The 128,805-nt window shown below is 45.7% G+C and overlaps 5 protein-coding genes and 2 long non-coding RNA genes across 9 annotated transcripts; 4 read left to right on the forward strand and 3 right to left on the reverse strand.

Annotated features, from left to right (window-relative positions):
- Positions 1-66: 66 nt before the first annotated feature.
- Positions 67-7,389, reverse strand: TRIM11 (tripartite motif containing 11). Of its 3 annotated transcripts, none has more exons than XM_090290354.1 (6): positions 6,795-7,389; positions 4,621-4,716; positions 4,168-4,395; positions 2,138-2,160; positions 1,957-2,057; positions 67-1,546 (listed from the first exon to the last, which is right to left on the reverse strand). In XM_090290354.1, exons 1-6 carry the CDS (start codon positions 7,200-7,202, stop codon positions 999-1,001), a joined length of 1,404 nt encoding a protein of 467 aa, XP_090146480.1. In that variant the 5' UTR covers positions 7,203-7,389; the 3' UTR covers positions 67-998. The 3 variants fall into 3 exon arrangements, with proteins under 3 accessions (XP_090146480.1, XP_090146479.1, XP_090146481.1); XM_090290353.1 differs by having other exon boundaries at positions 4,168-4,398; XM_090290355.1 differs by lacking the exon at positions 4,621-4,716 and having other exon boundaries at positions 4,168-4,398.
- Positions 6,964-10,471, forward strand: LOC150000336 (uncharacterized). The gene is made up of 3 exons (XR_016513746.1): positions 6,964-7,573; positions 8,401-8,499; positions 9,371-10,471. It is a non-coding gene; the product is annotated as an uncharacterized LOC150000336 (long non-coding RNA).
- Positions 8,383-12,969, reverse strand: TRIM17 (tripartite motif containing 17). The gene is made up of 6 exons (XM_090290378.1): positions 12,541-12,969; positions 11,271-11,369; positions 10,612-10,839; positions 9,383-9,405; positions 9,204-9,304; positions 8,383-8,930 (listed from the first exon to the last, which is right to left on the reverse strand). The coding sequence occupies exons 1-6, from the start codon at positions 12,967-12,969 to the stop codon at positions 8,383-8,385; spliced, it is 1,428 nt and encodes a 475-aa protein (XP_090146504.1).
- A 41,244-nt stretch (positions 12,970-54,213) lies between these two features.
- Positions 54,214-54,535, reverse strand: H3-4 (H3.4 histone, cluster member). The gene is made up of 2 exons (XM_090290224.1): positions 54,472-54,535; positions 54,214-54,389 (listed from the first exon to the last, which is right to left on the reverse strand). The coding sequence occupies exons 1-2, from the start codon at positions 54,533-54,535 to the stop codon at positions 54,214-54,216; spliced, it is 240 nt and encodes a 79-aa protein (XP_090146350.1).
- A 7,181-nt stretch (positions 54,536-61,716) lies between these two features.
- LOC150000339 (uncharacterized) lies at positions 61,717-63,658 on the forward strand. Its single transcript, XM_090290225.1, is given in 2 exon segments — positions 61,717-62,784; positions 62,786-63,658. Coding segments are annotated over 2 exon segments (1,878 nt in total). The 5' UTR covers positions 61,717-61,779.
- Positions 63,659-95,486: 31,828 nt separating this feature from the next.
- On the forward strand, positions 95,487-98,513 carry RNF187 (ring finger protein 187). The gene is made up of 5 exons (XM_090290226.1): positions 95,487-95,536; positions 95,654-96,113; positions 97,159-97,251; positions 97,443-97,664; positions 98,216-98,513. Exons 1-5 carry the CDS (start codon positions 95,487-95,489, stop codon positions 98,216-98,218), a joined length of 828 nt encoding a protein of 275 aa, XP_090146352.1. The 3' UTR covers positions 98,219-98,513.
- Positions 98,514-105,198: 6,685 nt separating this feature from the next.
- LOC150000341 (uncharacterized) lies at positions 105,199-108,890 on the forward strand. Its single transcript, XR_016513444.1, has 2 exons — positions 105,199-105,912; positions 106,139-108,890. It is a non-coding gene; the product is annotated as an uncharacterized LOC150000341 (long non-coding RNA).
- Positions 108,891-128,805: the final 19,915 nt, after the last annotated feature.

A 128,805-nucleotide genomic window follows, 5' to 3' on the forward strand; every position in this document is an offset into this window, starting at 1 on the left:
AAAAGTCCAATGAAAGAACTGGTAAATAAATAACCAAGTAAAGCAATTAGCTAGTGAACTCCATGGAACCTAGAACAGCTAATCAGTTTATTTGAAAAAGAATTCTGTGGTAGCTGCATGAAGTAAACAGGCAGCCACTGTCCCCAACTTTGCTGTGAGCCACAGGCCTCTGCCATAGACCCTTCCATCCCCTACTCAAGACAGTGGAGTCACAGACAAAACGGTTAGTTTATTTACTGTGAGAGCGGTCCTTACAAGTCAAAATCATCTTAGGGGCAGAGATGCTGCAACACGCCTCTCGTGCAGCAGCACTAGAACAAGCCAAAACAAACCCTGGGTTCTGTGAGGGGAGGTCTGCGCAGCCTCATCCCTTCCCCAGGCAGGGCTAAAGCATCTTTCCTGAGCTGGTGCTCAGCCCTGGGACAGGAAGGAACATCCTGCAGAAGCCTGGGGTGGTCCATGCTGGGTGGTTGGGGGCCTGTACCTAGGTTCCTCAGTCCCCTTGTGTAGCACCTTTTGCTCTGAGTGCCCTTTCCCTGGCTTTTCCTATGCTCTCTCCTCTCCCGAGGACTGCTACACCTTGATTAATGAGGGAACCACACTCGGCACATTTTCTAGGACCAGCTTGAGACTGCCCGGTTCACCTCCCTGTCTGCGGCCTCCCAGTACAGAGCTCTCTGGGGTGCCTCCCTGGGGCTGTTGAAGACTCAGGCTGCAGCCTAAGGTCCATAGGCCCTGGTGCCTTTCCCCTAACCAGCTAGACTCGTGCAGAGATCCTGAGACTCCTGGCTCAGGTTCTGCAGATGGGTGTGGACAATGGACTGGTGATGGAGGCTCAACACTGGATGGCCATGGAGATGGTGCCAGCCCTGCACATTCTTCCACATAGCTTCCCGGGAATGAGCGAGGTTTTTACTATGCACACAAGGTGGCACTGGAAACTTACGTGGCTCAGGACACCCCTGAAGACCCAAAGGACAAGGTCCCGAGAGGCCTGCTCACTGGGGAGCTATTCCATCCCTAAGCCCACCCTTGGGTCGGCAGATGGTCATGGGTGTAGGGCTGCTGGACAGTGGTGAGAAGAGGGCCCGCAGTGTCCCTGAGAAAGGCGTCTGGGGGAATGCATACAGGAGGGACCCGTCAGTGGCGCTATAGAAGGCCAGGTGTCCAGCCTCGTAGTCCAGAAAGATGCCCACACGCTGGGGTGGGTCTCGCAGGGGAGCAAAGGCCCGCTCAGAGGAGTTGTAGAAGCCCCCCAGGAACACCAGGATCCAGAATCCATTGCCAGTGAAGAGCTCGCCCTTCTCCTTGCGGTTGGCATTCTCCTTGCAGACACCCAAGGCCCAGCTGGCCCGCTCGCCCACCTCTACCTCCCAGTAGTGGCGGCCGGAGCTCAGGGGCTCCCGGCCCAGCACACAGGGCCCAGGGTCAAAGCGTTCAGGGCTGTCAGGCAGGGGCTGCCGCAGGTCCCCCCGCCGCACACTCTGCATGTCCTCCGACAGGACCAGCTCAGGGTTGGCAGTGTCAGGATCCAGCATTACGTCCCCTGCAGAGAGCACAGTGGTCACCTCTTGGGCCCCTCTGCCAACCTGCAGGTCTGCCCTCAAACATCTCGTGGCTGGCTGGAGTGACCAGCTGCAAGTGATTTCTCCCCTCCTGTGCCCTCCTTGGAAAGATCACCTAACCACTTGCAGCTGCAACTCAGAATGTTCTGGAAAGTTGTCCCACACTGTCTTGCGACCCACTCTCTTCAGATTCAGGAGGAACCTGAGTGCTTCCTATGCCCATTCTTCCAACCCCCAGTGCTCCTGCCCTGCTTTTACACTGGGCTCCCAGGCCTGGGGTCTACGCAGGGGCCTGACTCCTGCTTTTCCTGGACACACCAGGGTGAGCCCTTCCTTTGGACCAGAGCTAGCTGGCTGACCACGTTCCCCCACCACATGCTGCAGCACCCACCTTGGAACCTCCGCAGGGCCTCCACCAGCCCTGGGACCCTGCACATAGTCCTCATCTCCATGGGTACCACCTCAGGCGGCTGCAGCTTCACATCCTGGACCCTGGAGGAGCAGCAAGTGTCACCCCAGGGCGGGCCCCCCCACACCCGACCGCCTTCCCTAGGGAAAGGCCGGGCTCCTACCTGCGCAGGGTGTCCATGATGTCCTGTGGGAGAGACATGTGGTGTCAGTGCTTGTCACATGGTCCTGCCCCCACCTCCATGCTTTAGTGTACCCACCCCCATGGTCAAACTGCCCCTGGCCTGTGCCCAGTGTGCTCAGTCATGGGGACACTGAGAAGCTTGGGGTGCAGTTAGCCATGCAGATCCAGCCTCCTTCCCTCCACATGGGATGTCTGGCTGCCAGCTCACCGCCCAGAACTCAGAGTGCCCTTGGGTGCCAGGGATAGGGAGGGTGGTGTCCAGGCCTCCAGGGGATGGGGAACAGCTCTACCCAAGCTGGGTACCTGGCCTGCATCTCCCAGTTTTTCATGTTTCCTGTCTCCTGGCAGCCTCACCTGCTTCCATCCTGTCCACCCCATTGGCACCCATCCAGCCTCCAGACAAGGCCCCCTGCCTAGATACTCCTCTCCCACAATGATACATGAGAGCACTGTACTCATGTCACAGGCTAAGTACAGCCCCCAAATCCACTTGTCGAAGCCCTAATGCCAGGACCTTGAATTAGGCTGTACTTGGAGACTGGGCTTCCTAAAGAGGTGATTAGATTAAAATAAGGTTACTAGGGTGAGCCCTAATCCCTTATGGCCAGTGTCCTTATAGGAAGAGGAGATGAGGACATAGGTGCACAGAGGGACAACCATATGCAGACAAAGGAAAGACAGTGGTCTACATACCAAGGAGAGAGGCCTCAGGAGAACCAGCCCTACTCCCACCTAGATCTCAGATTCCAGACTCCAGGACTGGGAAAAATCAATGTCTGTTGCTTAAGCCACCCATCTGTGCCTTTTCTTAACATAGCCTGAGCTGACAGACACATTATTATTTGGAATGGCAGCTCCTGGAAGCAACTTGTCTTTTTTTTAAAGATTTTATTTATTTGTTTTTAGAGAGAGGGGAAAAGAGAGAGAGAAACATTGATGTGAGAGATACACTGATCGATTGCCTCTCCGGGGATCAAGCTTGCAACCCAGGTGTGTGCTCTGACCAGGAATTGAACTGCTGACCTTTGTGGGACGATGCCCAACCCACTGAACCACATTGTCAGGGTTTATCTTTTTAGAACACTATGTGGCAAATGGCAGGATCCCAGCCCACTTTGTCAATCAAATGAACCCCAAAGCGGTCATTCTAATCGCACTGCACACCAGCTACCACGCCAGACACCAGGACGCAGAGGTGAGTAAACTGTTGAGCCCAAGGGGGGTTTCCTTTAGGGGGTAGGTGATTCCTTACTCAGTAGTTGATTCTGTCGGGGAGACACGGGACCTGCCAGGCTTCAAAAGACAAGGCAGACTGGTGGGTTTCTGAAGCCCATGGATTCCTCAGGAGGCAGCACAGGCCTGGGTTGGGCTGGGTGCAAAGCAGTTAGAAACAGCCACCCTTGTTCGTTTTCTGGGAGTTGGGAAATAGGGTGCTCTTGGCTGTCACAAGGGTTGGGGCTGCCCTCACCACTCAGGAGATGGTTAGGGTTAGGGCCCCCCTGCCCAGGGCAGGGTTTGGGGGTTGGGGGGGCTGGACCTTGAAGGAAGGGAGTTGATCTCTGTGGAGACCACTTGGCCACTCTGGGCAGTGAGAACTCAGATACATGTCCCATTAGGAAAATGATCTGTACCCACGGAGGATGGCTGGGGGGAGGCCTGGAGGGACACCTAGGACCCCAGACTCTGGTGTAGCTGGGGCTCTGGGTGGTAGGCTACTAAGTCACCCAAACCTTCATTTCCTCGATCCCCCATGGGGTTCCCAGGCAGGTGCCAACAGCAGTTCTTATTGAGGTTCAGGGTTCGTATCCATTCCCCAGCCATGTTCATGTAGTCAGATGTGAGACACTGGTCTCGCTCTCACCCCAGTATTTCACAGGTAGGACATAGGAGGTCCAGAAGAGGCCACGGTCAGATGGCTTGCTCCACCCAGGGCATCCTTTTCCCTGTGGGCACCCCACCCTGGCACCCCATCCATTCGAGGCCGTGTGTTCCCACTCCAGGTACACTCACCTGCAGCAGCCCCAGTGCCGGCAGCTGGCAGCGCCCCTCCAACTCAGCAACAAGATCAGCCAGCTGGGCACTCTGCTGCCGAAGGCGGGCAGCGCTCTCCTGCAATGGGGGCAACACTTCCAGTCTCTCTTCCTCCAGCCTTTGCAGCAACTGCTGCTCTTCCTCCGCCAGCAGGAAGCGCAGCCGCTCAAACTCAGTGCGCACATTCTGCCGCTGGGTCTCCACCATCTTCTGTGTGGGGCAGAGGGGTGGTGGTGAGACGGCCTGAAACCCACCACCAGGCCGCCTACCGTCCCTCCCCCACCCAAAGCCACCTGGGGAATGGGGTTGCGGGTCTGGAGCAAGAGTGATGCCATATGAGAAACATGAGCATGAAGAGTGGGCAGCACCCAGCAGTGAGGGCACCAGTGCTCCACCCCTCCAGCCCTGGGACCTCAGCACCCAGCCACCTGCCTGCCACAGTGCGCAGGTCTCCTCTGCCTGGGCCTGAAATAGCAGCGCATCCTCCATTTGCTTCTGTAGGTGGTTCAGGGACTTCTCCAGCTTGCCCTGCAGGGAGGTGAGGCCAGCCGGTGACCCTGCACAGCCCTATCCTCACTCCCACTGCCCAGCCCCAGCCGACCCTAACTTGACAGGTGTGAACCAGTCGTGGGGACACAAAGGACAGAGCAAACCGAATCTGCTAGGAGGTGCCTACTCCTGGCAATGACCTCCCACCACCCAGGCCAACCCAGCCCCTGGCTCATTGTTCCTTCCTTCTACCTTCCCTCGCCTCCTGACAGCCTCTCCAGTCTGACTTCCTACTGCTTAACAGCCTCTTTCCTGCAAATGCCTTCGCTTCTGTGCCTGTCCTGGGCTTGCCAAGGTTCAGCCTCCCTGGAAGAAACCAACTGGCTACCTTGGGCCTGACCTCAGGCAACACCTGACTGTTGAGTTCATCCTCATTTACCACCAGCTTGCTGGGGCATCCCCAGCATTAAGACAAAGCGGGCACCAGTATAGCAGATGTAGGAAGACCCTGCTACCTTTCCTTCTTTCTGCCTAAAAGCAGGCCACCTATTTCCCTTGAGAAGGTTGACCTCCCCATACCAGGAAGGGGGCACACTCCTCACCAGAGATGGTGCGTGTGCCTAAACAGAGCTTAATAAAATAAAACTGATCCTCCAGGGTTTCCCCCACATTTCCTAGTTCCTCTTCCACACGTCAATGGCCCTAGAAGCCAGAACCCCGTTTCCCTTGTCGAGCCACTTCCCCACAATTTATCATCCTCTCTTAAAAAGGAATATAAGTTCTTGAGTCTAATCACTCACTTTGGTTTTTCACTTTTCTACAAAGTAGTACCATGTAAAACTTAAAAACACAAATAACACTGTGTCTTTTCATCTGTTAAACTGTTGCCAGATTCATTTGCAAGCCTCAGTCAGGAACCTAACAGGGTAGAGAAAATGATTTTCCTCCCTTGCAATGGGCTTACGTGCTGCCCTCTGAGCCTTTATCAGATCAGTTGGAAGGAGCCTCTGGAAAGCTGCTGGTCACTCTGCTCTCACGGTCACTTACTGCACCCTGATTGGGGTGTTGGTGACAGAAGTGCGTACCTGCTGACGGTGAGCAGACATTCCTGTGTGCACTACTACCTCCAAGAAAAGAGGACAATCCACAGGAATCCATGTCAAGAGAGCCCTGCTGATGTGGACTGGGGAAGAGGTTGATTCTGGTGCCCCACAAGCTCGTTCTGTGATAGTGACCAACGGGCCAGTATTGATGCTAACGCTGACTGAACTCATACACGGGGCACCTGCGTGCACACAGGCTACTGGCTGTGAAGCAAAACGCAAGCCGCTCAAAAAGTTTGAAAGATGCCGCCCACACATCAATACCTGGGTTCCAGAACAAACCCTTGGAAGAGGCCAGGCAGGAAAGCCAGGTTCGCTGAATGCCCTGAGGCCCCCGGAGGTGGGGGAACTGGTGTCCGTTGGGGTTTGAAGGAAATGCATTTCTAGAACGGGCCAACGAGACTTCTCGGACCGGGACCCCAGCCCAGCTGAGCCCGGGTGCCGTCAGGTGGACGTAGCGGCCCCGAGTACACCACCCAGAAAGCTTGCCTGCCAGACCCTGCGTCTGCCTCCCAGGCAAAGGCTCCGTCCCCCATTGTTCCCCGCGTGGGGCTCTGAGGCAGGTCCCTGTCTGCCTCCCGGGGTCTCTTCTCACCAGGATTTCAGCACTGGTGAGGCCCCACCACGGGCCCTGGCCACAGCACACGCTCCGCCCCCAGGAATGACCGTCCTCATTCGTGCCCCCTGAGGGAAAAGCATGTCAGAGGTTCTCTTCCCACTTTCTCCTGCTCTGGGATCCACCGCGGCCACTGCTCAGTCACAACTGCCCAACACCGCCCCGGACGGAGGACCCTTCCACCGTCACCTCGGGGCCTCGGCCTCAGAGAGAACGCCTTTTACACCCATGTCCCCACGCCGGCGCCCGACTAGTGAGTGGCGCCCAGGTCCCGCGAAAGTGATGGTCTAGGAAGGCTGAGTCCCACCCCGACCGCAAACCCCAGGCCACACCGCGTTCTCCCGACCTGAGCCAAGCTGGGCCCAACCCCCAGCCGAGGCCGCGTCCCCGCCGCGCACCTTGAGGTCCTCTGCGGCATCCTGCAGCGGGCGGACGCGGTGCGCCCAGTGCTCCCCGGAGCGCTCGCAGGCCGCGCACAGCAGGCGCAGCTCGTCGGCGCAGAAGGAGGCCAGCGGCTCGCGGTGCGCCGCGCACATGCCATGCGGGACCGGGGACGGCGGATGCAGGCGCCGCGCCATCTCGGCCATCTTGGCGACGGCGCGGTTGGGCCGCAGATTGCGCTGCGGGGACAGCTCGCGGCACTCGGGACAGGCGTACGGGCCCTCGGGCTGGCCCCAACAGCGCCGGATGCACTCGCGGCAGAAGTTGTGGCCACAGTCCGTCATCACCGGGTCCGTGTAGTAGTCGAGGCAGATGGCGCAGGTGGCCTCCTCCTGGAGGTTGGTGGACACGTCAGTGGCGGCCATGGCGCGGCGCGGCGGAAGGAGGTGGCGCTGTCCGCCGGGATTTTGGAGGGGTTTGCGGAGACCAAGGGCACTCCAGAAACCCGGGGACGCGAGGCCTCCACTTCACGGGAGGTGTAGGAGACGCGGGGCGCCGCAGCTCCCGGGAGCGGGAAGGGGAGCCGCGGCGGAAGCAGGAAGCAGCTGGGTTTTTTTTTCCGGAAACAACCCGCTTTAGTCCCGGATTGGTTGTTGCCTGTCACGAGGCCCGCAGGCGAGACCGAATTGGGGGCCGTTCTCCTGCTGACCGTGCGTCAGCGCTGCCGCCCGCGAGCGCTCTCCTGTGGCTCCGGTCCTCTCAGCGACAGCGCAGCCCGGGCGCTTCGTCAGGCAAGGTAAGGATGGGGTGCAGAGGCTCGGCCGGCGGGGCGCCCGGGCGGTCACTGGGGTCTCCGCGCAGTGCGGCTCCGCGAGCTGAGGGGAGCCCCGAACCCCCACCTGTGCCCGCCGGCGGCGCCTCGGGCTGGACGCGGTCAGAATGGGTGCGGATGGGGTGAGAGGGCCTTTTTCCTGGGGATCTGGTCTTGTTGGGGAAAGAGTGCAGGACTGGAATGCTGGGGGGCCAGTGAGTGTTGTAGGGCTGTTAATGCTCCTGAAACTGCAAGGTGGGGTAGAGAGAGAAAAGACAGTACCCCCCCCACACACACACCTATAATTCTTACTCTTTGAATTTTACGTCCTCCCCCCCGCAAGTGCAACTTAAGGGAATGGGTGCGCAGCTCTGAGCTTTTTCACAGTTCAGCTTGAAAAATCGTACTTTTTTGTTTCCTCTGAGAAGGACCTATACGTGGAATTGCTGAGGACAAGGAAGGTGAGCCCCTCAGGCCACAGCTTCACCTATAATAACCCAAACTCCGGAGACCCCAGTGAGTGGTGGGTGGAGGGGGATATGACTAAAAACTGCAGGACGCTGGCCTGGTTCATAGGTGTGTACTTGGAGATTGGTACAGGTTTCCTCTACGAAGTGCCTATTAATACAGTATAAACATTTAACTGCTTTAATCATGACTATATTCTGGCTCCATGAGCCCTCCTGGAACAGCCGTGGGTCTCCCCCGGAGATAAGTGTGGCAGGTGGCTGTGCTGAGCAAGACCACCTCACCTTCTGGGGAAAGTGGAGTGCCTTCGCTCCCCACCTGTACACCTATCCCTTCACCCACAGCGTCACTGTAGAGATGACCATCTGGCCGGATTTGGGGGCCCCAAGGCAGAAGAAGGGCTGCAGAGGGCCTGGGAAGGCGACCTGCGCATAGGTGTGCAGGTGAGACCCACCACTTGCATTGTAGAAAGACACTTCCCCGGCCTCAAAGTCCAAGAAGACGCCCACGTGGCTGGGGGGCTCTGTCAGTGTGATGGGAGGCAGGGTGGACACTGGGGGCACATACTTCTCTCTCTTGCACAGCTGCACCACCCAGAACCCATTTTCAGGGGACTTGGGGACCCTATCCTTCCTGCTTACATTGTCCCGGCACACACCCAGGGCCCACAGCGCATCCCCCGTGAGGTTCATGCCCACCTCCCAATAGTGCCGCCCTGAGCAGAAGGTCTGGTGGCCCACTGCGCAGGGGTAGGCCAGGAACCTGTCCTTGCTGCAGGGCGTGCCTTCTGGGGGGGTGCTGAGGTAGCACTTCTGGCGGCTCTCATACAGGAGGAGATAGGGGTACGCCGTGGCAGGGTCTGGCACCACGTTCTCTGCAGACAGGCCCAGCAATGGGGACAGCGCTAAGTCATCCCCATTCTACCTGGTTACTCTGCCCCCCAGTCCTTCCTTTGGCTAAGCCCAGCTGTGAGCCGGGGTCCCTGCATGGGCTGTACCCCAGCTGTCGATATTGGTGGTGCCAAGGAGATGAGCTGGGGGCCATTTGGGTATTTCCTGGGTGCGGCCAGTAAGGGTAGAGTGTGAGTATTCAGTGAATGTCAAAGCCCCAAGGGGTGGCTCCAGCTGAGGGAACAGGCCCCACGTACCTTGGAAACTCTTGAGCACCTCTATCTGCCCAGGGACTCTGCAGACAGTCCTCAGTGTGATGGGGGTGACCTCTGGGTACTGCACTCTCACACTGCTTCTCCTCCAGAAGGGACAGGTTTTACTGTCCCCTCTGGCCCCATGCAAAGCTCTCCCTACCTCACATCAGGGGTTCATCTACCTGTCCAGGAACTCCTTCATATCCTGTGAAAACAGAAGGAGAAAGATCCATGCCTCATCAGGAATCTGGGGTGTCCCCAAGCACATGTGTGGACATTTTGGCCTGCAGAGCAAGAATTGGTAATGCTTTCCTGTGACCCTCTCCTAGTTTCCAGAGTGAATCCCCGTCTCTTGGCTGCCCAGGTCTCCTGCCGTCCCCCTGCATGTGAGTGAGGACACAGAAGCTACCCTGCTTTTGACAGGTGGGGAAGGCAGGGAGACCCCAGGGTGCTTTTACATTGCAGGCCTGCAGCTCAGGAGTGTTTAGTGACTGGTAAACAAGCTGTTTTTTGCTAGAAGACCAAGTATTCCCCAAAGTTGGGGTGAGTGCATAGTCTGTTAACTAAACCAGGACACTTATTGGGGACAAATCCCAAGATGCTAGGACAAGCATGAAATGGGCTGACCTGGCATGTGGCATCTGCTTCAGTTGTATAAACTCGCTCTGTATGTGATGGCTTATAATGTGAAATAGGGTTTTTGCTATGGGTCCTGTCATTCCACACAGTTGACGAGCCAGTTACCCACTCGCTGGCCACATAATCACCCCCACTTCCCAGGCCTCAGTGTGTAGGCCCATCCCCGGCAGGCCAGCTGCACCTTCTCCCTGATTTCAAACCTCCTCAGATGGGTTCAGGTGACCTGCTTCTCCTGACTTGAATTCACCAGGCCTGATATGGCCAGTATGTCCCTGTCTCACATCACCACATGGATGGCAGCTGCTCCTGAGCTACATACCCACAGAATAGGAAAGAAATGCAGAACACAGGTGTCTAGAACTAGAGCCTGTCAGGCTGATTGTGTCCCCCAAATCCACATGTTGGAACCCAGCCCCTAGGACCTCAGATAATGCTGTATGTAGAGATGGACCTTTCAGAGGTGATGAAAGTGACTTTAGGTCATTAGGAAGGACTGTAATCCAATGTGACTTGGTGTCCTTAGAAGATCAGGACTGGTGCAGAGACCTCAGAGGAAGCAGTTCTGCCCCCACCTGGATCCCTGACTTCCAGCCTGTAGGGCTGCGAGAAATAAATGTCTCTTTAGGCCCCCAGCCTGTGGCATTTGTTACGCAGCTCTGAACTGACAGGGACAGAGCCTCCCCTGTTGGTCTCTTATTTTCCCCGGCAGGCCAACCACACCTGGCCAGAGTTTGTGCCCTCCCACCCAGCCTGGTGAGCAGCTGCTCCTCACCTGCAGCATCTGCAGCGGCTCCCACGTGCTGTGGTCCTCCAGCTGCAGCAGCAGTGTCTCCAGCAAGCTGCTCTGCTGCTCCAGTGCAGCCACGTTCACCTGCAGCCTGGCTGCCGTGTCCTCCTCCTCCTGCCTCAGGGCCTTCAGGAGGCACTGCTCCTCCTCCACCAGAAGGACAGCCATCTTCTTAAACTCCGTGGTGATGCGCTGTCTCTGCTCCTTCACCTTCTCCTGCAAGGGGGTGGGGCTGGGGTGAGGTACTTGTGTTGGGTGCCACCCTGTGTCCGCTCTTTCAAGCCCATCAACTTGGACAGGCCACTCCAGGGATGCTGGCTCATCTTCCTGGGCCCTGTGATCCACAGAAAGCCAGCATAGCTGGCAAGGGGAGGTGAGGGGAGGATGGGGGCCACAGCCCCTACCACTGTGGGGTGATTCCATGGGCCTCACACTTGACCTCCAGACCTCTGTGTGCCCCAGTCCCTGTGTCTCCGAAGTGGCCTGTCTGGACTGAGTGCACATGCGCAGTCCTGATTCTAGGAGGAATTCCGTGCCTTTCCTGGTTCCTGAGCTCTCATCCCCATGTGACAGTGAGTCCCGCCTCCAGAGTCTGCAGGTTCTGGAGGTCCTATGGTGCCCTGGGGCCAAGCCAACCTTCCCGCTGGCTCCTTGCCAGCACTTGCCTGCCACTCCCTAGTGTGCAACTGATGGGTCTTCCCAATCTTCTTCTGCAGATGTTCCATGGTACCCTCTAGCTTCAGCTGTAGACCACAGACAGGGGATGGGGTTGGAGGCCCATGCACACCCACATCAGGAGGTGCCCTCTGAAGTTGCATCCTAAGGGGGATCGAAATACACCACCCCAAAATATGCCTCTTGGGCAGGAGGATTATTTTGAGCTGGAGGCAAATGAGAGTCAGCAGATGTAGAAATGCCTTCAGGGGCTCCCAATATGCAATGAAAAGCAGAAACTGCTGAAAAGTGAGGGTTGCCATGAATCTGCCTCCCAGGGAAGTTTTATGGCCATGAAGGAGGTAGAAAGTGTGTGCCAAAGAGACCTACACTGATGAACCTTGTCTTCCATTATTTTCCCCAAATATTTACATTCTGTCATGATCTGAATGTTGATGTTCCCCAAAATCCACATGTTAAATCCTAACTGCCAAGGCACAGGAGGGGCCTTTGGGAGGTGATGAGGTCATGAGGGCAGAGCCCTCAGGAATGGGGTGAGTGCCCTTACGGGACCTGGGAGAGCTCCCAGCCCCTTCCTCCAGGTGAGGAGAGTGAGAGGTTGGCTGTCTCTGAGCCAGGAAGGAGCCCCCACACAACCCTGCTGGTGCCCTGCTCTTTGACTTCCAGCCTCCAGAACCATGAGCATGAAAATCTTGCTGTTTCTAAGCCGGTCATGAGTTCTGTGACAGCTGCTGGAATGAACCAAGACACTTCCAGTTTGCTGACCTTGGGAGCCTGTCACCTTGTCACCTTTCCTTTTGCCCCTTCTCTCCAAATATACTGTTCCTTGTTCAGATGCTAGACAAGCCCAAGTTCTAAAACCACCCGTTACTCATTGCTGTGGGTTCTTCCCTGTGACATGTGTGGGCCACGTGTGTTCATGTTCTTCCCTTGATCTGTCTTTTCTCATTCTAATTTAGAGTGGAAAGAAAAGGCTTTTTCCTCTCCTACAGAGGGTCCCCTGGCCTGTGCATACAGATGGGTTTGAGGCCACCTTGTTAACCTGGGCTCCTGAATAAGTAGAGGGGATGCCCGGCTGGCCCAGTCACGTGCCTGCTTTGTTGTGGGGGTTGCAGACACTTCCACCATCCAGGGCTGTTTCTTACAGGGTTCCTTCTCCTGCCTGACTGACACACCCCTTGACACACACACTCACTTGGGCCTTGTTGGCCCTTGCCACCCCTCACTCCCTGGGCCCACCTTGTGCTCTTGCACAGCTTCCTCCACTGGGACCACCCTGTGAGTCCGGTGTTCCTGAGACTCCCTGCAGACCACGCAGATGGGGGTCTGGTCATCTTCACAGAAGAGTTTGAGGAGCTCCTGGTGTACCTTGCACAGGTCCCTGGTTTGAAGGCCTGGGTGCTGCCGTGCCATCTCAGCCACCTTGGTCAGCAGGCGGTTGGGCCGCAGGTTTCTCTGGGGGGACAGCTCACGACACTCTGGGCAAGGGAAGGTACCCCTGCGCTTCTTCCTGCCTTTCTTGCCTTGGGCCTTCTCCCAGGTCAGCCTGATGCACTCGCGGCAGAAGTTGTGGCCACAGGTAGTCATCACGGGGTCAGTGAAGTATTCGAGGCAGATGGAGCATGTCGCCTCCTCCCTTAGCTTTCTGGTAAGTTCCATGGCATCCATGGCTCCTGGGAAAGAAACAGAGTGCCCCACCACACCCTCTGCCCAGAAGGCCAGGCACTTGAGTTGTCTGTCCTCTTACAGAGGGGGCTGAACATGGGGTCCTGTTAGGGAACCTGCCTTGTCTTCAGTAAGAGGCACAGGTGCCTCTCTGGAAGCTGACAGAGATGCTTTCCACAAAACCCTAGCCAGGGTCCCTGAGCTGCCCTGCTGCTGTCTCTGCCCAGCCATACCCAGCTTCATTCTGTTTAGAGCTCCAGCTCCCACTGAGATTTCTGATCTAGTCCAGCATGCCCCCCACCGCCACCTGCGATGAACATGGGGGAATCCTGCTAGGCCAGTTTGGCAAGAAGATCCCTCCCATGTCTCTTCCTAGTGATTTTCCATCACAAACTCCCTGTCATGCCTTCAGCCATCCATCCCTGTTGTGTGGGCTGAATTCAGAGATTACCCCATCTTCCTATTGCAGTAGCCTTGAATAAAGTCTTCCTTACCAGGTTAGCAAGTGTCAGAATCTGTTTCTCCTTAACAGGACATCCATGCAAAAAGGAAAGGGGAACTTGCAGAGGGAAAATCAGAGTTGGCAAAGTTCTCTGCTTGACCAGACTCTGCTCAGGCTCCTGCAATTTTCCAAACAGGCCCTGGGCTTTCGTGTCAGTCTCTGTGTTGTCCAAGTTTAGTAAGAATCCCGATCTGTGGGTTTAGACACAAGTCCCCAACCCAGATGTTTCCTCTTAGTAATTTCATATCCCCAACCCCATCCTGCTCCTTGGTCATAATCCCAACAGGCCTACCCTGTATTCAGAGTTGAGTTTCCTATGGGGTACTATGTTGTTCCCCTACTTAAGAGGTGCTGAATAAAATGTTTTTACTGCTCTAACTACCATCCAACTCTGGTTTTCTCTACAAGGTGCAGTGCAGAAAAGACATTCATACATGCACACCGACATGTACACATACACAGGCACAAACACATGGGCATATGCATGTACACAGTATACATACACACTTTGGCATCGAATACCCACATCCTATGCGGTGCAGATCCAAAGTCTCCCCGTGCACCTCACAAGGTGGTCACTGGGGTGAAGCAGAGAAGATGTGCTGAACCACAGCACTAACCAGTCTCCTTTTCCTGCCATCACGCAGAGAGGTAGCTCTGATTCCACAGACAGTGTGGGTTCACTTTGTGGAAGCTGAGTCTGTGCAGAGAGCCCTTGGGGTCAGTCCCACCCTCTGCTGCCCACCCACCTGAAGGCATAGAACAACCTGGTGGTCGCCTTCTGGTTCAGGTCAAGGGAAGCCGACCAATAAATGGGTCAGTGACAGTGGACGGGTCACTCCTGGTCTCCAGGAGCACCTGTGTAATTTGGGCTAAACAAGGTGACCCTCTGGTTTCAGCTGATAACCAGCTTTAAAGCTGGGATCCCAGTGCACAGGACAGGGCAACCAACCTGTCGATCCTGAATGGACTGGTACTCACGGGATAGAAGGGTGCATGCCGCCTCAGACAGCGAGCGAAATGGGGTCCTGGAAAGCCTGCGCTTGTGCCTCGGAGGCTGTAGAGGGGTGGGGCGGGGCGGTGGCTGAGGGGGCGCGGGCTTTGTGGCGTCAGCAACAGTGGCACAGCCGCAGGGCAGGAAGTGAGTGTGCGTGCCCGTTGGCAGGGTAGGGGTGGGGGGTTGCGGTGATGTCAGCACCGTGGGGGTGGAGACCTGAGCCTCTGGGCCGGCAGGGGTGAGAGGGGATTTGGTCAGGGGTGAAAGGTGAAGGGCAGTGTCCTGAGTCGGGGATGGGTTTGGGGCAGACCAACGAGGATAGAGGAACAAGAGTGTTGTCCCGGAATGGGGGTAGGCGAATTGGGGGGCAGAAGGCAGGTACCCGGCATGGATGACGGAGAAGGCTTTAGGGAGAGGAGGAAGGGGCAGCTTGAGGTGTGTGCGTGGGGGTGGGGGGGCGCCCCGTTGGGAGGGAGGTAAGGGTGGAAAAGGCAGCAGAAACAGGCGTCTGGTTGGAGAGGTGACAGGGGTCGCTGGGAGAGGTGGTGAGGGTCGCGGGCCCCAAGAGGCCCCAGGAGCACTGGGTAGGAGGAAGCGGGCTGGGTTCAGAGGGGCACCGGACGGGGCGGGCCCCTGAGGGTCTTGCCAGAAGCTGGAGGTGGTTTTACGGTGTCGCTGCCTCCCAACACTGACCTAACCATGGCCGCTGGCTACGTGCATCCTGAGGCCTGGCCCCTAGAGAGCGGAGAGATGAGGAAACTAAGGTTCGGGCCACAGCAGGAGCGCGGCGCAACCGACGGGCGTTACCTCCTGGGAGTGCGGGTGTAGACGACCAGGCTGTGAGTGTAGGCAGACTGCTGCCTTCCCTGGCGCGCAGCTGAGTGTGTTTCTTGGGCAGTGCCTCAATTACTAGCATACACCAGGAGGAACCCGCTGCTCAGTGCTGCGTTTGCATGGCAGTGCATGGGGTTGGGGGAAGGCAGACAACGCCCAGGAGAGGGCGTTAATTGTAATGCCAAGTCCCTGACTCATTTTTGCATGGAAGGAAATTCTGGGCTGAGGGTTTCTTTCAATTTAGAAAACAGAATCTAGAAAAACTTTAGAACAAAAATTCAAGAGAACACTGGACTCCATATAGAGGGGGGAACCCAAAATAAACTGGAGTTTATTTTTAAAATGTGTGTTTATTTTACATGTTTAAACTTAAATCAACTTCAAAGTACTCTCCATTTGAGGCAATACACCTATCAAGACGTTTTTCCACTGCTCAAAACAGTTTTTGAACTTGTCAATTTTGATGCCTTTTAGTGTTTATGCTGGTTTTTGTTTCACCTCTTCAACATCAACAGAACGTTTCCTTTTGAGGACTTCTTTCATCCAGGGAAGCAAACAGAAGTCACTTGGGGTGAGGTCGGGTGTTAGGGAGGTTGGGATGGGGGTCATGCTGTTTTGGGCTAAAACTGCTGAACACTCAGCTTGGTTTGGGCAAGTGCCCTTGTAAATCACCCATCATGAAATGGGCAAATGTGTTGCAAGAGTCCTTTAAACAAATTCAGTGAAGCGGAACACAGCCTCTCACAGCAATGCCAGCTGGTACACTGACACAGATGGGTTCCCAGAATACTCACCTTTTGAAGGAAGCCTGTACTACAAGGGCCCACCGTCCAGAAAGTAATTCTGGTATTTTGGAGAGTTCCCCCCTCATGTAAATTGTACAGATAGGTATTTCACCATATTTGCTTCATTTGTCCTGTTCTTTAGTCTTGGCTGAAGATTAACAGAATCAAACAAACAAACAAACAGAAAACCCCAGACATCACTGGATTTACCTCCACTCACTTTTGCAAGGGAGAAAAAACTTTCCTCTACCTTTTTGGTTCAGTGGCTGGGACCTGCTAATTAAAAAGGCCCAATCAACAGGAAAAAACTAGTTTGTATGTATTTGGTTGTCATCAAAGGAAGTAGCTGGCTTGTTAAACCGTTCAAGTTAAAGGCTTATATAAAAAACTTAGGGAAAAGGAAGGGAGAGAAAAGGCCTCTATGGGAAAAACAAATAGGTTTCTTTAGGCAAGACAAAAGGGTTCTGGGGAGAACAGAGAGGCTACCAGAAAGTGTGTGATAACGTTTGTCTGCACAGCTATGAGTGATCTTTCCACCTTCTTCAGGACCCAGAACTGCCCCATGAGGGGGTTTATAGCAGCCTCATTTCCCAGAAGTTGCTGCTTTTACTCAGATAAGGGGAACTTGGAGAGGGCTTTCTTTTCTTTTCTTTTTTCTTTTTAATTTTAATTGTGGTATAACATATATATAATAAAGTTAGAATTTCAATGACTTTTAAGTGTACAATTCAGTGGAATTGCATACATTCACATGGGTTTCCAGCTATAACCACCATCCACTTCCAGAATTTTTCATCATCTCAAACTCCATACCCATTAAACCACAACCACCCATTGCCACGTTCCCCCACTCCCCTCACAGCATCTCGCACCAGCTATTCTACTTTCTATTTCTGAGAATTTGACTATTCTAATTACTTTGTATAAGTGGAACCATACTTAAAAATAACTTGGACCGTATATTATTTCTCTTTTTGTGTCTACCTTATTTTACTCAGTGAAGTTTCTTAAAGGTTCATATATGTTGTGGCTTACATCAGAATTTCCTTAATTTTTGAGAGTAAATAATATTCTACTGTATGTATAGAGCACATTTTGTTTATCCATTCATCCATTGATGGACACTTTCATTGCTTCCACCTTTTGGCTGTTGTGAATATTGCTGCTGTGAACATGGATGTATAAATATCTATTCAAGATCCTGCTTTCAATTATTTTGGCTACATAATGAGAAGTAAAATTGCTATTGGCTATATAATGAAAAGTAAATTTGTTGGATTATATGGTAATTCTGTTTTTAGTATTTTGAAGAAATGTGTATTGTTTTTCTTTTATTGTTTTTCTATTACAGTTGCCCCATTTCCCCCCCATTACTCTCCCCTGCCTTGCCCACTTCCGCCCTCTCTCAAAGTGAACCCCCACCCTCTTGTCCAAGTCCATGGGTCATTTACATTAGTTCCTTGACTAGGCCCTTCCCCTTCTTTCCCCCCTTTTCCCCTCCCCTCTCTCCTCTGGTCATCATCAGTCTGTTTCTTGTTTCCATGCCTCTGGTTCTATTTTGCTCATTTGTTTGTTTTGTTCATTGGTTTCCTGTATTAGGTGAGATCATATGGTATTTGTCTTTCACCACCTGGCTTATTTCACTAAGCATAATACTCTCCAGTTGGCCCTGGCTGGTTTGGCTCAGTGGATTGAGCGTCGGCCTGCGAGCTAAGTGTCGCTGGTTCGATCTTCCAGTCAGGGCACATCAGAGAAGGAAAACTCTGACTCCAAAAAACCTCCCCTGCCTTGCGGCATACCTCTTCAGGGGAAAGGCTAAGGGAGTAAATCCTGACAGAAAATCCGGAGCCGGAGTCCCTAAGGCGGTTCGACGTTGTAGTCAACACCGGCAACTCCTGCGGCGCACCTGAAGCCAAGCTGTATTGACTCCGTCTTTCCCTTGGACCCTTCAGCTGCGAAGAGAGGGGGGGTCTGCTGCATGGGCAACAGCAGACCCTCCATATCACCCTGCCCAGGCTCTGTAGCTTCAGCTTCACGAGGACACTCCAGCTTCATCGCAAGATGTCGATTCAACACGGGAGGAGACAGATACCGTGTCACTCCCGAGTTGGACTGCACAGCCATTCTCGGCGGTGCAGATAGACTCTTAAGAAGCTACACCATCGTCTCTCGAGACGGACGGCTGCCAACGAGAATACTCTCCAGTTCCATCCATGGTGTCGCAAAAGGTAGGAGTTCCTTCTTTCTGCTGCATAGTATTCTGTGGGGAACAGATGGCACTGGCTCCGAAGATTGTAACCTTTGCACAATGCTCTGAAAACAGAGGCAATAAAATCCAGGCTGAACGCAGCCCCAGGGAGCTATAATCTTCTGAGTGAAAGCAGGTCAGTAGTAATAAAAAGAGATAGTAATCATCTGGTGCCAGGCTGACCTTCACACAGGGTATTCTAAACTCTATACATGATTTACTCTCATCCTGTTGGACTTAGTAGATACATTACGCTTGTCAAAATTCCTGCGTTTATGCTACTAAATAAAACTGGACACAAGGAAAGAGTCAAGCAGCATTTCTCTCCTTTGAAGTGTTGCGCACCCTTTTCTCCATAGAACGAGCAGACAGTTTCTGAGTTATTTTCCATATGCATCATGATTCCTGTGGGACAAGGAACTCCTCAGTATTCCACTATGTAAATGTACCAGTTTTTTGATTCACTCATCCACTGTTGGGCACTTAGGCTCTTTCCAGCACTTGGCTATTGTAAATAGTGCTGCTATGAACATAGGGTGCATAGGTTCTTCTGAATTGCTGTTTCAGGATGCTTAGGATACAATCCTAGCAGTGGAATTGCTGGATAAAAAGGCAGTGCTGTTACAGACTGCCCTGGCTGGTTTGGCTCAGTGGATTGAGCGTCGGCCTGCGAGCTAAGTGTCGCTGGTTCGATCTTCCAGTCAGGGCACATCAGAGAAGGAAAACTCTGACTCCAAAAAACCTCCGCTGCCTTGCGGCATACCTCTTCAGGGGAAAGGCTAAGGGAGTAAACCCCGACAGAAAATCCGGAGCCGGAGTCCCTAAGGCGGTTTGACGTTGTAGTCAACACCGGCAACTCCTGCGGCGCACCTGAAGCCAAGCTGTATTGACTCCGTCTTTCCCTTGGGCCCTTCAGCTGCGAAGAGAGGGGGGGTCTGCTGCATGGGCAACAGCAGACCCTCCATATCACCCTGCCCAGGCTCTGTAGCTTCAGCTTCACTGGAGAGGACACTCCAGCGTCATCACAAGATGTCGATTCAACACGGGAGGAGACAGATACCGTGTCACTCCCGAGTTGGACTGCACAGCCATTCTTGGCGGTGCAGATAGACTCTTAAGAAGCTACACCATCGTCTCTCGAGACGGACGGCTGCCGACGACGACGGCTGTTACAGAATCCCTGGGCTGCTCCAATTGAAACAGAACCCATAGGCTGTTTTGTTAGGGTCCCGATTGCCTGCCGCCAGAATTATAACTCAGTACCAGAGTTTAGTGAAAAGAAAAAGAAGTGTTTATTTAATAGTTATATAGATTTAGATTATTTGCGGATTTCTGCCGTTAAGTCTTATGTTCCTTAAAACACCCACAAACACACAGTTCTGCCTCCCCCGACCAAACCAGGCTAGTCAGAAAAGTTAGAGATACCGTTTCCCTACTTCCTAGACACAGTTCAGCTTTACCAGTAGCTGCCAATCATTCAGTTCTGATTGGGAAGGCCTTTCTGTGTTGTGGTGTCCACCAGCTTTTAATCCAGAATGGCGTGAATTCCCAACCTTTCCTTTCCAAAACTGTTACAGAAACAGGGGAGTCCAAAAATCCCCAGAGTTTGCGGCTGGGGGATGGGAAGAAGGAAGCAGCTTTTAGAATGCCTCCACATGCCTGAGGCTGGTGGCCGGTGTCTTTTTTATGCAAAATGGCTCTAATGCATCCAAAGCCTCAGGTAGATGGGAGGGCTCTTGGACCAGGGGATGATATGGAGAAAGCACACAGAGCCTAAGTAAGGTTCTGTGAATGGTCAGAACTGGTTACCGCACCCACTGCAGCAGAGGACGTAGTCAGGGATTTAAAAATAAGCGGCAGCCATTTTAGCCAGGCTGACTGTGCGGATTTAACTGGGGACAGGCTGATCATGTGAATTTAACTGGGACTGACGATGCAGTTTTAAGGAAGGGACATACCTTGCTGCTTTGAAAAGGAAGACTGACCATGTGGATTACAAAAGGACTAACTATACAGTTTACAAGGAGGCTGAGAATCCATGAGGTTCTGGATTAAAAGCTGGTGGACCCCATAACACAGACGAGGTTTCCCCAATCAGAATTGAATGGTTGGCAGCTACTGGTAAAGCTGAACTGTGTTTGGAAAGTAGGGAAACAGTTTCTCGTAACTTTTCTAAATAGCCTGGTTTGGTAGGGGGGAGGCAAGGATGTGAGAAACGCTCACAATAAAAACTGGGACACAGGACTTGAGCAGTAAAGCGAGGCCTTTATTCACGAGTCTGCAGAGCAGGGCGCACCCTCACAGCCAGGAGAATGTGCGCGCCAAGTAGACAAAGGAAACTGGTTTTATAGTCTTAGCTTCCCCACCCTGAAATTGCCACCCTAAAGTGATTATCTTTTCCACCCTGAAATTGCCACCCTAAAGTGATTATCTTCTCCACCCTAAAATTGCCACCCTAAAGTGATTATCTTCCTTGCCCTAAAGTGACAGCGATTAGCTTCCCCGCCCTAATGCAATTAGCTCCCCCTCCCCTCTCCTTCTTCCCCGTTTCTCCATTACTGGTTACTCCGGAGTTACAATCTAACACGGTTATCTAAATGCCCCTTCTGTGGTTTGTGTTAGAAACAAGGTCATAGTGACTCCCAAACCAGTAGCAAAGTCATTGGTAACAAAAGGCAAATGTAATTGAAGGGTCTTAAGGGCAAATGTAATTAAAGGATCTCTGAGAAGGGAGTGGATAACATTAGCATATTCACAAATCACAATAGGGGCATTTAGATGAACGCGTTAGATTGTACCTCCTGAGTATCCGGTCATGGAGAAACGGGGAAGAAGGAGAGGGGAGGGGAAACTAGTTGCGTTAGGGCGGGGAAGCTAATCGCTCTCACCTTAGAATGGCAATTTTAGGGTGGGGAAGCTAAGACTATAAAACCAGGTTCCTTTGTCTATTTGGCGCGCACATTCTCCTGGCTATGAGGGTGCGCCCGGCTCTGCAGACTCGTGAATAAAGGCCTCGTTTTACTGCTCAAGTCCTGTGTCCCAGTTTTTATTGTGAGCGTTTCTCACAATTTGGGGGCTCGTCCGGGATCCTCCTCCTGTGTGTGGGAAGGGCTCTGAGCCAAGGTGGGGAGACGCGTCCTACCCGCTTTTGGGTGGCCCGCTTGACCCAGGGCCCACCCGCCTCAGAGTCCGGAAACGACCCGAGACTTCTTGTTGGGACAGCAGTGGATCGACGCAGGGGGAAACAAAAGCAAACACCGCGGCAACCAGGCAACCTCGTGCACGGGCCAAGGTAGGAAAATTGGACTTAAGTACTGCCTTGGTGGTTGGGCATCCTCGGGAAGCTGATTGTGCGTGTGGCTGATACGAGTTGTGCGTGTGGCTGGTATGAGTTGTGCGTGTGGCTGGTACGAGTGTGGAGTGCCTCTCCGCTGGGTCCGCTGTCCTGTGAGGGAGACGGCCGGAGTGCACCTCCGCTGGGTCCGTTGTCCCATGAGGGAAACGGCCGGAGTGCATCTCCGCTGGGTCCGTCCTCCCGTGAGGGAAACGGCCGGAGTGCTCTTCCGCTGGGTCCGTTCTCCCGTTAGGGAACGGCCGGAATGCACCTCCGCTGGGTCCGTTGTCCCGTGAAGGAAACGGCCGGAGTGCACCTCCGCTGGGTCCGTTCTCCCGTGAGGGAACGGCCGGAGTGCACCTCCGCTGGGTCCATTGTCCTGTGAGGGAAGCGGCCGGAGATGAACGAAGCATCTCGGTCTGTGTGCAAGTAAGCGAGTGTGGAGTGCCCCTCTGCTGGGTCCGTTAGGTTGAGAACACAGCCGGATTCAGCCACGTGAATCAGCTGAGGATGGGAAATGGAAATTTTAGGCCTAGGGGTGGGGACCAAAAGTAAGGAAAAACAGACAATGGTAAATTATTGTTGTTTCCTTTGGCCAAAGGAACCCATTTAGGGGAAATCTGTCTCCTAGCCCCGATTTGGGTCTGATGAATGTTGGGTTTGTTAAGCCCTGGTCTTATATGTGTGTTCAGCTTTTTTTGATTGTTTGTTTGTTTGTTTTTGGAGAAAGAAGAGAGGGGCATCGCTGTGTGGTTGCCTCTCGCTCGTGCCCCCAGTTGGGGACCTGGCGTGTGGCCTGGTCGTGTGCCCTGACTGGGAGTTGAACCGGCGACACTTGGTTCGTGGGCTGGTGCTGGGTCCACTGGGTCACAACAGCCAGGGCCAGGCATCAGCCTTTAAGGAAGAGAGGGAATATGCTCTCTGCTGATCACCACCTACCAGCAGATCCGCAGGTCTCTTCCCTGTAAAAAAGAAAAAGAGAAGGCCTGGGACCCTCTGTCCTGTCTCCCACTGCCTTATAGCCCTGGCCAGCCGGCGGCCAACTGGGCAGAGGCACCGTGGACGGACAGTACAGACGGAAGAGGCCAGGAACACCTAGCAGATACCCCACCAGTATCCGCCCCCATGACACCTAAGGCGCTGATGGCAACTTATCTAAATTAAGAAAAGTCACCATTGTAACAGAAACTGGCCAAATATTTGTAAGAAATTGCAAAAAGTAAGTGAATAGGCCAATTAAAGCAACTGAAAAACTCTTCAGGGAAGCTCAGAAAGTGTATGTTAGAAGAGAGGAGGAGAATGAGGAAGTAGCCCTCTTTAACTCTCTAAATCCGGCAGACAAAGGAACTGTTTTGGCGCCAAACTGCGCCTAGGTAAAGGCGCCTCCCATGGCACCACCCCTTCCACAGGTAGGGGCGTCTCCCGCGGCACAGCCCTCTCCCCAGGTGGGGGCGGTTCCCGCGGCAGCATCGGAGGCTCCTGGGGCGCAGCCCCCTCTGCAGGTGAGCGTGGCTTCTGCAGTGCCCACCCGTCTGCAGATTCAAGGGACTTCCCTCTCAGCACGCCTTTTGGTTATGGCCTCTGAAGTGACTGCAAAGCCAATGACTCCACCTCTGCAGGAGGAGAAATGGGTCTCTCCCTCCAGAGCCTGCATGAAGGTTGTGATTTGGACACTAAGCCTCATAGGTATACTGCCATTTAGGGTAAGCCACGTGAGTGCTCCACCATGGTGGATAAGTCACGTGGGTTTGCCACCATCTTGTGGGTGGTACTTATGGGTGCCACTGTCTTCAAAGATGCTGCATGTAATGCTGCCGCCATCTTTGAAGTGGGCAAAATGGTGGGTTAGGTATGCTCTTAAGGTGATGTGCAAAATGGTATATGTCTAAACATTCAAGTCATTGCTGCATGACAGGTGTTTGCAAGGTCTAAGCTTCAGAAAACTGCAGAATATCTACAAATCTAGGAACTTTTAGCTGCCAGATACTGAGTTTAAGTACAGTTCTTCGCCGTGTGGAAAAGAACAAGGATTGGAAGCATGTTATGGTTAAATCTAAAGCAGTAAAGGGTATTTAGAAAGTTTGTGAATGTTGCAGAAGGTCTGAGGAAAGTTGTAATTATAAAAAAGAAAGAAAGTTATAGAAGCTTTAAACTTGGGAAAAGGAAACCTCAACTGCTTGTGTTCTGTTTATGCTCTGAAAGGAAGAATTGAGGTTTCCCAGGGAAATTTTACATGAAAGAAGGGGAACCAGGAAAGGTGTAAGGCATGTAAATAAAAAGGTTGGTTAGAAATTTATAAAGGTTTTGAGAAGAAATTGTATGGTTTTAGTAATAGAAGGTATAATGCATGGAAATGCAGTTTTGAAGGACAAGGATTTTCCTTCACGCCTTTATATTTTTCTCCTTACGGGAACCCTCCAGTATTTGGCATTGTAAAGAAGTAAGAAGTGACATAAGGTTCCTTTGCATAAAACTAATAAGACCAGTTGCTAATGGTGGTAATGTCAGCCGAGGCTTTGACTGGAATGTCATGCCTGAAGGAGGCATGCCTAGGCTAATGCAAGCCCATGAGGGAAAGGCCTGGCACCTTGGCTGGTTGTGCGGTCCATGGCAATCTTTCTAGGGAAAAAAACGAAGATTGCTTCCCTAATAAATGGCTAGGAAGAAACTTAAGGCACAATGGAAAACCCAAAGGATTTGGGAAAGCATGGGTTTTACAGGCAAGGCCAGATGGCAGGTATGTGGCTCAGCTTCTGTGCCCAGAGGGCAGACTAAAGGTAATCCTGAAGGTTCCTTGTGTAAGTTCCAGCAAAGCAGACTTAAAAGATTTATGCTATCAATGGCTGCTCTTGTTGTATTTATGCAAATGAACAGGCTAAATTAAAACTGGACTTAATGCAGTCCCTTTAATAACAAGGAGGGTAATCTTAAGAAGAAAAATCGTGATTTGAGGAAAATCACAATGATCAGTGGTAAACTATAAACTAGTGCAGCTGTGTCTATAAAGTTTATTTTAATTAAAAGTTTGTTTTCATTCAAAAGTTAAACCAGGTCTGTGACATTATCAATAATGCTTAATTTACAGGCAAGAAGAATGTCAAATGCCTTGCAACTGGATGTCTTCCCAATAAGACAGTCTTGCAAATTTAGAAATTGGTTTGTGAATTGTGTTGTGTGAATTAACATGTGTGTGTTCTTTCTGTTTTCATAGGATATAAGTCTATAATCTCATTACCTGAGTGATTGTCTGTACATAGAAGCTGCACTTAAGAAGCCCATCTGCACTGCCGCCCCCTGAGACTCAACAGTTTGGCTGAACTAAGTGGTTGGGTTGGCGAAGTATGGGTTGGTCAGTGGGCTTCACTTTAAACTGGTCTCTCTTTTGCTTAAAATAACTTTCACCAAGGAGCTCCTTCCCGAAACTGCCAGCCTCTCCAGTGCAACCCTCTTCTTCTGACACTGAACCAGCCACAGACCTTAAGTCAGGAACCCCATGTGGCTGCCAGAGTTTATGGCCTAAAAGCCAAATGTATCTGACATAAATCCAGTAGGGTGGCTAGGTCTTCACGTAGTGACTACTCCTTCCCTAGAAAATCTAACTTCTCTCAGCTACACCTCAGAAAAGACTCCAGAATAATCCAGCCAAGGTAAAAGTTTTTAAGGTATTAGATCTCAGACAAACCTTAGAGATAGAGACTGGGTACGGAGACGCAAATGCTTGGGTAGAATGGGTCAAATTTGCTGTTAATTCCCTGAATAAAAGTAACTGTTATGCTTGTACCACAGGGAGACCCCAGGCACAGGTTGTACCATTTCCACTAGGCTGGGACTCTGACCCCTCGGGAATCGCCTGTATGCTCGCTCTCTACCAGGATGAGAATGCATGGGGAAATGGGACTTGCAGAAGCTTGTCTCTCCTCTTCCCTCTATAAGGAGTAATGGGACTCAATCCCTCCCTTCATACTCAGTGGGGCCCATGAATTACTCTTCTTGCCTCTCTAGGTGGGAAGCGAATTCAGGTACCCCTGCAGAAGAACTCCGAACATGCACTCATACCAGAAATGCGAGCCACCTTCACAGTGGGGCCGGCGACTATATTCCCCTCCAAGTCCCCAGAACAGATGTCTGGTGGTATTGTGGGCAAAGGAGTCTCTGGAAAATCCTACCTGACAAGTGGAGTGGAACCTGTGCCCTGGTTCAATTGGCTATCCCATTTACCCTAGCATTTCCAAAACTGGTCCAGACTAGACTGCCCCTGTTAGGGAAAAGAGGTCAGTGGTGCCTGGTGGATCCTTTGATCCTCATATCTATATTGACGCAATTGGGGTCCCCAGAGGAGTTCCAAATGAGTTTAAAGCTAGAAATCAAATAGCAGCAGGGTTTGAGTCAGTGCTCTTCTGTTGATTTATTTATTAAATGCCACCAGTTGAGTGGCTTGGGAGAACAGGATGGCACTGGATATGATGCTGGCAGAAAAGGGAGGTGTATGTGTAATGCTCAGGGGGCAGTGTTGCACCTTTATCCCTAATAATACAGCCCCTGATGGATCTATCACTAAGGCCCTGCAGGGACTAACTATCTTAGCAAATAAACTGGCGGAAAACTCGGGTATTGACAATCCCATAACAGGATGGTTAGAAAATTGGTTTGGCAACTGGAAAGGAATAATCTCATCAGCTCTGGTATCCCTCATAGTGGTAACAGGCGTCCTCACAGCTTTAGGGTGCTGTATTCCATGCATCAGAGGTTTAGTTCAAAGACTAATTGAAACTGCACTAACTAAACAGATGCAGCAACTTTTCATAATCTCCTCCTCCGAGAGACCAAAGGGAATCCTAACCATGAGGAAGAAAGTCAAGAAATCCTCCTTAAATTTGGAGGAATAAATAGAATGGTTTGAGTAGTCAATTTTCCAAAAGAGACAGGGGGAAATTGTTAGAAACAAGGTCATAGTGACTCCCAAACCAGTAGCAAAGTCATTGGTAACAAAAGGCAAATGTAATTGAAGGGTCTTAAGGGCAAATGTAATTAAAGGATCTCTGAGAAGGGAGTGGATAACATTAGCATATTCACAAATCACAATAGGGGCATTTAGATGAACGCGTTAGATTGTACCTCCTGAGTATCCGGTCATGGAGAAACGGGGAAGAAGGAGAGGGGAGGGGAAACTAGTTGCGTTAGGGCGGGGAAGCTAATCGCTCTCACCTTAGAATGGCAATTTTAGGGTGGGGAAGCTAAGACTATAAAACCAGGTTCCTTTGTCTATTTGGCGCGCACATTCTCCTGGCTATGAGGGTGCGCCCGGCTCTGCAGACTCGTGAATAAAGGCCTCGTTTTACTGCTCAAGTCCTGTGTCCCAGTTTTTATTGTGAGCGTTTCTCACAGTTTGTAGATATGCCAGTGCTGTCAGCTCCCTTCTCAGAGACCCTCTAATTACATTTGCCCTTAGGACCCTTTAATTACATTTACCCTTTGTTACTAATGACTTTTTACTGGTTTGGGAGTCACTATGTCCTCGTTTCTAACAAGGAAATGTGTTTATGGGTGTTTTTAAAGAACATAAGACTTAACAGCAGAAATCCGCAAATAACTAAATCTATATAACTGTTAAATAAACAATTATTTTTCTTTTCACTAAACTCTGGTATTAAGAGTTATAATTCTGGCGGAGGGCAATCAGGCCCCTAACTAAAGAGCCTGTGGGTTTGTTTTCAATTGGAGCAGCCCAGGGGTTCTGTAACAAAACCACAAAGGTATTCCCCCTTCTCCAAACCGCAAGGTGTGTCTCAAAGCTGCATGGTGTTCCCCGTTTCTAATCCGCATGGAGAGCACCTTTGCCCTCCTTGCAAACTGCATGGAGAACCCTTCTTTTCAAAGCAGCATGGTCAGACAGTCTCCCCTCTTAGAACAGCATGGAGAACCCAGTTAAAAATGTCTGCCACCCATTTTTAAATCCCTGACTGCTAAGAAACAGGGGAGTCCAAAAACAAACCCCAGAGTTTGTGGCTGGGAGATAGGGAGCAGGAAGCAGCTTTCAGGATGCCCTTGCATGCCTGGAGCTAGTGGCTGGAAACATTGTTGCAAAGATCCGCTTTACTTCCAAGGCTCCAGTCTGGGAAGGGTCTTGGACTGTGGGCTGGTACGGAAGAAGGAGACAGAGCCTACATAGGGTTCTGTGAATGGTCAGAACTGTTTGCAACACCCACTGCCACTGTGTGAGAGGACATAGTGAGGGAGGGAGAGGATGCAGTGAGGAAGAGAGAAGCAGCTGTGGAGATTTTGGGCTGGCTCTGACTCTAAGAGGCTCTCTCTCAGGCTCTTTCTCTCTGGCCTTCACACCCTCACTCTCTGGCTCTTGTAGGCTCCCTCCATGTGGCTTGGAGAAGGGGTCTCCAGGCTGTTAAAGAAGAAGCTCTTGCCAGACTGCTTTGAGAAGGAGAGGAGATCCACGCGGTTTACAGGAAGAAGACAGTTCACAAGGAGACTGAGAATCCCGGAGGTTCTGCATTGAGAGCTGGATGGCACCACAGCACAGAAAGGACCTCCCCAATCAGATTGAGTGATTGGCAGCCGCTGGTAAAGCTGAATTGTGTCTAGGAAGTAGGGAAACAGTGTCTCTGATTTTCTAAGACTCCAGGTCTGGGAGGGGGAGGCAGGACTATGTGTAAATAAACAATTCTTTTTCTTTTCACCAAACGCTGGTATTCAGAATTATAATTCTGGCGGGGGTCAATCGGGCCCCTAACTAAACAGCCCGTGGGTTCTGTTTCAATCGGAGCAGCCCAGGGGTTCTGTTACATGACTGCGACCTGTGATGCAGTCAGCATGGTCCCCAGTTCTGACCATTCAGAGAACCTCACGCAGGCTGTGTGCTTTTTCCATACCATCTCTGGGTCCAAGACCCCTCCCATCTAATCTCCTTGAGGCCTTGGAAGCACCCAAGCTATTTGCATAAATAACAAAGACACTGACCACCAGCCTTAGGCATGTGAAGGCATCCTGAAAGCTGCTTCCTTCTCCCCATCCCCCAGCCACAAGCTCTGGGGGTTTTTGGATACCCCAGTTCTGTAACAGTTCCATTTTTCATTTTTTGAGGAAATTCCATACTGTTTTCCACAGTGGCTGCACCAGTCTGCATTCCCACCAACAGTGCACTAGGGTTCCCTTTTCTCCACATCCTCACCAGCACTTGTCTGTTGATTTGTTGATGATGGCCATTCTGACAGTGTGAGGTGGTATCTCCTTGTGGTTTTATTTTGTATCTCTCCGATGGATAGTGATGTTGACCATTCTTTCATATGCCCTTGTACCCTCTGTATGTCCTTTCTGGAGAAGTGTTTGTTCAGGTCCTTTGCCCATTTTTTAATTGGATTGTCTGTCTTCTTGGTGTTGAGCTGTATAAGTTCTTTATACATTTTGGAGATCAAACCCTTGTCTGAGGTATCATTGGCTAATGTTTTCCCATATAGTTGGTCCCCTTTTCATCTTGCTGATGTTTTCTTTCGCTGAACAGAAACTTTTTAGTTTGATGTAGTTTCATTTGTTTATTCTTTTCTACCTTAGGAGATATATCAGTGAAAATGTTGCTACACAGGGTATCTGAAATTTTACTGCCTATGTTTTGCTCTATGACTTTCATGGTGTCACGACTTACATTTAAGTCTTTAATCTATCTTGAGTTTATTCTGGTGTATAGTGTAAGTTGGTGGTCTAGTTTCATTTTTTGCATGTCCCTATCCAGTTCTCCCAGCACCATTTGTTGAAGAGACTTTTTTCACTCCATTTTATGCTCCTTCCCCCTTTATCAAATATTAATTGACCTGGGTTTATCTCTGGGCTCTGTTCTGTTCCACTGACCTATATGTCTGATTTAGGCAATTACCACAGTATTTTGATTACAGTGGCCTTGTAATATAGTATGATATCAGGTGTTGTGATTCCTCCTACTTTGTTCCTCTTTCTCAAGATTGCTGAGGTTATTCGAGGTCGTTTTTGGTTTTATATAAATTTTTGAAGTCTTTGTTCTAGGTCTATGAAATATGTCATTGATATTTTAATAGGGATTGTGTTGTATCTATAAATTGCTTTGGGTAGTATGGACATTTTAATGATGTTAATTCTTCCCATCCATGAACATGATATATGCTTCCATTTATTTGTATCTTCCTTAATTTCTTTTTCAGTGTTCTGTAGTTTTCAAGTTACAGGTCCTTTACCTCCTTGGTTAAGTTTATTCCTAGGTACTTTATTTTTCTTGTTGCTATAGTAAATGGATTATTTTTTTGCTAGTTTTTACCTCTGATATTTTATGGTTGGCATACAGAAAAGCCTTGATTTCTGAATATTGACTTTGTACCCTGATATTTTGCCAAATTCACTTATTAGGTCAAGTAGTTTTTTGGTGGAGTCTATAAGGTTGTCTATGTACAATATCATATCATCTGCAGATAATGACAGTTTCACTTCCTCCTTTCCAATTTGGATGCCCTTTATTTCTTTTTCTTGTCTGATCCCTGTAGATAGAACTGCCAGTACTATGTCGAATAGAAGTGGAGAGAGTGGACATCTTTGTCGTGTTTCTGATCTTAGGGGGAAAACTTCCTGGCTGCATGTTTCTCTTTTATGGCCTTTATCATGTTGAGGTATGGTTTCTCTATTCCCACTTTGCTGAGTGTTTTTATTATAAATGGGTGTCGTGCTTTATCAAATGCTTTTACAGCATCTATTGATATGATCATGTGATTTTTGTCCTTCATTTTGTTTATGCAGTGTATTGCATTTATTGATTTCCGAATATTAAACCATCCTTGCATCCTTGTGTTGAATCCCACTCAATCATGGTGTATGACCTTTCTAATGTGTTGCTGGATCTGGTTTGCCAATATTTTGTTGAGGATTTTAGCATGTGTGTTCATCAGCGATATTGACTTGTAGTTTTCTTTCTTTGTTGTGTCTGATCTGGTTTTGGAATTAGAAGTATACTGACCTCATAAAAAGAGTTTAGGAGTCTTCCCTCTTCTTGGATTTTTTGGAATAGTTTGAGAAGGATAGGAGTTAGCTCTTCCCTAAATGTTTTGTAAAATTCGCCTGTGAAACCATCCGGTCCAGGGTTTTTGTGTGCCAGGATTTTTTTGATTATTGTTTAAATTTCACTAGTTGTTATTGATTTATTTATATTTAGGCTTTCTCCTTATTCTTGATTTAGTTTTGGAAGATTATATGTTTCCAGAAATTTTTCCATTTCATCCAGGTTGTCAAATTTCTTGTCCTATAGTTGTTTGTAGTAATTTCTTACAGTCTTTTGTATTTCTCTGGTATCAGTTGTGATTTCTCTCTTTCTTTTCTGATTTTATTTATTTGGGTCATCTCTCTTTTTTCTTGATGGGTCTGGTTAAAGGTTTGTCGATTTTGTTTATGTTTTCAGAGAACCAGTTACATACAGCTTTTATTCCTCTTTTGAATTATTCATTTAGTCTCTACATCATTTAATTCTGCATTGATTTTGATGATTTCTTTCCTTCTATTTGCTCTGGGCTTTGTTTGTTGTTGTTTCTCTAGTTCTTGTAGCTGTAGGGTTAGGTTGTTTATTTGAGATTCTTCTATCCTTTTTAGTTAGGCCTGTATTGATATGAACTTCCCTCTCAGGACTGCCTTTGCTGTGTTCCATAGGTTTTAGGCTGTTGTGTGTTCTTTATCATTTGTTTCCAGAAACTTTTTGATTTCTTCCTTGATGTCATTGTTAACGCATTCATTATTTAATAACATGTTATTCATTCTCCTTGAATTTGAATGTTTTTGGGTTTTATCCTTGAGGTTCATTTTCAGTTTCAAGCCATTGTGTTTTCTGATAAGATGCTTGATATATTTTCAATTTTCTGGATTTTTTGAGGCTTGATTTGTGTCCTACCATGTGGTCTATCTTTGAAAATGTTCCATGTGCATTTGAAAAAAAGTATGTTTTGTTTCTTTGGGGAGAAAGGTTCTGTATATTTCAGTTAAGGCCATTTGATCTAGAGTGTTGTTCAATGCCTTAATATCCTTGGTGTTTCGCTGCTTTTAAGATCTGTCCATTGTTGACAAGAAGGTGTTAAAGTCCCCTACTCTTGATTGTGTTGCTGTCAATATCCTTCTTGAAGTCTCCAGGATTTTTCTTATATATTTGGGTGTTCCTATGTTGAGTGTATATATGTTTACAAGGGTTATATCTTCTTGTTCCCTTAAGTATTATGAAATGTCCTTCTTTGTCTCTTTTTATGGCCTTTGTTGTGAAATCTGTTTTGTCTGATACAACTATTGCTACCCTAGCTTTTTAATTTTTATTTTTATGTCTGTTTGCTTGAAATATCTTTTATCCATCTCTTCACTTTCAGTCTGTGTATATCTTTTGTTCTGAGATGGGCTTCTTGTAGACAGCATAAATGTGGGTCATGTTTTCTAATCCAGTCGGCTACCCTATGTCTTTTGATTGGTGCATTTAATCCATTTAGATTTAAGGTTATTATTGATAGGTACTTATTCATTATGATTTTTCCCTTTGTACCTGTGATCCTCTCCATCTGTCTCTCTCTGTTTTTTCATCTTATTAAAGCAGACCCTTTAGCATCTTTTGCAATGCTGGTTTGGTGGAGATATAGTCTTTCAGCCTTCTTTTGTCTGGGAAACTCCTTATTTTATCTTCCACTTTGAAAGAAAGCCTTGCTGTGTAGAGTTGTCATGGTTGTATGCCTCTGTTTTTCATTGCTTGAAATATTTTTTTGCCATTCCCTTCTGGCTTGTAGTGTTTCTGTTGAGAAATCAGCTGATAGCCTTATCAGAGCTCCCTTGTTTGTTATTAGCTGAGTCTCTCTTGCTGCTTTCATGATTCTCTCTAATCTTTAAATTTTGCCATTTTAATTATGATGTGCCTTGGAGTGGGCCTCTTTGGATTCATCTTCATTGGGACCCTCTGTGCTTCCTAGACTTGCGTGACTTTTTCTCTCATCAAGTTAGGGAAGTTTTCTACCATTATTTTTTCAAACAGGTTTTCTATTCCCTGCTCCTCTTCTTCTCCTTCTGGTATCTGTATGATTCAGATATTATTACGTTTCATGTTATCCTGCAGCTCTCTTAAAACCTCTTTATTCTTTTTCAGTCTTTTTTCATTTTGTTGCCGTCTCTGGGAATTTTCTTCTACATTGTCCTCCAGTTCGCTGATTCGATGCTCTGCTTCATCTAGCTTGCTTTTTATTTCTTCTACTGAGTTCTTCAATTCAGAAATTGTATTCTTCATTTCCTCCTGGCTCTTATTGATATCTTCTATGTCCTTTTTAATGCTGGTATAGTTCTCAGTAAGTTCCTTGTAGCTCTCCTGAAGTTCTTCATAGTTCCCCTAGAGTTTTTTATAGTTTTTATTGAGCTCACTGAGCTCATTAAGCTTCCTTATAACCATTGTTTTGAATAATTCCATGTCTGATACTTTTCTTGCCTCTGTTTCCTTTAGCACTCTTTCTGGGGATTCACCCTTTTGATATGAAGTTGTTTCTTTGTGTCCCCATTTTAGGTGACTCTTCTTGTTGTTTCTGCTTCTTGGATTGATCTGCTTTGACTCCCCTGTCTTGTGGTGTTACTTCTGTGATAGGAGACCTGTGGGATTCAGTGGTGCAGTCTCCTTGATCTGCTGACATTGATGCTCCTGGGATGTCCTTTATGCTGTTTATATGGCTGTCTGGTTGTACTTGGGTTTTGGTTGTTACTGTGTTGCTGTTTGGTGGATCCTTCCCTCCAGCTAGTGAATTGAGAGTGACTCCTCCCACCATGTCTTGTATACTGTTGTAGAGGTGTACTTCCTTTATTTCCTGGATATGCCCCTGGTTATGTCAGATCGTGTCCCAGTCTGGGCCTAGGCAGCCTGTTCGATACTACTAGGGATTCACTGTCTTTGTCTGTCTCCTTCAGTTGTTGATCTATTTAATCTGTGATCAGCCATCAAGCTTAAACACCACTAGGCAGGGAAGATTAATTCCTGTGGGCAGGGCTATTGCTTCCCCTCAGTATGATGCCACTTGGAGAGGAGTGGCCTGCCAGTAGTATGGGGGATGAGTCAGCACTGGCCCATCAGCTGCTCCCTCAGTTCTCTCCTCAAAGCCACTGCCCCAAACTCTCCTTAAGCTTCTCTAGTCCACTCTTCTGGAACCCAGGGTGAGTAGGTGCCAATGTATTTTCATGCGTGGTCCCTTTAAGTATCTCTCTATGTCTCCAGCTGTCTCAGGCTGGCAAAAAAAAAACCTGCAGCTTTTTGCTTTTCACAGCTGGATGCTGTTTTACTCTTAGCTCTGTTGCCGTATGCTGGGAAGCCCAGCTGGGGGTTTAGACCCCACCCTTATCAGGGGGAATCCCTGGCTGCTGAGATATTTACCCCTCCCTTCAGTTGCTGCCCTTGGGAGCCCTTGAGCCCTCTCCCATCTCTGCAGTTCCTGCCAGTCATGTTGTGATGAAGTGGCCTTTTCTGTCTGTCCCTGGTTATAAGGCTACTCTCCAGCTAGTGTTCAGTTGGTTATTTCAGATGATTTCTCCACAATTAAGTTGTAATTCCAGATTGGTCCTGGGAGGAGGTTAGTGTAGCTTCCACTTACTCCTCTGCCGTCTCGGATCTCCTCGAGAGGGGTTTGTTCTATAGCTGTTTGGATCTCAAATATTTTCATCTTAAAGTAATGCTGATGGCAATTCTGGGGCTCAGAGTGATCCCCACACTCCCATTCATCTCTAAACCTGGGGGGTGTTTCTTACATAACCAGAAGGCTTTCCCTGTCTCACACAACTAACAATAATTTTTTATTTTATCTGGCCTCTGGTTCATATAAAATTTCACCTATTATCTCAAAAGTGTTTGTTTTAAAAGTTGGCTTGTTTGAATCAGGATCCAAACAAGGTGATTCAGTTTTCAGGATTTAAATTGGTGTGGTTCCTCTTCTTCTCCTTATGTGTTTTTCCTCTTCTTCCATCATCATCTTTTTAATGCCACAGGCTCCAGACCTCCAGACAGGTACCCTACACAAAGCAGCCCTACTGTCAGGATATGACCAGATCTTCCTAACAAGGGACATTCACTAGGGCTAAACTTGGCAACAGAACTGCGCATTAGGACCCCCTTCCTCTCTCCCTGGCAGGCAGCTCAGCATCTCTGTGCAGGGGCCTGGTACCCCTATTTTTAAAATTCCTAGAGTACTCAACTGTAGGAACAAATTAAAAATAAGGCACTTAGTTCTCTCTCTGGAAAATAGACATCACCCCCTTCCCTTTCAGAATTTATTTTTCTGTCCTTTTCAAATGTATTCAGATCTTTTCAGTGGCTAAATATGCCTGGCCTGTCATACCTCAGGAACCTCTGAAGTGTAATTTCTCAGCATCCTGGGAAAAGAGGGGCTTTACTTGTCACCTGACTTTAAAGTACTCAGGGTTATAACCTCAGGAGAAAACTTGCTACTTTATTGACTTTATCCTGAATACAGGGAAGTGATGGTTGTATACCCTGGGCCTTGCTGCCCTGTTCGTTGATGCCTGTGGGTGTCATCACCTCTGGCCCAAGTCTCATTCAAGAACAAAACTTTTTTTCCTCTTTGAGTTTTGTGGAGCAGTTTCCTGGGTAGGTAGCAGATTTTATTGCACATTCTATTTCCCCAACATTAATGAGCAGCCAGAGTTGAGAAGTAATGGTCCAAGCAGCAGTTTTCAACCTTTTCCATCTCGGGGCACACATAAACTAATTACTAAAATTTGGTGGCACACCAAAAAATATATTTTTTGCCAGTCTGAAAAAAAAAAAATAGGTATAATTTTGATTCATTCACACCAAACAGCTGTTGTGTTGACTATTGTCATTTTTTAAATTTGACAATCTAAAACAAAAGAGGTCATGCCCCTGACTAAAAATTGTCAGGGACTGCATGTTTTAAAATTTCTTGGGGCACACCAGTTGAAAATCGCTGGTCTAGAGCATGATCAGGTTCTGGCAAGTGCCTTTGATGAGCAGGTGGTAGGGTGGGTGCAAGTGTGCAGGTATGGTACAGGTGCTCCAGAGCCAGAGTTGGAGGAACCTGAGAGACTGTTAACTAAAGCCTGTGCCAGGGCTGCAGACCCTGTGGTCACTGGTGAGAATTTGAGGCAGAGAGAGTGTGGGCCACATCCTCGCAGCGTGTGGAGGCAGAGGTGGTAGGGACCAGGCTGCCTGCCTCTTCTGCAAGCTTCCCAAAACTGCTGGGCTATGAGGCTCTCACTCAGAACACATGCACCCAGCCGGTCCTGGTAGCAGCACAGATCATGCCTCCAGAAGCTCCTAGAGGCAGCTTCTGCCCCAGAATGACCCTAGTTTCTTTCCAGAGATGATGGAACGAATGGCTCTTTGCTCAGAGATCCCTGCAACAAGGGAGTTGGCCACTGTCACTAATGAGAAGAGGCGCTCAGAAGTCTTGTGGAGAAGGGAGGGCTCCAGTTGTGCCTTGATGGGGCTATGGGCCAGAGAACTGGCATCTGATTGGAAGTCACCATCCTAGGTTGTCACTAGAGAGAGCAGCCTGACATCCTGCAAGTCTAACTCACAGCAACCAGCTTCCCAGGTGGGCTGGGGACCATACAGGTTTCTCCATGCAGTTTTGCTATGGGCTGAATGTGAAACCCTAAAATGCATAGGTTGAAATTCTAGCACCCAGATGGTATTGAGAGGTGGGATCTGTAGAAGGTGATTAGATCATGCAGTGGAGCCCCCATGAGTGAGATTAGTGTCCTCATAAAAGAGACCCCTCAGAGCTCCCAGCCCTTTCCATCACGTGAGGACCCAGCAAGGAGTCAGCCTGCTGTGTGATGCTGGAAATCGAGACTTCTGATTTGAGGTATGTTTACATGCCTCTTGGTCCAGGTGTTCAATGATCCGAGCAGCGAGCTGGACTCGCTGGTGCCAACAGTCTCTGACTGCTCAGGCCTCAGGATCTTAAAGACATCCTGTGACTTAAAAAGAATCTTGCTGAGTACTCCATCTTCCCTGATGTTGATAAGGAAATCAAACAAAACTAAGCACGAATGGTGTTTAACCTTGATTACTTTCTGTTAGTGTTTAAGGAACAGTGCATCCCTTCCATAGCCTTAAAAGAATAAGTGATTGGATTTCTGTTTTTGTTTTTGAACTTATAGAGGGTATATAGACTTGTTTATCAGGAAGTGTTCTCTTCAGTTAATCCTTTAAGCTTCCTCTGTTGTAAGTCTCAAGTACATTGTAATCATTCCTGGAATGTGCCTGTGAGCTCATTCCTGGACCCTCCCTGTTGATTAGCATATCTGCAAAATCCAATGAAAGGAAGGTGCTTGCACTGCTCAGTGCTGACCTGCCTGAGCATGTGGCAGCCCTCCATCTGTCCCATTCTGTCTGCTGGAATTACTTGCGTGCCCTCGACCACAAAGTACTACAACACTGTGAACCAGGAAGGGGCCCTCCCTGGACATCCAGTCTGTTGGTGCCTTGATCTATCTCAGGCTTCCAGTGCCCAGACCCATGACCAAGAAATATTGCCTGCGAGCCCCAGTCTGTGATGTTCTGTCACTGAAGCACAGACTGAAATGAGGCTGCTACAGCTTGTGACGCCATTCTCTTTTATAGACGAGCTGGCTGTGATCTGTATGTCCAGCCTCTGTTTGGTTCCTGAAGGAATGCCCATGGAAGCCTTTGTGGGGAGCTCATCCTGGGGTAGCCACAGAGAACCAGTGTGAGCCCCGGAGCCTGGACACAGGAGAGGAGGTCAGATGGAACCCCAGCCAGTGACCCTGAGGAGCACCAGCGCGTGTGGGCCCTTGGCCAGCGAACCAGGCGTCACCTCATGCTAATGACGCCGGCACAGGGCCTTCATAATTTCTGGCGCCTTTTTTCTACTTAGTTATTTTTGTAAAATTTGAATCATTTTTTATTTTTTTGTTTCCATCCATATTTGCCACTTTTATTCAGAGGGACAGAAACAAAATTAAAATCAAAAGACTTTTATTCTAAATGTATAAGGCTAAGTATAAAGGTAAATATAAATAAACTTTCAAATGATGATTTTTGTATGTTCGTGGCATTTTCTTCTTCTGAGATGTAGGGGAGAAAAGTCTTTTCTCCTACCCTCTTAGGTTATAAACCTGAGGACTGCAAATTAAATGGGCAAAGACCAGAATAAAAGAAGAAAAGCACACAAATTTTATTTGATGTTAATAGTTTTTATGTGCATGAGAGCTTCATAGAAGAAAAAAAATCCCAAAGTAACAGATTTAGGGGCTTACATATAACTTTAACAGAGGGAAAGATATATTGGAGAGGTGAAAAGACAAAAGAAAGAGCATTTGCGGTGGTCAAGTGTAGGAAGGTATGAACAAGGGGAAACTAATGATAGGTGGAGGTTATTTAGCAACATTTGCTTATGCAGAGTCATCCTGGTGCTGTCTCCTCTCTGGTGATAAGGGTCAGTCTTTCCTGGTACAGGGATGGGGAGCCACTGTCACAGGGGGATTAATGTCCTGCTTTTAGACAGACAGAGGAGGACAGAGGGCTCATGCTGATCTGCCTTTTCTCACTTGCCTCAGCTCAAAATAATCTATACCAGAGTAGCACTTTTGGGGTGACATTCTGATTCCCTTCAGAGGTTATTATTCAAGTTCTAAAGCTGGACACTAGTTAAAGGTGGTAAAGACAGATTTTATTCAGTGCTATTGCAAGAGCAGAAAGAGACTTCAGTATAGAACTAAGTTCAACTCCAAATGTAGCAAAGACAGCTGGGAATTTTAGCCAGTGAGCAGAAAGAGGGGATCAGTGGATGGAAAATTACTAAGAGGAAACATCAGCAAAAAGGGGAGATTCTTGTTAAACTGGCTGTCTCAGTCCTTTTCTGTATGACTTCAACAAAATAAGTAATTATTCCTCACAGGTTCAGAGGCTGGAAGCTCAAGGTCAAGGCTCTAGCAGGTTCCTGGTTCACAGATGGTGTTTTCTCTGTGTCAAGGGGTTCTCTGAATTCTCTTTTATAAGGGCACTAACCTCATTCATGAGGCTTCCACCCAGTCACTTCCCAAAGGCCCCAACTCTTTTAACAACATCACCTTGAAGCAGAGGCAGATTAAGGTCGGTTGAGGTCCCAGGCACAGAAGAAAATATTGGGCTCCTTAAAAAAAGATGGGGAAAATAAAAATACATGTTAACCATATTTTAAGCAGCATAGTAATGAAACCAAACTTGGTGTCATTAGAAAAAAGTGTAAAGTTGAGATTTTGTGGGGCCCTTCAGAAGTCGAGGTCCAGAGTGTGCACCTGGTGCGCCCTCTGTTAAATCCTCCTCTGCCTTGGAAGTTAGATTTCAACATATGCATCTGGGGGGCAGGGTACAAACAGCCTACAGCATTGGCCTAAAATGATTCCTGCTCAGGCAGTTCAGGGACATCTGCATACATTAAAGGTGGGGGATGAGACATCAAGGATGGGGTCTCTCACCAAAGGAATTCAGCAGGGTTCTTGCTAGACTTAGCTTTGCGGGGACAAAGGGAACAAACAGGAAAGCCCAGGCTTCAAGCTTCACTGAGAGGAGGCTCAGAGGAGCCTGGGTAGGTTTGGTCAAGCAGAGTATCTGTCATTATAAAAGCTTTAACTAAGACTTTGGGGATGCTTCCAGTTGGCCTCTGGTTAGTGGGAGCTGAGTGGTATCTGCACACTCTGTAGTGATGTCCCGCCTGGTGGGGTGGAGGGTAAGGAATCACAGTATTCCTGCAAACCTCAGGATAGTCTCATGGGATAGAGTTAGACCATATTCAGTACTGCAGAGGAGACATGCAGGAAGGTCAGGGAGCTGCAAAACCACCAGCGACAGTAAGAACATCTATATTTATTTTTTTAGTAAGTTTATGATGTTGCCTGTTAGATATAAAACAGGAGAAAAAGGAACATCTGAAAAAGTAGATGTTGGTTTTAGGCAGGTATGGAAAGACACACAGACCCAGCAGTGATTGTCATGAAGGAAGAAGTTTTTAATAGTCACAGGTCCCCAGAAATGGGGGCACACATGCCATGCAGGGCCACCCGGGGCGGCACCCAGAGGCCAGTCGGAGAGGGGGAAATATATGTAAGATTATCGTGGTTTCCTTGACAACAAATGGCCAGGGTGGCGTGAATGAGTTAGGATTGGCCAGTTTAAGTAACCCTGCAGCTGAATGGCTGTCCTTAGTTGTCTGGTACCTGGCCCTGGGGTAATTAGGGCAGGTGGACAGTGACCTGGAGTGAGAGGGCTGGTAGAAGAGATGATTGGGTGGTATAGGTCCCTTTTATTTTGTATCAGCACTCATTTCTTTCTCTCTAGTCTTTTCTACAATGTCAGTAATGTGGTGGGGGTTGAGGAAAGAACATCAGACTAAAAGGGTGCCCCGAAGAGTTTAGTAGTTTCGAGTGACATTTACCTTGTCGCAGTAGAAATAAGACAGAATTTACATCACTGATGTTTGTTACCTAAAGATTTTTAAAACAGCAATCCATAGAAACGATATAAAATCTAAGAATTCCAAAAAGGTGTATAGTGAAAATTGGGTCTCTTTCAATTGAAAACATTCTTTACCCCCTTGTTTCCCTCTTGAGATAGAATTTTGTGTGTGAAGGAGGAACTCCCCCCCCCCACAAAAAAAACAAACACTGGAATTATCTTCTGGAGGACAAGCCCCCTGTAAGTCCAGGCTTCCCTGCTAGGTGAGTGTCCCAGGAACCCATCTGTATCAGTGTACCAGCTGGTGTTATTGTGAGAGGCTGCATTCAGCTTCTATGAATTTTTTTGAAGACTCTTTCAATGCATTTGCCCATTTCATGATGGGTGATTTATGAGCACATTTGCCCAAACCACACTGAATGTTCAGCAGTTTTTCACCAAAAATGGCATGAATGTCCCACTCTCCCTATTTACCCAACCTCGCCCTGAGCAACTTTTTGTTTTTCCAGATGAACAAAGTCCTCTGAGGGAAATCTTTTGCCAATGTGGAAGAGGTGAAACAAAAAAACAATCACTAAAAGGTATCAACATCATCCTGGCTGGTATGGCTCAGTGGATTGAGCACTGACCTGTGAACCAAAGGGTCGCTGGTTCGATTCCCAGTCAGGGCACATGCTTGGGTTGCAAGCCAGGTCCCTAGTTGGGGGCATATGAGAGGCAACCACACATTGATGTTTCTCTCTCTCTTTCTCCCTCCCTTCTCCTCTCTCTAAAAAAAAAAAAAAAAAAGTATCAGCATCGACGAGTTCAAAACTGTTTTGAACAGTGCAGAAACATCTTGATAGGTGTACTGCATCAAATGGAGAGGACTTTGAAGGTGACTGAAGTCTAAACATGTAAGGATAAATACACAATTTTTTATAAATAATTTCTGGTTTGTCTTGAAGCCCCCCTCATCTTCAAGAGGCCCATATACAGTCATCTAATTATTTTTATCTAAATGATGGTATATTGTGTATGCTCTACAACCTGCCTTAAAACTAAACAATTTATTGGGACATATAAAAGCCACATGATTTTTCTTTCTTTTTTTTTTTTTTCTTAATGACTGCATAGTTTTCCCTTTTGAAGCTATTGTTTCCAGCTATTTTACTATGAAAGTGATATATTTCTCAGCCTAATAACCAGGACCTTATAAATAGTGCATAAATGAATTTCCAGGGCTGATGCAGCTTTTTCAAATATTTCTTGGATATCCCACAGCATGCTTGGTATGGGGGTGACAGGCACAGGCCTGGGGTGTAAGGACAAATTCAAATTAAAAACAAGAGTAATTCTCCCTGTTGAAATTAAGGGAAGATACTTACCCCTTCTATCTTTTCTTTCAAAATTTCTTTCTCTGTTCTTTTTAAATGTACGTAAGTCTCTCAGTGACTAAACTTGCCAGTCTCACACTTCAGAAATCTTTCCTGAAGGACTTGGGAGCCATCTCTGAAATGTAATTGTGGAGGAGGAAAACGTTTTACTATATCCTCTTAGGTTCAGTGTCTGGGGTCTGCAAATTAACATGACAAAAGACATTTACAGGGAAAAGACATACAAATTTTATTGATGTTAATATTTTTACATGCAGAGGGATTCAGAAAAAAAGTGAAAATCCAAGAAATGGTATGACTAAGAAGCTTATAGATCACTGTAGCAAAAGGCATAAATTGTAGGCAGGTGTCTAGGATATATATGTATGGTTGAGCCACACTGTTTAGTAAGATTTGTTTGTGCACTCATCTCAGAGCCAACTTTCAGCCTTCTTTATGATCATAAAACTCCCTTGGAGAGGAGACTTATGGTAGTCCTCATTTTTCAGAAGTTTCTGCTTTTAGTCAGATAATGGAAGCTCTGAGAAGGCTTGTTTTTGCATCTGTTCATTCTCAGTTGCCATGAGCTCAAAATAATCCATATGCCAGAGTGATATATTTTAGGCTGGCACATTGTGATGGCTTTTATAATCATCAAAGAAGATAATGACCCATATCCCAATTTCCTGGGAGGAGATGGGCCTAACTCCAGCTACCACCTGGCTGAGTGGGTTGCATCCACTCAACTCTGTGAAAGAGATCTCTCACCGTCTTTACAGTCTCTTAAGGGGTTGCCTTTGACATGCACCATATTTCATTTAATGCTTAATAGAACTATTTTCTTTCTCTTTTCACTTTAATTTTGTTTTTAATCACATTTTCTTAACAGGTGCAGGTATATGTGATCAGAGAGGACACTGGAGCTGCCACTGCCCTTCTTCTGGTGCGACCACTCCAGACACTCTGGCTCCCTGGGGCTAGCCGTGCTAATGTTAGAATGTGTTTGTTGTGTGTTTTTTTTAAAGATTTTATTTATTTTTTAGAGAAGGGAAGGGAGGAAGAAAGAGAGGGAGAGAAACATTGATGTGTAAGAGAAACATCAATTGGTTGCCTCTCACATGCCCCCAGCTGGGGAACTGGCCTGCAACCCAAGCATGTGCCTTGACTAGGAATTGAACCGGTGACCTTTCAGTTCACAGGTTGGTGCTCAATCTACTGAGCCACACCAGCCAGGGCAGAATGTGTTTAAGTCTGTTCTCGTTTGCCATTATGAATCATTAGAATAAATCAATCCAGTCACCATCTGTCACATTAAAGATTGTATTATGTTTCTTAGGATTCTTGGTTGTAGGTGACAAAATCCCCAATTTGACTGGTTTCAAACTTAGGGCACATTTATGCATGATATTGGGGATCTGACCAAGCAGGGCCTTGGGAATAATATCATGGTTCCCAGCACAAATCTCCTCCAACTCTTCATCTCCCAACTCTGCTCTTGAATGCCCACTATTTTATTCTGGTGTTTTACATGTGACAATGCTGTGACCAACAATTCAAGAGTCTCATGATTTATAACTCTTTCCACCAGAATAAGAGTAAAGCAATTCACTCTTGTCTTCAAATCCAAGAATCCACCTTTGGATGGGAGGGAGAAATAACTAATACTATATCAGTCAGCTTGGGCTGTATAACAAATGCCACAGCCTGGGCAGCTCAAGCAACAGATGTTTATTGTTTCACATTCCTGGAAGCTGAAAATTTGAGATCCAGGTGTCTTCAGGGTTGGTTCCTTCTGAGGCCTCTCTCCTTGGCTTGCAAATAGTTGTTGCTATAGAAGGACACAGTTCTGCATGTGGTCTTCACTCTCAATTCTTTAGTTCACTTCTGACACTTGTGGATCACAAATTTGTGTTGGGGTGGGGTGAGGTGAGTGGGAGGTTTTTTAAATTATTTATTTATTTTTAAAATTATTTAGGAGGGGTGCCCCTGCTCTGTAACAATTCCCCTCTCTCAGACTTAAGACCCTTTATAATCTTATAAAGGACAATGGGCTAAGGTCTCGTGCCCCTCTAACTGCTTTAAGCTGGACATGGTCGTCGTCCTACCTACTCTTGGGTCCAGAAATCCTAATAAGAGTTGGGGTATGGAGGGGAGGATGGCCTTCCCACATGGGGAAGGATCGTGCAGATTCCAGGTCAGTTGTCTGTCCCCAGGCAATGGCATGTTCGGTTTAACAAGCGGCATCCTTGTTGTATTCTGGGGGCAACAGATTTGGCAACAGGGTTAAAAGGCATCATTTAAACCATAACCACTAGATGACAAAAGGCAGGTATTAATTTTTCAATGTCCCACATTATGAAAAAAAAGGCTTTTTTGGAGGAAGGTGTGCACAATCATCCAGGCACCCTTGGAAAAGAAGACCCTGAGAGCATGAGCCCAAGGCTGAGAGAGTGCCAGCGCAGGAGCCAGAAAAGCCTGTGAGCCAAACAGCCAGCTCTTTTTATTTCCATTGGCTCTGGAGGCTTCAGCTTCTCAGCCAATCTCATCCTAGACTGCCTTCCATTTCCTCGGCAAAGTCCTATGACCCCTCCTACTTCTCCCCAGTGATCTTAATCAGATCTCTCTGTATTAATTCCCCCATTTAACACTTCTGGACCTTTGTATTCTTACAAAGGTAAATGGGCAAAGGTCTCATTCTTCTGTAGCTACTTCCTGCTGGCCATGGCTGTAGTTCTACCTATTCCCTGGTCCAGAGATCCCTAAAAGAAAGAGGGTATAGATTGGAGGGAGGCCTTCACACGAGGGAGAAGGATCTTGCAAAGTCCAGGTCAGTTGGTTGTGCCTGGAAAGCAGCGTGTGCAATGTCCAAAGGATGGCATTACTTGATGAGTTGGCATCTTTGTATTCTGGAGGTGACAAATTTGGCGAGAGTTAGAAGGCACAATCATTATTATAACAACTAAATAACAAAGGTAGAGACTGATTCTACAATGCCTCTGATTAAGAAAAGAAAAGTGGACTTCTGGCCAAGATGGAGACATAGGTAGACACACTGCATCTTTCTCCACAGCTAAGAAAGAATACAGCTACCTCAAAACTGGATACAACCAGAAGTTCCAGAAAGGCGAATTGGGGGTTGAGGCGGAGGAAGAAACTGCCAGTCTCTCAGCAGTCCATTTGTTTAGAGGGCCCCCACAGTCCTAGAATGTCCACAAACCCACCCATTCTGGGAGCCAAAACCAGGGCAACAGCTAGAGGGGTGCTAGTCCCATACAGGAAGTGGGAGAAGTGCCTGGAAAGGTGGCCACTGCTGAGCAAGTGGCACTGTTCCCTCTCAGACTCCTCCCCCAACATACAGCACCACAATGTGGTGAAACGGATTGCCATACTGATGAATACCTAAGGTTCTGCCTCTTACAATGTACCAGGTGCAACAGCTCTACCTAAGATGCAGAGGCAAACAGAGCAAGGTGTCAGGCTGAGAAGACAGAGACGTATGGCCCAAATGAGGGAAGAGATCAAGGTTCCAGTGGGAGAACTAAGCGATGAGGAGATAGCCAACCTAACAGACATGAAGTTCAAAACACTGCTGATAAAGATGCTCACAGACCTGACATATGCTTAAGTACAGAAAATGCAGAAGGGGAAAAGTGAAGGCTATACTAAATGAAGTGAAGGAAAATCCACACAAAACCCATGGTGAAAGAAAGGAAACGGGTTCACATCAATGATTTGGAACACAAGGAAGAAATAAACAGTCAACTACTACAGAATGAAGAAACAAGATTTGAAAAAAAATGAGAGGCTTAGGAACCTCTGGGACAAGTTTAAATGTGCCAATATTTGAATCATAGGGGTGCCAGAAGGAGAAGAGAATGAACAAGAAAATGAAAACTTATGTGAAAAAAAAATGAAGGAAAACTTCCCAAATTTGGCAAAGGAAATAGACATACAAGTCCAGGAAGAACAGAGTCTCAAACAAGCTAGACCCAAAGAGGACCACACCAAGACACATTATAATTAAAATGCCAAAGGTTAACAAGAAAGAGAGAATCTAAAAGCAGCAAGAGAATAGAGTTACCTACAAAGGGGTTCCCATAAGACTTTCAGCTGGTTTCTCAAAAGAAATTTTGCAGGCAAGAAAGAATTGGCAAGAAGTATTCAAAGTGATGAGAAGCAAGGACCTACAACTGTGGGAGACTGTTATGTATGGTACAGAGGGCTATAGCTGCTGTATGGAGCTGGGACCGAAATATGGACCCACAAATCTTAACTGGCTGGAAAATGTTCCCCACATACCATACTGCCAGTCCCACACTCGAGGGGGTTTAGAAGTAGAATAGGAATGCAATGTACTCTTTGAAGCTAATGAAGCCTGCTGGCTCTGTTTAGCCCCAAATTCTTATCAGTAGAATGTGAAAATAAAATGTTTAAGTAATAAGAGACATCTAGAGTTTTATGATATGCCCTAGCACCTCCTAGTCTTACTGCCTATCTCTCTATGCTGGTTTATGCTTCCCTTTGTTATTACTCCCAACCATTTGGTGGAGGTCTGCTTGCTTACCCTGTACATTTCTGCATGTAGCAAACTCAATAAAAACCCTGACTGGGAAAAGAGTAATTAGTGATCTCCTATGAGAGACACTCACCCTTCTCTCTCCTCAGATAATTTGTTTCTAAGTCAGTCCTTTCATCCACGCTGAGGGATCTGCGGGATAGAGAACCTCGCATACAACCAAGATTACTCTATTCAGAAAAGCTATCATTTAGAATGGAATACAGATAAAGTGCTTCCCAGACAAGGTAAAGCTGAAGTAGTTCATCATCACCAAGCCATTATTATGTGAAATGTTAAAGGGACTTATTTAAGAAAGAGGATCAAAATTATGAACATTAAAATGACAATAATCTCACGACTATCAACAATAGAACCTAAAAGCAAAAACAAAAACAGACTAAGCAAACAACCAGAATAGGAACAGAATCACAGGTAGAGGGATCATTTGGAGGATTATCAGATGGGGGGTGGGGAGAAATAGGAAAATGGTACAGGGATTAAGAAACATAATTGGTAGGGACAAAATAGATGTGGGAAGTTAAGAGTAATATAGGAAAGGGTGAAACCAAAGAACTTACATGCATGACCCACAGACATGAACGAAGGGGGATGGGATTGCTGGACGGAAGGGAAGTACTGGTTGGAGGGGAGCAAAGGGAAAAGAAATTGGGACAACTGTAACAGCATAAGTAATAAAATGTACTTTTTTAAAAGTGGCTTTTTTGGAGGAAGGTGTACAAGGCATGTCTCACCAGCCCAACGCCCTTTCACCCACTATAGTTAACTCAGGGTGAGGGGCAATGTTTTAGGACCTGCACCCCTGCCCATTTAACACCTCTGGGACCTTTCTGTCCAAGCCATTAGAGCAGAAGAAGAAACCAATTTCAAAGTGAAGCCCACAGACCACCCATACTTCACTAACCCAACCACTTAGTCCAGCCAAACTGTTGAGTCTCAGAAGGCAGCTGTATAGATGGGCTTCTCGAGTGAGGCCTATGTTGTGTAAACAACTACCCAGGTAATGAGGTCATTGTTATATGCCCCATGAAAACAGAAGGAAGGACACACAGGTTAATTTGCACAGTGAATCACAGACCAGTCTTGGAGTCCACAAGGCTGACTTTTGAGAAGACATCCAGTTGCAAGGCTTTTTTTTTTCCCTGGAATCACATTAAACAGTGAAAATTTGACAGATCTTTCCTGCTTGTACATTGAGCATCTCTGACGATGTCACAAATTCAGTCACAAATCCAGTTTAAACTTCCAAATATAAACAAAACTTTGAAGATAGCTGCAGACTGATGTCCACTACTGAGCGTTGTGATTTTTCTTGTACCATGATTTTTCTCAAGATCACCCTCGTTGTCCTCAAAGGGCTTGCATTAAGTCCAGTTTTAATTTTTCCTGTTAGTTTGCATAAATATAAGAGCAACAATTGTTCTCATAGGATTCTTAAGTCTGCTTTGCCATAACTCACAGAAGAAACCTTTTGATTGAGCCTTACTTAGTCTGCCCTTCAGGGCACAGAAGACAACCACCCTCCTGCCATTAGGCTTTTTCTGAAGTAACAATGTTCCTCAAGTTTTCGAGGTTCCTTTTGTGTCTCAAGGTTCCTATTTGCCATTTTTCAAGAAAGCATCCTTCGTTCCTTCTCTGGAAAGACTGCCATGTACCACACGACCAGACAAGGTACTGGGCCATTTTTCCAGTGGGCTTTTGTTAGCTTTGAAAATCAATCTGAGTTCCTCAAGGATTTCTGGTAACAACCACATGCCAGTCAAAGTCTTGCTTAATAAAACCACCAATGGCAGCTTGTCTTGTTGGTTTTAAGCAAAGAAACCTTATGTCATCTTCAGAATGCCAAATTCTGCAGTGATCAGGTAGAGAGGAAAACACAAAGCATGAAGGAAAATTTTTGTCCATCAAAATTGCATCTCCATGCCTTATGCCTCCTTTCATTGTTTACTTTCTACTGGATGTGAAGTTTTAACTCTCCCTGGAAAACCTCAATTTTCTTCCAAAACCAAAGTAAAGCAAAGTCCAAAGTTAAGATGGAGTTCCAAAAGAAGAAGGGGGACTGGAACTAGCCTTAGAACCTTGTCTCATTCTCCACCGCTCCCACAAACCAGTAACACAGGTGGCCTTTCCTAGGTCCCAAGTGGCCCAAAGCCTCACTGGCAGAGGCACACCCTTGCCTACTAGTGCATCCATGGTTCCTCAGCAGAGATGTGACCTCTCACCAGCCAGTCTCATGGCAGAGACATGCTTTCTAGTCTCATGGCAGAGACATGCTTTCTTGCCCTGGCACCAAATGACCCTTCCTGAGTGCCAAATGGCAAAGCATTCTCTCCAGCTGGCTTCACAGGTGACCTCTCCTGGGTTCCAATGGCCAAACAGCAAAGACAGAGGATTTCTGATGTACCTAAAGCAGCGAAGTTCAAACAATGTCCTCAAGCAAAAAATAATTGTACCCAAGAGTGAGGTTTTTTTTCTCCAGATTTAAAATGGTTGCATCCCTTTCATAATGGGTCCCTTCGAGTAGGTGTTTAAGGATGGGTTACACTAGAGCCTCAGGATGTAAGATCATACCATGGGCATTGACCTCCTATATAGAACTGGAATCAGTGTTAGTGAATCCCCATTCACAGCCCATTCTCATCCAGTTCTGTGTAAATTTGACAAGTCTAAACAAGGGATCAAAGCCCCCAGGCATGGCGGCTCTCTGGCTGCCAGTCTTGCTGCTTTACCAGCAGCTTGGTTTCCCCGGCTCTTTTGGGAACCATCTATTTGGTGTCCTGGGCAGTACATTATGTCAACCTGATCTGGTAGATTCACTGCCTATAGTAATTGTATGCTCCCTGGCCATATTAGGTGCCCTGACAGGTCTTTGAGGGGGAGAGAAACATCTCTCATCATACAGGGGTGGAGCTGTTGGCTCTGTGGTCTCTACTTTAGGGGTGTACTATCAAGAATAGGTTTTGAGGCCTCCTCCCTTCTCTGTACCATCAAGCAATTCTCTGTCACTGGCAAAACCCTATTATGCACTGATATAAATGCATTGATATAATGATTTCATCCTATCTGTCTAACTGTTGGCAATATTGTTTCAACTGCATGATGTTACAATAACTTAGGGAGTATTATAGAGAGACTAGCATAGCCAAATTAGTCCCTATTTTAAAAACCTTTGCAACATTGGCTGAATCCCCTCCAGCCCTCCTTCTTAAGGGGATACTGCTTCTTCTGTGGGATGTGCACCCCTTCTTTCAGGTTAACTTTTATGGTTTGGATCTTAATTGCTCTACCTGGGGTTCTATCAGCCCAAATGGTTCAGTTGACCTGCTCACAGATCTCAGGTGGGAAGAGTTCACCTCAGTCCTTCCAGGCGGTTCAGGAATGCCTGTAGCTGGAGGGCATGCTCCAGCGGGTCCTCTACATGTAATAGCTGCTTTTCAAGAGAAAAGGTTATCTGTTCATATAATCTCAGCCCAGGAATGGAATGGGACAGTCTGGCATGTAGAGAAAACTATGTATAATCCTCTGATCCCCAAGCTGGCATTCTAGGGGTTGAAGGAATGCCTGTGTTTGTTAGTGCCCAATCACCCCAGTAACCATTACTGTATTTGAACTTTTCTTAGTCAATTTCATATTTAACACCAAATATGTAGCTCCTGTATCTACAAGGAAATCATCAACTGTTCCCCACCATCAACTGTATCTGGGGCTCCTGTGGGAAATAGTAATAGGTTGGGAGATGTCCAAGGAAGGCCCTAGGGTGATTAATTTGTCATCAGACTCCTCTCCCTTTTTCAGCATTTCTCAGCAGGGGTTCTCATTTCTTTCTTTCTTTTTTTTTTTTTTTTTTTTGAGTTTCAGGCATTCCCTTCTCCAGCAGCCCTCCTCCTTGCAATAGGCACATTGATTGGCACCTAGTGGGCCTCTCCTCCTTCCTTTAGTATCTTGATTCCTCCTTTGGCCTTGCCTCTCTGCTTCTACAAACATCACGGGCTGCTTTACCTTCCTTGATTCCCAGGCATTGTAGACTTTAAAGGCTTTGTCCACCAGGTGAGAGGAATTTATTGTTAATGCTGCACCTAATTTCTGGAGTTTCCTTCTAATATTCAAGGCACTGTGCCCAGTAAAAGTCATTTACCATCCTCACATTTTCTGATGCCTCTGGGTGCTTTCTATAGGCCTTATAGATCCTCTCTAAAAATTCAGAAGACTCCTCATTTGGTCTTTGTTGAACAGCCAGTATCTTACTCAGGCTCTTTTGTTGGGGCACTCCTTTCTTAAGCCCTTTCTGTAATGTTCCAAGAAGGCTAGGTCCCCACAATTTGGGTTCCAATCAGGCTCTGTCAAGGATAATTGTCCCTTCTGGTTTCGGGGTCCCATTACTGAACAGCAAGTTGGGGTCCTGCTTCCCGCTGACACACTCTATAGACAAAATTCCAGAGGCAAAGGTTTAGTGATAAAGGAAAAAAGTGTCTTTATTCAAAAGCAGTTACCTAAGCCTATCAAGTCACAGCTTTAATCACTTAAGCCTATCAGTTAACGCTAAACTCCTAACACCTGAGTTCTATCATTCCCCTGTTAGTTTCTGTAGTTAGTTTACAAACTAAAACAACATAATACACAAAAGCTACACAATTTTGGAAGAATGACAGCCTTCTGCCTCAGAGTCTGTTCCCTCTAGAACACCCAAAGAATAACCTGCCAGGCCAACCTGATCCTAGGCTGTGCCCGGAGTTCCTTCCCATACAAAAAATACTGTGTTGGAAAAGCGCAGGAAGGTGCAGCACAATCATCCAGGCATCCTTGGGGAAGAAGAGCCTGAGAGCGAGCTTAAGAGCTAGCCTCAGAGTCAGAATCAGAGCCAGAGCCTGAGACAGAGCCAGCTCTGGAGCCAGAAAAGCCCCTGAACCAAAGAGCCAGCCCTCTTTTTATTTCCATTGGTGCATTCAGCTTCTCAGGCAATCCCGTCCTAGACTGCCTTCCATTGCCTCAGCAAACTCCTCCTATGCTCCTCCTACTTCTCTCCAGTGATCTTAATCAGATCTCTCTATATCAAAAACACCTTTAAGGCTTTAATAACTGGAAACTTCCAGATTTTTAGGAGTGCTGTGACAGGAAAGAGGACAAACACTAAATACTTATTTCTTATTATAAATCAAAATAACACAGCTGTTTTCTCCCTATGTACTCACATGGTCATTCCTCTGTGTGTCTATGTCTTAATCTCTTTTTATAAGACACCAGTCCTGTGGAGTTAGGGCCCAACTTAGTGGCCTCACTTTATCTTAATCACCTCTTTAAAGGCCCCATTTCCAAATCCAGTCATGTGATGAGATCCTGGGGGCTAGGACTTCAAAATGTGAATTTTGGAAGACACAACTTAGCCCATGACAGAGTGGAGACACTGAGTACGCTGTCAGTTGGATTGTCTCGTAATTTTCTGTGACAGCCCTCTGAGCTGGATACAAATGTTCTTATGCCCAGGGGTCAATGGCCCAACTCGCAATAGGTGTGCACCTTGGCCACAGACTCAGGTAAGAGGTGAGGATCTCCTGTTAACATTCAGTGCAAAGTGTGTGTCTGAGGAATGCAGATGGTGGCACTGCAAATGATCAAGAATCATCCCATTAAGAAAGGTGAGAGAATGTGGCCAAAAGGGCCACCTGACTTCTGCCTCTCCATCATAGTTTTAGAAGTGGAGGCCACACCTACTCTCAGGTGCAACCCCAGATACTTAAGTCCAAGACTGTCAGTGCCTGCCCACCCTCAGTCCCACAGGGCCTCCACACACTCAGAAGCTGTAGCCTCCTCCTCAGGATGACCTGTCAGTGGGGGTCCCCAACCAGGAAGCTTGTCATTCCCTCCACAGATCACTAGATTCTCCATGTCCCATCCTCTTTCAGTGAAGCACATTTTGGGGGGAGGGGATGTATACTGTATTGGCAATATTTCAGCCACTAGGGATCCCTCCTATCCCCCACCACCACCACCAATAACTTAGGGTATGCATTCAGAGCCTCCTCCCCTTCCCCACCATTAACCACTACCTTGACTTTTCTCCCCTGGCTGTGATTTCCGTCCTACCTCAGATGTGTTTTGCCATCAAGTGGGCTGTTTGGTCTGTTTGAGCAGCTCCAGTGACCATGCCCAGGCCTCCTTTCTTGTACTTTGAGAGTTTCAGCTTTTGATTTGCTAATGGATTGGTTCATTCCCCTCATAAACATTCTCTGTGGTGGACACATGGCTCACAGATGTAGGTACAAGGCCAACAAATGAAGGCATTTCCATTTTATTTTCCCATGTGATTAGGTAGAGACAGAGGCTCAGGTCTTAACTGCAGTAGTTTTGTAAAGACATTCAAGTCTTTCAGGTAATATGCAATTGGCTCTTGTTACAGAAAGCAGAGGCTCTTGATTTAATAAACATTTGTGCACTTGTTCTGTGTTTGGGTATCTACTGAGCGGTCCTAGTCCTGCCACACATGGCAGAACTCCCAGCATTGCCAGTCGTGGTATCTCTTTTTTTCTTCCACTTTTCCTGAGTTATCTATCTCTTGTGTGCCGCCATGCTGGGCATGTGCTGGAACATTCTCTGGAGAGCAAGACCTTGCCTCCCATCTGCAAGGATGCTGACTGATGCGTCCCCCTCAGTAGCTTCTTGCCCTGCCCAGGTCTCCTGCTCAGGCTTTGGGGACAAATGGCTTTGCATAGAGGATTCATGTGAGGACCAACACAAACATAGCCGTGTGTGTTTAAACATGTGTTAAAAAGGCTTCCTGGATTATCCATTTATGTGAATCCAAGGGAACCCAGTTACTTTCTTTGAATGTCCCCACTTCTTTGTTTCTCTTTCCTCTGCTCCTTACCACAGGTCTGCAATCAGGAGACCAATCAGTTCTCAGACACCAATTGCCCCCAGTGGACCAGTTTCCCAACCTTGTTTCTCCCTCATCCTTTAATGCATGGCCCACCCATTGAATAGGAAAACTTAGCAAAGTTGGGTGGAACATGCAATGCCAGCCCCCTGCTCTGGATATAAAAAGTAGGACACAGCTCTGCCATGGCTTCTTCACCTACGAAAAAGTAAAGTTTTATGGTGATCGTCCAGCTTATCCTGCCCAAAACTAATAATCTGCATCCAGTTACCTCAAATGTAGTGGTTGCCTGAACTCCTTTCTCCTGAGGCCATACAGCAAGATACACAGAAGTACAGGTAGGTTCAGCTCTCTGATGTTGGGCAAAACTTTGGCATGATCAGGACTTCATGAAACAGAAGCACAACACAGGCACAATGTCCACACTTAAATGCGTTAAAAAGAAGCCTGGTATGGATGGTTAGAGCTGACTTTCAAACCAGAACGTGGCTGTCCCTAAATACTAGACTTTTGGTGAGAGCCTTCAAGGATTTGTCACCCATTACCTTATATACACCCTAAAAATTAAAAGACACTATTTTAAACTTTTAAAATACAGTTCTCTGTGTTCTACTTTAATTGAATCTACTGGTTTCAAGTTGGCTCAAGGGAAAACGCAGCCCTGCATATTGATAGCATTGTACCACCTGAGCAGTTTCACAGCGACTGCTTTTCTATGCAAGTCTCGTTAACAGGGCTGTGAGTGAACCCCTTGGAAGCATAGCTCTGGCAGGGATAGATTTTACTCCTTACCGCCACCAGGTGGAAGCACTTGGCTTCTATTAGCATGACTCCCTAATAAACGTCCACAATCAGCACCACCAAAGGAAAAAATCCTTACCCTTATTCCCACAGCCATGCTCAGGTTACCTCGATTCAGCCTGAGAGGAAAGTTAGCGTCCTGTCTCTTCCACGGAGCACTGACTGCCTTAACTTTCGGGGTTTGGGAAGCTTGTTTGCAGGTATGCAAAGGGCCAGTTACGGCTCCGCTGACTTTTAAGGCAAAGCACTTTCTTTGATGGTCAGGACTGCGGCTTCCCAATGGAACTTCACTTAATTTACTAGGAAACCTCAAGAACCTAGTTAAAAAACATAACCAACTGGACTTCTGCGTTAAATGGAGGTGGAGGAGGCAGACTAGCTGAGAGGAACCCCGAGTTGCCACAGCACCTTTTGTGAGTAGATGGTGGCTCTGAAAAGAACCTTTGGGGTCAGAATGGCAATTCAGGTAGAATACCCTGCGCCGAGCCTAGGCGCATTGGCAACGGATGCAGCGCTCCAGCTGGATGTCCTTGGGCATGGTGTGAATAGAGCACAGGTCGATGTCCTGGAACAGCCCTACCAGGCACGCCTCGCACGCCTCTTGCAGCGCCATCACTGCCGAACTCTGGATGCGCGGGTGAGTCTTGAAGTCCCACTGCCGAACTCTGGATGCGCGGGTGAGTCTTGAAGTCCTGCGCGATCTCAGGTACCAGGCGGAGCAGCAATTCGGCTGACTTTGGCTAACGGTGGATTTCGCGCAGGGCCACCGTGCACGGGAAGTAGCGGTTCCGCTTCTTAACGCTGCCCATGGTCAGCACGCTCTTTCAGGCCACCTTGCTGGCTGGGTCTTGCCGCTTGTGGACTTGCGCGCCATCTGCTTGATGGGGGCCAGGCCTCCGGTGCCACTGAGCGAAATACTGCTTCCCACTCTGCCGCAGCGTGCTCGCGGTGTACTGCCTTATCATTGGCCAGACGCTGGGGGCGCGATGGCAGGATGCACTCTGATTGGCCCGTGGGAGCCCAGCTCAGCCGGCTGCCCTGTATCTTCGCTTTGCTCTGCTCAGGCCTGGCGGTGGGAATCCCTGGAAGACCTGCTCTGGGACGCCAGCGGTCCAGAGGGGTTCGGAAGTGGAATTTTGTCCCTGTGGGCATTATCATGGGTGGCATCTCTTTTTGCACAGCTCCCTTGTTTCCTCATAGCACTTTCCGCTCCCTCCACCCCCATGGCAGGAAGAACCCTCTAGAAGTCAGAACTGCATTCAGCCTTTATGTGGTGATAATGTTAAATTTTGCCCCAACATTGGATAAAGGAATACTCATCCTTTATGTCCTGCAAAGAACTCCATCCCCATATGACTGAGATGAGACGCAAGATGTCGCTTGGTGACCAATGACCAAGCCAGGCACAGATCTTTTGTCATGGATGATTACCTGAACTCTTGTCCCTACCAATCCACTGAAACAAGATGTGTTTTTGCCCAGCTTTGATCCAGTGTCTCCCTCCACCCTGTACCTTACCCCCAGCCTGACCTTTGGTCCCTCCAGAGAACTGACTGCCCTCAGGGTCAAGCCCTCCCTGACCCACTGTCCGAACAGCTGCATTGTCATCCCACTTTCACACCTGGTTCTTTTTCTCAGTAAGAGATCCCTCATTGTCTAGCCCTGAAGATGCAGACTTAACCCCACAGTTAAGGTGGGCAGATATGCCATCCCAAAGTATGCTACTTCTGCACAAGGATGATTTTGAGCTGAAGACACTGAAAAAGTGGCAGATGCAAGGCAAACCTCATGATCTTTTCTTCCTGAAAACAGGAGTGTGAAAGATGCCTGCCTCACACCCAGAGGAAAAAAAAATGTTCTTAATAGGGATGGACAGTTAAGACAGAACAGGATTCTGTACAGACAGACTTTGGTAACATAATTCTTATCTTCCTTTAACATCCCCATATGGTTGAGCTACTTTCCCACAATTGCCTTTCTTTGTTCAACCTACTATGAAGGCATTCAGGTTTAGCCAATTTTGTGGGTCTTCATTTCCTTATGAGAACTCTGTGTATGTGTAAGAACTCTATGTGATTTCCTCTTGTAAATCTGTCTTTTCTTCCAGTACCCCAGTGGAGACCTAAGATGGATAGAAGAAAGAATTTTTCTGCCCTATTGGATAGTCCTTTCCCCTCGCTTTTAAGAATGCTTTCAGATAAAAGTATGACCTTACTAAATCTGGATTTTTTTTTTTAAATTTGACAATGGTTATTACACAGAATCTCTGCCTCCCTCCCTGAGTCAAGTCCGGTTTGGCTAGGTGTCAAGTGGGAGGACCTGAGGGATCAGCCCCTGGCCACCCTGGGTCTGACCCAATCTGACTGGCATTGCTGGTAATTCTTCCCAGAGCTGTCACTCATTCAGGAGACTGTCCAGGTATCCTTAGGGTTAAAGGGGATGATGATGGCAGGGCAATAGATTTTAGGAGCCTGCTGTGACTTCTGTAGGAGCATCCAGGAAGGAACTCTTTGGGATTGCAAAGGGGCTCCCTGTGGTGATATGAGTTGGTCAGTTCTTTGAGATCCTTTGGGCCCATGTCTGAGGCCTCACTTTTCCCACCACAAGAGCTTTAGTTTTTTTTTTCAGATTCCCAGGGGCCTTGAACCCCAGCACTACCTGGATATAGGGCAGAATGTCACTTGCTTCTATATATCTGAGCAAACAAAATAACACATCAAAACAAAATTAGGAGTTGCCTAAAGCTACAGCCACTCAACTCTCCAGCCAGATTTGAAACCATAATCTACATTACATGTAAAACCTTCTTTTAGTTGGGCCAGCATACAGTTTTCATTATCTTAGTGGCTGAGTTCCATGTGGTTCCTACTCCCTCAGAGAAAAAGTTTCACCCAAAATAACTCCCTGAGTCCTTAGAGAGATTTCATCTGCAAATTGAAGATAGCTTCAGATGCAAATATTCCTTTAGGCTTGGCTTGTGTGGTACACAAACATTTTGTAGACCAGGTTGTGTTTGCTCTGTGCATACACATGGGGCCAATCACTAGGTAGTTTCTGTGCTGCATCTGAGGAAACCCTTCCTAAGCTAGCACAGCCTTTGCTTGCTGTTTCTGCTCATTGTATTTGCATGTACAACTAAGGAAACAAAGGGTGTGTGATGTACCTTCTTGTAGGTTCTTGAGATTTGGGTGTCGTGGCTTGTTGGCCTTGTGTATCATCTCTGTGGGATCATCCCCATCAGCAAGAAAGCATGCTGACATTTTCTCCAATTTAAAACTCCTGCTCTCCCCAGGCCTGTGTGACAGCAAAACTAGACCCAGCTGGGCTGTGAGCTCACTATACTGGCAGAGTGGGGTTCCCACAGGGATGGGTGGTTGTAGGTCAGCAGGGTCTGAAGCCATGGTGAGCCATGTCCTCCCAAGGCTCTTCTGGAGCTTATGAGTGCAATGGACACTATGGCTTTGAGCTGTTATGAGAAACCCTGCCAATACCCCACTTATGTGGCCCCCTTTACAGGAAACTCCTCCAAAATCTAACATCTGTCTCCAAGTCCTGCTTTTCCACCCTCCAGGCCAGGAGCACAGCAAGCTGATGATAGCCCCATGAGATGACATCCAGTAAAAGGGTCATGGGTCCACCATGCTCACCCACATTTACACCCACATCAAAGCATCCAGAGAGTGTGTGAAACCCCAAAGTGCCTCTGAAGCCACAAAACTCGACAGCTCCAGCCAGACTTCTCATAGCGGAGTCTGCCCTGCATATACCCACTTTATGAGAGGTTCAGCCTGGAGTTAATCTGTGAGGCAGGTAGTGTCAGAATTGACTTAGTTGCTTGGTGGTGGGGAAAACCCACACCTCAGAACTGGAGTTGGAATCGTAGTGTGAGGCCCCTGGTCCCAGGAGATTCTCGCTCTCAGGCTGGTCTACAGGCATCAGAATGACCATCAAGTGCTCCTGCCTGTTAATGGCTCCAACTGCTTCTGCTCCAGGTCAGCAGACCTCTGCGTGACTCTGCAAATACCTGTCTCTCCTGTTTTAGGGGAGGACCTTTGGCTTCAGTTCTTGGATGAATCCAAAAAAGTCATTAATTTTTAGTTTGTTCAGCTTTTTTTGCAATGATGGACAGATGACCTTAAGCTCTTTATGTTTTGAGCTAAACCTCAAACTTTCTGTAATGAAACAGAAATATTTGCAGTTTATCTTAAGGACAAAGTCACAGATATGGACCCCTCCTCCCCTGTGTGGCTTTGTGCCACTTCACCAAGGAGGAAAATGTTGCCCTGTGGTTGAACTTCAGTGGGTATATGGACACAACTTTCCTAGATGGTGAAGTTCATGGGTCCTCTTCCAGGCCATGACACCCTGAAACACAGGACACTCTCTCATCTTTGTCTACTCCCACTGACATTTGCCACAGCTCGAGGTGACCATGAAGTGCCATGAAACAGGGCCTTGTTTGGGAGTCATAGCTCCAAACTCTGTTCTGCAGGGTTGGACTCTGATTCTAGGAAAACTCAGAGAATACCCAGTATCTAGGAAAGTAAGGAAAAGCAGAAGGAAGCACCTGGTCCTGGGTGTGCCAGAGAGGAAGACTCTGGAAGTTAGCATTTGAGTGGGTGGACTCAGTAAAGCAAGGGCTGCCATTCAATCTCTTGAGACTAGGCAGAACAAAAATGTGGAGAAAGGAGGACATCACTCTGCATTTGACTGCAGAGTGGGGACGCTCATCTCCTGCCGTTGGCCCCTGGTCCTCATGCCTTTGCCCTCAACTAGATCTGACTGAATCTTGTCACCAGCTGTCCTGAGTCTCCAGCTTGCAGTCAGCAAACCCTGACACTAGAGAGCCTCCACAATCACAGGAGCCAATTCTTTATAATAAATACCTTCCTTTCCAAATAGCCTGTTGGTTCTGTTTCTCTGGACAACCCTGACTAATACACACCTTTTCCCAGAAAAATGAAAATAAATGAAGCAAACGCCTTCTAAATACAGGACTGTGGGACTTGAGAACATATTAGATGATATAAATAGAGCTTTCTTAGGGACTTGGGGGCAGGGTGAACTGGAGGGAGGTTCAGAGCCCAATGGTGAAGGGACCTTTTTGACAAATCACGGAAATTTGGTTGCCTTCTGGAGATTATAGGCCATTGAATTTCTGAAAAAAGATATGAAATTAAGTCTTTTTAAAGAGCCATGAACTCTTTTATAAATGTAATTTCCTTTTGTGCATGCTCCCAGATGGCATATTAATTCCACAGGTGCTCGACCATCATGTCCCACTAGATGCAGACAGCTGTGTGCCCGCTGCTGCTGGGGAGCTGGTCAAACACACCATGGCCGAGGCATCAAGGCCGCCACCAAGAAGACCAGCACCATGTGAGTCTGAGAGCAGCTGAGCTGGCACTGGGACCAGTGGCTCTCTTCAGAGCCCTGTCCACTATCAAGGGAACAGCTGTAATACCCATCTCTGTCATTCCATTTCCAGCAGGACAAAAAGAAGTTTTCTTGGATTCTTTATTTTGGGGAATTTGTTTATTAGTAGAATTTTATATTTCTTAAAAGTTTCACAATAATTTGCCTGGAAGCCTAGCATTTTTTCAATTCTCTAGGCCCTTAAAAATCTTTAATTCATTTAAAATAATAGTAATTCAGTTATGAACACCTATGAACATTTTATTACAATTTTCCTGCCAGAAATAAGCTATATCACAGGCCAATTAATTTTTTTAAGTGAGATAATTATAAGGAACAGTACATTAAAAAGTCATTATTAACCTAGATTAAAAACAGTTTGCCTGGCTAGTGTGGCTCAGTGGATTGAGCGTCGGCCTGCGAACCAAGTGTCGCTGGTTTGATTCCCAGTCAAGGCACATGACTAGATTGAACGTCAGGTCCCCAGTTGGGGGCGCAAGTGACAGGCAACCACACAGTAATGTTTCTTTTCCTCTCTTTCTCCTTTCCCCTCTCTCTAAAAATAAATAAATAAATAAATTAATTAATTAATTTAAAAAACCCAACACTTTGGCCCTGGCTGGTGTGGCACAGTGGATTGAGCACCAGCCTGTGAACCAAAGGCTCACCAGTTCGATTTCCAGTCAGGGCACAGGCTTGGGTATGGACCAGGTCCCCAGCTGGGGGTGTGCTAGAGGCAACTACACATTAATGTTTCTCTCCCTCTCTTTCTCCCTCCCTTCATCTCTCTCTAAAAATAAAGAAATAAAATCTTAAAAAAAAAAACAGTTTGATGATCATCTCTTAAGATCTTAAATATAAGAGAACATCTAGACTGCAAGGTAAGAAATAAAACTTTCTCTATTTGCAGATTACATGATTTTGTACATAAAATATTGTTATATTTTTAAATAAGTTACCTGCTTCTTTTCTGTTTCCTTCTAGAGAATATTTAAAACTTTTTTCAAGTGACAAAGAAACTCTATTTTTTATCAAAGTAATTTCTACTTTTTTTGATATTATCCTTGTTTATTTTATTTACCATAATGAGTAGCAAATTTTCCCATTAAATTTTCTATTGACTCTCATTTAAAGACAGTGTAGGGGTACCAAATATTCCCTGTAAAAAGTTTCAAAGGCCTGCTAAATATGTAAATATGTAGGGGCTTCAGATGTTCTTTGTAAAAAGTAGCAAGGGCTTGCTAAAAAGCCTTGAAGAGAGGAATGTAGGAAGGAGTGTAGCAAATGGTGATTTACAAGCTAAAAGCACCTCAGCCTCCATCACCTTCCATTTGCTTGTGTCTGGTTTATAACATTTGTGAAAGTTATACTTTACAGAATATCTAGCCCTTTGAAGATAAATTGCTTCGCAAAGAATTCATCTCTGGCTGGAGAGCTATGTTGCCACCGGAGATAACCTTATAGCCTTGCGAATTTCTGTTCCTGTTACTGCCAAGACATTCCTGCAGTCCTGCCCAGCCCCCTCTTCCTAAGGCTGTTTCCCTCCAAAGAAGAAACAAAGGGGGCCTCACCAGTATATAACCCAGCGTTTAGACTCCATTGTAGGTTGGAGCATGTTAGAGACCAGCTCAGGGTCTGCCCGACTCCTGGCCATTATTAAAATCCTTTGCTTACTTTATACACCGCTTCAGAGTGTTCAATCTTTCCTAGGTAGCTGTAACAACAGAAAGGCTAATTTTGTATTTGACTGAATTTCTAAGTAAACCCTTTCATTTGTGTTTTGGTTGTTTTCCTGGGGCAGTGGCTCTAGATGTTAATATCCATTGGAATGCCTAGAGAGCTTTGCAGAACAGATGGCTAGGTTTAACCCTATTCCTGATTCAGCATGTCTGGGGCAAACCCAAGACTTGCATTCCTGACAAGCTCCCAGTGACCTTGACCATGCTGGCCCCAGACCATAGCATGCACTACTCTAAGGTTTCCAGGTATTAAATGCTCTCAAGTAATTTGAACTGTATCACATTAAAACAGTTTTTGTTGTTGTTGTTGTTGTTGTTATTGATTCTAGACAGAGGGGAAGGGAGGGAGAAAGAGAGGGAGAAAACATTGATGTAAGAGAGAACCATTGATCGGCTGCCTCTTGCATGCGCTTCAACACAACTAGGGACCGCACTTGCAGCCCAGGCATGTGCCCTGACTTCGAATCCAACCTGCGACCTTTTTCAGTTTTCAGGATGATGCCCAAACAACCAAACCACACTGGTCAGGGCTCAGATGTCCAACATTAAAAAATATATAATATTGGAGGCTCTGGCGAGGCCTGGAAGGCTGTGCTGCCAAGCAAGGGAGGGAGTTTGGGGTTGGAAGGGTGTCCAAAGAGCACTTCTGAAATGCTGCTGGGGTCGTGACCACTCGGGGACCAAGGCAGGACCTGGCCAGACCCAGCCTGGAGGCCTCGCCTTCGTCGGGCCTAATCTCCAATGGTCAGATAGGCCTCACCAGAGGCTCCTTTCCGTGGGCTGCCCCAGGTTCCTGCCCTGATTTCTGGTGGGGAGATGGCTTCCCTGAGCCCCTGCTGGAGCCAAAGGAGGAGTGGGATTATCTGGATCCAGCTCAGAGAAGCTTGTATAAAGATGTCATGATGGAGAATTATGGAAACCTGGTCTCACTGGATGTTTTAAACAGAGATAAGGAAGAGGAGCCAACTGTGAAACAAGAAATTGAAGAAATTGAGGAAGAAGTGGAATCAAAGGGTATAATAGTTACAAGAATCAAAAGTGAAACTGACCAGGATCCCATGTGTAGAGAAACTTTTGAACTTGTTGGTAGGTTAGATAAACAGAGAGGAATCTTCTTATGGGAAATACCAAGGGAATCTCTGACACAGGAACAGAAAATGTTCAGGGGAAACACTAACATTATTCATAAGAGACCTAACTCAGAAGAGAAATGCCACAAATGTGAAGAATGTGGAAAGGGTTTTGTATGCAAGGCCCATTTAATTCAGCATCAATGGGTCCATACTGGTGAGAAACCTTTTCAATGCAATGAATGTGGGAAAAGTTTTAATTGCAGTTCCTTTGTTATCGAACATTAGAGAATTCTCACTGAGGAAAGGCCCTATGAGTGTACTTACTGTGGAAAAACCTTTAGTGTGAGCTCAACCCTTATTAGACATCAGAGAATCCACACTGGAGAGAGACCCTATCAGTGTAATCAGTGTAAACAGAGCTTCAGCCAGAGAAGGAGCCTTGTTAAACATCAAAGGATTCACACAGGTGAGAAACCCCATAACTGTAGTGACTGTGGGAAAGCCTTCAGTTGGAAGTCACACCTTATTGAGCATCAAAGAACTCACACTGGTGAAAAACCCTATCACTGTACCAAATGTAAAAAAAGCTCTGGTCGAAATTCATTACTAGTTAAACATCAGAGAATTCACACTGAAGAAAGACCCCATAAATGTGGTGAATGTCGGAAAGCCTTTAGATTAAGTACATACCTTATACAACACCAAAAAATCCACACTGGTGAGAAGCCTTTTCTTTGTATTGAATGTGGAAAGAGCTTCAGTCGGAGCTCATTCCTTATTGAACATCAGCGAATCCATACAGGTGAAAGACCTTATCAATGCAAAGAATGCAGAAAAAAACTTCAGTCATCTTTGCAGTCTTACTCGTCATCAGAGAATCCATACAGGAGATAAATCCCACAAGTGTGAAGAATGTGGAAAAGCCTTTAGTAGAAGCTCAGGTCTTATTCAACATCAGAGAATTCACACCAGAGAGAAGACTTATTCATACAATGAAACTAAGGAAAGTTTTGTTCCAAACTGCAGCCTTGTTATACAGCAGGAAGTCTTCCCTAAGGAAAAATCTTACAAATGTGATGAATGTGGGAAAACTTTTAGTGTCAGTGCTTATCTTGTACAGCATCAAAGAATCCACACTGGTGAAAAGCCCTACTTATGTACTGTATGTGGGAAAAGCTTCAGTCGGAGCTCATTTCTTATTGAACATCAGAGAAGTCACAGTGGTGAGAGACCCTATCTCTGTAGGCAATGTGGCAAAAGCTTTAGTCAACTTTGTAATCTTATTTGACATCAGGGTGTTCACACAGGTAATAAACCCCATAAATGTGATGAGTGTGGGAAGGCCTTTAGCCAGAACTCAGGCCTTATTCAGCATCAGAGAATACGCACAGGAGAGAAACCATATAAATGTGAGAAGTGCGACAAAAATTTTAGTCAACAGCACAGCCTTGTCAGCCATCAGAAGATCCATGCGGAGATGAAAATCCAAGAAACCCAAGAATGTGATGCTTGTGGCAAAGCCTTCAATTGCCGCATCTCTCTCATTCAGCATCAAAAATTGTACACTACGTGGATGCAGTGGAGGGTTAATTGTGATCCCAGACGCGGAGATAATTCCAGCAAGCGGAATGATAAGACGATCAGGAGGCTGCAGCACGCTCTGGCAGTCAGCAAAGAGCGAGAAGCCTCACCGTCCTTTTACTAGGATTTCAAAAGTTACAAAAAATAGAACGGGGTGGGGGTGAGCTCTATAGCCAACAGTGAAAGAATTTTTACAATGTATTATTAACGTATAAAATACAGCTAGGGTAACTTATGGCTTAGATAGCACCTATCAAAGACACATATCAGACCCACTAATCCCCAAGGCCGGCTCCAATTAAAGACTTTATCTACAAGGAGGCAGATGGAGTATTTAACAGACCTCTTTGTTCTCAGGATTCTATGACCCAGTGGCCTGAAAAGCCTAAAGCCGCAGGCAGAGACAAGACCAGCTCATCTCCTGAGCCACACGACACCTGGACGGAGGGGCATGGGAACATGCCCCTACCAAGAGATCTGAGTTCCTGCAACGTGCAGTAAACGTAGAGAAATATTTAAACTTAGTTTTGACTTGAGACTAGCTACCCAAGTGCAGTGTCAGTATTGCTCAACATGAGATTTAGTAAGGAAGCAACTTATGTTTGGCCTTAGGTGAATGGTTTCTAAAAATTCTGTGAATATTGAATAACTGCCCACAGGCATTTGAAGACTTTCATTACCTTTTTTTTTTTGATGACTTGGTAATTTATTTAAGTATCTTTTTTAAACAAAATTTTCAGGTTAAAACTGGGTTCAGAGCACTCGATTATAATAATGAAGGGAGAATGACCAAGTGGCATTGGTACAAGGGAGCCAGAACCACCAGTGTTGGGAAACTAGAATAATTATTCAGTGTCCTCTGCCACCATCTGATGTGGTGGTTCTTTCAGTTCCATATGTTTTGCTGTGCATGCCAAAGTCCAGTTATTTGAGCATATGATGTTTTCAAGGAAACAGCCAGACTTTTTTAGAACTGATATACAAAGCTTTGGTCATTGTTTAAGCCAGTTGTTTGGCGCATGAGTTAAAGAAAGCAGTTCCAATGCCTTGTGGTTCTCAGAAATGTGAAATGGGTGGACCATTAGTTTTACATGTGGAGATTATGTGAGTAACAAACCTAGCAAAGGTGTTACCAAGGAATCTGGGAGTGCCTTTTTTTTTTTTTTTTCCCATGATGGGCCCAAAAACGTAGAGGAGGACACTTTTTTGTGACTTCCCATCTGTGAAAGCTATTTGTAGTCCTGTTACAGGAACAGGGGAATCCAAAACTCCCCAGAGTTTGCGGCTGGGGGATGGGGAGAAGGAAGCAGCTTTCAGAATGCCTCCACATGCCCGAGGCTGGTGGCTAGTGTCTTTCTTATGCAAAATGGCTTGGATGCTTCCAAGGCCCCAAGTAGATGGGAGGGGTCTTGAACCAGGGGATGGTATGGAAAAAGCAGACAGAGCCTACATAAGGTTCTGTGAATGGTCAGAACTGTTTGCAACACCCACTGCGCCAGAGGACACAGTCAGGGATATATAAGCAGCTGCGGACATTTTAGCTCTCTCTCGCTCTCATGTGCTCCCTCCATGTGGCTTAGAGAAGGGGTCTCCAGGCTGCTTTAAGAGGCTCTCACCATGCGGTTTTGAGAAGGAGAGGAGATCCACACGGTTTACAAGAAGGAGGCAGTTTACAAGGAGGCTGAGAATCCAGGTGGTTCTGCATTGAGAGCTGGAGGGCACCACAGCACAGAAAGGACCTCCCCAACCAGAATTGAGTGATTGGCAGCTGCTGGTAAAGCTGAACTGTGTTTGGAAAGTAGGGAAACGGTTTCTCTAACTTTTCTAAAACTAGCCTGGTTTGGTAGTGGGAGGCAAGAATATATATTTAAGGGTGTTTTAAAGAACGTAAGACTCAACAACAGAAATCCGCAAATAACTAAATCTATATAACTGTTAAATAAACTATTCTTTTTCTTTTCACCAATCTCTGGTATTGAGAGTTATAATTTTGGCAGCGGGCAATTGGCCCCTAATTAAAGAGCCCGTGGGTTTGTTTTCAATTGGAGCAGCCCAGGGGTTCTGTAACACATGGACATTCTATCCAATAGTACATTAGGGAGAATATACAGGGCATAGACAAGAAAGTTCCGAAGAATTTGGAGACTTCTGGCCAAGATGGAGGCTTAGACGGACTCGCTCAGTCTCCCTCTACAACTAGAGAGGAATACAACTACTTCAAAACAAAAGATAACTAGAAATTCCAGAAAATAAAACTACATGGAAGCCCAACATACAAAGTTATAAACCAGTGGTGCTCTTTGGGCAGGTAAGAGCGAAAGTAGGTGGTGCTGTTTGCAGTAGCACCAGGGACAGCAGCAGGGAGAGCAATCCCAGCTGCAGTCGAACCCCAGCAGCTCCCGACCCCAATGCTGGGAAGAGCAACCACCACATCTCCAAATGGTGAGGCCCAGAGGGTGGGAGGACGGATTCCAGTCTCCTAGCAGAATAACTGCAGGAATCCATCTTGGACCCCCACCCCCACACAAAGCGCCACAGCGCTGCGAAATAGGTTGCAGATTGCCACTGGTCGCTGGGTTGTAACGAGTACACAGGCACTGCCCCCTATAGCCGGCCCAAGAAAACAAAACGCATCTGTCAAAATGAGGCAGACAACTATAGAAATCCCGGTGGCGCAGCTCACCAGGCAACAGATGAAGAACCTGACAGATGAACAAATAAGAAACCTGTCAGAGGCTCAGTTCAGGGCCATTGTTATCAGGTGGCTTACAGAATAACAAAAGATCTGGAAAAAGATGAGAAAGAATTGAAAAACACTCATACTGAAAAGAACAAAACCACATATGAGACAGATGGTGAGGAAATAAAATCCAGAGTTCAAATCAACAAACCAGAACATAGAGAAGGAACAAACAGTCAACCAGTGCAGAGAGAAAAAACGGGAAGCAAGGAAAATGATGAGAGGATCAGAAACCTCTGGGACAGCTATAAAAGACCAAACATAAGAATAATTGGTTTGCCAGAGGGCGAAGAAGATGAACTAGAAATTGAAAAATTAAGTGAAAATATAATAAAGCAGAACTTCCCAAACTTGGGGAAGGAAATAAACTTACAGGTCCAGGAAGCACAGAGAATTCCAAAACAACTGGACCCAGGGAGAACCACTCCAAGACACATTATAATCAAAATGTCAAGAGTTAAAGATAAAGAGAGAATCTGAAAAGCAGCAAGAGAGAAGAAAAGAATCATGTACAAAGGGGTCCCAATTAGACTATCAGCTGACTTCTCAAGGGAGACCCTGCAGGCAAGAAGGGACTGGCAAGAAATATTCAAAGTAATGAAAATCCAAAACCTACAACCACGAATACTTTATTCAGAGAAGCTGTCATTCAGAATAGAAGGGCAGAGAAAGTGTTTCCAGGACAAAATGAAACTGAAAGAGTTCATTAGATCCAAACCACTGTTAGATGAGATGTTAAAAGGACTGGTTTAGAAAAAGGAGGATCAAAGCTATGAAATCTAAAATGAAAACTGCATCACAAGAAACAACAACGGAAGCTAGGGAACCAAAACAAAGGCAAACTAAACAGGCAACGAGAGTGGAAAAGAATTATAGGTATGGGGAGCATATTGGGGGGAGGTCAGCAGGGAAGGGGAAGGGGGAGAGGGAGGGAGATGATATAGGAATTAAGAAACATTGTAAGAGGGAATGGAATAGACAGAGAGAGGTTGAGAAGAACTATATGCACAACCAATGGACATGGACTAAAAGGGGGGGACAAGGGGAGGGAGGGGGGCCACTGGGTGGAGGGGAGCAGAGGGAAGGGAAATTGGAACAAATGTAACACTGTAATCAATAAAACACATTTAAAAATAAATAAATAAAGATTAAGAATTTATACTTAAAAAAGAAAAAGAAAGTTCCAGTATGGGGGTGTTGAGTTCACGGGCCGTGGGCGGCAAATTTCCAGTATGGGAAGTTGAACTCATGGCGGGGTTAGTGGGAAGAAGATCCCCAGACTCAGAATAAGGAGAAACAGACAATGGTAAAATATTGTTGTCTCCATTGGCCAAAAGAACCCATTAAGGAGCAATCTATTTTCTGGTCTTATATGTGAGTAATCAGGCATCAAATTTTAAGGAAGAGAGGGAATAGTATGCTCTCTGCTGGTCAGCACCTGCTAGCAGATCCACAGGTCTCTTCCCTGTAAAAATAAAAAATAAAAATAAAAAGAAGAAAAAGGAAAATTAAGCCTGGGACCCTCTGTCCTGTCTCCTGCTGCCTTATAGCCCTGGCCAGCTGGCAGCCAAGTGGGCAGAGGCCCCGCGGATAGACAGTGCAGATGGATCAGGCCAGGCACAGGCAGAAATTTACTCTTAAGAAAGGAATTAGAGCAATACAAACAGGACCTTGAGAATTTCCCTAAAGAAATTGCTTGCAGCATTTCCTTACACCCCAGGTAACTTCTAGCGATTCAATTTGTATCTGAATACTCCCTGCTAGAGCTGCAAAGAGGGGCGATGTTAAGTTTGCTAACCAAGCAGCCATCTAATTCCTTAAAAAACTACTAGGTCCTGAGAATGTTACAGAGTGAAAGGGGGTTCTTTCACGTGGTGCCTTGGTGTAAAACCCAACAACTAGTGTTGAGGAAACAGGTCTTTATTTACAATATTCCAACCTAGGGAGGGCGGTGAGCACTTCAGCTCAGAGCCCTGTTCTCCCACGGGACCCAGCACTTCCCTTGCTCCTCAAAAGGCTAGAAGCCAAAAACATGCCCAGAAGTTCTCCATCCCTTATCTGTCAGCTGTCTCCTTCAGGATCTGGGGTATGATGTCATCGGCCTCTGTATAAAAGTCCAGGAAAACATGTGCCATGTTGCACTGGATCATGCATAGTTCTTCCTTTTTCCTTTCAAAGCCGCATGGAGAACCTAGCTAAAATGTCTGCCAGCTAATTTTAAACCCTTGACTGCGTCCTCTCATGCAGTGGGCATGGTAAACAGTTCTGACCATTCATAGAACCTTACGAAGGCTCCGTGTGCTTTCAGTACCATTCCATGGTCCCAAACCCTTCCCATCTTGGGTCCTTGGAAGAACCAAATCAATTTGCATAACAAAGACACTAGCCACTAGCCACAGGCATGTGAAAGCATCTTAAAAACTGTTTCCTTTCCCCATCCCCCCCCCTCACAGGCAGGCTCTGGGGATTTTTGGAGACCCGCACTCTGTAACAAGAGCAGTAGGATAATTAACTTGCTACAGGTTACAGAAACAGCAGGATGTCTGCCTCTCCAACACAGAGAGAGGAGGGGGGGAAAAAAGGTGACACATTTAAAACTCAGGCCTCTTTTCTTCAAGCAGCAGTGGTAGTGTTACAGAACCCCTGGGCTGCTACAATTGAAACAGAACCCACGGGCTGTTAGGAGCCCGATTGCCTGCCGCCAGAATTATAACTCTCAATACCAGAGTTTAGTGAAAAGAAAAAGAATTGTTTATTTAACAGTTATATAGATTTAGATTATTTGCGGATCTCTGCCGTTAAGTCTTATGTTCCTTAAAACACCGACAAACACATAGTTCTGCCTCCCCCTACCAAACCAGGCTAGTTTTAGAAAAGTTAGAGAAACCATTTCCCTACTTCCTAGACACAGTTCCTCTTTACTGGTAGCTGCCAATCATTCGATTCTGCTTGGGGAGGCCTTGTCTGTGTTATAGTGTCCACAAGCTTTTAATCCAGAACCTCATGGATTCTCAGCCTCCTTGTAAACTTCATGGAGTTCTCCCTTCTCAAAGCCGCATGGTGTTCTCAAAGCTGCAATGGTGTTCCTTCCTTTACCAAGCCACATGGCATCCCCCCTTTCTAATCCACATGGAGAGCACCCCTTAAAATGTTCGCCACTTATTTTTAAATCCATGACTGCGTCCTGTGATGCAGTCGACATGGTCCCCAGTTCTGACCATTCACACAACCTCACGAAGGCTCTGTGTGCTCTTTCCGTACCATCCCCTGGTCCAAGACCCCTCCCATCTTCCCAGGCCTTGGACGCACTAAATTCGTTTGCATTACAAAGACACTAGCCCCTAACCTCAGGCATGGGAAGGCATCCTGAAAGCTGCTTCCTTCTCCCCATCCACCAGCCCCAAGCTCTGGGAGTTTTTGGACACCCCCCCCTTCTGTAACAGTAGCGGCTTGGCTGCCTATCGACACCACCTCTATGGCTATAACTGAAGGGCCCTCAACCTCCTTACTGCTTCAGCAGGGGGGACATGCCTGTATCTTAAGAAAGAGTGTTGTTACTCATAGATGTGACTAATGTCCATTCTAGACATCCTCTTCAGTGGGGAACAAAGAGGAATAACCAGATGGGCTGCTCTAAGAATATGGAAAAGCAAGCATCCTCCTGGTCAGGGAATTGTCCCGGCCAAACCAAAGTTTCCCAATATAGATCCTAAATGGGATAATAACAGGCTGGAAGATAGGGCCCAGATGAGAGACCTTAGGAGTCTCTTTATCAGGGGAATCAAGGAGTCTGTTCTCCTGAGCACAGAATGTCTCCAAGGCATTCAAAATACAGCAAGAAAGAGATAAAACTCCATCAGCATTCCTACAGAAGCTCAGGGACCAGATGAGAAAGTATCTGGTCTAAATCCAGAGAACGCTATACGGCGGGACTCTTAAAAGTCACCTTTGTAACAAAAGCTGGCCAGATATTTATAAAAAACATTGCAGAAGATAAATGAATGGGCCAGGTAGAACAATTGAAAAACTCCTCAGGAAAGCTCAAAAGTGTACATTAGAAAAGAGGAGGTGAAGCCAAAAACTTCAAAATCTGCAAAATATCTCTGCAAATCTAAAAACTTTTAGCTGCCAAATACTGAGTTTGAGTATAGTCCTTCACAGTGTGGAAAATAAACAAGGATTAGAAGCATGTTATGTTTAAATCTAAAGAAGTAAAAGGTATTTAGAAAGTTTGTAAATGTTGCAGAAGGTCTGTGGAAAGTCGTAATGATAAAAAGGAAACAGTTATGGAAGTTCTAAACCTGGGGGGAAAAAACCTTAGCTGCTTGTGTTCTGATTTCATAAAACTGTATTTTAGCCTGTTCTGTTGTGGAATTCTCTGTATCTGTTTTTGACCAATGAGACCTAGAAAAGGTCATCTATAAACTGGCCAGGGAAAATACCTTTTTCCACCTGGGACCCAAAAAGGATCATTCAGGTCTGGTGAGCGTTCCAACCTGGGCAGGTATGCATGTCTCTGCCAGGGCACATCTCTCTAGGAGGCCAGTGGACATACTGGAGAGAGAGGGCCTAGCTGTCTGTTTTGAATTATTGCTCTGTTGATGCCCTGAAAGGAAAAATTGAAGTTTCCCAGGGAAAGTTAAAACTTCACATAAAAAAAAAGTAAACAAGAAAAAATGCAAGGCATGGAAATTAAGAAAGTTTGTGAGAGGTACGTATATAGAAGTTTTGTGAGAAAGTTGGAAAAGTTTTGAAAATAAATTGTGTGGTTTTAGTAATGGAAAATACAATAGTTTCTCTCTATATCCCGGTTCACTTATCGTGACTTCACTGTATCGCGTGATTCTTAAAAATATTATATTTAATTATTTATTACAGATTTTTTGCTGTATTGTAGGATTTTGCAGTACTGTATATGTATGTTGTTAAAGTTACATAGGTTTAAGAGTGTAGAATATGTTTAAGAACATAAGTAGTGTTTATAAAAGTGTGGAAAAAGTTAATAAGGAAGTGTGAAAGGTTAATTAGGGAGTGGGGATGGTTTATAAGTGTGTGGGAAGGGTTTATAAAGCCTTAAAATACATATAAATACTAAAATAAACGTAAGATTCCTATTTCGCGGATTTTCACCTATTGCGAGGGGGTCTAGAACATAATACCTGCGATAAGTGAGGAAATATTGTACAATGCATGGAAATGCAGTTTTAAAGGACAAGAATTTTACTTCACGCTTTTATATTTTTCTTCCTACCTGATCCCTCCAGTATTTGGCATTCTAAGGAAGTAAGCAATGACATAAGATTTCTTTGCATAAAGCTAGTAAGACCAGTTGCTAATGGTGGTTTTGTCAACCAAGGCTTTGACTGGGATGTAATACCTGAAGGAAGCTTGCCTAGGCTCTGGTTGTTACCAGAAAGCCCTGGGGAACAGGAATTGACTTTTAAAGCTAATGAAAGCCAAAGAGGAAAAAGCCTAATACCCTGGTTGGTTGTGCGGTCATGGCAACCTTTCTAGGGAAGGAATTGTGAGGTACTGATAAAAATGACACTCAAACTGGTAAGAAATGATTAGCCGCAAAACAAACAAACAAACAAAAAAAAACATGTAGTAAACAAGTTTAAAAAACTCAAGAGGAGCTAGAGACACAGATTGTCAGAGCTAAGAAATGTTTATCACCTCAGAAATTGTGGCTGGAGACATGAGACTGGAGACATAAACAGTCAGAAATAACCCAGAGTGTAAGGGACACCTATCATGGAATATTTATCACCTGGAAATTATACATGGTCAGCAAGTTAATGAAACTTATTGATAAGCTAATTGCTACCCTTAGTTGATTTAGTAAATTGCGTTAGATTGTAACTCCAGAGTATCCCGTAGAGATAAACGAAAAGGAAGGGGAAGGGGAGGGAAAAGGGGTTAATTGAATTTAGGATAAAAAGCGGCCTGCTCTAAGCCCTGGTACATGCCCTTTGTTAGCCTGTGCCCAAACTTGCAAATTTGTGAATAAACAAATGCCTCGTTTACTGCTTGAGTTCTGTGTCCCAAAGTTTTATTGTGGGCATTTCTCACAGAATGAAGGTTGCTTTCCTGAAAGATGGCTAGGATAAACCTTAAGGTACAATGGAAAACCTGAAGGACTTATGAAAATAATAGGTTTTACAGGCAAGGCCAGAAGGCAAGTGTGTGGCTCAGCTTCTGTGCCCAGAAGTGTAACAGAACCCCTGGGATGCTCTGATTTGAAACAGAATCCACAGGCTTTTTAGTTAGGGGCCCGAATGCCCGCCGCCAGAATTATAACTTTCAATACCAGTGAAAAGAAAAAGAATTGTTTATTTAATAGTTATATAGATTAAGATTACTTGTGGATTTCTGCCGTTAAGTCTTATGTTCTTTAAAACACCCACAAACACATAGTTCTGCCTCCCCCTACCAAACCAGACTAGTTTTAGAAAAGTTAGGGATACTGTTTCCCTAATTCCTAGACACAGTTCAGCTTTACCGGTAGCTGCCAATCATTCAATTCTGATTGGGGAGGTCTTTCTGTGTTGTGGTGCCCACCAGCTATCAATCCAAAACCGCATGGATTCTCAGCCTCCTTGTAAACTGCCTTCTCAAAGCCGCATGGTGTTTCCCTCTCAAAACATCATGGAGAAGCTTCTCAAAACCGCATGGAGAACTCAGCTTCTTTAATCCGAATGGAGAACCTAGCTTCTCAGAACCACATGGCAAGAGCCCCTTCACCAAGCCGCATAGAGAGAGCGCCGCTAAAATGTCTGCAGCTGCTTTTTAAATCCCTGACTGCGTCCTCTGATGCAGTGGGTGTGGTAACCAGTTCTGATCATTCACAGAATGTTATGCAGGCTCTGTAAGCTCTTTCAGTACCATCCCATGGTCCAAGACCCCTCACATCTTCTTGGGCCTTGGAAGTATCAAATCCATTTGTGTAACATGGACACTAGCCAGTAGCCCCAAGCATGCAAAGGCATCTTAAAAGCTGCTTCCTTTTCCCCATCCCCCAGCTGCAAGCTCTGGGGGTTTTTGGACACCCCCATTCTGTAACAGAAGGGCAACGTTGTGGACCAAGTGCGAGAACCAGATGGTCGGAGACAACCAAATTAGAATTTAAAGAGCCTTTATTAGCTGGCCAGCAACTACCCACTCTCACTCCATGCAGGGATTTCAAGTGAGTAGCCCCGAGCCTCAGTACAAAGCTGCTTATATAGTATAAACCTATATCCTGGGTTGCTAGCTGGGATAGTAGCACAACACAACCGTTGTGAAGCAGGAGTGGGGCTAAGGGTATCTATGCTTGGCTAATTCGTACATCCACAAAGATAACATTCTGCACTTGTTTGGGGGCAACTGTTACTATGGGAGTTTGCCCAATACATGTAACTGACATTCTGTACCTGCTTGGGGGCAACTGTCACCTTGGGGTGGGGGTTTGCAAAATTTTTCTACTCTAGTTCAAGCTCAAGCACATTCCCCACTGGTTTTATTTGGAGATTCAAATCCTTGAGTCATGGTGATTAAAGGGCGATATTGTGACCTTAGGGCTAAAACTTTTCTAGGCCCATATGGAATGAAGCCCCTGTATAATTCCCCTTCTTAGACTTAAGACTCTTTATTTTATAGAGGACAATGGGCGAAGGTCTCATGCTTTTCTAGCTGCTTCAAGCTGAATATGGTCATGGTCCTACCTACCCTTGGGTCTAGGAATTTCTAATAAGAGTGGGGGGTAGAGGGGAGGGTGGCCTTCCCACATGGGGAAGGATTTTGCAGAGTCCAGGTCAGTTAGCTGTTCCCGGGCAGCAGCATGCTCAGTTTCCAAGGGCTGGCACTGTTGGACAAGCTGGCCTCCTTGTCATGTTCTGGAGGCAACAGATTTGGCAACAGGGTTAAAAGGCATAATTTAACCCACAACTACTATATGACAAAAAGCATGGATTAATTTTTCAATGTCCCACATCAGGAAAAGAAATGGATTCTTTGGAGGAAGGTGTGCAGGGCATGTTACGCCTGTCCAATACCCTTTTACCTGCTATAGTTAGTTAGGGCTGAGAGAAATATTTTAGCATTTCCCCCTTTTTAGACCTTTGGGCCCTTTTTGTCCAAGCTATTAGGATAGAAAAAAGAGAAACTAGTTTTAAAGTGAAGCCTATAGACTACCCCATACTTTACCAACCCAATCACTTAGTTCAGCCAAACCGTTGAGTCTCAGGAGGCGGCAATGCAGATGGACTTCTTAAGTGATGCTTATATGTACAGACAATTAGGTAATGAGATTATAGGCTTATGCTCTATGAAAATAGAAAGAACACACATGTTAATTTTCACAATACAATTTACAAACTAGTCTTTAAATTTGTGAGACTGTCTTATTTTGGAAGACATTCAGTTGCAAGGCATTTGACTTTTTTTTTTCTTTTGCTTGTGAATTAAGTATTTTTGATAATGTCACAGACCTGGTTTAACTTTCAAATGAAAACAAACTTTAAATGAAAATAAACTTTATAGATAGTTTCATTAGTTTATAGTTTACTATTGAGTATTGTGATTTTCCTTGAGTCATGATTTTTCTCTTTAAGATTACCCTCCTTGTCTGTAAAGGGACTGCAGTAAGTCCAGGTTTAATTTAGCCTGTTCATTTGCATAAACACAACAAAAGCAGTGATTGATCACATATGATTTTTAAGTTTACTTTGCTGGCACTTACTTAAGGAACTTTTATGTTGACCTTTAGTTTGCCCGTTAAGGCACAGAAGCTGAGCCACACACCTGCCATTCAGCCTTGCTTGTAAACACCTGCTTTTCCAAGTCCTTTGGATTTTTCATTGTGCCTTAAGGTTCCTTAGCCATTTTTCAGGAAAGTAACCTTTGTTCCTTCCCTGGAAAGATTGCCATGAACCGCAAAACTAACCAAGGTGCCAGGCTTTTTCTTTACGGGCTTTTCTTAGCTTTAAAAGTCAAGTTTAGTTCCTTAGGGCTTTCTGGTAACAACCAGAGCCTAAGCATGCCTCTTTCACTATGACATTCTAGTCAAAGTCTTGGTTAACAAAACCTTTATACAATACCTTTATTCACAATTGGTCTTCTTAGTTTTATGCAAAGAAACGTATGTCACGTCTTCTTTAGAATGCCAAATACTGGAGGGTTCAGGTAAGGAGAAGAATATAAAGGTGTAAAGGAAAATCCTTGTCCTTCAAAACTGCATTTTCATGCATTATACCTTTTATTACTAAAACCATATGATATTTTTCAAAACCTTTATAAACTTTTAACAAACTTTTTATTTCCATGCCTTATACTTTCCCTGGTTCCCTTTTTTTCATGTGAAGTTTTAAATTTCCCTGGGAAACTTTAATTTTTCCTTTCAAAGCATCAACAGAGCAATAATTCAAAACACAGATAGCTAGGCCCTCTTTCTTTGGTATGTCCACTGGCCTCCTAGAGAGACATGCCCTCGGCAGAGACATGTTCACTTGCCCAGGCTGGAGCACTTAGCTGCCCTGAATGACCCTTCCTGGGTGCTGGGTGGCAAAAGAAATTTTTGCCAACTGGTTTACAGACAACCTTTTCTAGGTCTTATTGGTCAAAAACAGATACAGAGAATTCCACAGCAGAACAGACGATAGTACGCTTTTATAAAATTAGAACACAAGCAGTTGAGGTTTCATTTTCCCAGGTTTAAAACTTTCATAACCTTTTTATTATTATTACGACTTTCCACAGACCTTCTGCAACATTTACAAACCTTTTAAATACCCTTTACTTTTTTAGATTTAACTATAACATGCTTTTAATTCTTGTTCTTTTTTATACGGTGAAGGACTATACTCAAACTCAGATCTGGCAGCTAAAAGTTCCTAGATTTGCAGAGATATTCTGCAGCTTTTTGAAGTTCCTGCTTCTTTTTCTAAATTATACCTTTGAGCTTTCCTGAGGAGTATTTCAATTGTTCTATTTGGCACATGCATTTATCTTTTGTGATTTCTTACAAATATTTGGCCAGTTTCTATTATAATGTTGACTTCTGTCCTACAGCATTCTTTGGATTTAGACTAGAATATTTTCTTATCTAGTTCCTGAGCTTCTGTAGGAACGCTGATGGAGCTGTATCTTGAATGCCTTGGGCATTCTGTGCTTGGGGAACGGACTCCTTGATTCCCCTGATGATGAGGCTATTAAGGTTTCTTATTTGAGCCCTATTCTCCAGCCTGTTATTCTATTCAGGGTCTATACTGGGAAACTTTTGTTAGGCCTGGACAATTTCCTTACAGAGAGGATGTTTGCTTTTTCATATTTTTATAGCAGCCTATCTGATCATTTCTTTTCCTTTCCTATTGAAGAGGATGTTTAGAATGGACATTAGTTTTATTCATGTGTAACAACACTTTTCCTTAAGATATAAGCATGTCCCCCCTGCTGAAGCAGCAAAGAGATTAAGGGCCCTTTAGTTACAGCTTTAGAACTATTGTTGATTGGCAGCCAAGATGCTGCCACTGCCGCTTGCACCATAGTTTGAAGAAAAACGGCTTGAGTTTTAAAAGTGTCACTTTTTTTCCCCCTCTCTTCTCATTGGAGAGACAGACATCCTGCTGTTTCTGTAACCTGTAGCAAGGGGATTAGATGGCTGTCTGGCTAGCAAATATAACATTGCCTCTCTTTGCAGCTTCAGCAGGGAGTGTTCAGATGCCAATTGAATTGCTAGAAGTTACCTTGGGTGGAAAAAAATGCTGCAAGCAATTTCTCTGGGGAATTTTTAAGGAGCCGGATCACACTGCACTGTCTGTTCCCAGTGCCTCTGCCTGGTTGGCCGCCGGCTGGCCAGGGCTACAAGGCAGTGGGAGACGGTACAGAGGGTCCTAGGCTTTTCTGTGACAATGAAATACACTGCCTATATTGGCAGCCTTGATTTTCATGTTCCCTTACCCACCCTCCCCGCACTTGCAGCTGCTTGGGAGATAGTAATATTTTGATCCGGGAGCCAGAAGCCTCCCGTGATTACAGAATATGTTAAACCAAACCACGTTTGTTTGGCCTTGACCAGCCATGTGCTAGATAATACCTTATTTGTTTTTTTGTTTTGTTTTGTTTTATACACTTTCCCGTTAGAAGTGCGGAGCTGGAGCCACTTTCTCACTGCACCGCTCCCTCCTGCCTTGCTACATCTCTTAATAAACTTTCCCTTTCTGACCGTTTTTATGCTTATTTAAAGTACCCTCAGGGGGGCTACCCAATCCCAAAAGCAGGCCACTTTGACCTACAGAATGTTCCCAGGGTGTTAGAGTTCATGGAGGGGTTTTGTCCCTGGAACTTGGGAAAATTCCAGAGCACACAGTCAAGAACTGTGGGTGCAGGCTTGGACTGGCGTCCCCTTGTGTTGGCTAAGGTGATTGCTACAAACATGCACTTAATTTCGATTACAATCAGGGGTGGGAACACAAGGTACAGGAGCTATGTTCCCCTTAGGCGCAGACAAACACGGGCTGGGAGGTCCCAAAGGAGGCCAAACAAATGCCTGCTCGGCCTCTCCTCTTGCAAGGCTAGAGCCCACTTAGACTCCATAGACTGAAGTGCGTGGAGTCACACAAAAGGAGGAAATAACATTCACTCGGAGGTTAAACAATTCCACTCAAACCCCGCCAAGGCCTCTGAGAGCAGATGAACAGCATTGGCTACAGGCAGCACAACCCAGAACCAAACCAGAAGAGCTCTACCAAGTCTCAATGGCAGTGGTCCAAGCCTGCCGCCTAAATGGGTTGCCACTCACCTGCCGCCGAGGCTGTCTGCTGCTTACTTTAGACTGGACCGTCAGGGCTTCCAGCAGCTCCCAAGTGTCTGCTGAAGGCGCAGGGAATTGCTCTGAACTGGAGCTTGCGGCTTCTGTCCTGCCACACATCAGCTAGACACACAGGACCGCACAAAGCCCCGGGGGCTCACCAAAGGTGGCACTGCTTTACAGAGGCATCGCGGTGGGTGAAGAAGATAGATTCTAACAAAGAAATCAAGCCAGTGGGGTTTTGGGAGAAGCAGGGGTTTTGGTTTGGGCTCACTGGCATCCCATAGAATGAAGCCCACCTCCTAAATTCCTGGAAGTTTTTAAGAACACATTGCAAAGGCATACAAAGAGCACAGGAAGCGGTCTGACCCATGTTATACGGAATAGACAAGACGACACTTAAGACAGATGAAACAGACAAGACGACACTTAAGACAGACAAACCTGTGGTCACCGGCCATCGTCGTGGTCCAGGACCAGGTCTCAGAGGTAATGCCACGTCCGGCCCTCCCTTGAGACCCCCTTGGCACACCCCTGTTCCAACCCAAGGATTCGTTTCCCTCGGAATCCAAGTCCTTACCGGTAAGAATCCAAACGGCTCTATGTAGTCAATTAGGATAGGAAGGGCGTCCGTCTGCCAGTGTCCCACTCGGGGCTGAAGGACATCTCTCAGAGATCTCCCCCTGAGATGGGTCTGGTGGCGGGCCCGTCTCACGACCCATGTTTAGCCAAGGCTGGGAGTCTCGCTGGGGCCTTCAAATGTTGTGGACGAAGTGTGAGAACCAGATGGTCGGAGACAACCAAATTAGAATTTAAAGAGCCTTTATTAGCTGGCCAGCGACTACCCACTCTCACTCCATGCAGGGATTCAAGTGAGTAGCCCCGAGCCTCAGTACAAAGCTGCTTATATAGTATAAACCTATATCCTGGGTTGCTAGTTGGGGTAGTAGCACAACACAACCGTTGTGAAGCAGGAGTGGGGCTAAGGGTATCTATGCTTGGCTAATTCGTACATCCACAAAGATAACATTCTGCACTTGTTGGGAGGCAACTGTTACTATGGGAGTTTGCCCAATACATGTAACTGACATTCTGTACCTGCTTGGGGGCAACTGTCACCTTGGGGTGGGGGTTTGCAAAAATTTTCTACTCTAGTTCAAGCTCCAGCCCAGGCAGACTGAAAGTCAACCTAAATGTTCCTAGTGTAAGTTCCAGGAAAGCAGGCTTAAAGATAATATATAATCAATTGCTACTCTTGTGTGTATGCAAAAAAATGGGCTAAATTAAAACTGGACTTAATGTAGTCCCTTTAATAACAAGGAGGGTAATATTGAGAAAAATTATGATTTAAGAAAAATTACAGTGTTCAGTGGTAGACTATAAATTAGTACAGCTAACTGTCTTTAAAGGTTTGTTTTCATTTAAAAGTTAAAACTAGGTTTGTGGCATCATCAAAAAATGTTCAATCTATAGGCAAGGAGGACCTGTCAAATTGCCACTATTAAATATCATTCCAGCATAGGCCCTGTAACTGAATGTCTCCATAGTTTTACAGATTCAGAGACTGGTTTGTGGGTTATGTTATGTGAATTAACATGTATATTTTTCTTTCTGTTTGCATAGGGCATAAGCCTATAATCTCATTACCTGAGTAATTTTCTATACATATAGGCCTCATTTAAAAAGCCCATCTGCATCACCGCCTCCTGAGAATCAAAGGTTTGGCAGAACTAAGTGGTTGGATTGGTAAAGTGTGGGGTAGTCTATGGGCTTCACTTTAAAAGTTGTTTCTCTCTTTTTGTCCCATAGCTTGGACAGAAAGGACCCAGAAGTCTGAGAAGGGGGAATTCCTAAAATATTCCTCTCAGCCCAAACTAAGCTTAGTGGACAAAGGGCTTTGAACAGGTGTGACATGCCTTGCATACTTTCACCAAAGAAACCAATGTTTTTTCCCTAATGGATGACATTAAACATTAATCCCTGCCTGTTGTTATCCAGTGGTTATAATTTTAATTATGCCTTTTAACCCTGTTGCCAAATCTGTTGCCTCCAGAATACGACAAGGATGCCAGTGTTTTTTCAGCAGTACCAGACCTTGGAAACCAAGCATGCTGCTGCCCAGGGACAGCCAACTGACCTGACCTGGGCTTTGCAAAAATCCTTCCCCATGTGGGAAGGCCACCCTCCCCTCCTCATTCCCACTCTATTAGGGATTTCTAGACCCAAGGGTAAATAGAATGATGGCCTTGTCCAGCTTGAAGCAGCTAGGGGAACATGAGAACTTCGCCCTTGTTTTTTACAAGATTATAAAGGGTCTTAAGTCTGAGAGGAGAGATTGTTACAGAGGAAGGTCCCCAGGAGTTCCCCAGAGCCTGTGGTTGTGGAATAGGGGAGAGGACAGCTTTTGCATTTCCTTTGCAAAGCTATGGCTGGTAGTTAGTGTCTTGGTTATACAGGTGGCTTTGGTTCTTCCAAGACCCCAAGAAAATGGGAGGGATTTTAACTATAAAATAGTGACAAAAGAGAGAGGTCAACAACGCCTAGTGGATCATTCAATCCTCACATCTACATCGATGTCTTTAGGGTCCCTAGAGAAGCTCCAGATAAATTTAAAGCTAAAAATCAAATAGCAGCAGGGTTTGAGTCAGTGCTCTTCTGGTGGTCAACCATTAATAAAAATATTGATTGAATAAGTTACATTTATTATAACCAGCAAAGGTTTATCAATTATACTAGGAATGCTATAAAAGAAATAGCTCAACAATTAGATGCCACCAGTTAAGTGGCCTGGGAGAATAGGTTGGCACTCGATATTATGTTGGCAGAAAAAGGAGGTGTATGTTTAATCCTCAGGTGGAGGGGGCAGTGTCGCACCTTTATCCCTAATAATACAGCCCCTGATGAAAGTATCACTAAGGCTCTGCAGGGACTGACTACCCTAGCAAATGAACTAGCAGAAAACTCAGGCATCGACAATCCTATAACAGGATAGTTAGAAAATTGGTTTGGCAATGAAAAAGGAATTATTTCATCAGCTCTCGTATCCCTCATAGTGGTAACAGGCATTCTAACAGCTGTAGGCTATTGTATTATTCCCTGCATCAGAGGTTTAGTTCAGAGACTAATTGAGACTGCACTAACTAAACAGATGCCAGAAACTTTTCATAATTTCCTCCTCCTATAAGCCAAAGGGAATTTTTGCTATAAGAAAAAAAGTTGAAAAATCCTTCTTAGGTTTAAAGAAATAAATAAAATGTTTTGAGTAGTCAATTTCTCAAAAGAGACAGGGGATATTGTAAGGGGCAAGGAAACTAGTGACTCCCAAACCAGTAGAAAATAATTAGCAGCAAAGGGCAAATGTAATTAGAGAGTCTCTGAACCAGAGTTAACAGTATTAGCATACTTACAAATCAGGAAAGGGGCCATTCTGCAGCTCAACACCAATGCTTCTGAGAACAAAGAATATCTGAGATCAAAGAGGGGCAATATTAATCACCAAACTCCGGGAAATGAGAAAATGTAGCTAGACAGCCCAGCAAACAAGATAGGAAAATTTCAAAGAAGAGCTGGAGATAGACCTATAACCAGATCACCCTGAGTTAATTATCACCCTCAGTTAATTTAGTTAATCACATTAGATTGTAACCCCAGAGTATACAGCATGGAAAAACGGAGAAGGAGGGGGAGAGGGAAAGGGGGAGCTTTACTCGAGTTAGGATAAAAACAGCAAGCTCCATCTTTTCCGCACACACCTTGGTTTGGCTTTTTGGCTGTGCCCAGAGCTGCAGATCTGTGAATAAACAACTGCCTCAGTTACTGCTAAAGTCCTGTGTCCCAGTGTTTTATTGTGAACGTTTCTCACAGGCTCACCCTCTGGGTCATTACTCTCAGCGCCATGGGAGCACATCAATCCCTACCTCCAAAGGATTCCCCTTTGGGTTGTCTCTGTTGGAACCTCTGGACCCTTAAAATAGGGTCCTAGGTAAAGCTAAGAAAGCTAATTTCTCTCTCCAATGTTACCTGGCCTCAATATCCTCTTGATAACAAATGCCGTTGTCTGGAATATGGAAGATTTGACCTCCATATTCTTACTGATATCCACAATTACCTCAGGTGTAACGGCAAATGGCCCAAAGTTCCATACACAGAGGTTTTTTAATTCTTCACAGCAGACCATCCCTTTGCTCCTCCTACTTCCCCCTCTAACTCATTCTCCTTCAACTAACCTCCGCCTACATTTCCTCTGCATTGACACTCTCCCCTGACCTCACCCCCATCCTCGTCTTTTACAGAAACAGACCCCTCAGACCTTGGACACCCTTCTGCCTCCCGATTTGCCCCTTCCCAGTCAACAGCTCCCTCTGGTTCTTCTCCCCCAGCAAACCCTTCTCCCTCCTTTCTCCCCTCTCTTGACTCACTGGTGGAAGACAAACTAGTTCCGCACCCGAATCAACCCCTCTAATTTGGCCTCCCCACATCTGTTCTTGGGCTGCGCTCACGCCATCATTCTCCCCATAATCCTCAGGCCTGTACCCATTTCACGAAGTGGCAGGAGCTGAGGGCATTGTCTGGGTACATATTTCCTTTTCCCGCACAGATTTAGCCCAAATTGAGCACTGTCTAGTGTCTTATTCCACAGATCCTACCCACTTTTGCAAGGTGTTCCAATATATAACTCAGACATATTTGTTAACATATCAAGATGTCTGTGTCATCCTAACCTCCTCCACCACCCCAGAGGAAAAAGATAGTCTTCTGTCCACCGCCTCTATATTTTCAGGCACCCTACATGTCCAGAATCTGAATAGAAATCCATCCAGACCCACTGCAGTTTCAACTGCAGATCCTCTCTGGAACTATCAGTCAGGGTTCCCTGATTTGGCTAAGATGTCTCATCTTCTCACATGCCTAATTGAAGGCATGGGTAGGGCTACCCTTAAGGCTGTCAACTATGACAAAATCGTAGACATTATGCAGGAGACCTCTGAGAACCCAGCTTCATTCATGAGCCGCCTTACAGAGGCTGTTCTCAAGTACACCAACCTGGACCCCAACTCAAAAGGGGGCAAACTCTATCTTAATACCCATTTTATTACACACTCCACTCCCAGTATTAGAAGAAGGTTACAGAAGCTGGAGGATGGACTCAAAACTCCCCAAAGGAACCTAATTCAAATTGACTTATGAGTCTTTAATAACAGAGAGGAGGAGGAAAAACAACAAAAATTAAAAAGGGAGCAGCAAAAATACTTTTTGTTAGCTACTGCCATAATGGGTCAGCCCATGCAAAGTCAGGGGAACAAAGGTTTGCCTAAGCCTCCTCCAGGACCATGCTTCGCGTGTAAGCAAACAGGTCATTGGGCATGACAATGGTCCCAACCATGGCCCCCACCAGGTCCTTATCCATTCTGTGAACAGAAGGGACATTTGAGGGTCGACTGTCCTCTGGCTTCATACTGGGGCGAGAGTGGGGTGGCATTGCTGTATACTGCTTCAGTCTGGTTCAGCTCAACCTGAAAGAGAACATGAAAGGACAAAGACTTCAGCATCCCCAATCTGTTGGGGCTTGCCACTGATGACTGACAGTGCTCGGGCTCAGAGCCTCCATCTCTGACCGTCTCGATGGCTGAACCTAAGACAATCATGGCGGTGGCAGGTAAGTCATTCTCCTTTCTTGTGGAGACAAGGGTGATGTATTCCTTATTGAACATGTGGGTGTTTTATACCCAATCCCCCATCTCTGTTATTGGAGTTAAAAGGGTCCGTACTAAAACCCTAACTACCAAATCTCTCACATGTACATTAGGGTCCTCAACCTTTGTTCATTCTTTCCTAGTTATGCCTGAATGCCCAGTTTCCCTCTTGGGAAGAGATATCCTAGCCAAACTAAGGGCATCCCTATATCTTAATCTAAATGGAGAGGCTAAGGCTAACTCCATTTTCCTTTTGGCTTTAGTGCAAGAAGCTCCCCCTCATCACCTGCACCATTGTAGTGTAAATGTTAACCCCCTTGTTTGGGATACTGAGGACCCAGCAGTAGCCAGGCACCTCCAGCCGGTATGGGTCACCCTCAAGCCTGGGGCTTCGTTCCCTGGTTAGTCTCAGTATCCTCTCAGCACACAAGCTATGCGGGGTCTGCAGCCGGTTATTCACCGCCTGCTCAAAGTCAGACTCCTCTGACCGGCAAACTCTCCTGCCAATGACCCCATTCTAGCTGGTAAGAAATCCAATGAGTATTTTGCCTAGCCCAGGATAAGACTCCTGGGACCTAAGGCTCTCACTAATCTGTTGGCACCAACCCTACATAACACCAGACTTCTTAGCACCCTCAGGAAAATCACTTGCCAATGTTGAGTTTGCCAAAAGGAGACAGCTCAAGGGTGAGTTAGACCTCCACTGTTCCCTACTCACCAGACCAGGGGACAAATTCCAGGACAAGATTGGCAAATTGACTTCACCCACATGCCACTAGTTAATAAGGTCAAGTATCTACTAGAGTTAGTGAATATCTTTTCCAGCTGGGTGGAAGCTTTTCCTGCTATATCAGAAGGAGCAAATGAGGTTGTTCATGTTTTACTAACAGAAATTATTCCTAGGTTTGGACTACCTCAATCCCTACAATCTGATAATGGCCTGGCCTTTGTTTCTAAAATTACTTCACAGGTCAGCACAACTTTGGGCATTACCTGGAAACTGCATGTTCCCTACTGGCCCCAGTCCTTAGGAAAGGTAGAACACATGAATGGGCTTCTTAAAAGCCACTTAACTCAGCTTGCTTTACAGGTCTGGGAATCCTGGCACCACCTGCTGCCTGTGGCTCTCCTCCACATTTGCGCAGCCCCCAGTGAACGCCACTTACTTAGCAAACCAATATCTGAAAAACCTCTCGACTTATGTTTCTAAGTCCTTATCTGTTGCAGGACCAGTCTTCACCGGGGTCTCCATCTCCCAAGGCCAGCAAGTACCCATTCATGTTTCTCGTACTGAACACTCAGGATCTTCTAGCCTGGTAGGTCACCTGCCAGCTCTCCCGTGCAACTTCACCATCAATATAACATGCCAGGAGCAACATGAGAGTCACCCAGCCTCTCATCTAAACCTAGTGTCAAAATTTACACACCCTGTCTGGTTCATTAAGAATGGACATTCTTAATTCTGCTGTAGTCTCCATTCAACATTTTGCCATAAGTTTTGTTTAAGAAGTCATTCTTTGTCGCTAGTTAACAAATAAATTCTCTTATATTTTGTCTGTTACCTTCATGGTGTTTAATCCCACATTGTTGGAGACACATGGTCTTCTTAACTCTCACATCAATTGACCTCATATGTATTCAATGGTTTGACCTCTCCATTTCCTTTTGCTGATTTTGGTCTCATATGATCTAGAAGTTTATCTACTTCACATTGGCTTATAATACCATATAGTTCTTTGTAATTCTCTTATTTAATTTTTTGTTATTATCTAGAGTTACTTTTACTTTATTATACAATCTTTACAATCTACGAAAGTTTCATTCTATAGCTCACTTGCTGACATTTTATTTTTTGTTTGTTAATAATCATAATGAATGCTGAACCTTATAAAATACTTTTTTTTCTGCATCAGATGAATATGATCATGGATTATAAATTTTGATCTGTAATATATTTATCTTACCCTTTCTCTTTTAAATAGGTTTGGCAGAAGTCTAGGTATCTTACCAATCCTTTCAAAGATCCACTTTTCAATTTTGTTCATCTTCTCTACTTTTTTTCTTTATTTAATTGATTACATCTCTTATATTTATTTTTTTCTTGCTTCATATTTATTTAGGTTTACTCTGTTAGTTTGTCAATGTATTAAGTTGAATGGTGTGTAACAAATCACAAACTGGGTGCCTTAAAATAACAGACATTTATTTATACCCTCTTGGTTCTGGAGACCAGAAGTCTGAAATCAAGGTGTCTGCAGGGCCCTGCTTCTTCTCAGGGACTAGAAAAGGGTCCTTTCTGCCTTCTCCAGCTGTGGGGGTTTTTGACAGAAGTCATTGGTGGTCCTCACCTTGTGGACACATACTTCATCTCTGCCTCCACATTCATGTGACTTCTCTCTGGGTTTGCATCCAAAATTTCCTCTTTTTATAAGGACACCAGTTATTGGATTAGAGCCCACCCTCATCTTAACTTTATTACATCTGCAAAGACCCTCTCTCCAAATAAGGTCATATCGACAGATTCCAGGGGAGGCAGGACTTCAATACTTAAATTTATATTTGTGTTGGATATAATTCAACCCGTAGGCAATGGTTAGTTCCTCTTATTTTTTTCCCTTTTAATCCCAACATATGAGTTTAAAAAAACAGATTTCCTTTTATGTATGGCTTACTTGGGTTTCACATATTTTTGACAGGTGGTAATTTCAATATAACTAATTTCTAGGTATTTCTGGTATTTTTTATTTTCTACCATCTTGTTATTTTAACATCTAACAAAGTAGAATTTAAGGTAGGAATGATCATAAGAAAAAGGAGAATATTACATTCTGGTACAGTGAACACTAGGTTGATGCAATGTGATCATCTTTGGCAAATATGCACTTTATGGCACCTCAGAATATACCAGCTGACTGCAGCATACATGGAAATGGGTAAATCGGTATTGTCACAGATTTCAGCACCTGTTGCACAGACATTGAAAAAGCAAGGACAAACTAAGGAGATACTGAAGAACTGAGTGGCACAATGAATAATCTCAAGCCTTTGGAACTACAACCAGCAAGCAGAGAACACATGGAGAACATTTACAAGAATCCATTCAATCCATCCATTCAGTCCTAGAGCAGGACTCATTGAATTATTCAATACAGCCATTATATTCTGCATATGTAGTAGTTATAAATTATTAACCAAATTTAGCTACAGAATCTATGTATTTAAAAAGTAAATGTTATGCAACTATGAAATATAATATTTGGGTTAAAAATAAATCATATGAGGAATTATTGAGAATCTAATTAAAAATATACTACCTACAAAATATATGTGATTGAGCATAACTGTACTTGAGTTCATATAGCTTTAAATACACATATCAGGAATGAATACAAGTTTAAAAACAAATTTTCAAGTGTATTATTCTGAAAAATCTAGAAAATTCTGGAAAATTACTCCCAAAGATAATACTATAACTTCAATTTTTATTTGCTACCACATTTTTATAATACTTTTCTATTTGTTGGTTTAATCTCTTATCTTGATTTTTTTCCCTTTTCAGTCCCAAAGTGAGACAATAATTTTTCATGAAGCAGAAAAATATGTATTAAAATAAGAAAGAATCTTTATTTAGGGTAGCCTTGCAGTGTGTGGGAGTATCATTCTGAGTATGTGACTTAGTTTTCTCTTGGGTAAGACACAGGCTGAAACGAACCATCCTGAAACACATCTCAGCTTTAACACTCTATGACCGCATTTTTACCTTCATTTACATATGGGAAATTTGGAGGAATGCAAATTCAGTTATGACACCAATTCTTTTTTTTTTAATTTTGTAATAAAATTTAATATTACATAACAGCATTTTTTTTCCCTTACCACCAAGCAATTAACCCAATTTTGACCCTTTCTACCTAGAGATTGTAAAGAGTTCAGTCACACAAGACTGTTCCTACTTTGGACACTAATGGCAAGTCAAGTTTGTTCCCCATGTTTCCGTCCAACTAGCTGTAAATCAGAGGCAGGCTGTTTGTTTTTTTTTAATGTTTTTTATTGATTATATTGTTACAACAGTTCCAATTTTCTCCCCCTTGCTCCCCTCCACCCAGCACCCCCCTCCCCCAGCAATCCCCCCAAGTCCATACCCCTGGTTCGTAAAAATTAACTATCCCCCCCTCTCAAATATTAGGACCCTTTGTAATCTTGTAAAGGACAATGGGCGAAGGTCTCAAGCTCTTCTAGCTGCTTCAAGCTGGACATGGTCATCGTCCTACCTACCCTTGGGTCCAGAAAACCCTAATAAGAGTGCGGGTGTGGAGGGGAGGGTGGCCTTCCCACATGGAGAAGGATCGTGCAGACTCCAGGTCAGTTGGCTGTCTCCGGTCAACGGCGTGCTTGGTTTAACAGGCTGGTGTCCTTGTTGTGTTCTGGGGGCAACAGATTTGGCAAAAAGGGTTAAAAGACATCATTCAATCCATAATTACTAGATGACAAAAGGCAGGGATTAATTTTTCAATGTTCCATATTAGGAAAAAAAAAAAGGGGCTTCTTTGTAAGAAGGTGTGCTAGGCACATCTCACCTGTCCAAAACCCTTTTGCCTATTATACTTAGTTTGGGCTGAGGTAAATAGTTTAGGTTTTCCCCCTCTCAGACCTCTGGGCCTTTTCTGTCCAAGCCATTAGGATAGAAAAGAGAAACCCGTTTTAAAGTGAAGCCCACAGACCACCCCATTCTTCCCCAACCCAGCCATTTAGTTCAGTCAAACCGTTGAGTCTCAGGAGGCAGCGCTGCAGAGAGGATTAAGTGAGGCTTCTGCGTACAGACAATCACTCAGGTAATGCGATCATAGGCTTATGTCCTTTGGAAACAGAAAACATGTGTTAATTTATGTAACATAACCCACAAACAAGTCTCTAAATCTGTAAGACTGTTTTATTGGGAAGACATCCAGTTGCAAGGCACTTGAAATTCTATTTGCCTGCAACTTGAATATCTTTGATGATATCACAGACATGGTTTAATTTTCAAGTGAAACCATATTTTAAATGAGAAGAAACTTTTAAGACGGTTAGTTGCCCTATTTTATAGTCTACTACTGATCATTGTGATTTTCCTTGAATAATGATTTTTCTCCCTAAGGTTACCCTCCTTGTCTTTAAAGGGACTACATTAAGTCCATTTTTAATTTATCCTGTTCGTTTGCATAAACATAACAAGAGCAGCAAATGATCACTTATGATCTTTAGTTCTGCTTTGCTGGAACTTACCCAAGGAATATTTGGGGTGACCCTCAGTCTGTTCTTCAGGGCACAGAAGCTGAACCACATATCTGGCATTCATCCTTGCCTGTACACACCTGTTTTTTCCAAGTCTTTCTGGTTTTTCATTGCGCCTTAAGGTCCCTTCTAGCCATCTTTCAGGAAAACAACCTTCGTTCCTTCCCTGGAAAGATTGCTGTGGACCGCACAACCAACCATGGTACCAGGCCTTTTATCTCACGGGCTTTTATTACCTTTGAAAGGCAGGCTGTTTTTATCCTAATGCAAGTAAACCCCCTTTTCCCCCCTCCTCCTCCTCCTCCATTTTTCTATGCTGGATATTCCAGAGTTACAATCTAACACAATTAGCTAAATTAACTGAGGGTGATAATTAACTAAGGGTGATCTGGTTATAGGTCTGTCTCCAGCTCTCCTTTGAAATTTCCCTAACTTGTTTGCTGGGCTGTCTAGCTACATTTTCCCATTTCCCTGTGTTTGGTGATGAATATCTTCCCCCTTTGATCGCAGAGGTATTTGTGCTGAGCTGCAGAATGTCCCTTCCTGACTTGTAAGTGTGCTGCTAATATTGTTGACTCTAACTGGGAAACCCCCTAATTTAAGATTACATTTGTCCTTTGCTGCTAATTATTTCCTACTGGTTTGAGAGTCACCAGTTTCTTTGGTCCTTACAAAGGGAGAGTGAGAAAGGCCAGGTGATCCCTTTGAGTCTGTCTTGGGTGGTGTGATATTGGGATTTATTATAAGAAATATAGATTTGGTCTTTGTCCACTGTTCCTGGCACAGAGCACCTAAAACCCTTGGGATTTCCTGTGATGAGAATATTCATAACAAGCCCCTGTCAAACACCTCAGAGTTTGTTAATGAGGTAGTTTTGGACCCTAAGAAGGAGGGCTGGTTGCCAGGGAACCAACCATGTGATTAGAGGGTTGGAACTTTCAGTCCTACCTCCTTATCTTAGATGAGGGGAAAGGAGCTGGAGATTGAATCAATCACCAATGGTCAATGGTTTAATCAATCATGCCTGTATAATGAAGCCTCCATGAACTCCCCAAAGGACAGGGTGTGGAGAGCTTCTGGGTTGATGAAAGCAGGGATGTTCTGGGAGAGTGGTACACCCACAGGAAAGGGCATGTAAACTTCCCACCCCTTCCAACATACCCGGCGCTGTGCATCTCTTCCAACTGGCTTTTCCTGAGTAATATCCTTTCTGATAGGCTGGTGCTCTGGTAAGTAAACTTGCTTACTGAATTTTGCCCCCACCCCGGCCGTGCTTCCACACGGCGCCTGGGCTCTAGTCTCTGCCCTCTGCCACCTGCCACCACCCTGGCTACGCCGGACCCTCTGCCGTGCTGCCCTGCCCCGCTCCGCCCCTGCCCTGCCTGAGGAATGGGGCGGAGCGCAGACCGCGCCCTGTGGCCAATTTTCCCGGTGGCCACCGCCTCGCCTCGAGAGACCTAGGGCTGGCTGTGGCCGCTGCTGAGCTGCAGGAAGGGAGCGGCCGCCGCGCAGGACGCCGGACCCGACTGTGCGGCTGGTGGCCCTTCGCGGGCGCGGAGGGCAGCGGTGGCGGGCCCCGCGGCCTTCTTTCAGTCTGGTGAAGCCTGGCGGAGCCCGGACCTGGCGGGAATGCTGCACCCGCGGCCGGGCCCCCAGACCCCACCGCTGCCACCGTCCATCCTCCTAGGTACCAGCAATGGCCTTTGTATCTCCCAATGTACTCGTGACTGACTTAGACACGGAAAACTAAAAACCCACCCGCTCCAAAACTCTCCAAAGTTCATACCATTCTGTTCAAAAGGTAGAATTGTTTGCTGTTGTCATGCTGTTAACTGATGTGTCTTTTATCTTATTAAACATTATTACAGATTCTCAATATGCAGCTTATACTATTCAAACCCTAGAAACAGTAACCATACCATCTAATAAATCTGAGCTTAACCTACTTTTCTTACAGTTACAATCTCTTCTGCGGATTTGCTGTCATGCTGTCTTTATAACTCATATTCAGTCCCATACAGGATTGCCGGGACCACTAGCCAAAGGAAATAGTCACATTGATACTTTAATTGGCTCTGTTCAACAAGCAAAAAATGAACATCAGCTTCATCATGATAATGCACGATCATTAAGGTATCGACACAAAATTACTTGGCAACAAGTGTGTCAAATTGTTCAAAATTGTCCTACATGCCAGCTTGTCAACCAGCAATCTTTGCCCAAGGGTGTTAACCCTAAAGGCTCATTACCTAATCAAATTTGGCAAATGGACGTTACTATTGTACCTGATTTTGGAAAACTTAAGCATGTTCATCATTCCATTGACACCTGTTCTAAATTTTCATGGGCTACAGCAATGTCCTCTGAATGTGCAGGATGTGTTATCATACACCTCCTAGAGGCTTTTGCTGTCCTAGGAAAGCCAGAGGTTATTAAAACAGATAATGCTTCAGCATATCTTTCTGAAAAGTGTCAAGAGTTTTTTAGGGGACTCCTACAAGCCCACGAGTCCCCATTTCCCATTCCCGTTCCCGTTCCCCGTTCCCCGTTCCCCATTCCCCTTTCCCCTTGCTTCTATGGGCCCTTGAGCTGGTTCGGGAGCTGCCTGTCCCCCCCCCCCTTTCCCCTTTTCCCTCAATAAACCCATTGCCTAATCCTAAACATAAATAAATAAATAAATAAATAAATAAATAAATAAATAAAAAGTGTCAAGAGTTTTTTACTCAGCACAATATCAAGCATATTACTAGCATTCCATATAATAGTACAGGACAAGCCCTCATTGAACATCATAATAGAACTTTAAAAGACTTGCTTTTAAAACAAAAGGGGGGATATATTATGGACTCCCCAAAGAAAAGGTTAATGTACGCAATTTTTACTTTAAATTTTTTACGAATTGGTGATGATTCTCTTGTCCCAGCACAAAGGCATTGGATAATGAAAACTGTTTACCAATAAATCAGCCTGTTTATTACTATGATGCTTTAACCTCCACTTGGCTCCCAGCAACAGTTATTCGTTGGGGTTGAGGCTATGCTTATATTTCCACAGGTTCACAGAATATTTGGATTCCTGATAAACGCATTAAGTTGCGTCATGTCATCCCAGAAGAGGAAACGCAAGGACAACGACGAAGAGGAATGGAACAATCTTCCAGAAAAGATGCAGAAAATGACCATGAAGCGAAAATGAAAGGGAGTTCGACGGAAGAACACTAACAACTCTCCAGGAACAGGTTTGCCTAGTTGGAATCAGATCAGAGAATTGACTAATAAAGCAAGACAATGAATCAGGTCTCAATATCAACCTCTTACATCCAATACTTTGTTTCTTGCCCTTTTAGCAATAATGTTTTCTCAAAGCCCTCGTGTTAATGCTGAGAATCATACTTATTGGGCCTATATTGCTAACCCACCTTTGATGAGAGGAGTTTCCTGGTGGGACCCTGTTGTTTCTGTTTATACCAATGAAACCCATTGGTTTCCTGGACCTTTTGACATTTGTGGTCCACTTAAACCCGATGAGGAAGGAACAGTAGTTCCATATTATGTTACCAGAGTATCTGGTCCGCCCATTTGCTTCGGTTCTGAGCGTCACTGTCTTAGTTACAGACCTAGAGTTGGTTAATAATGCAAGGAAATACCTCAAGTCTCTATAATAAACAATTAATATTGTTGTATGCAACCACTCCATATGAGTTCTTTCCAAGCCGCTGCGAACAATGTTCACCACAGGATGAGCCAGTCTGTGAGATACCAATGTTTCTCTCAAATACTCATTGGGTCCATTGGACTCGATGTAGGGGAGAACAAGTACGAGTTCTCGTTAATACTCCCTATGGGAGCATCATTAACTGGAGTCCTTATTAGCTCCGCTCGTACGGCAGATCCTCATCAAAGAATACAATGGTTCAGTCAGAGTACATGGAAAACTGGCATTGCTAAAGACACCATCGTTTGGCAAGAAGTTGGGTTTTCACCCCCATTGCCTTATATAAAAGGCTGTAACGCCCAACCTCATATTTGGAAACTAACAGCAGCATTTGAATCTTTAAACGTTTGGACAGGATGATTATATCAGGCTAATGGCATTCATAATTTTACACTTGCTTGCAATGTAACCAAAAACCTGCAAGCTTGTGTTAAACTTCCTTATCTTTTACTCTGAGGAAAAATTACTTGGGCTCCCAATACAGGAGAAATTTCTTGCTTTAATTGCACTTTACATACTTGTGTTAACCACTCTATGATTTTGTCTGAAAGTGAAAGCTTATATATCCTAAGATCACTAACAGGAGTTTGGATGCCTGTACTGCTTGATCGTGCCTGGCAAGACAGCCCAGCATCTGGACTTCTGCGCAAAGTTGCCGAGCGACTGCTTCGCAGAGGCAAGCGTTTTCTTGGTCTTCTCGTTGCTGTCATCATGGGACTGATTGCTGTAACTGCCACTGCTGCTATTATGGTCATCATGGGACTAATTGCTGTAACTGCCACTGCTGCTACGGCCGGACTTGCTCTTCATCACCCTGTGCAGACCGCAGATTTTGTCCGGACCTGGCATCAGAACTCTGAGCGGTTATGGACTGCACAATGTCAAATTGACTCTGAAATGCAATCTGAATTAGCTGATTTAAACCAAGCAATTGTGCTAGTTGGATATCAGCTACTAAATGTTAAATGACAATTGTTATTGAAATGTGACTGAAATCAGTCTACTTATTGTATAACTCCAGTTCCCTATAACGAAACTGAATTTCCATGGGAAAAAGTAGGAAAGCATTTGCTTAATCATGATAATTTGACTCGGCATATTGTAACGTTACAAACTAAGATACATACTACCTTTGGAAAGCATCTTGCACAAATGTTTGCTAAAGGTATGCTTGAAAATGTTATGAATAGCTTAGAAACAATAAATCCTACTCAATACATCCAGGGATTCATTGGATCTCATGCAGGGACAATCTCTCTTGTAATTACACTTACTCTTGTATTTGCCATCGTGTTCTTTAGATATAAGAAAAAGCAAAAGGCTAAAACAGCAGTTCTTTCTGTACTGTTAAACAAGATGATCTTAAAACAAAAAGGGGATATGTTGGTGGAAATCAAGTCTCTGGGTAGGGGCACTTCACGCCCCCCTGTTCCAGTGTCCCGTGACTCAATTAAGTGAGCTGGACTTGCTAACGCTGGCAGCTGCATGCTAGCTGCAAGCTGTTTCAGGTCACTGAGCTATGGTATCCTGAGGACAAAGAGACTTCGCTGAGTACTTCATTACTCCCTTGTCCTATCATCTTGTTTGGAACTTAGCCTTAAGGACTTACAGTTCTGTTTTGTACCTAAGCAGTTAATGTTTGAACCCCGGTATCCTGTTTTCTCCTTAAGCTATAGGATGTGTATCCTGTAATTGCCACCCTCAGATTTCAATAAAAGGAAGGTGCTTGCTCTGCTCAGTGCTGACTTGTCTGAGCGTGCAGCAGTCCTCTGTCCATCCCATTCTGTCTGCTGGAATTACTTCCGGGCCCTCGACCACAAAGTACTACAACACCCATGCTAATATAGTGTTTCTTGTGATGTTGGAACACCTGGCAATATTATCACATCAGGCTCAGAGCTGCTGAATTAGCAGGTGAGACATGTCTCCCTCTGCTACTCATTGGATGAGTACAACCAGGGACCTGACCCACGACCTAGGCATGTGCCCTGACTGGGAATTGAACCAGCAACCTTTTGGTTCACAGGCCCGCACTCAATCCAGAGCCACACCAGCCAGTCCTGGCTGTTTGTCTTAGATTATTTTGCTTGATGTTTTTCCCCACTCACAGAAATATCATGGACTTTGCTCAATTGTGTTCTTTTTTAAAAAAGCTTTTCTCTCCACTATGCTCCTAGTTTACACAAGTCAGGTAGCTGGCCTTGAGCTTTCCTCCTGACAGTTCCTCCACAGAACCTCGGTTTACCAGTCACATTGCCGACTCCCACTTCGTGCATTTTTAAGTCTATACCAGATTTAAAAGAAACCCATAATACTGAAAAGCAATACCTCGGATTTTGCACTTGTTTGGGATAATACATTCATTTTTTAAAAATTTAAAAATCACGTAGAGGTAAAGGTTTTTTTTTTTTTTTTTAATTGCGTGCTTGGTTGTGTTCAGAGTAAAAAGATTGCCTCTCCCCAAAACTTTTAGTTTTTCCTAAAGAAATCAACGGATTTCTCCTCGCTGGGGGCAGCGGGTACACTCCAGTGGCCCTGCGTCAGAGGGCTTGCAAAACCTTGGTTCCTGGGAGGAACAAGGAGGCCTTTAAAGGAGTCTCCCTTCACTCCCACGGGTGCTGGCAGTCCAGGTCCTATCAGCTTACAAGACTTTTAAATGCTCTTAAAATAACAAATTAGTTTCTCTCTTGCCCACAAATTACTTATGGTGGAAGTGACAATTCTTTTAATATTTCTGGGTGCGGTGATGTGGGAGCCCCACGGGCCACAGAGTGAAGCGGCCCGAGGACAGGATCTGTGGGTGGAGTACACCGCTGCCAGGACCGTGCGTGCAGCGCCCGCGGTCTCCGCCCAGCGCATCCCGGTCGCCATCCTGTTCCGCATCCTGTGAGGCGTCTAGGTTTTCCTTCCCAGTCCCCCTCCTGGTCTGCGCTCGCCAACCTCTCCGCTCGCGCCCTCCCGGAGGGTGCCCGCCGCCGCCGCCCTGGCGCTTCCCGCGGGCCCCGCTGAGGCCGTCTGCGCCTTGTGCCAGCGTGCGCCCCGCGAGCCGGTGCGCGCCGACTGCGGCCACAGATTCTGCCGGGCGTGCGTGGTGCGCTTCTGGGCCGAGGAGGATGGGCCCTTCCCGTGCCCCGAGTGCGCCGATGACTGCTGGCAGCGCGCCGTGGAGCCCGGCCGCCCGCCGCTCAGCCGCCGCCTGCTGGCCCTGGAGGAGGCGGCCGCAGCACCCGCACGCGACGGCCCGGCTTCGGAGGCGGCGCTGCAGCTGCTTTGTCGCGCCGACGGGGGTCCGCTGTGCGCCGCCTGCCGGATGGCCGCAGGGCCTGAGCCGCCCGACTGGGAGCCCCGCTGGAGGAAGGCAATGCGCGGCAAGGTGCGCGCGGGCGGTGCCCAGTGCGCTGCCGTCCCCGTCCCCGGACGGCGCCCTTTCCACCCTCCTCTCCTCCAGACGATGCCCTGCTCCCAAATACCCCACTCCCGGGTGGTGCTCTGCCGTCCCGTCCCCCATCTTTTCAAGCCCATCCTTTACCTTTTGGACTGCCCTTCCTTACCCCCCACCCCACGCCCCGCTGCAGACGGTGTCCAGCTGGTCGTTCCGCTTTCTCGCCCAGTTCCCGTGCCCTGCTGCTCCTCCTTCGGGCATGATGTCACCCTGTGGCAGCTTTCTCTCCAGGGATGAACCCTCCCCTGAGGCTGTCAAGCAGATAAGGCCCCTATGTATTCCAGTGCCCTACCTTCTCACCCTCTCTCAGCCCTCTTCGGGTTTCCACATTCTCTGTTCGGTATCTTATCTGCATTGTATGTGGCTATCTGACCCTGGGTGGGAACCGCCAACTGGTGACCCAGGAACCCGTCCTTATGGGTTGTGGGCACTCAGCATAATTTGTCAGAGCATGAACTAGCTGGGCTCTCCTGCTGGGGGCTCTTCCTGCCTGGTGTGTGTGTCGGGGGGAGCGGGTTCTTCCACCTACCTGGTCAGCCACAGCCAGCGCCAGTGTCTAGCAGGCCCTGGGTATGGCTATGTTCATGAGGGATTCCCAGAGTGTCCGTGCCAAGGCCATTCTTCCTGAAAAGGATATGGTGACTGCTTCTGGCAGATACCACCCTCCATCCCTGTGCTTGTGACTGTAATGCTGGGTAGGCGAGGGGACCCATATGTCTAGTTATCTGGTTAGATTCTTGGCATGGGTTTTCTATGTGGCTTCAAGGAGCAAGCTTAGTGGGGTCACTAAGAACCCTCTGGTACCTGCAGCCTGTTTGCATGAGTCTGGCAGGGCAGGGCCATGAGGTGGGACCTTCTGGACAGGCAGACCTTTAGCAAACTCGGGAGGTGCAGTGTCCTCTGGACTGGGCTAAGGGACGGGTGTCCTAGACCTTCAGGTGTGGCCGCCCACCTGGTGACCAGCATCTCTCCCCAGGAGAACAAGGGGTCTGTGGAGGTCATGAGGAAAGATCTGAATGATGCTCGGGACTTGCACGGCCAGGCTGAGTCTGCTGCGGCTGTGTGGAAGGCAAGTGGGAGTCGCCCTGGGGTTCATGTAAATGAGGGGACACGGGTATGTACTCTGACCCTATCTGGCATGGCCTTAGGATGCAGCTGACCCATGTGTAGCAAACTTCTCCTTGAAGTGGTCAGCGTGGGGCTTGGGTCCTGGGTGTAGCCTGAGGACACAGGTGTCCTTTCCTGCCGCCTGCCCTGCAGGGACATGTAATGGACCGCAGGAAGAAGGCCCTGACTGACTACAAGAAGCTTCGGGCTTTCTTTGTGGAGGAGGAGAAGCGCTTCCTGCAGGAGGCAGAAAAAGAGGAGGTGTCCCCTGAGGATGAGGATGCTGACCCTGCAGAGAGATTCAGGTCCCTCCTGCAGGCCCTGTCGGAGCTGGAGAGGAGGCACTGCAACTTGGGCCTCAGCATGCTGCTTCAGGTGGGCCCCTGCCCCATTCTGAAGGCTGTGAGCTACCAAGAGGGCTCCAGGCCTTCATTTGGGTCTAAATTTCAGAAATGAGGGATCCAGGAGATTCCCCAGCCTCCATGTCACTGGCGATGTTTCGTTAGGCAGGGTTGCACCCCAATACTGAAGCACGGGGCCCCTGTGCTATCCTAGTGCTCTCCAGGCAGGAAGTGGCTGAAGGGTCCAGGAAGGTGGTGGCCATCTGACCCTCATTCTGCGTGTCCTCTCGCCCTGTGTCCGAGGCCTTGCCTAACCCTTGAGGCTCTGGGTTCTTTGCATTCCCTCTGGTCCTGAGCCAGCAGCCCCCATCCTTCTCTTTTCTGGGCTAGCAGGTGTCATTGCACTCCCAGAATGCTGGTTAATCAGCTCCTGGTGGGTGGTGATTTTGGGTGATGATGGGAGGGGTGTGGGGCTCAGCTTCAGCTTTGGAAAGGTGTCTGGGGCTGGTGGAACTGGGGCATGGTCGTTTGGGTTTCAGCACAGCTGCTTCCTCTACCTCCCTCTCTCCCTGTCTCTCCCTGCAGTGATGCCAGACAAAGGAAGCTGGCTCAGCCCTGGCCCAGCCCCCCAGCAGATCCTCCATCGCCTCCTTCAGGATCCCAGAGGGTCTTCACCTAGGTGTAGACTGGGCTTCTTATCGTAGGTGCCACCTTGGGTGTTGTTCCTCAGCAGTGTCTGTTTTCTTTCCTTGGGTGTTGTGTTTTGGGGCTGTAAAAGCCGACCTTGCTGTGGAGACCTGAACCCGTTGGGGGTGGGGGTGGGGCATTGGTAACCTGAGTGTGTCCTGTGCTCTCTTCATAAAGCTATTGTTGCTGCTGCCAAGGGTTCTGTGGCTGCTGTTGTCATAGCTACCAAGCAGCTAGGTTGTCCAGACCTGGAACCCACCGCTGTTAAATGCTGCCCTTGATGAGCCTGTTCCAGCTAAGCTCGAAGACCCCTGCCTGAGCACTGGGCATAGGAGTTAAGATTAAATTTGGGGTGATCATCCAAGGAAAGGGAGGCTCAGGGCACCCAGATGAGGATGGTGGGCAGGTAGGTAAACTTGTCTTTCACTCTTCCTTAAGGCCCGGACAACGTGTGTTCCCTACAAATTACCCACAGCTTGATTTCTGTGTGCAGGAATGGCCCCTGGGTTCTTGCAGGCCTGGAAAGTCAGCCCCCCATGCACCTCATCTTGCAGCGCTGTCCCCTGTGTCTTCCAGTGTGTCTGCTGACCGTGCTCACTTTTCCATCATTGTCCCTCAGGAGCAGGATGGACGTACTGTCAGTCTCACTGTGCCACTGGCTTCCCTTGCTGAATGGTTCCTCCCATAGACAAATTTTGCAAAATCTGTGACTTAGTGGCAGTGTCATTGTATAGATGAGTTCAAAGAACAAAAATGCCACACTGAGTGGACAAGGGATCCCAGTCCATTGGCATAGACATGTGTAGGATGGCTAGGGCTGTGAGTCCTGAACTAGTGGCTTTATGATCAATGGCTCATTTTTGGGCAAAGCTTTTCAGACTTCAGTGCCACCGGCTCAAGTTTTTGTTTTTGGGGCTGGTACTCCTGGAGCCCAGATCAGGGTTTGCTCATATCTCTCCTCCCTCTGTCTCTAGTGGCCTCTGCTAAGTGGTATTAGGGAGCTGGCCATGGCCCCTGCAGACTGAGCCCCCAGATGCTCACTAGGAGGCCTGCCTTTTCTTCCCCTCTCAGTTGGAGGCTCAGGTGCAGCCCAGAAGGGTGGTGCCTAGTGGTGCAGGGGGCTGGGGAAAGACATGAGGCCCACTGGCATGGACTCTTTTAAAAAAAAAATTTTTTTTTTATATTCGCCTGAGGGTATTCTTTCATTACTTTTAGAGAGGAAGGGAGAGAGGGAGAAATGCTGATGAGAGAGAGAAACAGGTCCATTGCCTTCTTGTATGCACCTCAACCACAGATTGAGCCTACAACCATTTGGTCTATGGGCTTATGAACCAACCAGCTGAGCCACACCTGCCAGGGCTTGCTTTCTTCCTGACAGTGGACCCTTTCCTGCTCTCATGTACTATCTATGTAAGGATGACAAAGACGGGGAAGCTGTCTGGCTGTATATCAGAAAGAGAGACAGGGCCATCATCTCATTAAGCTAAATGACTATGGCCAAATAACTAATAAATAATCCTGACCACTAAAGTCAGGGGTCTGTACTAGGGGTGCCTTCTGGCCTCTTCCAGACTGGGTGATCCAGGAGGCAGCTACCTGGCTTGTGTCCATTAGAGAGCCCTGGCTTGGGCTCCAGCAAAGCCTTTGCACTTCACAGCTCCTCTGAGTGTGGGCAATGAGAGCTCTGTGATAGCCTTTTTGTTTATGGGTTCATTTATTAAGTGCTAAGATGCAGTTCCTTGTACTTGTCATCCTCAGAGCTTGGTGGGAATGTTGCCTGTAGTTGGGAACTGTGGCCTACTTTTTAATTTCACATCCGTAGTCCAAGGGGAGCAGAGACAAATGCTGAGGGTCATTTCACATGCAGTGGGGGTCTTAAAGCATCGGGGTGATGCTGACATCCTTTGGGACCTGCATGTGGAGACACGAGTGAGCTGCTTCAGGCAGAAATCAGAAACCCCAGTGATGGCAAGTGTGAGTCAGGATCCTGTGTTGGGTATGAACTGGTGCTGCCATTTGGGAGAGCACCCTGAGCGTCAAACTGAATAAGTGTGGGTGGCAGGCCAATGGGAGGTTAAGGGGAAGCAGTACCCAAGACCAACCTTGCTTCACACACTACATATAAGCTCCAGGGTTTCCCAGAACCTCCTTGGGGCTTGAGAACTCACTATTAACACTCCCAGACCTCTGCCCATGCTGATGGTTTGTCATAGGGCGAAAGGACAGGTTAATGGGCTGCCAACTGGTTCTAGAGGCAAGGGTACTACCTGCAGGGTAGGTTGGGCAGGCTGTTGTGCAGACCTGTGGATTGATGCCCACCCTTTGGTCATTGGTGCTTGGTTGTCTACCTCACCTCTGCTCTGCCCTGGGGAAGAGGAGTCACAGAACACAAGATATACCCACAGCAGTCTTATGGGAATACTGTCATTGCTTTATTGCCACTGGTGGAAATGTTGGCGTTGGGAATGGTTTCCACAGGTGAGGTGATTGGCTTTATAAAAAATGTCTTTTTGAGGGTACCATGGTTAGAGCCTACTCAGAGGAGCTCAACGCAGCTGGAGTGAAAGAACAGGCCAGGGTGTGGACAAGCAGGTGAGAAGAGCCAGGAGTCCAGGGAGAGAGAGAAGGGTCAAACCAGTTCAATCAGGGAAGTCACATGCCTGCCCCTGGTCTTATACTGCTGTCAAGTTGTCATCTGATTTAAAGCATAATTTTCCTGGATCCAGGGATCCTACTGCCCGCTGTTCCAGTCACAGCCCTCTCCAGGCCCAAATGGAATGCACATGGTGTAGGTGGTTGCTAGGAAAGCAGGCAGAGGGGTGCAGGTTGTTCCTCCCCAGGGAAGGTGGAAAGTAATGGAGGATGGAGGCCATGGAGAGTATCCAACCCTGGGAGCAGGACACGGCCACTTGGTGGGCTGAGGTCACTGTGCTGAGAGAAAAGCAAGAAAGTGAAAGGAAAACAGCACTATGTAAATTTGCATGCACACAGGACAATTCATGGTTGTAAGAACACCTAAAACTGACAAATGGAACCTGTTAGGGTAGTTGCCTATGGGATAGGAAAGGGGTTTAAATTGATGTAACAAACGCAGGTTCAGCTGCCTGCAGCAAAAAAAGCCAGGCTCATGAGACAGGTGCTGGTGCAAAAGAGGTTTATTCAGGTGCAGCAACCTGGGAGAAAGGTTGTGTCAAAGGCCACCTCGTCTTCCTGCTCAAGCCCACAAATCTTGGATAAGGAGGGAAGGGCTTTCTCCCCGCTATCCAATTATCTCTAGCTTTTGGCTCCCCTGGACACTACCCATTCATCTTTCTAGTCTTCAGCTTGCTCAATGTAAGAACCTCAACCTGTGCCATCTTGGCCAATGAAGGAGACTCCCTGACTGTCTGCAGTAACATTGAGGGTGAACTTTAAGACTCCTCAGTAGGCAGAGCTGCCCTCCTCTCTACCACACTGTCCTGTCCTTTTCTGGCCTTGTGGAAGCTCCATTGACATCTTTCTGGAGGTCCTTTGCCCTGGGCATTCCCTGTGCCCAGTCAGCTGTTCTCACTGGTGGTCCAAAGACTAGCCTCGTGCCACCAGTTTCTCAGGGAAGGGAGGATGCGACTCGGACAGGGAGGGTTCCCCAGTGTCCTCCATGGTGGAGGGAAATGGTGAAGCAGCTTCTTGGGGGGCTGAGTACTACCAGCCCCCAGTCAGGTGGCTCAAAGCTGGGGTGCCTTATTCCCTAGCAGAAATCTTACTCATTTAAAGACATTATTTAAATGATACACAGACCTCATGTTCCTTTTTCTTTATGAGGTAATCTTTTGGCCCCTGAGGTTTATTAGAACTCTGTTCTTGAAGAGGGATGTGGTAGTGAGCCACTTCTACTTGCCAAGCCTTGCACGTATTTATAAAACCACTTAATAATGAAGATGTCTCAGAACACTGTCATCAATATAACACATAGTCAGGTAAGACCCAGTCAGGATTAAACTTTCACAGGACAGTATAAAGCTCTAGTTTTGTTTCTCACAGGGCAGTTTTGTACAAATAAAGAGTGGGCAGATTTAAGTAAAATCAACATAAAATGAAACATGTTGGTCTTAAATATAAAGACTCCTCCTCCTATTTGTCAGAATGAGACTGTCCACTAGTGAAAGTTTTCCGTCCCACCCCTTGGATCAGCCACTGAATTCATTGTGACCCATCTTTTGCTCTGCATGTGCCACCTCTCCTGGTTGCCTTTGTGTGCAGATGCCTCCTCTCTTCACTTTTAAGAACTTGATCCTCATGACTGGGCTCCAGAGCACTTGGGGGTGTCGCTCCTTTGCCTCCTGAGACCCAAGAGTCCTGGAGACTGCCTGCCTGGTGCCCAATAGTAAGGTTAACACTTGTGGGGCAAGGCCAGCTGGTCTTGTTTTTTTTTTTTGCCAAGGCTCCTGGATGCCCCTTCCCAGCTGCAGCCCTATGGGGGCGCTGCTTGCACACTGAGCTCCCCGCTTCAGAGGAAACCAGGGTGTGAATGGGGGCCTGAGGAGTGTGGTTGAATAGAAAGGCCTATTTCTCAGCCTTCGGTTGGCAGAGGCAATTATGTAGCCCTCTGGCCTCTGGGAACAGGTAATCTCGAAGGACCTCATGCCCTGAGTGCAAGGATAGTGCTATGCTGTGTGTTCTGGCACAGGAACCTATGCAAATGAAATGATTGTCTAAGTCTTGTCTGATTGGAGAAGCTGCAGGGCTTGTTGCTGCAGAACAGCTAATGGGGCTCCCAGGATGCAGTGCATCTTCATTCCATTGGCGGAACAGCACGCAAGGTCGCTCTGAGAATATAAAGGTCGGTTCTCTCCCATTCCGGGTCTGAGTCAGGTCACTGCAAGCCTGCTGTCCTGAGGTGTGCCCCCTGTGTCTGGCCATCTGCAACTGGAGGTGACAAATAAAGGGTGTCCTGCCCAACATCCAGGTCGTGCTGGTGTAACACCAAAGATTCTTCAGTCAACCACATGGCCAGGAGTGAGCTACCACTTTGGGGTGCTGCTTGCTCCTGTCTTTAGACGTTTGCTTATGTTTCCCACCATCTAAGTCCTGCTTATCATGACAGTCAAACCAGTTCCCCACACAGAACTTATTTGTCAATTAATTTTCTTGTTTATTATTTCTGTGTGTTTTGTCTGACTCCCATTAGAAAGTGAGACCTGTGAGATCAGGGACGACAGAATCTGGTGTGCAGTCAGGGCTGATGAATACATGTAGGATGGATGGATGCATACTTTTTATCACTCACTGTGCTCCCTGGGGGGCTGTCTTTATTATTCAGTCCTGTATTCCCAGCACTAACCTGGTGCTGTGATCTGAATGTGCCCCCTGTCCCCCAAATTCACATGGTGAGTCCTAATCCCCATTGGGATGGTGTTAGTAGGTGGTGACTAGGTCATACGGGTGGAGCCCCATGAATGTGATTAGTGCCCCTATGAAAGAAACCCCAGAGAGCACCTTCACCCCTTCTGCCATGTGAGGACACGGGATAAGACACCGTTCATGAACCAAGAAGTGGACTCACCTGACATCAAGTCTGCCAGCCCCTTGATCCAGGACTTCCAGCCTCCATAACTGTGAGAAAGAAAACTAAGTTGTTGATAAGGCCCCGTCCGTCTCTGGTACTTTTGTTTTAGCCTCCCTCATGGAGTGAGACACATGATGATGAACAAACCTTGACTGAATCCATGAGTACATTTTATGGGTAATGGGGGAACGATGGAAAAGTCAGGGATCGATAGGTAAACTTCCATGGAATCTGAAGCATCCCAAAGGAAACATGGAGACAGAACTGGGTGTGTTTACACTGGGTCAGGGATACACTGTCCCAGGAGGTGAGCACGTGACTCTTTGTGAGAGTTAAATCTGCATATCCACTTGACTGGGCTGTGGGGAGCCCAGATACCAGATCGGACATCATTTTGGGTGTGTGTGTGAGGGTACTTGATATTAGCATTTGAATCAATGGACTGAGTCAAGCAGGAGGCCCTCCCAAAGTGGGTGACCTCATCCAGTCAGTTGAATGGAATAAAATGGTGGAGGGAGAACTGTCTATAGCCCTGAGCAGGCACTCGGCACTCTGACTCAGATGGGAACATTCACCACTGGCTCTCCTGGGTCTTAAGGTCGCTCAGCCTCCATAATCATGTGAACCAATTCTTCATAGTAAATTTCATATCTATACATGGTGGGGACTGGCTGGTTTGGCTCAGTGGATTGAGCGTCGGCCTGCGAGCTAAGTGTCGCTGGTTCGATCTTCCAGTCAGGGCACATCAGAGAAGGAAAACTCTGACTCCAAAAAACCTCCCCTGCCTTGCGGCATACCTCTTCAGGGGAAAGGCTAAGGGAGTAAACCCCGACAGAAAATCCGGAGCCGGAGTCCCTAAGGCGGTTTGACGTTGTAGTCAACACCGGCAACTCCTGCGGCGCACCTGAAGCCAAGCTGTATTGACTCCGTCTTTCCCTTGGACCCTTCAGCTGCGAAGAGGGGGGGTCTGCTGCATGGGCAACAGCAGACCCTCCATATCACCCTGCCCAGGCTCTGTAGCTTCAGCTTCACTGGAGAGGACACTCCAGCGTCATCGCAAGATCTCGATTCAACACGGGAGGAGACAGATACCGTGTCACTCCCGAGTCGGACTGCACAGCCATTCTCGGCGGTGCAGATAGACTCCTAAGAAGCTACACCATTGTCTCTCGAGATGGACGGCTGCCGACGACGACATGGTGGGGGAGAAGTAGGTTTACAGTTATGCGTATGCAGAACACAGTTTATTCTCGTATTATTATTGTATTTTTTCATACGAACTACTGTAAACCTACTTTTGTCCCACCCTGGATTATAAATGTTAATCACATTATTAATATATTATTGATTTATTAATATATGAATTTATTTTTTCTGAAAACTTCCCTACTCACTGCTCTGACCAGATGCAGGCTGTGGCCATCTAGCACCTGGAGAAGAGACAGGTCTGTAGGAGCCTTTGTCTGGGTTGCCGATTCAAGTGGGGCTTCCCAATAGCACATTTCTTTGATGTGGAGGGACCCATGGAAAAAATTTTCATGAGGTTTCCCCTTGCCTCTTTTGGGGAGGAAAAACTTCCTTCTACCCTGTTATGTCTAGACCAATAAGAGGCAGATTAGCAAAATAAAAGACAGTTTATTCCGTTTGCAAAAATGTCACAAGACAGCTTAGTGATCTGTAATTCAAAAGGGTGGTTAGAATTTGGGGCTTAAAAATCTAACAGTAGGGGAAAGGGAGAGGGGAGAAGGCTTTTATGGGAAGAACCAAAAGGTTTTTTTAGGTCAGACATGGGTTTTTAGGAGAACAAATGAGAGGTAAAGAAGTTTATGGTAATGTTTGACTTGAGATAGGGTCTTTCTGTTTTCTTCAGAGCTGTAGCACTTAAAAAGCTAATTAACCAAGTATACTGCACACCACCACCACCACCCACCCCCGTAAGCACTGCAGCCCAACAGGGCTTCCAGAGGGAGCTTTCTGGACCAAGGGGCCTCATGCCCCGGGGATGCCCTCGCTCCCTGATGTGAATTCACCAAGGGTGCTCCTGGTTCAGGTATTGTTTCTGTAAATTCTTCATTCCTTTGCATTCCACATAGGGGGTAGGGTGCCCCATTAACACTGATGAAAACGTGACACCCCCGCCCCCTGAGTGCTGCTCATCCTGGCAGGTGATGGGGATTTTCTCCGCATCTCTCAAGTAGGTCTTAAAATTTTAAGTGTTTGAAAAACATTTTGAGAACTTACCATTAACTGTGTCCTCCCAAATTCCTATGTTGCAGACCCAGCCTGAGGACCTCAGATGGGACTGTATTTGGAAATGGGACCTTTAAAAAGGTGATAAAGGTGAAATGAAGTTATTAAGTTGGGCCCTAATCCAATAGGACCACTGTCTTTATAAGAGGAGATTAAGATACAGGCACAGAGAAATGACCAAGTGAGGACACAGGGAAGAGACAGCTGTCCACACACCAAGGAGAGAGGCCGTAGGAGAACCAGCCCTGCCCCCACCTGGATCCCAGACTTACAGCCTCCAGGATGGGGAGACAATAAATGTTTAAGCCCCAGCCTATGATATTTGTTATGCATCCTGAACTAATAGAAGAGCTTATTAGAACTGCAAATTCCTGCTCCCTCCCACGGAAGTGACTTGGCAGTCTGTGAGGCCCCATTCTGCATGGCCTCATGTAGCTCTGAGATCCTGGAGTCCCCTTGCAGAAATGCTGCATTCTAACTTAGTCTCACAGGGCAAAGAAGTCTTCATTCAAATAAGGCCATGATTCTCAGCCTTTATTTTATCACTGCCCCAGAAGGAGCCCTTCTAGACATTATTTTTCTAACTCCCCATCCCCAGGAAATTTTCACACCACAGATGCACCAGGTGTCTTAAGAGCATGTTTTCAGACCCAGGAACCAGTTTTTGCCCCATGGTTGGGGTCTTGCGCTTGCTGATTGAGAATGCTTGGGATAGAGAATTGTCACAATTTTTGCTCCAAGAAAATGCTGCTTGAATGTACCCACCTGTGGGGTTGGGGCAGTCCTCCCCTGCCTACAGTCCTGAGACAATCCCTCTCTTGGGATCACGTGCAGCAGCATGAGGGCGGCAGGTGGATGCTCAGGGGGCGCACATGGATTTGGGGTTTGAGAATCCTGGCTCTTGGCTGGACTGCCCAGTTTCTTTATTCTGATAGCACTTGGGTGGCTGTTGTGAGGTTAGAGTGGCCCCTGCGGAGGGCCTGGCTCTGTCCACATGCCAGGGGGCAGTATCACCACCATTCACGTTTTATCCCCATCAGCCAAGTCCAGTTTTGTCTCAGGCTGGGCCACACTGAGTGTCATGTGTGGGTGGAGCTTGCAAATTTGCTAGGTCATTTGGGGGCAGTGGTTGCATCTAGCCCTTATAACAATGAGGACCTGCTTTTGGGTCGTGCAAAGGAGAGTTTGCTGCCCTCTGACCCATGGAAGTAGATCAGTATATGCTGAGGAAATGGTCCCCCACATCCCATGTCCACAGGGACAGGTTTTCCTCAGACTTCAGCTCACTCAAGGCCCTAACCCTCCAGGCTCTTTGAGGACCTTCCTGAGCTGGACTTAGGTGTCAGGTGTCCTACCTTCTCCTGTGGAGCAAGTCAGCTGCTCTGCCTGCAACAGAGAGGGCAGATGCCATTCAGGCAGCAGCAGGAAACCTGTGTGTGTTTTGGTGCAAGTGCATCACCATTCCAGCTTAACCATGGACAGAGCAGGTATCTCCATTCACCTGAGATATATGTGGTCATATCTGTATATAATCTTACATGGAATTTATATATAATGCACATGTAGAGAATTTGGAGATGTTATAGAGAGATAATTTATATGTATGTAGAGAATTTATATATATATAGAATTAGAGTTTATATATTACATGGAGAGAATTTTTGTCTATACAGAGAATTTATATGTACATATAGGAAATTTATATGTAAAATATAGAGAATATATAAAATGCTATATATAAATCAAGATATTGATATACATATATACCAATTGAGAAACGTGTAAATATATTAACACATATGTATATACTTAGTTCACTTAAGCATCCATAACAAAATACCACAGGCTGGGTGGCTTATAAACAACAGACATTTATTTCCCACAGTTCTGGAGGCTGAAGTTCAAGATTAAGGCTCTGACATGGTTGGGTTGTGAGGAGAGCTGCTTCCTAGGACATTCTCTATGTCCTCACTGGGGAAAGGGCAAGGGAGCTCTTGGGTGTCCTTTTTGTAAGGCACTAGCCCCATTCATGAGGGCCTGACTTCATGATCTAATTATCTTCCAAAGGCCCTTATACCATCCCCTTGAGGGTTGGGATTTAACAAGAATTTTGGGGGGGACACCAATATTCAATCTATGATATATATTTGTATGATATATGTTTCCTGATTGATCCAGTGCTCAAGGGGCTTCGACTGAAGGGGAAATGTGACTGCGAGTCACCTGGAACACAGCCAATACTCAGAAAGGGTGAGCTGTCCCCTGGGGTGCCCTGACTTAGCCTGAGTCAGAGCTGCAGAGAGTGAGCCCAGCAAATGGCAGGAGGTCTCCTCTTTCACAGGACTGCCACACTCTGCCCTGTTGACACAAAATGTCACCAAGAGAGTCTTTGATGCGTATTGGCACAGACCCTACAGGTTAAGGGCTCAGTTCCATGAGGCCAGTGTCACTTCAGATGACAGTCACCACGTAGTAGGACCCCAGGTTGCCCACAACTTCTGACCCACTGGCTGCAAATCAGTTTCCCAGGACCTGCTCCTTACCCCGCAGAGGCCACAGCACTAAGATCTTGATTTTATGATTCTCAATCAAGCATTTGGACATACTGTATATGTTGGCTATCAACTGGTTTCTAATTTCCAAATCTAGATGGACTTAAAACCCCGCTCTGGTGTGGTCATGACATGGACCTGACCAGAAAACATGACCAAGAGTGTGTAGTCAGGGTTCTCCTGAGATATGGACTCAATAAACTATTTCTACACAATGGGATATATACCTAGGCCATCTGGATGCAGAATTCTCTCTTTCTCTGGGGACCTCGGTCATTACTCTGAAGGCTTTCAATTGATTGGGTGAGGCCCATCCACATTACTCAACGTCTACTGAGGTAAATGTTAATTATGTCTAACACACATAAACACACACACACACACACACACACTCCCTCCCTCCCCAGCAACATAGACTGGTGTTTGACCAAATGTCTGAGCACACACGCGCGCACACACACACCCTCCCCAGTAACATAGACTGGTGTTTGACCAAATATCTGAGCACCACGGTCTGGCCAAGTTGACACATAATATTAACTGTCACAAGGACTGAAAGCTCAACAGGTTGAAAGACCTCAGTATTCAGACAGCTGGGAAAGGAGAGAGAAGGGGCTCGACCCAGGGTCTCTTTGCCATGTTCCATTGTTTCCTCACTAAAACACATCAAAACAATAAAAAGAAAGAGAAAGGAAGAAAGAAAGAGAAAAAAGAAAGAAAACAGCAAGACTTAGAATCTGAGAGATGTGGCATGACAGAGGTCACGCTGGACTAGGAGCCCAGACACAGGTCTGGGTGACAGTCTACCACTGGGCCCTGGCCTCAGTGCACCCTTGAAGGGCTGATTCAAGCAGAGAGGTGATCTCTCATCCAGCACCCATCCCATGCGCCTAAGTCCATTATGCTGCAGTGCCAGGCCAGTCAAGGAGAGTGGGAACCTGGGCTGGATTCGCAGTGACAGTGGGCCAAGCTTCCAGTGGACAGTTCCAGGCTGGCAATCAGCTTGGAGTGGCTTTTCCTGGGTTTGTTTCTCCGCTTCCCTTCTCTACAAAGTCACGCAGGATCATGCTCGACTGTGGATGTGCATGGACACACACGGAAAGTTGCAAAGCTGCCCGGCCCCTAGTCCCACCCAGACCTTCATCCCAATCCCCGATCCCCTCGTCTTTTCATGCTCAGTCCATCTGCGCCCAGAGTCCTACTGCCCAGGACACCGCCCTCTGGTCGCCACGTCCACCGCCTACTGCGGACTTGATCCCCAAGGATCGGCTGACGCCCCGCCTCGGCGCTGGCCAGCCAGTCACTGTGCCTGACCGAGACTCAGCGCTCACCTCGCGGTCGTCGCACGTACAGGCATCAGAGTGCAGACTGCGTGCGGCCCTGTCCCATCCTCAAGCTGGGGAGGCCGAATAGGTCGGACGGGGGGCGACGGGTGCTGCGCACCTGAAAAACCCAAGAAAGAGATCTGGAGGCAGGTGCACAGCCTGCCCAGACCTTTCCCTGGGCGGAACTGATTGCTTTGCCGAGAGGTCCTCCAGGTCCCAGGGTTAGGTTTACAGTGGAGATTTGGTTTCTTCTTCCTGGGAGCCTGCCAGATTGGGGTGGGGGTGGGGGGTGGGCAGTGAGAAGGTCAGCCGAGGCTGCAGGAATCTAAAAGGGCTAATTCAGTTTGATTAGCGGCCAAGGAAGTGGGGACAAGTAGGCTTTGTCACAGGCTCGGGTACCAGGGCAGCTCCTGCTGGCCCAGCTGCGATCCCGGGGAAACCCAGCCATCCTGAGTTACTGCCCTTCTGCTCCACCCTCTTCTGGCTGACTCTAGGTTCACCTCCTTCTGGGGTGTGCCCCGGTGCCATCTGGAAGGCCTTCCCTGACCACTCCACTGAAGATCCCACCCTTCTTGCTCTCCTCCCCTTCCACTCTGGACATTTTTACCGCACTTACCACCACTACTGTTTTACTTATGAACAAATTTAACTCTATTACTGCAATTCCCATCTATAGAGTAAGGGCAGAGATTTTTTAAAATGTAAACAATTTTTGGCATATTTTGTTTGCTGCTTTGTCCCTGGTTCCTGCCACATCAAAGATGCTTAATTCATGAAAAAATGAACTATCAGAGCCTTAAGAAGATACCGGGAAAACCCACTTAGTTTATAGTGAAGGCCCAGAAAGATGAAGGGATTTCCTTAAAAAAATTTTTTTCAATTAGTTTGCATTCAATATTATTCTGTATTAGTTTCCAATGTACAGCATACAAGGTGGTCCCTCCAATATTTCAGGTATCCACTGGGCCCCATACATGAAGTCACAAACTCAAGGTCAGCTTGGAACTCATGTTTGATTAACTCTTAGCAGCCTAAATGAGATAGGAGTTACTGAGCATGTGCAGGAGAGCAGCCTCTGTAAGAAGAGACGCCTTTACTCCTGGACCGTGCACAGGGCCGGGAACACAGGGCTTCAGGTTGGGTTCTCTTTGCCCATGGCCCAACCCCCACAACCCTGCTCCATCAAACTTCTAGGTCTTGGTAAAGTGGGATAATGTTATGAACTTGACTTTGCGGTTGTGTGAAGCTGCTTTGGAATGACCAGAGTATGATTTTGTAGGGTGTAGCTTTAGACAAGGCTCCCTTGCGCAATTAACACCCAAAGACTGGAACACTAGAAGTTGGAAGTCCTGCATCTTACATTTATGGGAGGGACTGCAGATGGAGCCACAAGCTTAAGTACTGTAAGGGAAAACCGTAAAATTTTTTAGCTTCTAGCTAAGGACAAAAAGACTACCTGTGTCTATCAGATTCACACCTGAATAGATAAGCTAACTTTCTGGTGCATTGTCAACAAATATCAGAAATAATACTTAGTGCCAAGGAAAACAAAACTGTTCCCAAATTATGAAATGGGCAAATTGTCTTTTTGTACTTGATTTGAAGCTTGAGAAGCCCCAGCATCAGTGGCTTGGTTGGAACCTAAGCTTGCTTCTGCAGCTCAGCTGCCCTGCCTGAGCACAGCAGCCTTCTGCCAGGTTTACAGCCCAAGAAGCAGCTGAGTACCAGTTGACAGCCTCAGAGGCAACACATATACATCATGTTTATATTTATATTTTTGTATGTAATTATTTTCTTGTTGAGGAGCCAACATGTGTGGCTTCTCAGAACATTTTGCTCCAGGCTCCCTCCTGAAAGTGATTGGAATAAGTGATTTTTATCATCCTGACCACAAAACTGTCACCCTGATTTGGTAACTTCTCCTTTCTTTAGTTGGCAGCTTTTGTGAGCGTCTGCTTTCCAACCCTACCACCCTCCACTCTACACACTCTTTGCCCTGGCACACCCATGTTCACCTTTCTGGTTGACTTGCTAGCATGACCATCTCTGTTCCATGAAATCAAGTTTGACTTGTCTAAGGAATTTTGTTTTTAACATTAGCAAATTAGCAGTACCCACGCAGTAACAGAAAATTTTCTGTTATTTAATATTACAACTCTTCCGTGTATGTATAATTTGCACTATGATGATTCCAATAATCATAACAATAAATCAGAAAAATTGGTGCATATTTTACTATGTGTTTGAGAGCAATAAATGGTAGTAAACTAGAAACAACATACCATCAGTTAAGATATTTGTAGCAGGCTTTGCTCTGAATAGCTGGAGGACAGTAAGCAAGTTTGATTTGCTGCCTAAAGGATGGAGTAATCACACAAATTAGGGCTAACACTAACTAAGGGACCAGATAAACTCTGCATAGCTCTGGAAATTGACTTTTTAGAGTCTTTGAAAGCAGATGACTGCTGACATGATCTGTGGCCATTGTTGGATTCCTGCTCAGGGCATGGAGTGGCAAGGGGCCAGGAAAGGTCTCAATGCTCCCTGGCCATCCTTGCCCACCCACTGCTGCCTTCGGGGTCTGTGCTCTGTGCCTGGCAGGTGCTCAGGATGGTAGGCTGGAAATAGCAGTATATGTCATAACCTCATCACAGCTGTCTCACAGTTGAATGGGAGCATGGGTGAATAGCAGTCAGTAGCAGCCATTTAAAAGCAATGCATCCTCCACTGTGTGGTCCCACTAGAGCGTGGAACTCTCAGTTTCAGAAAAGAGCAGGTAGCTGACTCATGTCTAGAAATACCAGGAAAGATTTCAGTGCTGAATAAAAACAACTGTGGGTTGATAAGGGGAAGCATGTTCCAGGGAAAGAAGAGCACAGGCACATTTCTGAGTGTTTGCTTCATAAACAATATCAATCCACTCAAACCCCACCTGCAGTCACCAGGAAAGCCCTATTTTAGCTGTGAATTTCTCCTGGTTAACAAATCCTTATTCCTAGTGACCAAGAAGTGTTTGCCCAACTCATTTGCTGTGTGTCATCGAGACTGTGCCTTGCTGTTAGTTTTCCTATGTTCCTACTTCTTCCTGGTTCTCATCAGGAGCATGGTGGTGTCCTCAACATGTTTGGAAAGCTTAGTACACAGTTATCCTCCCCAACCTTGACCATGGTTGGCAGTCTTCCTAAGATAGGGCTTTGCAACCAAGAAAGAAGGTCCAGGTATCTCAGCAGAAGGAAAAGTCAGCAGATTCCCTTTTCACTCCCTGGCCTGGGGTAGGTTGGATCCTTGCTGGCAGCTGGAGGAGAAAACAGACCCTTTGCTATTTATTTATTTATTACATATATTGGGGGTGAAAATTGATTCACAAAATTATATTACATTGTGTGCCCACCACTCAGTCAAATAATCTTCCATCATTATATATTTGGACCTGGCTGGTGTGGCTCAGTGGACTGAGCACCAGCCTGTGAATCAAAAGATAGCTGGTCACTGATTCAATTCCCACTCAGGGCACTTGCTTGGGTTTTGGGCCAGGTCCCCAGTTGGGGGTGTGCAAGAGGCAACCAATCACACAGTTGATGTTTCTCTCTCTCTTTCTCCCTTCCCCTCTTTCTAAAAACAAATAACTAAAATCTTTTAAAAAATCAAAATTAAAAATGACTATATATTTGACCTTCTTTCTCCTTGACTGCCCCCATGCCCCTTCTTTTGGTAACCACCCTACTGTTGTCTGTGTCTATGAGTTTTTGTTTGTTTTTTCTTGTTTGTTTATATGTTGCTTTCAGTTTTATATTCCACATATGACCAAATTTATGTGGTTTTTTGCTTTTTCTGGTTGACTTATTTCACTTAGCATTATATTCTTTAGATCCATCCATGTTGTCACAAATGGGAGCATTTTGTCTTCTTATGGCTGGATAGTATTCTGTAATATACATGTACCACATATTCTCTATCCAATCCTCTATGGAGGTACACTTCAACTGTTTCCATGTCTTGGTCACTGTGAATAATGCTACAATGAACATAGGTTGTAAATAAATGTTTTAAAATTTTCAGGTAGATCCCCAGAATATTGGGTGCTGGGTCATATGGTAATTGTACTCTTAAAATTTTGAGGAAACTTCATACTGTTTTCCATAGTGGCTGTACCAGTTTACATTGCCATCAGCAGTGAATGAGGGTTCCTTTTTCTCCACAATCTCTTCAACACTTGTTATTACTTGTGTTTTAGCCATCCTAACAGGTGTGAGGTGGTATCTCATTGTAGTTTTGATCTGCATTTCCCTAATAGCTAGTGAAATTGAACATCTTTTCACATATCTGTTGGTCATTTGCATGTCTTCTTGGGAGAAGTGTCTGTTCAGGTCCTCTGCTCATTTTTAAATTGGATTGTTTGTTTGTTTGGTGTTGAGTTGTATGAGTTCTTTATATATTTTGTATGTTAACCCCTTTTCAGAGCTGTTGTTTGAAATATCTTCTTTCTTTCAGTTGGTTGCCTCTTTGTTTTGTTGTTGGTTTCTTTTCCTGTGTAGAAGCTTTTTAGTTTGACATAGTCCCATTCATTTATTTTTGCCTTTATTTCCCTTGTCTTTGGGGCCAAATTCATAAATGTTTCATAAGTTTAGTACCTATGTTTTCCTCTATGTAATTTATTGTTGCAAATCTTATATTTAGGTCTTTGATCTATTTTGAATTAATTTTTGTACCTCGGGACAGACTGTATTTTATTTCCATCCTTTTGCATGTGGCTTTCCAATGTTCCCAGCACCATTTATTTACCAGGCTTTCTTTTCTCCACTGTGTGTTTTTAGATCCTTTTTCACAAATTATTCACCCATATACATGTGATTTTATTTCTGGATTCTCAGTTCTGTTCCCTTGGTCTGTGTGTGTGTTTTCCCACCAATATCATGCTGTTTTGATTTTTGTAGCTCTATAGTATAATTTGAAGTCAGGCAGTGTGATACCTCCAGCTTCATTCTTTTGCCTCAGAATTGCTTGGGCTATTTAGGGTCTTTTGTGGTTCCATATAAATCTGATGACTTTTTGTTCTACTTTTTTTTTTTTTAATGTCATTGGGATTTTGATGGCGATTGCTTCACATATTTGTGGGTTCTTTACTTTTTTTTTGCAGTTCATTTCTAATTTCAAAGCATTGTGGTCAGAGAATATGCTTCGTATTATTTCAATCTTAAATTTATTGAGGCTAATTTTGTGTCCCAACATATGGTCTTCCTTGAGAATGTTCCATGTGCACTGGAAAACAATGTATAATATTATGTTCTGGGATGGAAGGGTCTGTAAATGTCAATAATGTCATTTGGTTTAATGTGTCATTTAAGGCCAATATTTCTTCACTGATATTCTCTTTGAATGATCTATCTAGAACTGTCAATGGGGTATTTAATTTTCATAACATGGTTGTGTTTTTGTCAATTTCTCCCTTTAGTTCTGTTAGTAATTGCTTTATTTATTTTGGTGATCCCTGATGGGCTATACGTTTAAGAAGTGTTATGCCTTTTTGATGTAGTGCCCCACTTATTATAAAATGGCCATCTTTGTCTCTTGTTACCTTTGTTATCTGAAATCTGTTTTGTCTAATGTAAGTGGGGCTACACCTGCTTTTCTTTTATTTTTAAGTATATTTTATTAATTATGTTGTTACAGTTGTCCCAATTTCTTTTCCCTTTGCTCCCTTCTACCCAGTACCCTCTCTTCCGTCCAGCAATTCTACCCCGCTTAGTTCCTGTCCATGGGTCATGCATATAAGTTCTTTGGCTTCACCCTTTTCTATATTATTCTTAACTTCCCCCTGTCTATTTTGTACCAACTGATTATGCTTCTTAGTCCCTGCACCATTTCCCCATCCCCCCCCCAGCTGATAACCCTCCAAATGATCCCCATACCTATGATTCTGTTCCTATTCTGGTTTGCTTAGGTGGATTTTGTTTTTATTTTTTAGATTCAGTTGTTGATAGTTGTGACTTTATTGTCATTTTAGTGTTCATAGTTTTTATTTTATTTTTCTTAAATAAGTCCTTTTAACATTTCATATAATAATGGCTTGGTGATGATGAACTACTTCAGCTTTACCTTGTCTGGGAAGCACTTTCTCTGCCTTTCCATTCTAAATGATAGCTTTGCTGGATAGAGTAATCTTGTTTGTAGGTCCTTGCTTTTCATCACATTGTATACTCCTTGCCAGTCCCTTCTTGCTTGCAAAGTTTGTTTTGAGGAATCAGCTGAGAATCTTATAGGCACCCCTTTGTAGGTAATTCTTTTCTCCTGCTGCTTTTAAGATTCTCTCTGTCTTTAATCTTTGGCATTTTAATTATGATGTGTCTTGGTGTGGTCCTCTTTGGGTCTAGCTTGTTTGGGACTCTCTGTGTTTCCTGGACTTGTATGTCTATTTCCTTTACCAAATTTGGGAAGTTTTTCTCCATTATTTTTTAAAATAAAATTTCAATTTCTTGCTCTTCCTCTTCTCCTTCTGACACCCCTATGATTCGGATGTTGGCACATTTAAAGTTGTCCCAGAGGTTCCTAAGCCTCTCCTCATTTTTTGCAATTCTTGTTTCCTCATTCTGTACTGGTTGGCTGTTTATTTCTTCCTTATGTTCCAAATCATTGATTTGAACCCCAGCTTCATTCCCTTCACCATTAATTTTGTGTGGATTTTTCTTCTTTTCACTTAGTACAGCCTTCAGTTTTGCTCTACTCAATCATATCTGTCAAGTCTATGAGCATTGTTATCACCAGTGTTTTAAAATTGTTAGGCTGGCTATCTCCTTGTTGCTTAGTTCTCTCACTGGAACCTTGATCTGCTCCCTCTTTGGGGCCATACTGCTCTGTCTCCTCATCTTGACAGCCTCATGTGTTTGCCTCTGTGTCTTAGGTAGACTGTCATACCTGTTATGTTGTAAGGGGTGGAGCCATAGGTATTCATCAATGTGGAGTGACCCGTTTGTCCACCTTGTGGTGCTGTATGTGGGGGAGGGGTCAGAGAGGGAACAATGCCACTTGTTCAGTGCTTGCCCTGTTTCCCGTCACTTCACCTGATGCCCCTCTAGCTGTTGCCCTGATGATGGTTCCCAGATTGGGTTGGTTTGCCAATGTTCTAGGGCCACAGAACCTCTAAACAGACTGTCAGGCAAAGAAAGCAAATTACCATATGATATCACCTAATACAGGAAACTAAAGAGCAACACAAACAAACGAACTAAATAGGCAAAGACTAGAATAGTAGTCAGTAGGGGGGAGGGGGGAGGGAGGGAAGGGGGATAAGTAAGGGAAGGGTCTAGTCAAGGAACGTGTATGAATGACTCATGGACATGGACAACGGGGAGGGATATGATTGTGGGAGAAGGGTTGGGCTGGGAGGGGAGAGCAATGGGGGAAAAATGGGACAACTGTAAATGAAAAACCAAAAAATAAAAAAAGAAGAGAGACGGGAAGTGTCTTTTGCCACCCCAGCCCCCACAGGTTTTCACAGCCAGAAGGAATGAGGCTTTATTTCTCCATCTCCGGAACCATGAGCTGTGCAGTCTGGCCTGAAATTGGGATCACTCCCCAGAAGTCGTCGTTGGCAGCCGTCCGTCTCGAGAGACGATGGTGTAGCTTCTTAAGAGTCTATCTGTACCGCCGAGAATGGTTGTGCAGTCCAACTCGGGAGTGACACGGTATCTGTCTCCTCCCGTGTTGAATTGACATCTTGCGATGACGCTGGAGTGTCCTCTCCAGTGGAGCTGAAGCTACAGAGCCTGGGCAGGGTGATATGGAGGGTCTGCTGTTGCCCATGCAGCAGACCCCCCCCTCTCTTCGCAGCTGAAGGATCCAAGGGAAAGACGGAGTCAATACAGCTTGGCTTCAGGTGCGCCGCAGGAGTTGCCGGTGTTGACTACAACGTCGAACCGCCTTAGGGACTCCGGCTCCGGATTTTCTGTCGGGGTTTACTCCCTTAGCCTTTCCCCTGAAGAGGTATGCCGCAAGGCAGCGGAGGTTTTTTTTTGGAGTCAGAGTTTTCCTTCTCTGATGTACCCTGACTGGAAGATCGAACCAGCGACACTTAGCTCCCCAGAAGTACCTCTTGGCTTTTATATTGTATGACTGCTCTTTCTGCTGGCTGGCCACAGTCACCACCTTGCTGCCGCTGCCACCTCTGCTACAGCTGCCACACTGTGTCCTCTCCACCCTGGCTCTGCCCCTCCTACATGTCTGGATGAATATTGCTCCTTTATAGCCCTGTTTGTTGGACTTCCATGCAGTTTTATTTTGTGGTAGTTCTGGTTGTATTTTGTTTTGAGGTAGATGTAATCCTTCTTATTGTTGTGAAAGGAGACAAAGCATGTCTACCTACACCTCCGTCTCGGCTGTAAGTCTCCTATTCTTCTTATATTGCTCTTTCTGATGGAGTAAGATAGTTCTTATAGAGCTCTTTCATTTTTTAATGTTCATGTCTCTTCTTCCCTCTGCATCATGACTCGATTTCTATCTTTGATATCACTAATTCTTTCTTCCATCTGATGAGCTCTATTTCCCATGCTTACTAGTTCATTCTTTGTCTCTTTTATGGAGTTCTTCATGTTCAGAATTTCTATTTTTTTATTTTTATTTTTTTTAATTTTATTTTTTGGTTTTTCATTTACAGTTGTCCCATTTTTCCCCCATTGCTCCCCCCTCCCAGCCCATCCCTTCTCCCACAATCATATCCCTCCCCGTTGTCCATGTCCATGAGTCATTCATACACGTTCCTTGACTAGACCCTTCCCTTACTTATCCCTCTTCTCTCCCTCCCCCTTCCCCCCTACTGACTACTATTCTAGTCTTTGCCTATTTAGTTCGTTTGTTTGTGTTGCTCTTTAGTTTCCTGTGTTAGGTGATATCATATGGTATTTTGCTTTTTTTGCCTGGCTTATTTCACTAAGCATAATTCTTTCTAGTTCCATCCATGTTGTCGCAAATGGCAGGAGTTCCTTCTTTCTTTCTGCTACATAGTACTCCATTGTGTAAATGTACCACAGTTTTTCGATCCACTCATCTACAGATGGGCACTTAGGCTGTTTCCAGCACTTGGCTATTGTAAACAGGGCTGCTATGAACATAGGAGTGCATAGGTTTTTTTGAATTAGGGTTTTAGGATTTTTTGGGTATAATCCTAGCAGTGGAATCGCTGGTTCAAAAGGCCGTTCCATTTTTTGTTTTTGAGGTAATTGCATACTGTTTTCCATAGTGGCCGCACTAGTCTGCATTCCCACCAACAGTGCAGTAGGGTTCCTGTTTCTCCACATCCTCGCCAGTATTTGTTGTTTGTTGATTTGTTGATGATGGCCATTCTGACAGGTGTAAGGTGGTATCTCATTGTGGTTTTTACTTGCATCTCCCTGATGGCCAATGATGTTGAGCATTTTTTCATGTGCCTATGGACCTTCTGTATGTCTTCTTTGGAGAAGTGTTTGTTCAGGTCCTTTGCCCATTTTTTAAGTGGGTTGTTTGTTTTCTTGATGTTGAGTCGTATCAGCTCTTTATATATTTTGGAGATCAGTCCCCTGTCTGTGATGTCATTGGCAAATATGTTTTCCCATATGGTTGGTTTCCTTTTCATCTTGCTGATGTTTTCTTTTGCTGAGAAGAAACTTTTTAGTTTGATGTAGTCCCATTTGTTTATTTTTTCCTTTATTTCTCTTGCCTTAGGAGATGTATCCATGAAGATATTGTTATGTGGGATATCTGAAATTTTCCTGCCTATGTTTTCCTCTGGGACTTTTATGGTGTCACGGTTTACATTTAAGTCTTTAATCCATCTTGAGTTTATTCTCATGTGTGGTGTAAGTTGGTGGTCTAGTTTCATTTTTTTGCATGTCCCTGTCCAGTTCTCCCAGCACCATTTGTTAAAGAGACTCTTCTCACTCCATTTTATGTTCCTTCCTCCTTTATCAAAGATTAGTTGACCATAGAGGCCTGGGTTTATTTCTGGGCTCTCTATTCTGTTCCACTGATCTATATGTCTGTTCCTATGCCAGTACCAGACTGTTTTGATCACAATGGCTTTGTAGTATTGTTTGATGTCTGGTATCGTGATTCCTCCTGCTGTGTTCTTCTGTTTCAAGATTGCTTTTGCTATTCGGGGTCTTTTTTGGTTCCATATGAATTTTTGGAGGATTTGTTCTAGATCTATGAAATATGTCATTGGTATTTTAATAGGGATTGCATTGAATCTGTAAATTGCTTTGGGTAGTGTGGCCATTTTGATGATGTTGATTCTTCCCATCCAAGAACATGGTATTTGCTTCCATTTATTTGTATCTTCCTTAATTTCTTTCTTCAATGTTGCATAATTTTCAGTGTACAGGTCTTTTATCTCTTTGGTAAGTTTATTCCTAGGTACTTTATTTTTCTTGTTGCTATAGTAAATGGTATTTTCTTTTTTGCCTCTGTCTCTGATATTTTATTGTTGGTGTACTGAAATGCCTTAGATTTCTATATATTTATTTTGTACCCTGCTATTTTGCCAAATTCACTTATTATATCGCATAGTCTTTTAGTGGAGTTTATAGGGTTTTCTATGTACACTATCATGTCATCTGGAAATAATGACAGTTTTAGTTCCTCTTTTCAAATTTGGATGCCTTCTATTTCATTTTCTTGTCTGATTGCTGTGGGCATGACCTCCAACACTATGTTGAATAGGAGTGGAGAGAGTGGGCAGCCTAGTCTTGTTCCTGATCTCAGGGGGGATGCCTTCAGTTTCTGTCCATTGAGTATGATGTTGGCTTCAGGTTTCTCATGCCTTAATTATGTTAAGGTATGCTCCCTCTATTCCCATTTTGCTGAGTGTTTTCATCATAAATGGATGTTGTACTTTATCAAATGCTTTTTCTGCATTTATTGATATGATCATGTGATTTTTGTCTTTCATTTTGTTTAGGTGATGTATTATATTTATTGATTTGCGAATATTAAACCATCCTTGCATCCCTGGGATGAATCCCACTTGATCGTGGTGTATGATCTTTTTGATGTATTGCTGGATCCTGTTTGCCAATATTTTATTGAGGGTTTTAGCATCTATGTTCATCAGTGATATTGGCCTGTAGTTTTCTTTCTTTGTTGTGTCTTGACCTGGTTTTGGGATTAGGGTAATACTGGCTTCATAGAAAGAATTTGGGATTTTTCCCTCTTCTTGGATTTTTTGGAATAGTTTGAGGAGGGTAGGAGTTACTTCTTCCCTAAATGTTTTGTAAAATTCGCCTGTGAAGCCATCTGGTCCAGGGCTTTTGTGTGCAGGGAGATTTTTGATTACTGTTTCAATTTCCTTCTTTGCTATTGGTCTGTTGAGACTTTCTACTTCTTCTTGATTCAGGTCTAGAAATTTGTCCATTTCTTCTAGCTTGTCAAATTTCTTGCCATACACTTGTTTGTAGTAATTTTTTACAATCCTTTGTATTTCTGTGGTATCAGTCGTGATTTCTCCTTTTTCGTTTCTGATTTTGTTTTTTGGGTCTTCTCTCTTTTTTTTCTAGATGAGCCTGGCTAAAGGCTTGTCGATTTTTTTTTTATTTTTTCAAAGAACCAGCTCCTAGTTTTGCTGATCTTTTGAGTTGTTTGTTTGGTCTCCGTGTCATTTAATTCTGCTCTGATCTTGATGATTTCCTTCCTTCTTCTTGCTCTGGGCTTATTTGTTGTTCTAGTTCTTGTAGATTTACGGTTAGATTTTTTATTTGAGATTCTTCTATCCTTTTCGGATATGCTTGTATTGCTATGAACTTTCCTCTTAAGACTGCTTTTGCTGTGTTCCATAGGTTTTAGGTTGTTGTGTGTTCATTATCATTAGTTTCCAGAAATTTCTTGATTTCTTCTTTGATGTCATTGTTAACCCATTCATTATTTAATAGCATGTTATTCATTCTCCATGAGTTTGAATGTCTTTGAGTTTTTTCCTTGAGGTTGACTTCTAGTTTCAAGGCATTGTGATCTGAGAATATGCGTGATATAATTTCAATTTTCTTGAATTGTTGAGGCTTGTTTTGTGTCCTACCATGTGGTCTATCTTTGAGAATGTTCCATGTGCACTTGAAAACAATGTGTATTTTGCTTCTTTGGGGTGACAAGTTCTATGTATATCAGCTAAGTCCATTTGATCTAGAGTGTTGTTCAATGCCTCAATATTCTTTGTGTTTCTTTGCTTCAAGGATCTGTCCATTGTTCAAAATGAGGTGTTAAAGTCCCCTACTCTGAGTGTGTTGCTGTCTATATCCTTCCTGAAGTCTTTGAAATTTTTCCTTTTATATTTGAGTACTCCTATGTTGGGTGAATATATGTTTATCAAGGTTATATCTTCTTGATGGATTGTTTTCCCTAAGTATTATGAAATGTTCATCTTTGTCTCTTTTTATTGCCCTTACTTTGAAATCTGTTTTGTCTGATATGAGTACTGATAGCCCCGCTTTTTTTCATGTCCGTTTGCTTGGAATACTTTTTTATGCCCCTTTACTCTCAGTCTGTGTAAATCTTTTGTTTTGAGGAGTGTTTCTTGTAGACAGCAAATATGTGGGTCCTGTTTTCTTTCTTTTTTTTTCTGTCCCCATCCCCTCCTATGGGTCCTGTTTTCTTATCCATTCCATTACCCTATGTCTTTTAATTGGAGCATTTAATCCATTTACATTTAAGGTTATTATCGACATGTATTTATTTATTTCCTTTGTACCTGTGTTTCTCTCCTCTTTTTTTCTTCTTTTTCTTAAAACATTCTCTTTAGCATCTCTTGCAATGCTGGTTTGGTGGAGATGTATTCTTTTAGTCTTCCTTTGTTTGGGAAACTCCTTATTTCACCTTCCAGTTTGAATGAGAGCCTTGCTGGGTAGAGTATTCTTGGTTGTAGGCCTTTGTTTTTCATTGCCTGAAATATTTTTGACCATTCCCTTCTGGCTTGTAGTGTTTCTGTTGAGAAATCGGTTGATAGCCTTATCGGAGCTCCCTTGTATGTTATTTGCTGTTTTTCTCTTGCTGCTTTTAGGATTCTATCTTTGTCTTTGAATGTTGCCATTTTAATTATGATGTACCTTGGAGTGGGTTTTTTTGTGGTTCTTTTTCATTGGGTCTCTCTGTGCTTATTGAACTTGCATGACTTTTTCTCTCATCAGGTTGGGAAATTTTTCTGTCAATACTTCTCCTACCAGCTTTTCTATTCCATGCTCCTCTTCTTCTTCCTCTCTTATTCTGATGATCCTGATATTATTTCTTCTCATGGTATCCTGTAATTCCCTTACATCTTGTTCATATTTTTTCAATCTTTTTTCATTTTATTGTATTGTCTGGGAATTTTTTTCTACATTGTCCTCTAACTCACTGATCCTATCCTCTGTTTTATTTAGCCTGCTTTTGATTGATTCTACTGTGTTTTTCAGTTCAGAGATTGTGTTCTTCATTTCTTCCTGGTTCTTGTTAATAATTTCTATATCCTCTTTTATGCTGGTGTGGTTCTCTTTAAGTTCCTTGTAATTTTCTTGGGGCTGTAAGTAACTTCTTTGGAGGTAGTTGTAGTTGTTTTTGATGTTGTCAAGTATATTGAGCTTTTTCACCACCATTGTTTTGAATTTCATGTCTGACATTTGGGCTATATCTATTCCATCTACTTCTCTTTCTGGGGATTCCTCTTTTCTTTTCATTGAGAGGTTGTTTCTGCGTCTTACCATGTTGGATTCTTCTTGTTTGTTTTTTTAATTTGGATTTGTCTGCTTTGACTTCCCACCTTTGTGGTATGAGATTTTTTATAGGAGATCTGAGGGTTTCAGTGGTGTGATCTCTTTGATCTCCTGAGCCTGATGTTCTTGGGATACCCTTTATTTCATTTGTTTATTCTGTCTGGTTATATTTCATATGCTTTTTGGTAGGATCTTCCCTCTGGCTAGTTGATTGAGAGTCACTCTGTCCACTTTGTCTTGAGTTCTTTTTTGGAGATGCTGGTAAAAACATAAACACACAGCCCAGGCAGGAAACCCACACCCTCAAAAATATCCCCCACCCTCTATCCCGCTATCGTCAGCCAATGAGCCTGTATTAATATAAATGTAGAGAGATTAGGGCTTTTATTCTATAGGAAGAATAGATAAGTGTTGTTTTTAAAGAGGAAAAATATTATTCTTGAGGGAGGCCATGATAGATTAATAATAGTAGCAAGTAGTGTTGAGACTATGCAAGACAGTAGGTAATATTTACATTGTATGTTAATAATAATAAAAGAAAAAGAGGGAAGAATGCAGAGTATAGTTAGAAAGTGAAATTGTATAGTATTAGATTTATATAGTAGTTATATTCTATTTATTTAGTGTGAAAGGGAGGCTAAACTAGACAGACAAACAAATAAACCAGAATTAAAGGGGAAGGATGAGAAGGGGAGATGGTATGAAACAAATTAATGATTTTTTTTAAGGAAAGAAAACTTAAAAAAAAGTAAAAATTAAAATTAAAAATAAGAAATTAAAAAATATTAAAATCAAATAAGATACAAAGAAAAAACTAAAATAGAAATAAAAATTTAAAAAATATATATAAAAGGAAAGGTTTTACTCAGTTCAGTCTTTGTGTGTCATCTTCTTTTTCTGGATTCATAGTTGGTCTAATGAGGCCGGCCAAAGGTTGCTGATCCTTGTAGCAGCGGTGTGCACCCGCGGTGGCCAGTGCATTCGTTCAGTGCCTGTTGGAGCCGGCTGAGGTGCTTGTGCGCGTGCGCACCTGCAAGTGCAAGGTGGGATGCGCGCTAGCCTCAGGCATGCCGAGTCGCGCCCTGGGAGTTGGTCTCTCGCCCCTTGGGCCGGTGACTGGGACACTTGTGCACAGTGGAAGTAAGCATCTGTGAGTCGCCATTACCTGCTGTTTCCGCGCCGTAGCTGCCTGCCGTTCCTGCACCCGCCTGGGCAGGCATGAGCAGAGCCTGTGCAAGTGGTCTGCGCTCCGGCCTGGCACCCACTGCAGCTGGCCAGGGGTGTCTGCGCACGGTCTTCTGCTTGCCCAGTGGGCCCCCCTGCGCCCATTGGGGTACTGATCTTATGTCTGTTTGGGTGTGTCCGAGGGGCACCTGGATGTGCAGCCCCGCGCACCTGGGCCAGTGAATGAGGGCACTTCCCTATGTGCACCTGCGTGACCCAAGGGGAGGGTTGGGGAGTGGGCGAGTGCACTTCTGCACCTGCGCTCCTCAAGAATGTCCTATCACCCCCAACCTTTCCTCCCCTCTCCACAGTTCACAAGAGAAAAATATAAAGGAAAATCACATTCTCATCTGCACAGCAATGTGCTGTTTCTTATCTTTCAGCACCAGATGCCACCTGGCCCAGTCCTGTCTCTGCCAGCAGGCAGATATTCGCTCTCCTCTCAATTCCTCTCTGGGGAAGCCTGTGGTCGCCAATAAGCCTTTGTGTACTTCCAGCCGCAGCTCGGGGAGCCAACCCTGTCAGAAACCCCATCTGGTCCCTTTTTCCTCTGCTATCCTCACCAAACAGGTCGTTCCCAGATGGTTTTCTCTAATCCAGCAGTGCCAAGGCTCGACTCCTGTCAGTGTCCAGCTCTTCACTGAGATGTTCTGTCTGCAATTAGCCCAAACTACAGACTCGGGAGCCAGAAAGCACAGCCTCCCCTCACTCCTCTGCCATCTTTCTCTTCTCCCTGACATTTTAAAATTCTCCTTTCCTTTAGATTCTCTGCTTCGGTGCTTACTGTTATTTTGTCCTCTAAATTGCTGACTTGGTCTTCTGCTTCATCTAACCTGCTGTTGATTTCTTGTGTATTCTGTGTCATTTTTAATACTTACCACCTTTTTGATTATGTTCTCACTGAGATCATTCATTCTTCCCCTAAGGTCCTTGAGTATTCTTATAATCATTGTTTTAAAGTCTGCATTCTGGTATTTCATCTAGTTTTTTATTTTCCTTGGGATTTCTCTTGTTCTTTCATTTGAAACATATTTCTTTGTCTCCTCATTTTGTATCCATGTGTTAGGTAGATCTGTTATGGCCTTCAAACTTGTTATGATTGTTTAATGGTGAATGTGTCTTGTTGAGTCAGTGGCACAATCTTCCAGCTCATCTGAACTCCATGCTTCAAGAATGCTTATAAAAAAAAAAAAAAAGAATGCTTATGATAGGTTATGTGCACCCCCTGTTCTAACTGAGTCTTAAATGCTCTTGGCCCTTTCATGGGTGGAGTTACTATTCAGGCTGAGTGGCCATACAGGTAAACTCTGATAACCATGAATGAGATGCTGTGCAGGGGCTTCCCCTAAGGTGGGTTTGTTCCCAGTAGGGTCTGGTGTGTTCGAGAACCCCCCTATCAGTGTGCTGCTTGTATGAATAGTTGCATCAAGCTCTAACATGGTCTGAAGCTCTCCACTTGTTGTGTTGGTTCTGGGTTCACTTGGGTTAAGTTCAGGTACAAGTTGCTTTCAGACATTTTGTGTAACTGGCCTTGGGTTACCTTTCTGGAGCTACCACACTGTTCACTGTTTATGTCTGTGCCTAATGGACTGGAGTGTGCATGTGAGGGTCCAATTTGTGTAAAAAGGTCAGCTTCACTTAGCTTAGAGCTGGGGGCAGTACTATAAAAGAATCAAGGCTCGCTGAGGTCTGCCTCTACCTGTTGGCCACTCCATCTCCCCCTGAGTTTGCCTAGTCTTCCTCCAGAGCCTTTTGAAGAATGACTATAGGATAAGTCCAGGTTAGCAATAATCCATAGTCCATTCCAGAGGTTGGTGGCTTGGTAGGGAGGGGCAACCAAGGTTGGGAGGATAGGGCTAGTGGTTCCCCTACTTGGAGATCACACACTCAGGCACTCAATAAAGGAAAAATGGCTCCTGCTTCAAAGCCAAACCACTCAATGTCTGCCAGAGTTTTCAAATCTAGTTGCCTTTGTAGGTTGGTTACAGCCAGCCATCTCCTCTGCAGGAGTAATTTCAGCCTTCCTGGGCTCAGATCAAAGATCTCCTGCTGGAGGTGATGCTGGCCTAAGCACTTTGTCCCCATCCCAGACTATAGTCTCTGATGGTCCCACCCTTTGAATGTCCCAGCTCTTATCCACTCTCCTTTTCCGCCATGGAACTGTGCCCAGCAGGGCATGGTATCCAGGACATTGCAGGGCTAATCCAATCCGGCTCCCACTGAAGGTGGTGCTCACAAGCCTATAGGAGTGGGTGGGCAGTTTTTCTCCTTCTTGGGGTGGCATGGCCCAAACTTGCATGGAAGACTGTATTTGCCTCACCACAATGTAGCCACACAGCCCACAATTCACTCTTCTGGTTCTTGTACCAAAGCTTTTCCAGGATACACCATCCAAAAATGCCAGTCCTACTTGGCTTTCTGTTCCACACGCACTTGCTAACCTCTGCAGGATGGGGCCACAAGTCCCAACTCTGCGTGGCTGTCTTGACCCCCCATGTCACCACCAAAGTCTACAGGACAGGCCGAAATCCCTGCTCTGTGGCCACACGCTGATTTTCCTGCGTGGCTGGACTCAGCAGGATGAAGAAATTGTGATTCGACAAGGAGGGATATCGGCTGTGCACTCAAGTGTGGGAGACTAGCCCTCTTTCCCATGCCACACAATTCAGTTACTTTTGGGGTCTCCACCAAAAGCCTCCCCAGAAAAAAGAGGGCCCCAACAGTTACTGCTGTGCATAGGTGGCAGACCCCTTTGCAGGATGTGAGTACAGCAGTGTGGCCTCACCAGCAATCCGATTCCAGACTGTGAGCTCCCCAGGCTGGTGCCATCTGAGTCTCTCAGATGGACTGAATTCCACCTGATCTTCACCACTAGATGATGTGTGGGTTCCTCTTCTCATCTCTATTGCTGTGGCTTGGGGATCCTTGGGTGGGCTTGGGACCCTATGCTTCTAGAGTGAAGGAGTTTTGCAGCCACAATATTCCTTCAGCCTCTCAGTCACTGCTGCACCTGAGTGTGGGGCTATTTCTTTCCATGTCTCCATCCCTCTTATCAGTCTCTAGGTAGCTTCTTCTGTAATCATTACTTATCATATTTCATATCAGCTAGCTTTCACTTGGTTGTACAGGTAGATTGCTCTGTAATTTACCTGCAAGTCTGATTTGGGGCTGGGAGCCGGTGGGAGTTGCTTCCACCTACTGTGCAGCCACCTTAGAATCTGATGACAATTCTTAAGCATATATTCAGTTGGATTACAGTACTTTGTGCTTTGTATTACTTTAGCTCACCTTCACAATAGCTCTACTTTAATTTATAACTATGAAATTTAAGGCCTAGAAAGTAATTCACTCTAAGTTACCCAGCTCAAGGTCACTATGACACCATGACTTCCACCCAGAAGTCTGGATATGGAAGGCATATTTGTTTACACAGTTATTTCCTGCTTCTCTAGGTACAGAGAGAATATATTTACTCACAAAATAACGAAGGAGAAGGGAGTTGTTTAAAGTGACAGAAGTCTCACAGAGTGATCACATGGACCAAGCACTTTATCTCAGCTGACCTGGAGCACACCACTTCCACTTTTGAGGGCTGTGCTTTAGAAACTTTAGATAATTGGATGTGATTATAGTAGAATGTCATGAACTTTTAGAATTATACCAAGAGAAAAGGAATAAAAAAGAAGTGGAGGTATTTTATCTAATTTGGAAAAGATAAACATGGATCAATTTCAGGAGGAATTAAATAATTTTTACAGAGGGATTAAAATTGTTCTCTGTTACCATAAACCCCACCCTTCTATTAGACATGAGAAATTCAGGGGGTGAGCAAATTTAGGGATGTCTGAACTTCAGTTCTAAGTGTGTGTTCAGTGATGCTCCTGGTGTT

The sequence above is a fragment of the Furipterus horrens genome, unplaced genomic scaffold (assembly GCF_987537825.1).
Source record: "Furipterus horrens unplaced genomic scaffold, mFurHor1.1.pri manual_scaffold_10, whole genome shotgun sequence".
NCBI lineage: Eukaryota > Metazoa > Chordata > Mammalia > Chiroptera > Furipteridae > Furipterus > Furipterus horrens.

What these genes read in the sequence shown, in the direction of transcription:
- TRIM11 (XM_090290353.1), bottom strand. Translation starts at nt 7,202, where the DNA reads ATGGCCGCCACTGACGTGTCCACCAACCTCCAGGAGGAGGCCACCTGC. An exon ending in ATGCCGCAGAGGACCTCAAG is followed by an intron (nt 4,717 to 6,794) that starts GTGCGCGGCGGG and finishes ACCTCCCTGCAG; the next exon opens with GGCAAGCTGGAGAAGTCCCT. An exon ending in AGACCTGCGCACTGTGGCAG is followed by an intron (nt 4,399 to 4,620) that starts GCAGGTGGCTGG and finishes TGCCCCACACAG; the next exon opens with AAGATGGTGGAGACCCAGCG.
- TRIM17 (XM_090290378.1), bottom strand. Translation starts at nt 12,969, where the DNA reads ATGGATGCCATGGAACTTACCAGAAAGCTAAGGGAGGAGGCGACATGC. An exon ending in AAGCTGTGCAAGAGCACAAG is followed by an intron (nt 11,370 to 12,540) that starts GTGGGCCCAGGG and finishes TGTGGTCTACAG; the next exon opens with CTGAAGCTAGAGGGTACCAT. An exon ending in CAAGTGCTGGCAAGGAGCCA is followed by an intron (nt 10,840 to 11,270) that starts GCGGGAAGGTTG and finishes CCCTTGCAGGAG; the next exon opens with AAGGTGAAGGAGCAGAGACA.
- H3-4 (XM_090290224.1), bottom strand. Translation starts at nt 54,535, where the DNA reads ATGGGCAGCGTTAAGAAGCGGAACCGCTACTTCCCGTGCACGGTGGCC. An exon ending in GGCCCTGCGCGAAATCCACC is followed by an intron (nt 54,390 to 54,471) that starts GTTAGCCAAAGT and finishes GCGCATCCAGAG; the next exon opens with TTCGGCAGTGGGACTTCAAG.
- RNF187 (XM_090290226.1), top strand. Translation starts at nt 95,487, where the DNA reads ATGTGGGAGCCCCACGGGCCACAGAGTGAAGCGGCCCGAGGACAGGAT. An exon ending in GCGGCCCGAGGACAGGATCT is followed by an intron (nt 95,537 to 95,653) that starts GTGGGTGGAGTA and finishes TTTCCTTCCCAG; the next exon opens with TCCCCCTCCTGGTCTGCGCT. An exon ending in CTGCTGCGGCTGTGTGGAAG is followed by an intron (nt 97,252 to 97,442) that starts GCAAGTGGGAGT and finishes CCTGCCCTGCAG; the next exon opens with GGACATGTAATGGACCGCAG.